Source organism: Lissotriton helveticus, chromosome 5_1, assembly GCF_964261635.1.
Source record: "Lissotriton helveticus chromosome 5_1, aLisHel1.1, whole genome shotgun sequence".
Classification (NCBI taxonomy): domain Eukaryota; kingdom Metazoa; phylum Chordata; class Amphibia; order Caudata; family Salamandridae; genus Lissotriton; species Lissotriton helveticus.
Genome location: NC_136065.1, coordinates 1,273,281,772 through 1,273,425,950, shown reverse-complemented (window position 1 = coordinate 1,273,425,950; position 144,179 = coordinate 1,273,281,772). Strand labels below are relative to the sequence as shown.

The 144,179-nt window shown below is 45.6% G+C and overlaps 1 protein-coding gene across 1 annotated transcript; it reads left to right on the top strand.

The window, feature by feature from the left end:
* Nucleotides 1–62,390: 62,390 nt before the first annotated feature.
* Nucleotides 62,391–130,882, top strand: LOC144755295 (uncharacterized). Its single transcript, XM_078644083.1, has 3 exons — nucleotides 62,391–62,532; nucleotides 63,829–64,405; nucleotides 129,792–130,882. The coding sequence occupies exons 2-3, from the start codon at nucleotides 63,836–63,838 to the stop codon at nucleotides 129,795–129,797; spliced, it is 576 nt and encodes a 191-aa protein (XP_078500209.1). The 5' UTR covers nucleotides 62,391–62,532; nucleotides 63,829–63,835; the 3' UTR covers nucleotides 129,798–130,882.
* The last annotated feature ends 13,297 nt before the right edge of the window (nucleotides 130,883–144,179 follow it).

Here is a 144,179-nt window from a genome sequence, read left to right as displayed (position 1 = left end):
TACAATGCCAATAGCTCTAACTTTTGCAAAGGCGAAACCGTTGCATTGTAAATGCTTGTTTGAATTGCTAGTTAGTTCGAATTTTCCCAGTATTTCATTATTCTAATGTTGCAATACAGAGTTTGGGCAGATATAATTTCTAATCACTACAGCCAACCACTGGGGTATGCTTTAAATCCCGTGTTTGTGCTTCTCCAGACCCAACCCTCTTAATACATATTGCCCAGCAGCATGGATGAGATGTGATTCCTACACCTGGTAATCCTCATTAGCTTATGTGACATTCCCTATAGGCTGATTTGGATACTTTTATGAATCATTGTGTCTGCATAATGTGTGTGTGATGTACAGTACTGTGATACCCTACACTACGAGTAGCGCTATACAAGAAATAAAATGCATATGAGAGGGGCTATGGAGTGATGATGGGCTCTGTTGGAGGGTGGCAATGAGGGAATCCGAGGGGGACATCATGAGGGGTGGAGATACGGAGAGATGGGAGGCACTGGTGGAGGTTGTTTGTGAGGGAGTCTGAAGAGGAGGTCATGGGGGAGGGGCTTTGGAGTGATGAGAGGCACTGGTGGAGGGGTAGGAAGGGAGTCAGAGGAGGAGATCATGAGGGGGAGTTGCTTGGAGTGATGAGGGGTACTGGTGGAGGGTGGTAGGGAGGGACTCTGAGGAGGCGGTCATGAGGGGGGTTGCTTTGGAGGGATGGGCACTGGTGGAGGGTGGTAGGGAGGGAGTCTGAGGAGGCGGTCATGAGGGGGGTTTCTTTGGAGTGATGGGCACTGGTGGAGGGTGGTAGGGAGGGAGTCTGAGGAGGAGGTCATGAGGCAGAGGGGCTTTGGAGTGATGAGGGGCACTGGTGAAGGGTGGTAGGGAGGAAGTCTGAGGAGGAGGTAATGGGGAGGGGCTATGGAGTGCTGAGGGGCCCTGGTGGAGGGTGGTAGGGAGGGAGTCTGAGGAGGAGGTCATGAGGGGAAGAGGCTACGGAGTGATGCAGGCCAGTGTTGGAGGATGGCAATGAGGGAATCCGAGGAAGGGGAGGTCATGGGGAGGAGCTACGGAGAGATGAGGGGCACTGGTGGAGGGTGGTAGTGGGGGAGTCTGGGAGGAGGGTGGCAATGAGGGAATCCGATGAGGTCATGGGGAGGTGCTTTGGAGCGATGAGGGACACTGGTGGAGGGTGGCAGTGAGGGACTCAGGAGGAGGTCAATGGGGGGAGGGGTTATGGAGCGATGAGGGGCACTGGTGGAGGGTATTTGTGAGGGAGTCTGAGGAGGTGGTCATGGGGAGGGGCTTTGGAGTGATGAGGGACACTGGTGGAGGGTGGTAGGGAGGGAGTCTGATGAGGAGGTCATGACTGAAAGGAGCTAAGGATAGATGAAGTGCACTGTTGGAGGGTGGTAGTAAAGGTGTCTACCGAGTAAGAGGTCAGTGGTGGGACGCCAATAAAAACGTTCGCACCAGCGCTATAATAGACCCTGTAATGTTTTTGCTTATTTAATTAGCAGTTGGGTCATTAGGGCCACTGTGTAACATATTTTAAAGTGTGTGCTAATTATATTTACTCTTATATTCAGGGTTTTCAGTTTGAAGGTGATTTTACAAATTGTTTTAGTGGGATTATGGAGAATGAAACCAGGTGGTGCCTGATATGGGGCTGGGGACCAAGGTTAGCTGTGAGTTAAGGTGCACGGTAGAGAGATTGTAGAAAATTGATGATCAGGCCTGGAAGGGAGTGTACTGCAGAGTCTGGGGTCAGATGGAGGTATTAAGGAAGAGAGATTCTCTCTGAAGGCTGGCAACGAGGCAGGCTGAGTAGTGTTACTTGCCTGATACTCCCACCTCAGAAACCTCCTCTGCCCATCAAAGGGACCTTACATGGGAATCAAAACACTTTTTGAGAGTGTTAACGATTAGAAAGAGATTTGGAAAATAATGGAGGGCCCTGAAGTAGGCCTTGCTAGATATATGGGCCCATCTCTAGGGGTGGGTGGGATAACAAATTAAACTCAGAGTGCCTCGGCTCTTCCTGTTATCACACCCCTTCGTGGGGAAATATCCAAAGAGGTAAATCTCCTGTTATCCCCTTCTATCACACGCAGGAGTACAATTTTTTCTATTTATACGTCCCTCATTTCACTTTTCCTGCCTGCTTTCTACCTCTGCCTCTCTCTCAAATGTCTAGTATCATAGCCAGTGTATCATGGCCCTAGTGCAGGCTGGCTGCTACTTGATGTTTCAACAACACCCCTACTTAAGCTGTGAAAGCAGTGTTGGATGGGGGTGTCTTGATGCCACTGCGTAGAGGTATTGTATTATTGAATGACATTGTGCTTTGTACAAATTTCTTAAAGTTAAAATGGCAAAATGTATCTGGTGAAAGGATTGAGATACTCCTCTGTCGCACCTAGGTGAATGCATTATTATATATATATATATATATATATATATATATATATATATATATATATATATATATATATATATATATATATATATATATATATATATATACTGGCTTCCTATAACTCTTTGGACATTCTAATGTATTGGCATGCTCATCTGTTGCTGCTAGAAGGACCCAAAGTCATCGATCTATATGGCCGTATCCATGCAATACTTTTCCTAGGCAGGTCTATTTTGTCTGCCTCTAATGGGTGCACTACTTTGGATTGCTTGTCATCGCTGCTGGTTGGACTCAAGATCATTTGCCATTGCTAACTATAGACCATTCAGGCATATTGGGTGTTCTTCTGTCAATATGGAGGGTAATATAGAGCTATACCATAACTGCTGTTCTCAAGTATGTGGTGGATGGCTCATCTGTTGTAGCTAGGTGGATCCTAAGGTAACCTGCTCAGTCACTCACAACAACAAAAAGTATGTAATTTGCACGTATTCCATCTCATTCTCCTCTCCTTGCTGCTAAACATCTACTTGCAATGACCTAATAAAACGTAACAGCATCACTCTGATCACTCACGCACAATACTGAAACGCTCCCCAAGTAGGCCACACTGCGTTGCACCACTCTTATAACTAGTCCTTGAACAGGCTAATTTTGGAAACCGTGGGCAGATAAAATGCTGAATATTGTATTGTGGCTGGAAAAGACTCAAAACAAATTGATTCTTTGTTGGAAGAAAAAAATCCACCAGAGACATAAATGAGCAACCATACCGTAAACAGTTTTAGTCCTCATGAATCATACAGAGATGTACGCAGCTCAACAAGTCTACAGAATGCAAACGTGGAATGCCTTGGATTGAGGGAGAGAGCTGAAATGGTTCCCATACAACACATAACATATTCCATTCATTGTCTGTGCAGTACTGCACCCTCATTCCGGGATTTATAATTCAAGATTCTTATTTTAAATGCAACATGCAACTCATGGCAGATTTGCCATGAAAGACCAGAGCCTGTTCTGTATATCCGGATAATTTCATTATACCAAAGCTATCCATGGCTGCAATTGTATACTGCTTATTGAGGAATTTTCTCGTTTTTAATCACACACACCTCAGGTTTTGTTTTTTTTAAAATTTTAATCATCGTATGGACACTATCACAAATTTTCAGTAACTTTTTTTTAAGGTGCTTGACCTGTGGTATTTTGATGGAGGAACATTTTTAACTAACCAAAGATTTTTGTATTTTTAAATATTTTTTTCAGTTGCTTCTAAGCCTAGCTTGTGCATCATGGACAGATTTGTCATTCGGAGAGGGGCTTTAGATGCCAGCTGTAATCCCTTGTGTCATAATCCAAGTCCAGTACCAGCACCACCCATGGAAGTTGCAAAAGAAAGAAACATGTATGCTGTGAATAAAGACTTTATTGACCTTGAAAAGAATCAAGGTCATCTCAGCAGCAATGCTACAGATCTGCATAGGGATAAACCATCCCAACCATTTCTTAAATCTTATCCCCGAACTAGATTTGGCAACCGTGAGAGGGCATTCAGCTCGGACTGGTACAAAACTCGACCATGGCTGGAGTACTCTGCTAGTCTAGATGCTTGCTTTTGTTTCCCATGTCGTGTGATTACTAATGGGAAAAATGATCGGGATATAGTTTTTACTGTAACTGGTTTCCGTAACTGGAAAAGTGCTCTAACATCTGGCACAGTTTTTCTAAACATGTGGCCGGTCAAACTCACACGTATGCTGCACTAGCTCTAGCAGAGGCATCTAAGAGAGGGGAAAGAGGAGATACAATTGCCTTTTTAATAGATACTAAAGTAATAGAAAATAATCGATATTACTTAAAAAGCATTGGAGAAGTCATTCAATTTCTTGTTGTGAATGAACTCCCCCTGCGCGGCGACAATGAAGATGTATTTGATTCAACAAGTGGCTTATTTTTAAAGCTTTTCCAATACACTCTGAAAAAAGATAAAAAGCTATCCGAAATTATACACTCTATTCCCCTGAATGCAAAATATACATCCAAATGTATTCAAAATGAAGTAATAGATACCTTAACTGGCATGGTTCTCTCACAGGTCAAAAAGCAGTACAAAAGTTGTGATTCATAAAGTTTTTGTATTAAAAGCGATTGCACCCGTGATAAATGTAACATTGAAAATCTGTCCCTCATGGTGCGTTTTGTGAGCAAATCCAAGCCTGAGGAGCATTTAATTGGTCTTTTACAGATGGAACAATTAGATGCTGAGTATATAGCTGATCGCATCTTAAGCCACTTGGTTGCCAGTGATTTCAAGCCAGAAGACATTTTAAGTCCGTGCTATGATGGAGCATCTGTGATGAGTGGATGCAGTGGGGGTGTTCAGGCTGTTATACAGAGAAGATTAGATAAATATATTCCTTACATACACTGTTACAATCATCAGCTTCATCTTGTTGTCATACATGCCATCCAAAGTGAACCAAGGGCAAAGCGATTTTTTGACCTTTGTAATATGCTGTACAATTTTTTTCATCGTCATTATGTGAGTCAAAGATATAATGGGCCAACTCTCAAACGTCTTCTTGAGATTCGATGGACCAGCCATTATGAGGTTACAAAATGTGTGGTTGAAAACATTGACACAATTTCTGATCTTATATCAGACATATATCATGATGACAATGCTGCATCTGAGTTGAAGGCAGAAGCTTGTGGTTTACTATCTCATATTCAAAGGGAAAACGTTTATGTTATTGGGATATTTTTACAAGATCTACTTTTAACTTTAAAACCTGCTAATGCTGTGTTTCAGACACAGCAAACAAATTTGTGTTTTGCAGTGGAAGTGGTACAGTCAACACTTAATGCCCTGAAATAAATGTGTGCAGATCCAATGTTTTCTACCAAGTACTGCTCTTCTGATGATGTGTTAGACGAAACCACACATGTTAATCGTGGACCAAAAAGGAGAAGGACTCTCAACTGCCGATTTGCAGATTCCGTGGTACTTTCAACAGTTGGACAATCTGCAGTTGACTCTTCCTTTTCTCAGCAGCAAGTGCTCAGGCAGCCCATCTTGAACATTCTGGACAGAGCAATAGCTGAAATGGAGACCAGATTCTCCCAGAAGAACATTGAACTTATCGAAGCCATTTCAATTTTGGTTCCCTCATCCCCAAATTTTCTTGATATGAACAAGTGTGAACCCCTCCTTGACCCAACTAATGTAATCAAAGCTACTCTTGCAGCAGAACTAACTGTTGCATAACCATTGTTACACAAAAAAGTCCCAGATGGTGCAGATGTTGCCACCATTTGTGAACTGGTACGTGATTATGCTGAAGCTTTCCCAGCACTTCATGAAATGTATGTATCTGCGCTGGTTATAGGGGTTTCAACAGCAGCCTGTGAGAGCTCCTTTTCAACCCTATCCCGCGTCCTCACACCTTTCCGACGCACAATGAATCATGATCGGAAACAGAATTTGACTATTTTAGCACATGAGAAAGAGCTCACTGCAAATCTATGTATGGATGAGTTTGTAAGGGAGTTTTCAAAGAACAATAGAAGGTTACCTCTATGACTGGAACTGCTAGTTTTGAAATGGTCGGTGTGAAAACTGCTGGCAGTTTTCAAAAATACTCCTTTCTCTTTTTTCAAATGTGTTACTGTTTTTCAGGAATTTTTATCTATGAAAGTACTTTGCAAAAAATGAAAATAAAATAAAATGTATAAGGTTACATTTGTGCAGAAAAATAGGTGTTGGGCAAATTGCAGTGAGTAAATTGCCAGCCTTTCTAGTGCAATGGTGTCAAGGCGTTGCTTAAACTTGAATGCTTTTTATATGCTTAGCATTCAAGCACTTGTGTTGAAGCCGGGGAGCTGGAATTCGAGGGTTTGCAGTTAGGTCCAGACATTGGTCTTACTTTCAAATAACGCTCCATGTACACACAGAAGCAATCTGTTGTATCATGCTGCCTGTTTGCAAGTACATATGATGTAATCTAGGGCTTCTAGGCTACCTCCAGAAGCGACACTTCGAGCCCGCAGTGGCCCACCCAAATGCGCCCTTGGCCCACCCAAACAAAAATTCCTGGAGCCGGGCCTGGTGCACGCTCCGAGCTCACCCCATCCATAAACAGTAAATTAATGCGCAGCCCGTGTGAAAAGGGAGCAGTCAACTGTTCTGTGAGTACTGTGCACACTGCCATGTGTGCTCCGGTGCATGCCCCATCCTTTAGCAGCCAAATAATGCGCAGCCCTCATGAACAAGAGCACTTGTGCACCGCTCTGTAAGCGCCGTACCACCACCATGAGTGCTCCGGTGCACGCACTGAGCCCAATCCGTCCGTAAACAGTAATATAATGTGCAGATCCTGTGAACGGGAGCAGTTGTAAACTGCTGTGTGAGTGCCGTACATGCCGCCATGAGTGCAAGCACCGAGCCCACTCCGCCCATAAACAGTAATCGGGTGCCTTGTTCGCTTTTCACACAGGTTGTTTTTGAGTGGGGCATTGCCTCCGTGGTGCTTTGTTAATCTCAATAGGGTACCTTTACAGGGCTCCAATCCACACTCCTTCCATTTCTAAGCGCTGTAATTGGCAGCTGTAGTGTTACTGTTACACAGTGTATTGTACATTGTACATTCACCTAAGGCAACAAAGCAAATGAGTGCATGTTGCATTCCTTCAAACCAGCACAGCTGATGCTGTAGGTTACAAAGAGAAGAGATCCGGGCTGCATGTCCATTGTCACAGAGGCATTTATAAAGCCTGTGCTTTTCTGGGCAGACCCCCCCCCTCATAACCCATTCCCAGCCACCCCCATCTGAGCGAAATACTGCAGTATGGGCTTACAGGCCCATTCAAATGATGGAGCTTCTGGAAGAGGAGGCTAAGGCGCTAGTCCTAGCTGCGCGATTTCAAGCCAGCCAGCGTGGTGTTTGCACTCAAAGGTGAGCACCCTGCCTGGCACACCGCCCTGCTGCTGCGCAATCATACAAGACGGGGGCTAGGGCCCCGTGGCATCATTTGTTTCAGCACGCCTTGGCACGGTTTACCACACGGTTCATAAGTTAAAATCAAGGGTTCCTCACTTTAATTGGAATTCCGAGCGCATCAAGGATATGAACACACTCAATAGATGCATTTCATAAGCACCGTTTTTCAAAAGGCCATAGTATAGAGTTACTGTGCAAACTAGTGCATAGAGGACTGAATGGCAGCAGACCAACTCACCTGCAGGGGCAGTTGCACTGCAAACAGGGCTCTAGCTGAGTGGCACACTTTTGCTGCCAGTGCTGATGGCACCATGAATGCCTTGCACGTGTTTATATTTGTTTTTTAGCACTTTTTTGTTTTAAAGCCATCAGGGACATGTCCATTGTGCTTTGTTTTCATGTTAATACATTTTCTGTACAGTTGCTTTTGACCTTTTTTTATGTTTCAGTCACAGGACACAATCAGATCTTTTAATCACACTTCCCTGTTTAAACAAGCCTTTGCAATGCAAAAGATCTCGCATTAGTGAAAGTTGAGCTATTGCAGTTGTAAATGATATTGCATTAAGGATGCAGTATCTTATGTGGCTAATGGAGGTCCCATTACAACTCCAAGTGACACCTAGTAACAGCCTTTGGTACTGCACCTTTTCCTTGCTTAATGGAATTTCTTTCATTACCTATGCTACTGCTGGGATATTTTTTTGACTAAAAAAATCTAAAAAACATTAACATTTGTACCGCCCATAGCTTAAGCTTTCACTAATGCGAGACCTATTGCATTGCAAATGCTTGTTCATTTTAGTTATTAGCTGAATCCTACAGAAGTTATTAATTGTAATGGAAATGATATGATAGTGTTTAAGTACCCGAGGGGTAGTACGCTCTATAAATATTTGTTAAATAATATGCATTGTTCAAATGACATAACTGTAGCTCTTGAAGTCTGGAGCCTTGTAGGTTTCAGAAACCAACCCATAATGCACCAGAAGTAAAGAGGTAGGCCAGTCTGCATCTCACATGGTATACTGCACAATTATAGCTAAATAATCTGACAGAAACGAAGACATATTGTGCCTTTGAGCAATCTACTAGACTAGTATATACCACTATACGGGAGAGGTGTGGCACAGGGCACAGTGGCTGACTCCGGAGCACAGGGCTCACGGTTCGATCCCTGGCGCAGGTGTGTTTAGCATCATGTGACTCTGGGCAAACCTCATTTAATCTCCCAGACGGCCCCCAGTGCTTGGATACCCCTACGGGTGATACGTTTGCATGTTAGTAATTTGCACTTATTATTATTATTTCAATGGGATATTGTATCACATTGTATCATGTATGTCCATGTGCTTACAGTAGCTGTTACTCGGGATGGGGTCTTCAGAGCTAGTTTACGCTCATATCGAATGGTTGCAACTCCTATGAATGTTATGTTAAATATTATGTTATGTTATATATTATGTTATGTTATATATTATGTTAACAATACATATTACATAATATATAACTTATCATAATGTTGCAGTGCTCCTGAAAAGGTATCCTGGAAATACATAACAAGAAATGTCATAAACCACCTCTCGCCCATGCCTGATGCTCACCCTAATATCATCCTAATGCTTATTTAAACCTACTCTTAAATTTAGCCTGAGCACAAGGTTGATGCTAACCTTATTAATCAAGCTAACCCTATCTCCTTATAATAAGACTAGCACTAATCCTAAACCCTCAGTGAAAGCCTAGTGTTTCCCTTCATTTTAAATTACCGAAACTTTCACGTTTCCTGAGACTCCCACCATTGTAATTTGAAAAGAGTAAAACTCCACCCACCCCCAAAAGAAGAACTGACTGAGGGTTCTGATGTCATCCAGCCACACCTTCTTAAGGTGAGAGCGTTTGTCTTTTCCTCATCTCTCTTCCCCATCTTCTCAAACATCATCTTTTTTTGCGGTCGTCATCCTGGCTGGTGCAAGAGACTGAGCTTCAATAAAACGTTTAGGTGTACGTGGACACTTATTCACCCAAACTGAGGGTCAGACTAACTTTTTTTAAGTCCGACAACAAGATCCTCCCAGCTCTTAGCCACATCTATGAATGAATTTGGCACCGTTTCCAAGGAATTTCTTTAATTCCTATTGACTTCTGTGCTAACAGCTGTCACTATTGACGTGTGTATTTGAAACTGTGTGTTTATTTTTTGTGGTATTTTCCATTTGTTGATCTGGGCACGCCCAGAAGAGTAAGTGTTGCTTGCATGAGGCTCATGCTAGTAAAAAGAGAGAGGCAGTTACTCAGCTAAAGCATGTGCAAACTAGGGCCTTCCATAAGTTGTACTAACCTGTTGTGCTTCCTGATTATAGTGCAGCTTGTATTTTGGATAAATCCCTGTTTTTCTTGTCCTCATGCTACCCGCACAGCGTCGCTGATCTGAGACGTAGGTATTGTAATAATGTCTTGTAGGATCGTGAGACAGATGCGGATCACTGGAGCTGAGTCGTGCTGGCAAAGTTCTCCAGGAGACCTAAAGAAAACGGACGGATGTTTTATTTATCTCACTGCTAAGTCTTGTTTATCCAACTTCGTGTTTTGGGGTAAAGTGGACACGAACGGAGGGTGAAAATCCGGACCTTGGGATGAAGAACACTGAGAAAGTCTCGATTTTCGGACGGAAGGTGTTGACTGTCAGGTACTGAGCACCCGCACTTCTTTAATTTGGAAGGTACAGTACCAGGACTTCTCATCCCTGCTGTAATATTTTTAATGGATAACATTGACACTTCTAGGGAGCAAACAGGCACTTTGGGACACAGAGTACCTACAGTTCTTTATTTCCATTTCAAGCACTGGCACAGTATGCCTTATGTGCACTGTTCTCGTGAGAATTATAATTAATATGCGAAGAATAAATCTACTCGACTTCTTCCACTCTGGAATGTCTCAAACTATGTTACCCTGCCAGGAAAAGGTCTTAGACGCCGTCATCAGGGTTGGCTTCACTCAGCTACACAAGCCTTCTTTTGTTCTTACTGCCTTGAGTCCGAAACCCAAGAAAGCCTCGGACACGAGCAGCCAGCAGGCAAGAAGTACAGCCTTACCATGTTACTTGAAAAGAGCCAAATATACAAAATTTAAGTTTGAAGTTTAAGGAATTTCTTTAATTCCGTTTTACACTAGTCGCCAGAAACAAAATAATTCATCAACATCATAGGGAAAGTGAAAGTGACATCACTAGTTCTTTGACATGCTGACGACATCAGAGGTAAACATGTTACGACCTCTGATCCCTGATAACGTTGCTTGAAGGGACGTGACGTATCAGTTGACCTTCATGATTGAAAATGGTATCAGTGTAAATCGAATACAGACCTGCCAACCTCCAACACAATTTCACCATGTGAGATAAGGGTGCGGGCGCAGGACCTTAAGGGGGCGTGGTCATCGAGAGGGGCGGGGCTTTGTGTTGGGAGTCTGCTAGGGACCATTTCTTTAGGTATTTTATTGGCTGTACAGGCTCAGGCTGTGGTTTCAAAATCCTCCACTGTAAGTGAACTAAGTTTAACACTGCAGGCTGTAGACCTACATTCCACTGAGTGGCAGCAGGTGCTCCCAAACTGTTGGCACAGCAGTTGGGCTGCCTTTCAGATTCCAGAGCCTTGGATAAACAGACAGACAACAGCAGTATTCCGAAAGAGCGAATTGACTATTGTCATGTGACCTTTCTTCTCATAGGTTAAGTTAACACGGTGCAGGTCCCGGGATTGTTCATATAACAAGTTTTTATCTGCACCCCTGGTTAAGGCCCCAGGAGATTGTCATACGCATGGGGTTATTATGGATCCTATTAGCAAAGGGTAAGACCTGGAATTTGCTTAATTATCCTAACTTTAGCACAGCCTAGACGGACTTCCTTACAGTCAACCCTTCGCCATGAGAGCACAGTCAAGCTGTTACTCTATGGAACTGAGTCATACAGAATAGCTACCTAGCTTCCTGGGCCAGGCTGCACCAGGGAGTATCGCAGTGATGGCGGGATAGCTTAGCGCACTGGTGATGGGGCATGCCCCCCTCTTACTTTTCTAAGAGCAGTCTCTTGGATCAAGTTGCTATTTTTCCCAAGCTCATGTCCTGGCAGGCCCCACTTGTGCATCCGCGGCGTTCGGCCACCTTCTCTCCTCACTTCTCCAGCCGTGAAGCAGCGCTTTGGCTTTTGCCTGATTGGTATTTGAGGGGGGGCGGGGCTTCTAATGGATGTTTTTTCTTTACAATACAGGACCAAAGTCAGAGAACTGCCCTACCCTTGGGGGGGGCCAATGGAACCACCTTCCGGTGTAAGGTTAGCTCATTGGGGGCTGCCCGCCAAGGTTTGGGTCTGTCGTTGGTTCCCCCCAGGTGTCATTAGGTCCATGGGGTGGGGTAAACAGGTTACACCCCTTGGAGTATTACTGTGTAGTTCTGGGCCCGGAGCTCAGAGGTAGCTCCTGTACTACACTCCTATGTGTGCTCTTATAGTACATTCTAGGTGTCGGGTTGTGTTGTGCTGCTTGACTGGGCATTAATGCATCTGTTGTCGGTAAGCAGCTCTGTCTGGGGCCAAGCATGCTGACTCAGGCAGCCTCACTATGAGTAACGGAGTGTGAGGCGTCCTTGCCCGAGCACAACGGGAGGCCAGCCTCGACCTGTATATCCCCTGGGACACCACGCGGTCTTCTCCTAGGTTTACACGGAGGTTCATTTAATGCTGGTTACTCCTGTGTGTTTAGCTATTGGTATTGCTCTTATCAGCTTTTGTAGCCCTTACTGCTGTGCGATAATTTCCTGGCCACCTTAAATTATACATTTTCCATACTTGCCGTCAGGGCGTTTTGCCGGTAGCGCTCTTTGGGAAGTGGCCCTCACACCTTTCCCAGCTTTTGCGGGGGATCTGATTGTTCGATCTGGTAACTTTTCACCCCCTTTGCTTGTTTCACTCAGAGGGGGGGTGGCTGCTCAGTGTGTTTCTTTTAGGAATGGGACGCTCGGCGCCACAAACACGTTCACGTGGGGCTGGGCTCCCCTGGCCTGTGTCAGAACAGCCTCTTGTGTAGACTGGAGGGATGTATGACGTTACAACGCAGGCTTTTACATCGCATGCCTTTACAACGCGGTTTTTACATCGCATACCATTACAACGCATAGCGCTTTTGGGTGTTGGATAGTGAATAGTTTAATTTACTATTCCAACTCCAGTCACCGTGGACACTAGGGAAGGTTATTGGATAGTAAATTAACCTATTCCCTATCCTAGAGCGCCCCCCAGCGCAATGCGTTGTAATAGTTTGCGTTGTAATGACCGCGTTGTAATGGTAGTGCGTTGTAAAAGTTTCGTTGTAAGTGATGTTTCCCATACTGGAGTATCCTTAGATTCTCATGGAGCCTCTCCATATGTGAGCTGTTGGCCTGATGTTTTGTTGTCTCCAATTCCTGGAGGCACCTTGTACCAGTCTAAGCAATCCCTTAAGTGGGCGGTTTTTAAGTCAACTTCTGACAAGCTATCTTTGAGTTAGCATAGACTAAGCAGCCTCCAGGCGAAAATCAAGTGAGCATGTGGAGCCTGCTGTCTTTTCCTTTAGATCCTGTTATATCTAACGGAGGTACACCTCACTAGTTAATTATCATAATACTTTCGTATTTTTCCCTACAATAATCGCCTGTATTCTTTGAGTATAGAAGCACAAGCGTTTAAACTACAGCCAGTGTACGCCAGCCTCACCCTGAAGCAGTGGTGTCTGGGCCTTTGCCTGCGATAATGTCTGTTTACAGGAATCATGCATGCGTTGTGGGCTGTTTATGTGTACGAGGCTCGAGTGCAGCAGGAGTACATGACGCCCCCGGCTCTCGTGGCTGACAGATATCTTGGGCTTTCTATGCCGTTTTCCTTGAAATAAGTGAGATACCTGTGCAGGCATTAACGTTTAAATGTAAGTTATGCCGCATATCTCACAGTCATGTTAGAGATGACAGGGTGTGCTACAAGCTTCTCACGGGGGTCAGAGTATGATCCTTATGGAACTCAGCTGCATAACTTCCTAGCGCAGAGGGATAGCTTTAACCCTTCAGTCTTATGTAAATAAAGTGTGCATAGCGTAGGATCACACAGTCCTTCTATGTCAGCTTGAGTGGCCTTGGCCGACAAGAATGTTTTGGGTAACAGTTTCGGCCTATTTTTGCAGGGATAGGTTCTCTGCCCTCTTTTGGGAGGGACCTTTCTTCTGTCTGGCAGGAATCAGTCCGGTTATATGGATGCACTGCTACTGAGAAAGGCTATTGGATAGACATACGTACAAAGGTTGCAGGTAGGAAGGAGGCTCAGTAGTGGGCGGCCCGTCCGGCGACGGTTGCTGCCGGCAGGCTGTGGCGGAGTTACAGGGCAATCCGGAAGCAGAGAAGTTCAGTACTGGACCTCAGCGGGCATATAGGGGTGCCAGAGCCTAAGACCTGGGGCCTCTGGGGAGGTTCCGGGAACACGTGTCGGCGCCCCATTTGTCCTTCGGGCGGTTGTGGGCCTGTGCAACCGGGGTTTGCCTAGTACGCCCCGCAAGGGGCGTGAGTATTATGTTTACCATAAGGGGCAGCACATGGTGGTTCGCCACGGTGCTGCCTGGCTCATCAGGTGGGCAGGTGGCGAGAATGCGGCCTGCCCTTGGATTGCCCGTAAGATAACCCACTATGATTACATAACGTTGTATGTAATAAAATAAACCTGCAGCAGTTTCTTCCCAACCTAACACTGGTGTCTAGTGTGTTATTTACGGGATGCATGCTAAGTGTGGGCTGGGGGTCCTGTTGCCCTGAAGTGTCTATGCGGCTGCCCGAGGCCACGCAGTGGCCATCAGGAGGGCGGCCCCTTAGACACAGAGTGCTTCCCCCCGCCCCTCTCTAGCCTCTCTCCTCCCCCGGGCAGGCGGAGTCCCGAGGGTAGCTAGGAGGAGCTGGGGTCACGTCCGGTGCGGCAGGCAGGGCGAGGGGTACTTAAGCCCCCCTCGCCATTTTCTCTGCCTCTTTGCCGCACCGGACGCGTCGTAGTGTCCTCGTGGGGACACACATTTCACCCTGTGTGTCAGCTTGTGGAGGACAATTTGAACGTTTTAATGTTCTAATTTTCGTTGCAGGCGGAGTTACAGGGCAATACGGAAGCAGAGAAGTTCAGCACTGGACCTCAGCGGGCACATAGGGGTGCCAGAGCCTAAGACCTGGGGCCTATGGGGAGGTTCCGGGAACACTTGTCGGCGCCCCATTTGTCCTTCGGGCGGTTGTGGGCCTGTGCAACCGGGGGTTTGCCTAGTACGCCCCGCAAGGGGCGTGAGTATTATGTTTACCATAAGGGGCAGCACATGGTGGTTCGCCACGGTGCTGCCTGGCTCATCAGGCGGGCAGGTGGCGAGAATGCGGCCTGCTCTTGGATTGCCCGTAAGATAACCCACTATGATTACATAACGTTGTATGTAATAAAATAAACCTGCAGCAGTTTCTTCCCAACCTAACACTGGTGTCTAGTGTGTTATTTATGGGATGCATGCTAAGTGTGGGGTGGGGGGTCCTGTTGCCCTGAAGTGTCTATGAAAATGGTATCAGTGTAAATCGAATACAGACCTGCCAACCTCCAACACAATTTCACCATGTGAGATGAGGGTGCGGGGGCAGGACCTTGAGGGGGCGTGGTCATCGAGAGGGGCGGGGCTTTGTGTAGGTCACTGTTCATGACCGACTCTAAGCCACCCCTGCAACAAAACAAAACAAATTAGGCCTGAAAAGCTGCTGCTGAGGTCCAGGGGAGATTGCAAACCCCGATGGACATCAGCTGTGCTCAGCCTTACACACAAGGTGAGTTGGAAACACTCTCTGCAGGTGTTCTGACTCACGTTGTCAGCCACTGTGTGATAACTTCTCACTGGGTGACCGTGTGAAAGGAGCTGATATCGTGTGACACACGAGGCGCTGTGTGAGTTGCAGGCCAGCACATAGCTTACAAATCTCACAAGTGTTTCTAAAAGGCAGCCCTATGAATCACTAAGGAGAACATGAGATTCACAGTTCTACTCCTCTGCCTCCTAAATGACACCCGTGCTGTAAGTTCCTTGCTGGTTCCAGCAGGATTAGCTCTAGGGCGGTGCGACTGGTGCAGTTGCACCTGGTGCTGAATTCGGGGGCACTGTGTTTAGAAATAACATATGGGTTCATAAGCAGAGTTCCCTGTGTGTCCATCAGTTTCACGCAACAATAAAAATGTCATGATAATTTTGGCAATTAATGTTCCTGTTGAGGAGAGAATGGAGTATTGTGTATAAGCATGGGCTGAAAATTAGTTCCCATTTGCGGATTTTCCGCGATTTCGCGTTCCGCGAATCCGCGAATCAGCGGGGACGAATTTTCAGCCAAGCACTTACAGGGTTACAGCAGCAGGTGCAAAAGTTGAAGCTAATTTTTTGTAACCTTTTACAAAAGGGTTACAAAGAAATTAACTTCAACTTGGGCACCTGCTGCTGTAAGCCTGTAAGTGCTTCCTGGCGCCTCGTTGCCTACTTGCAACTATTCTCTGACCCGGCTCTCACCCTTGAAGCAGGGTCAGAGAATAGTTACAAGCAGGCAACGAGGCGCCTGTCACGAAAATTAAACCTCAACAGGAAGCACTGACAGATATAAAAACAAGCATTTGCAATGCAATAGGTCTTGCATTAGGAAAGTTTGAGCTATTGTTCTTGTAAATGACAATTTTTGTATTTATGTGTTGGTTTTGAAAATAGCTAAATTAATAGCTTTGTCATTTACAATGCCAATAGTTATAACTTTTGCAAATGTGACACCTATAGCATTTGTAATGCAACATGTTTTGTATTTACGTGACTTAGCTGTATTGCTATTACAAATTACAATGGCTTTTAATTTTTTTAAATAATTAATACTTAAATAAAAGTGATTTTAATTTATAATGGCAATAGCTTAAACTTTTGTAAATAACTTTTGTGAAGATTATGTTCAGTGTATTTTATTGTGACGAAAATCCAAGAACAGAAGTGAAATATTAACATCTTTTTGTGACATTTGTAATAAAGTTTGAAACATTGAGAGAACATATTTGAACCAGTTGTTGTTGAATGGTTGCGCAGATTGATGCTGGGGTGGCGCTGAGTGGTGTTGTGGTGGTGCTGAGTGGTGTTGTGGTGGTGCTGAGTGGTGCTGTGGTGATGCTGAGTGGTGCTGTGGTGGTGCTGAGTGATACTGGGATGATGCTGAGTGATGCTGGGGTGGTGCTGAGTGGTGCTGGGGTGGTGCTGAGTGATGCTGTGGTGGTGCTGAGTGATGTTGTGGTGGTGCTGAGTGATAATGTGGTGGTGCTGAGTGGTGCTGTGGTGGTGCTGAGTGATAATGTGGTGGTGCTGAGTGATGCTGTGGTGATGCTGAGTGATGCTGTGGTGGCGCTGAGTGGTGCTGTGGTGGTGCTGATTGGTGCTGTGGTGGTGCTGAGTGATACTGTGGTGGTGCTGAGTGATGCTGTGGTGGTGCTGAGTGGTGCTGTGGTGGTGCTGAGTGATAATGTGGTGGCGCTGAGTGATGCTGTGGTGGCGCTGAGTGATGCTGTAGTGGCGCTGAATGGTGCTGTGGTGGCGCTGAGTGGTGCTGTGGTGGTGCTGAGTGATGCTGTGGTGGTGCTGAGTGGTGCTGTGGTGGTGCTGAGTGATAATGTGGTGGTGCTGAGTGATGCTGTGGTGATGCTGAGTGATGCTGTGGTGGCGCTGAGTGGTGCTGATTGGTGCTGTGGTGGTGCTGAGTGATACTGTGGTGGTGCTGAGTGATACTGTGGTGGTGCTGAGTGATGCTGTGGTGGTGCTGAGTGGTGCTGTGGTGGTGCTGAGTGATAATGTGGTGGTGCTGAGTGATGCTGTGGTGGTGCTGAGTGGTGCTGTGGTGGTGCTGAGTGATAATGTGGTGGTGCTGAGTGATAATGTGGTGGTGCTGAGTGATGCTGTGGTGGCGCTGAGTGGTGCTGTGGTGGCGCTGATTGGTGCTGTGGTGGTGCTGAGTGGTGCTGTGGTGGTGCTGAGTGATACTGGGATGATGCTGAGTGATGCTGGGGTGATGCTGAGTGATGCTGGGGTGGTGCTGAGTGGTGTTGTGGTGGTGCTGAGTGGTGCTGTGGTGATGCTGAGTGGTGCTGTGGTGGTGCTGAGTGATACTGGGATGATGCTGAGTGATGCTGGGGTGGTGCTGAGTGGTGCTGTGGTGGTGCTGAGTGATGCTGTGGTGGTGCTGAGTGATGCTGTGGTGGTGCTGAGTGGTGCTGTGGTGGTGCTGAGTGGTGCTGTGGTGGTGCTGAGTGATAATGTGGTGGTGCTGAGTGATGCTGTGGTGGTGCTGAGTGGTGCTGTGGTGGTGCTGAGTGGTGCTGTGGTGGTGCTGAGTGATGCTGTGGTGGTGCTGAGTGGTGCTGTGGTGGTGCTGAGTGGTGCTGTGGTGGTGCTGAGTGGTGCTGTGGTGGTGCTGAGTGATAATGTGGTGGCGCTGAGTGATGCTGTGGTGGCGCTGAGTGATGCTGTGGTGGCGCTGAGTGATGTTGTAGTGGCGCTGAATGGTGCTGTGGTGGTGCTGAGTGGTGCTGTGGTGGTGCTGAGTGGTGATGTGGTGGTGCTGAGTGATGCTGTGGTGATGCTGAGTGATGCTGTGGTGGTGCTGTGGTGGTGCTGAGTGATAATGTGGTGGTGCTGAGTGATAATGTGGTGGTGCTGAGTGATGCTGTGGTGGTGCTGAGTGATGCTGTGGTGGCACTGAGTGGTGCTGAGTGGTGCTGTGGTGGTGCTGAGTGATGCTGTGGTGCTGCTGAGTGATGCTGTGGTGGTGCTGAGTGATGCTGTGGTGGTGCTGAGTGGTGCTGTGGTGGTGCTGAGTGATGCTGTGGTGGCACTGAGTGGTGCTGAGTGGTGCTGTGGTGGTGCTGAGTGATGCTGTGGTGGTGCTGAGTGATGCTGTGGTGGTGCTGAGTGGTGCTGTGGTGGTGCTGAGTGATAATGTGGTGGTGCTGAGTGATAATGTGGTGGTGCTGAGTGATGCTGGGGTAGCGCTGAGTGATGATGTGGTGATGCAGAGGGCAGAAGGGCACAAAAACCAGTCTAACAAAGGGCAGAAGGGCAGAAAAACAAGGGGAAAACGAGTCTAACAGAGGGCAGAAAGGCACAAAAAACAAGTCTAACGGGGCCGAAAGGCACAAAAACGAGTCTAACAGAGGGCAGAAGGGCACAAAAACAAGGGAATAACAGAGGGCAGAAGGGCACAAAAAACGAGTCTAACAGAGGGCAGAAGGGCAGAAAAACAAGGGAAAAACAAGTCTAACAGAGGGCGGAAGGGCAGAAAAACAAGGGAAAAACGAGTCTAACAGAGGGCAGAAGGGCACAAAAAATGAGTCTAACAGGGGGCAGAATGAATCCCGCCCTGCGTGTTTGTCCCCGAAGATGCCACCTTTTTGTGCAATACCTCTACTCAACTGGAGTACTTTCTACTGTCTAATCAGTAAGTGCTCCCTCGTTGGCTAAATGTATAGGGGCAGATTTACAATAACCAGCGCATCCCCCGGGAAGCGCCAGTTATTGTGCGCCACAGCTCCGCCACCCATAGTGCGCCGCATTTACAATGCGGCGCACCATGTGGCAAAAATGGCACAGATGCGTCACGCATCTGTGCCGTAAAAGCAGCGCATTGCTGGAGCTGCGTCGCGCTTGCGACGCCGCGCCAGCAATGCTCTGGGGGGCCCTATCTCCCCAATGCTGCATCAAGCCTTGCGTCTGCTTCAAGCAGGCGCAGGGTTTTGACGCAGCGTTGGCCTAAAAGTGATAGAGTGAAATCTTGTAGATTTCACTCAGCCACTTTTAGGTGGCGTTCCTGCGCAGGCACGCCCTCCCCTGTGCCGGAACGCCTCCTGATGGCGCAGGGCTTTACAACGTGACGCATCTCTCAGATGCGTCACGTTGTTAATACCCAGCACCATGGCGCATCTTTTGTGCTGCCACTGCGTCACAAGGGGTCTCGGTAGAGGGTGGCAGTGGTGAACCAGAGGGTGGCAGTGATGAACCAGAGGGTGACAGTGATGGACCAAAGGGTGGCGAGGGTGACAGTGCTGAACCAGAGGGTGGCAGTGCTGAACCAGAGGGTGGCAGTGCTGAACCAGAGGGTGGCAGGGGTGAACCAGGGGGTGGCAGGGGTGAACCAGGGGGTGGCAGGGGTGAACCAGGGGGTGGCAGTGATGAACCAGATAGTGGCAGTGGTGAACCAGAGGGTGGCAGTGCTGAACCAGAGGGTGACAGTGGTTAACCAGAGGGTGGCAGTGGTGAACCAGAGGTGCTGTGATGAACCAGAGGGTGGCAGCCGTGAACCAGAGGGTGGCAGTTCTGAACCAGAGGGTGGCAAGGGTGAACCAGAGAGTGGCAGTGCTGAACCAGAGGGTGGCAGTGGTGAACCAGAGGGTAGCGGGGGTGAACCAGAGGGTGGCAGGGGTGAACTAGAGGGTGGCAGTGATGAACCAGAGGGTGGCAGTGGTGAACCAGAGGGTGCTATGCTCATACACGACCGCATGGGTAACTTCGCCATGCAAGCAGCCCGTGAACACGCAAAAAGCACTGCGAACACGCAAAAAACCCCGCAAACACGCAAAAAAAAACCTGCGAACACGCAAAAAACAAAAATTCGCACGAATTCACTGATTTTGCGGATTCCGAATTCGAATTCGCAAATTTCGCCCATACTTAATTGTGTAGTGGCAGTTTTGACTCACAGAAAGTAGTGCTAAGGGATAATGTGCCATCCAGATCACAGAAATGAATTTATGTGGATAGCTAAGTGGGTTACTGCTTCTGTCACAAAGATCCTTTACTTGTAGTTTATAAGTTACAGTCCTACCATATCACAGTGAACCAGTTGCGGCCGGCATGGCACGCGGGTGGGGTCAGGGAGTCGCAGAGGGGTGAAAGGGGGCTTGCGGGCGGGAGCGGAGGGCCTTGGGGAAGAGAGGGGTCATGGGGGGCTCATAATAAAAAAAACATACCTTTAGGTTGGGTCTCCGTCCTCTCAGCCCCTGCTCTCCTGCGTCCGACAGGAACAGGAAGCAGGCAGCCAGGCTCCCTCCCCTAAGCCAATCACAAGGCTGTATTACAGCGTTGTGATTGGTCTGAGCGTTGTGACACGGAGGGGTGGGCATGTTCTAAAGAGGGGCCGACCACTCAGTCATTGCGCACTCAGGAGTGGGCAAGCCACTCCTGTCCTGCTCCGTAAGCAGGGCAGAGCAGCCCACCTGCCTGCCCGCCTGCCTGCAAAAGAAACATAAAATGGTAATAACAAAAAGTTATTACCATTTTATGTTTTTGCTTCTCGCACTGTGAGAAAGAAGTGGGTTGATGTTCCTCCGCCATAGCAGAGGAGCTGCCACCGCAGTGAACTGTGACCTGTCATCCAAAGAGCTCCATGCAAACTGCATGCTATAGGTTAGAAAATAATGTTTTTTTCTACAGCCTTTCACTATCCTAATGTTGCTAAAAAGGGTTTGGGTTTGGTTTGGGCAGAAATACGTTCTTATTAGTAAAGCCACTGCCAACCACTGTGATATGTGCTGAGTGTGTGCTTCTCCAGATCAAACACTCTTAAAAAATACTGCTTGCTAGTATGGATGACATATGAATCCTACACATTGTAATCCTCATTGTTTTATGAAACACTTCATATAGACTGATTTACACACGTTTGATTCACTGACTCTGTATAAGGCCAGGTAAGGGAGCTATTGTGCTGCTTTTGTTGATGAAAGAAGCAACAAAAAAACGTTTTTAAAAATGACCTGCGGTGGTGAGGTGGGTGAGCTATGGAAGAGCAGGTGAGCAGTGGTGCATGCCAATGCTTCAGTAGGAGCCACATTGGGGGAGGGGGCAAAGGAGGAGGGCAGGAGCAGCAGAGGTGCGCCTGAAGGGAGAGTTTGAAAAATAAAATTAGAAAAATAATATTGAACAGCAGAAGCAAACGATGAGTTGGGTGGAACAATACAGAGATCGTAATAGGGCGGAGATGTGAGGGGAAAGCTGCACATGGAGAAGAAGCTAAGTAAACACATTCTGCACTTCCATGGCATGCAGACAACATAGAAAAAAGTAGTTCCTTGGTGTGGAGCTCTGGAAGGGTGCAAGTCATTCAATCAAAAGGACAGTAAAGAAGCTATGCTCCAGTAAAAGGACAAACATAAGAACAGGAAGAAAAGCCATTGAGTAAGATGCAAGCATGTGATACTGACATGAAAGGCAAAACATGGTAAGCAATGAGCTGACCAAAAGCCCATTGGAAGTATTGGAATTGTGCATGATAGGTCTTTGGCAGTAGACAACTAAAAAAACAGCTTGAGGGCGAGACATTAAAATGGAATCCACGTAGGTATATACTCAGTCCTGACCGCCATTCCTACTGTGTTTCCTGCAGATTACCACTTTCAAAGGCAATGAAATGAAAAATCCTGGTTCACAGATAGAATATCGATGCTAAAACATTGATGATCTAAATGTTGAAAAAAAATCTACTACAAAAATATCGAATCCCATACCTTAACAGGTAAGTACTAAAATATCGAATCCCATACCTTAACAGGTAAGTACTAAAATATTGAACTAAAAAATATATATGTAACAAATATTGATTACAAAATATATATCAAATAAAAGATTACATATTAAATATTAATATAATTTTTAACAAAATAAATGACATTTAGGGGCCGATTCCGATCTCGGTCGAAAGGGCAACGAATCGGGTTCGGCATTAGTGGATCCGATTCAGAGGCTGGATTTCCGTCCGAATCATTCCTGGGTCCGAACCGCTCCGTACGACTCGGTCACAAGCAAACCGTGGCGCGCAATGGAGACGTCTCACGACCGAGCAAGTACGATGCCTGATTACGGACAGCCGGAGCTAGTCGGAGCGCCAACTCGCAATAGCTCCAGGAGTTGGACTTCGGGGTCTGCGCCAGACCCCCTGTTACCTGCAGCTTCACGACTTGGACACAGGGGGAGACCCATGATTCTCCCCAACACAGGCAAGTACGGTACGGATGGCACCGATGTGTACCCGATCGAATCGAGTCCGACGGCATATGGCCGCATCATACTCACTCGGTCGGACTGCAGGAGTCCGGATCAGTCGGAAAACACCCCGGATCTGGCTCGGTCGGAGTGCTTTCCGACTCAGATCAGAATCGGCCCCTTAATATACATTTTAACTAAATATAAAAAATAAACATAATTAAAAAATATAACTTACATTTTGCAATACAATAAATGCAACTGTAGGGAAAATGTTGGATAGTGGAATAATTAAATTTACTATTCCAATTCTAGTGAGTGCAACAGTAGGGAAAGTGTTGGATAGCAGAGGGGTAAAAATTAATATTCCCACTCCAGTAAGAGCGAAAGTAGGGAAAGTGTTGGATAGCGGAGAGGAAACAATTACTATTCCCACTCCAAAGAGTGCAACAGTAGGGAAAGTGTAGGATAGCAGAGGGGTAAACATTAATATTCCCACTCCAGTTAGTGACACAGTAGGGAAAGTATTGGATAGCAGAGGGACAACATTTACTATTGCAACTCCAGTGAGTGCAACAGTAGGGAAAATGTTGGATAACGGAGGGGTAACATTTACTATTCCCACTCCAGTGAGTGCAACAGTAGGGAAAGTATTGGATAGCTGAGGGGTAAAAATTATTACTCCCATTCCAGTGAGTGCAACAGCAGGGAAAGTGTTGGATAGCGGAGGGGCAAAAATTACTAACAGTAGGGAAAATGCTGGATAGTGGAGGGGTAAAAATCACTATTCCAACTCCAGTACGTGCAACAGTAGGAAAAATGTTGGATAGCGGAGGGGTAAAAATTACTAATCCCACTCCAGTGAGTGCAACAGTATGGAAAGTATTGGATAGCGGAGGGGTAAATATTACTATTCCCACTCCTGTGAGTGCAACAGTAGGGAAAATGCTGGATAGTGGAGGGGTAAAAATCACTATTCCAACTCCAGTGAGTGCAACAGTAGGGAAAATGTAGGATAGCGGTGGGATAAAAATGACTAATCCCACTCCAGTGAGTGCAACAGAAGGGAAAGTATTGGATAGCGGAGGGGTACCAATTACAATTCCCACTTCAGTGAGTGCAACAGTAGGGAAAGTATTGAATAGCAGAGGGGTAAAAATTACTACTCCCACTCCAGTGAGTGCAATAGTTATGTTATGTTATGCTGTTTTGTAACGCGCTCAATTACTGCCGGAGTATCCTGGCGCGATGAAAAAGAAACAGACTAACAGCCAACACTACACAGAAAAAAAAGAAAAGGAAAGCACGAAAGCTAGAAGGCCAATCGAAACAGATGAGTTTTCAGCGCTTTTTTAAAAGAGCCAAAATTCAAGGTAGCGCGCAGAGATAATGGAAGCTCATTCCAGGCTGAAGCGGCCTTCACCGCCACTGATTGCCCTCCCAACCGGGCACGCCGGAAATGAGGAACCTGCAGCAGATGTTGAGCGGCAGAGCGCAGGGGTCTATTAGGAGAGTAACGACTAAATCGTTTAATCAAATAGGCGGGTCCTTGTCCATTAATAGCTTTGTGAGCCAGTGTCAACATTTTAAAAATAATCCTTTGTGGAACTGGCAACCAGTGCAAACTCTGCAAGTGATTCCTTACGCTCACCCGGCTGGAAATATTACCCAGCAATCTGGCGGTCGCGTTTTGAATCACTTGAAGACGCCCCACCATGTATGCCGGGGAGCCGCTCAGCAAGGCGTTGGCATAGTCGAGGCGCGAGAGAATTAAAGCTCTAGCTACTGACTCTCTTGCTGAGGCGGGAAGATAAGGAAAAAACTTCCACAGCGCTTTAAGGGTCCCGAAGCAGCCCCCAGTCAGCTTCTTGATATGGCCCTCGAACCGAAGGTCTTCTCCGAACCAGACCCCCAAGTTCTTAGCGAGGGCGTTGACTGAGCAGGGCATCGGAAAACCAGCCGGCCACAATAATTCTCTGAAATTAGGGGGGAAATGACCGTAGAGTAAAATTTCCGTCTTATCCTCATTACACTTCAGTTGTGAAGAAGCTAACCAATTAAAAACTGAGATTAGACAGGACTGAATCCGCTCTGTATCTAAGGCAACACTGGGCCACGTAAATAACAACTGCGTATCATCAGCATAGGCAATAATTTTGGCCCCCAGTTGTTCGGCTAGCTCTATCAGGGGGGTCAAATAAACATTAAAAAGCAGAGGGCTCAAAGTGGAGCCCTGAGGGACCCCTGTCGAAAGAGGCTTGGCCAAAGATGAGAAGGGGGGAAGCCAGATCTGCTGGGATCTAGACGAAAGAAAGGAGCTCAGCCAGTCTAAAGCTAGGCCGGAGACCCCAATATCAGCAAGCCGAGCGAGAAGGCGTTGGTGAGGCACCGTGTCAAACGCGGCAGAGAGGTCCAATAGAATTAGAGCCGCTCTGCCGCCGCTGTCCAGACACTCCCTAACCGCTTCAGAGATCTCCACCAGTGCAGACTCCGTGCTGTGTGCAGCACGGAACCCCGATTGAGCCGGGTGTAGAGCCCCTGACGATTCCACAAACTCGTTCAGCTGCCGAAATGCCAGTTTTTCGCCAATTTTTGCCATAGCCTGAAGGAGTGAAATTGGCCGATAGTTGGCCAGCACGGCAGGGTCCGCACCTGCCTTTTTAAGCAAAGGCAGGAGCTTAGCCTGTTTCCACTCCGCAGGCACAATGGCTGATTTAAATGAAAGGCCGACGATATGCACAACTTCCTGCACCACCACTTCAGCTATGCCTGCCAGCACCCGCGCCGGACAGGGGTCAGATGGAGATCCTGATGTCAAGGATTTAATCACGGCCAGAGTGTCAGTAACTGAAGGGGGTACGAGCTCCCCCATCCTGGAAGATGATAACCCTAGAGAAGGGGGGAGGTAAGGAATGCCATCCGAGATGTTACTGGAGCTAAAGCTGGACTGAATAGCAGCTATTTTTTGCTCAAAGAACACGGACAGACTCTCACTTCATGCCCTCGAGGCATAGTAGGGAAAGTATTGGATAGCAGAGGGGTAGAAATTACTACTCCCACTCCAGTGAGTGCAACAGTAGGGAAAATGCTGGATAGTGGAGGGGTAAAAATAATTATTCCCATTCCAGTGAGTGCAACATTAGGGAAAGTGTTGGATAGCTGAGAAACAAAACTTTCTAATAACATTTAAACAATTGAAAAAATTAAAAAATCATAAAAATAAACAATATTTAAAAATATATAATGATCAAATATATTAAACATATAAAAAGAACACATATTATAATATTAATTACATATAACAAAAAGCTACAAATATTATATAAAATTAATTAATAAATACACGTCTAAACAATAATTATTTAAAAGGAGCAAATACAAAAAAAATGTTTTAAACATACATTTATTTATTTTATTTCCTACCCTATAACACCACACCAATACAAAAAACTACAAATGTTGTATTTACATTTATTTCCATAATTAACATAATTAATAATAAATTAAAACATATTATTAATCAAATAAATTATAAACATTCATTGCGTACACATGCTTTGACACTATAATATCTACAACACACACCTAAAATTAATTACACAATTACTATAATTAATTACTAATTAATTCATTTAAATTAACATCTTATTATAAATTAAATAATTAAAATTAAATTACTTCCCACCATATACACCTATATACACCACAACACACACCAAAATTAATTACACAATTACCATAATTAATTACTAATTAATTCAAATTAATTAACAACAAATTAATAATTCATCAATTAAAATTACATTATTTCCCACCCTTACCACCATTTACATCTATAAACACCCCAACACACACCTAAAATATTTACACATTTACCATAAGTAATTGCCAATTAATTAATTAAAATAATTAACAACAGATTATTAATTAATAATAAATTACTTTACACATTTAACACTATAACATCTCAATTAAACAAATATTAATAAATAAAACATATTCAATACATTTAATATAATTTACTTACTTCCCACCCTATTACTCTATAAACCCACAACCTGCTACGGAACTAAAAACGCAAAATTCTAATAAATTAAAATTAATAACTACTAAAAATAATCAATACATTTTATATAATTAAATTACTTCCCACTCTATTCCCCTATAAATCCACAACCCGCTATGGTACTAAAAACGCAAAATTCAAATAAAAAAATTATTAATAACTACTAAAAATAATCAATACATTTTATATAATTAATTACTTCCCACCCTATTCCCCTATAAACTCACAACCCGCTTCGGAACAAAAAACGCAAAATTAAAATAAAAAAAATTTATAACTACTAAAATTTTAACACATATGAAAAAAATACAAACAATTCTCATACAAAAACATACATCACATACATATCAAATATATACTAAAAAATAATATTAATAAAAATCAATATTTTTACAACTATATTTTTGCAAACGATATCAAACACTTCGATATTTTTAACATCGCTATTACTCACATAAAATCGATATTCTTGACCACAAGAATTTGTCTGTCGATATTCCTGACCCACAATATTTATGACTCGATATTTGTGCAAATCAATATTTTTGACTGGATATTCTGTCTCTGCACCAAAAATCCTTTTCAATTCTTCTTGCCATTGTCGGGAATACATTGCTTTGTTTGCTTTGTCTGATTTCAGATCACAAGTTTGAAACCATAACTCTGTTCCTGTCATACGTTTGTCTGATCTTGACCTGAGACAAGAGACCGTTGGGGGTGACTGCTCGCTTTTAAAAAAAATTACTGTACTAACTACATTTCTTTGGTTCTGTTATTTTGTCATGTTGTGATGATAAGATGGATGACTACCTCTAGATGCATACTCAACGGAATTAATAGATTTTCAAAGCAAGCCTCTCCTCTTTGCTGCTAATAAGGCAGCATAAATAGCTATACTACTGGATGGGGCCAGATGTTGGAGGTGCTTTACTCTCTTTTTGTTGAGGTACATGTGTTTTTATACTTTGAATCTGGTGCTCATGACATCTGAGAAAAATGGAGGAGGTGTCTAGTGGGGCAGCGTATCAAGTTTTTTTCCCTTGCCCACACAACCATCTGGCAGGCCTGGTCTATAGGTTTATTCACATATCGCCTTTTGCAGTAGGGATAAATGCATGAAGAACAACCATGCTTCTCAGGAAAGCTAACTACAGGCACATGTAATTCATATTGCATCTTGCCCTCTCTTGAGCCCTTGGGATTCGTATAACCATTAGCGAGGTAACAACTTTACTACTTCTCAATCACGGACAAGCACTCCTTATCCCACCCTGACAGCAGAAGTCTCAGAAGTGTCACATGATTACTATAGATGGTAGCTGTGTGCCAACAACCAACTAATAATGCGAGCAGGTGTGTGGTCAATCCTCTGTGTTCCTCTCATGTATTCGACTGTGGATGTAATCCCTCTCTGAGAATTGCAGTACATGCCATGATGAATAGGGTCCAAATATCTGGGGGCGAATAGTTCCTACAAGCAATTTAAGCTCCCTTGTGCTCTTTGGGTCACCAATGGGTTTGCTAGCCTTTGGTGGTCGCTCAAGACACATTGCTGACCTTCTGCCTACACAAGGAATTGCTGGGTCTGGCAACCCTTCACCGAAATCCACGCCTCAGTGTTCTTCGCAAGGGTGGGATGCGCAACAGGCAGAGCTGTGGTGAATTTACTTGTATGTGCCTCAATAAGGCTGGGTGCCTGGCTGTCCAGATCCTGGATCAACTTGTATCTAGATCTGGCTTCTGTTGTTCTGAACATTGTACCAGCACTGGCCAAACAGCGGGCTTCGTTCTTCTTGTTCTGTTTGCAGTAAAGCTGTAATTGGCCATGTTCACTTTGCTCTGTGTGCAATAAACATGTGGCTGTTCTTATTCTGTGTGCAGTACAATTATGGGTGGTGTTCTCCTTGCTCTGTTTGCAGTAAACCCATGGGTGGTGAAGATTTCCATGTTCTATATGCAGTATATCTATAGGTGGACCTGTCCCTGGTTTGTGTTCAGTTAACCTACAGGTAGTGTTATCCTTGTTCTGAATGCAGTAATACCGTGGTTGATGGTCCCCTTGTTCTGTATTCAGTTAATCTATGAGGGGTGTTCTTCTGTACCAGTTAAACGTAGGAAAGGCATTCTCCTTGTGTATTAAGTTACCTATGAGAGATATTCTTGTTCTTCATGCAGTAAACCTTTGATGGTGTTGTCCTTGTTTTCCATGTGGTAAACATCTGGGTGGTGTTCTCTCTGAGAGTGCAGCAATGGATTGGGTGTTCTCATCACAGTGTGTCATTGTCTCAGCGCGGTGAACAGTAACCCTGTGGATTGTGGTCTCTCTACTATGTAATCACTCAGTACATTGCTGGCTGCTTCTCTTTCTTGTATGCAGTACGGGGAGGCATGTACAGTCTTTCATGTCAGTATGCCGTGAGGATAAATTTATGCCGGTTCTAGTTGTTCAGCCAACAGCATGCTGTGACTAGCAGGCCCACAGCGACATAGTGAAACCACAGTCCAAGCATACATAATCCAATTTGCTGAAAAAAATTGGGTGGTCGATTAACCCCCATGATGGATGCCCGCTACGTAGGGACACGCGGGTGTCGGCAGCACTCTACATTTGATTATTCGTTTTTCTAATTTGCAACCCACATGTGTAGGGCTATAGTCTCTAGAATTCCATGCCAATGCCTTTACTCATTACACCTGTGTGGTGGTGCTCTCTTTTCGGTGTGATAATGTGGTGATGTTCTTTCCTCTAGGCAGGAGGTAGTATGTGGCATTCAGACTGCTGTGCAAAGTACACCTATGAATGCAGTTCTCATCTCAACGCACCTGTGTGCTGCTGTTTTCTTCTCCATGCACCTGTAAATGGTGCTTTAACCTCTGTGCAGCTGTGTGGTGATGACATCTCTAATATGTCCAAGTTTAGATCTGTGGACTCCTTTCCTCTCCTCAGTGCACATGAGGAGGAGGGCTTTTGGTGTACTCTAAGTAAGTGAGTAATATTTATTGTTTAGTTAATTAAAACCGTAACAATTTAGAACAGGTATCAAAAGCAGATAAGAACAATATTGTAACAAAAGGTTAAAAGGAAAGACTTAAACATGCTGTCATTTTGTATCTTACCGGGGTTTCTAAAAACAAACAATTCAGTATTAGAAAAAGGTCAGTGCAATGAGTTAGTCCATAGTTTTTTTTTTTTGTGCTTCCGACCCTTTTAGCACAACTTTGCGAATGCTTTGAGAAATTTGATCAGCCTGCCATTCAGTGGAGGATCTGAAGGATTTAGGCACGCCATTATGGCAGCTCTACAGGATCGAATACCTCTTTCATTGAAGCATGTTTTTAAAAGGCTTACTCGTTCTGCCTGCAGTTTTTTACAAGTGCAGATAACGTGGATGAAATCTTCTTTTTGAAAATTGCACAGCCGACATGATTTAGGGCCTGTGTACAGCCAAGAGGGTTGATCGGCCAAAGATGGTAAGGATCCAAAGCATAATGTCATAAGTTGTTTTTTTATGTTGATTGAAAATGTTTCGCTCAGATATGCCGCCGGTGCAAGAGACTTATAGTGGTTCATCACCATCCAGGCATGTGATCTTAATCTAAAAAGGTTTTTAACCAGAAGCGATGAATGAGTTTTTGAAACTTTGTTTCCCGCTTGTTTGAAAGATTGATACGGCAAGTTTTTATTCCATAGTTCCATTGTGCATGTAGAAGACAGTGATTTGGAGAGATATTGCTTAAAAGGAGAAGTTTGGTCTTCATTTAGTTCACACCAGAGGGCTTCGTTGATCTTTAATATGGCTACCCTTTGCTTCATTCGGTACCAAGTTTTCACTGTCGCATACATTCTGCCTACGTCTTCATTTATTAGGCCGAATTCAAGTCGAACCTGAGCTGGAGAGGCCGACCTTTGAATGTGAAAGACCTTTTTATAGATGGAGGCTATTAGTTGGTTTAGAAGTTCGCCGTCCTCACCGTGGAAGGCAGTGCTGGCATAGGTCAGAGTTGGCAGGATTTTTGCTTTCATTACAGCGAGCAAGGGTTTATAGGAGGGGCCCTTCAGGGTTTTGGCCAAAGAGCTGAAGTCAAACGTTAAGGCACTTGTTCAGAGCGAAATATGCCTTTTTTGCTCCGTAAGGTTTCTTGAGTTGTCAATGTAGAGGCCAAAGTATTTATATTTTTTGACCTCCTCTAATTGGTTTCCGTTGAGCCAGATTGTCTGTTTTCTTCGCTGTTGACTCCTAAGCACCATTGTTTTGGTTTTGGATATGTTTATTTCAAGTTTGTTTTCTGAGATGTATGCTGACATTTCATTCAGGGATCTTTGGAGACCGATCTTTGTTTGGCTCATTAGCACCACGTCATCCGCGTATGAAAGATGCGAGAGTCTCAATTCCCCAAGCTTTGGTGGGTGAGAATTAGTGCTGTCTAGCGTTTGAGAGAGGTCAGATAGAAACAAATTAAAAAGGTGAGGGGCCAGGACACACCCTTGTTTTAAGCCTTTGATGGTTGTCAGCTTCCTTGATAGTCTGGTCCCGTCACCGATCTTGATCCTTAGCCAGGTGTTTGAATAGCACAGCAAAATTCCTTTTAGTAGTCTTTCAGGGACATCCCAAGCTCGCAGCTTTTTCCATAGCAGGTGGCGGTCAACGCTGTCGAAGGCTGCCTTTAGGACTATAAAGCAGAGGTAGAGGTGAAGTTTCCTCTGCTTATGCTTGTTAGCGATTAATGATAGACCTAATTTGTTCGTCGTCGTCCCTAAGCCTTGTATGAAGCCCGTCTGATTGACCGGGATGAGATTGAGATTGTTCGACCATGCCATGAGGTCTTCCAGCACCCGGGATGCGTAGTATTTAGCCTCTACATCTAGCAGGGCTATCAGCCTGTAGTGTGCTGGGTTTGCTCTGTCTCCTCCTTTAAATATCGGCGTCAGAATTGAACCTTGCCAGTTTACTGGTATTATGTTTAGATTCTCTATCTCTTGATATAGTTCGGAGAGGTGATTACCCCAAAACGGAATATCGTGTTTGAAAATCGCTTGGGGGATTCCGTTGGGGCCTGGCGCACCGTCGTTCTTGCCTTTCTTAATTAAGCATCTGACTCCTTCACTTGAGGGGGAGGAGTGACTTGTTCCTAATGCCCGGGAGGCAATCCCCTCCATTGGATTTGTTCCGGCGTGGGGTTGCTCCTTTTTTTGGGGGAGTTGCAGCGTCGTCTGGGCTGGTAGTGTCTGTAGACCCTTTGGGCTTGCCGTTTCCCACAACTGCATCATAGATGTTTCCCACGATTGTTTCTCGATGGATGGAGTCCGTAAACCTCATGGATAGAAATTCCACCCACTCGGATTCTTGTATGTTTGATGTTAAGCATCTTGCTGGTCGATTCAAGCTGTTTATGATTATCCAAAACTGTTTTGAGTTGGATTTCTTTGAGGTACAGAGGAGTTCAGCCCAGAATTTGTCGTTGATCTTTCTTTTTTCTTCCCAGAGGTCTTTTTAATAAAGTTTCCTGAGCAGCCTTGCCCTTTCCCATGCGGCTGTGTCAGGAGTTGTTCTTTTTAGCATCCTTATGGATTTTTTGAGTTTACGTTTCAGGGTTCGCAGCCCAGCCGATGTTTTTTCCTGATCGTTTATTTGGCTGTAATTCTTTGTTTGCGTTTGTACACTCGCCATTAATGTTGTTAGGTCCACTGTGAAATGTTCCCATGCGTGAATTTTGTTATGGGCCCCGGCATAGCTAGTGATGAACTTCTTTTTTATTTGTAACTGTAAAGTTTCAATTGTGTTGTTGGACCATTTTAGGCGTTTTAGGTCAACCGTGTGTATGTTGCCGTCAACTGTTGCATTTATCTGGTGTTTAGTTATTTTTAGCCTAAAATGTATCAGCTGGTATGAGTGGTCACTCCTGGTTGTGAACTCTATCGAGAAGTGGGCGAGGCATGGGATCAGTGATACTGAGATTGCTGTGTAGTCCAGTCTAGATCTTGTCTTCCCCCCGTGGAATGTAAACTTGGGGGGGAAATCGTCTGGCGTTCTACCATTTATCACTCTTAACCCAAGAAACTCTAGGGCATTTACCAGTCCCTGGCCTGCCCGGTCCACTTTAGGCCTCGTTGGCTGGTATTGACAGGGAACAGACCAGCGTATGTTGTCTGCTGCTAGAGATTCGTCCTCATCCGGGGTGTGAATTAGGTTTGAGTTAAAGTCCCCTGTGAGTATCAGATCCCACAAGGGAAAGGTGCTCCAGATATTTGTAATAATTGCAAGTAGTTGCTTGTTGTGGGCCAGTTTTTTCCTGGCCGTAGGGTGTGCATATGTGTTAATCAAAAGGACAGTTTTTGTTCTGCTAGCAGGCCCTGTTGAAATTTTGATGAGTTGAATGTTTGGTCCTACTGAGGCCATTTGTTCACTTTCTATTTTTAACTCTGTAGATATGTAGACTGCCAGGCCTCCTTTTGGGCGTCCAAAGGTTTTGATTTTGGTAGCTGGAACTATGTAGTGGATGTAATTTGCCAAAGGGAAAGCTTTGAATGCCCAAGTTTCTTGCAGGGCTATTATGCCATAGTTCCCCCATTTTTTTGGGTGAAATCCATTCTCCAGCCATTTTTGTGCACCTGCGATGTTTCACGAGAGCATCTGTATGTTACTTGGGTCTTGAGTTGATGGATTGTTTGTCGTTGGTCAATGACATGAGGTCGAGTTTAGGACTCCTGGCAGCCAACCCCAGTTGTCCTTCCATTCCATTTAACTGGTTGTTCAGTGACATCCTTTTCTGTATAGAAGACAGGCTGCCTCCGATTGCTCCTTTGAGCAATGTATGAGTGTTCGGTGTAGCGTCTTTTTGCCTTTGACCGTTTCTGTTGCTGGGGTTAAGAATGTTGTTCAAGGGGGCAGGATAGCGTGGTGAAACTGGTTTTAGCAGTTTGATTCCCCAAGCTTCAAATTGCACCTTAGAAGCCATGATGAGCTCTTCCTCTGTCTGCCAGGTTGTCAATGTTTGCTCCTTACTTTTTTGATTCGCCATTCCTATAAATTCTATTGTCAGTAGGTTCGCTGAGGTTATGTGTTTTAGCGCTGGGACATTTGCTGTAAGTCTGAAAATGTTCCCCCTGTTCAGTATGTCCTGTCGACCTTTTGAGTCATATTCTGGGATTAGCAATAGTTGCCGTTCTGTTGGAGCATTACAATGGACCGGCTTTTGCGAAAAAACGTCTTCCATGTTTCCAACTTTGATTTGCTTTCGGTCATCTGTGATTTCAACTTTTATGTTGACCTGTTGAGTCTTGAAATCCTCTTAGATAAGATCGACCAAGAGGTCATCCGCCCGGCTTCCTGAACTATAGATCGTTTCTGCTTCCTGGGCCGTGTTCCTTCGGCTTGTTTCGCCTTCCTGTGCCAATTGCGATATCCTTTGATTATGCTCCCTTCCATTGGTTTCTCCAAGACTGAACATTTGGAGTTTTGGGGTGACCTTTTTCTCGCCATCTATCTTGCTATCGATGCCTTTTTGGTTCCCAGTTTTTGAATTGTCTTGATTTTCATGGACCTTTCTTATTTCTAGCCATCCATCTGCACAGTCTTTTTTGGTGTCATGGCCCGTTTCAGTTTTAGATTGCATTTGATTACTTGCCACTTTATTTCCTGGGCCTATTTCCTCAAGACAATTGTGGGCTGTAGAAAAGCTGGAAAAGGTTCCTTGTTGCTCTTGTCTTCTTTAATGGTTTCAGTCCGTTGCCCCCTTTTGTTCTGCAGGTTTTTCAAGTAATTGGTCTTCATTGTTTGTTGGAAACTGGCTTCAGTGGCCTTTTTAATTGGCCCGTGTTTGTTGTCTCCTTTTCTTTCGACTGGTTTATCCTTTTCTGCCAGTTCTGAGCTAATGAAGCTGGCGGAGAGATCGTCAGTTGAACTAACTGAGGCTATTGTTGTGTTACCTATCTTTGGTTGGAAGAACATTGGGCAGGTCTTTATTGTGTGCTGCTCTCTAGGGAGGGACATTTTATTGCGTGCTTTCCTATCGTGTTTTTTGTTGTTTACGTGATAGATTTCGATCTTTATTGCTTATACTCTCCTGCTTGTCTGTTTTATCGTCCTCACTAAGTTCTGATTTTAGGGGAACTTGGTTGTTTTCTGTTTTAGGATTAATTGGTTCGTTTTCTTTTTTTTTTCTACATTCACCCCCATGGTGGTTTTATTTATTTGGATTATCTGTTCAAGGAGTGTGGGAAGCAGGCTTAGTTTGTCGATTATTGGACTGCATGCACACTGAACAGAATATTTTGCCTGGGCTCTTGAGATGAGATTGTTCATGTTCTCCAGTTTGGTGTTGATCCCAGCTATTTGTGTTGCTATGATGTTCATCAGGTCTATTTGGATGTCCATCTTGTCATTTTGCATATTGAATGCAGTTATTGTTGTACGTAGTGTGTTCAACAAGGATTTGGATGTCTCCGAGAAAACACTTTGACTACTGGCTGTCGCTCCTTGTTGGTACGGCGATTTTACTTCCTGGGATGGTATTGGTTTTGATCTTGGTCAAGCCAATGGATTTTTTCGTCGCCCTCCCTGCCGGAGTTATTATTGGAGTTCCTTGGCGTGGATTTAGTTCCCTGAAGGGATTCATTTAAAGTTGTATTGTTTTTTGAGTTGACTAGGAACTTTCTGCCTGTTTGGGCTATTACTTCCGAAGGAGTTGTTTGCAAGGTGTTTTTGGTTGTAGGAGACATTCCTTCAGTTAGTCAGGCATTGTCTATTCCTTCTTGGTCTTCTTGGTCCAACTGGTGGACCTGGGCGGCTGTCTGGAGCCGTATTAGTCTTGCGTTGTTTGTTGCTGGCTTCGGGGTAGAAGATGTAAGGTCCCCTTGAGCCGTTTTGAGAATTGTTGTTGGCGAGTAGGATTTTTCCCTGTAGGTTGTTGCCCTTTGCTCGGGGTTTAATACGCCTGCTGTCTGATTCTGCTGGTCAGTTGGATTCATTTGCTCTGGATTGTCTTCAGTAGGGTTGTAAGAAGTACCCTCACTTTTGTTCCCGTCTGTTTGTACGGGATCCATGCTCAGGTTTGAGACCTCTTTGTGCGCCATACCTGCACTAGTGCAGTTAATCAACTCCTCCATTTCTGCCAGGGTCAAACTGGTCAGGTCGGACTTTTCCTCGTTCAGGCTTGGTTTTCGTAAAAGCCACTGTTTGATGGAGCCATCTGGTTTTTGACCCACTTCGTTTTGTACCCTGCTTTTTTCGTTCCTGGGCGGAGAAAAAGTCTGAGGAGCCAGAGGAGTCTTGAGACCTTGGATCTCCGCTGTTGTAGAGTAAATGGCTACACCAGGGTCTTTAAGCAATAGCAGTCTTTCGCCCAGTGCTAGCTTTATTTTGGCCCCTTCCGTTGCGTTTCTGAACATTGTTGTTATCGGTGTTATTAGAGGGCTTTTTAGCTCGGTGGCACAGCCTTCTGCTTCTGCTTCTAATTTCGCACCTTTTTTTTCCCTTCTTTCTCTGCTTGACACTCTTGGTTTTCTGAGTTGGGTCCTGTCTAACTCTCCCCGATCTCATATCCCTCGTCTCTCAACCCCCAATAACATTCACGTTGCCAGGGAGGCGCCCGCCCCAGTTCTCCGGCGCTTACTGCCACTGGCTACCAACTCCACTCAGTCAAATTAGGCTCCAATGCCTCCAAAAAGAGTAGGCAGCTCACTCCCCATATGTGGAGCTTCTGTCGCTTTGAAAAAACTGTTTTCAAATACTGTTTGCGGTATCTGCCACTTTTAAAGTTCGAGTTCTTGGCTCCTGCCGCTTTTGATACCTGCTCGCGGCTGCTGTTGAGCTTTAAGAAAAAGCTAGCGGCTCTTCCCACTCTTCCCGCTCACCTGAGGTCTAGTAAGGACAGCGTTTGAACCCTCGCTCCCCCTGCTGCCCGTGAATGCAGGCTGCAGCTACTGCTCCCACGCTTTGCAAGAGACTCACCCGCCGCTGCCGCCGCCAAAGACTGAAGTCGACGTGGAAGCCAAGGACGCGGTCTCTGATGCAAATAACACAGCTTAGGAGTTCCTGCTCTGGCTCTAGCTCCAGGTCTCTCATGCAAATAACACAGCTTAGGAGTTCCTGCTCTGGCTCTGGCTCCAGCTCAGGACTCTGCACTTTCTGTGCACTTACAGGCAGAGCGTAGGTCAGCAGGACATGGGCAGGTTTCCCCGCAGTTCACAGCAAATACTCCGTGATTCTCCGGATTCAGGTCCGAGCCGCTGTCACCGTCACTTCGCCTGCCTCGCCTGCTTCCCGCTCCCGCTCTCCTGGATCACACGCAGAACCTGGAAACTCTGCTCACCTCTGCTGGGGCCAGTCGTTTATTGTCTGCTATCTACTGTCTTTCTGCCCCCCCAGGTCAGCGTAAACTCCTCTGCCGGATGATCCTTCTGAGTACCTCTGGCGTACAGTGATCTCCAGGCTCTGGACTCCTGAATGGCCTCAGTGACTCCTGCGGCTCCTGCCGCCTCTGGGGTGGCCCAGGCTGCTACTGTTCTTTCTGCCTCTCTGCCTGGTGCCCCCCGCCAGATGCACCAGAATGCTCCTCGGTGCAATTCAGCGCTCTTCCCGCTTTTACCGGGATGTTCCCGGAAATGTACGCTGTCCAAGTGCGCTGGCCGCGCCGGCTGCTAAGTGCTCCTGTGGCTCCTTTGCTCTGCCTAGGGCTCTGCCGAGGGTTTCTCTTTGGGCCCCACCTCCGCCGGGCCATTCCCGCGTTTTACCGCGTTTACCGCGGCCGCGAGAGAGACCGTGCAGAGATTCGTGAGCGGCTCAGAGCGGCAGGGAGCGGTTCATAAGTGCCCCTCTCTTGCCTCCCGGCTCCCGGGTCAAAGACGTCCACAAAAACCGGCTCCGGCAGACCGGCGGGCCACAGGAGGCTCCCTCGTAGGTCGTCCGCACAACTTAGGATTGCTCGGCTCGTGGCTCACGGCTCACTGCTGACCTCTGGTGGACGACAGTAACTTTGAGGAGTAAGCCCAAACACTCACCATTTTTGCCAGCTGAGCTAGAGATGTGTGATGTGGTGGTGGCGTTGAGAAGGAGGGTCTTTGTTCTGAACCAGTTGGACCAGTGAGGTGATGTTCTGTGCCAAGTACCGATCTAGTGCGGTTTTCCCTTTCCAGTAACCCTGCGGGTGGCCTTCTCTGCTTAGAGGCCCTATGTAGTGCTGTTCTCTCCTCAGTGCAGTGCAGCACTGATGAGTTCTGTCTTCTGTAGGCGTTAACGCTGTGGCTTGCTGCTTTTCACCACAGTGCTTTTTGTCCACAAACCACGACACTGAAGAGTAATTCATTAATAACATGTATTTTTCTGGCTCTGTATCAGCTATACCACATATATAAAAATGAAGCAATACAGGGATACCTTGAGCTTCATAAGTGTGGACAATTGACTATGTGTGTCTTATGTTTCATGTCTGTACACGTGAACACTGTAAACATTTGATTTTCCATGTTATGTTAGTATAATTGATTGTATTATATGTAATCTGTATGTTATGGACAGCCAGAAAAAATATACCTTTTTGATTAATTACTCTTCAGTGTTGTGGTTTGCGAACATTAAAAAGTTTGAAGTGCAGAGGCAAGTAAGGAATCACTAATAGTTGTTCTTGTGCACAGCCTGAGAGGGATCATATGGGACTCTTTATATATATATATATATATATATATATATATATATATATATATTATATATATATATATATATATATATGCTTAATAAAACACATTTCTCACAATTTCTACCAAAATTGTGACACCCGACAGGACTACTTGTAGTTTATAATTACATACTCAGGTTCTGAGCGACACAGGGCAACCCTATCATACCTAATGGCTTCCTCTTAGTGTGGCTATGACTTCTCTCTTCATATCACCTTTGGGTTGCAATTCTCTTTTTGTGGTCCCAGAGGGATGTGAGCCATTCCACATTACGGTGGTGGTTTCTGTACACATTGGATCTGTGTGATGCTCTTCACCTCTCAGCCCCCATGGCATAGTGCTGTGCCATGATTAGCCCTGTGTGGTGCTGCTCTCCGTTCGATGTTCCTGTGGTATGGTGCTGAGCCCCGATTACACCTGCATGGTGCTGGTCTTGCCTCAGTGCTCCAGTGGGTAAACCCTGAGTCTCAATTACACCTGAATGGTGCTGGTCTTGCCTCAGTGTTCTGTTAATGTATTATTTTAGGACCCTATTGTAAGTTTCCCGATTCATGCCCTTATATAGGTATAAATCACTGTATCCTTATATAGGCATTGAAATCATAACCATATTTAGGCATAGCTCATGCGGTCCAAATACGGCAGGGCTACTTCCACTAGTTCAGAAAATCCACAACGTTTTCGTTGGAAAAACCCGCCTTTAGCAGTCAGACTTCCCCTTGCTTGAGTACTGATTTATCCAAGAACTTATGGAGTTTTCAAAGAACTGAGACTCTTTGACGTTATTCTGTCCAACCATACGTCAAACCAGGCACCTTCAAGGTATAAATATGCCCACACTTGCCCAAGCAAACACACGGGGTTTGGAGCAGTTCGACTATCTACTTGCCTGACGCAGCCTGCTACAGCAAGTGCAGAAGGAAGCTGACCCTCCAGCAGACGCACTGAGAGAGACGCTGTCTTTTCTCCTGCCTAGAAATCCATCTCCAGTGTTTCCAAGCTACCCTTGCGGATTGTTGGGAAATCGAGTCCTGAGACCAGCCTTCTCCATTCTAAACTAAGGTACGGAGCTGATTAGACTCTTAGAGAAATCTTGAGCAGATTCTTGGCAAAAGATTACTACATTTATGCTACACCTCACTTACTTCGTCCCTCGTACTAAGCTTAGGTTAGGTACACCGGGGTAGGCGTATTTTAGAAGCACTGAGGTTCTGTAATTCTCGAGACTGACTCCGTTTTATATTGTGCCACCATTTTGTGTTGCCCTCACGTAGGCCTGTGAAGGTAGCCTGGCGAACAAAGTGGCCTGGCCTTCTTAGTCCATGTATACATTAACTAGGTTTCTTTCTGACTCTGGAATGAACTGTAAGAAACTGACCTCTTCACCTGAAACTGACCTCGCAAAGCCAATTTCTCTGATCGATCTTTGTCTGAGATTGCCAATCAATGTTCAGGACATCGTTACCTTTTAGTTTCCTTGCATATGCCTTATCTTGTTCATCGTCTGTTACTGTTTCTTTTTCATGTTTCTTCATTACATGGGTTATGCTTTCAATTATAGGTTTGTCCGGCTTTTGAAGATTGAATTTGGGACATTCCTAATGATTAACTTTTGGGTTGGGATACTGTACATGTAATCATGCCCTGCAGTGCCATCCAAATCAGATTAACCTTTGTGAACTATGTAATTATAATGTTTTGCCCATATCCTGCTAAAACCCCAAAGGCTACTCACCTACTGACCCTCCTGATTTTCCATTTGTTTAGAAATGTAATTGGTACAACTCACTTACATGCCTGGGGCAGGATAAAGAGTATATAAGACGTGAAGTAAGACCATTCTAACAGACTGCCTCATTCAGTTGCTAAGGTTTCTGTGTGACGTAGTCTCACTCATTTGAGTTTAATAAAGATGTTATTTTATATTCCAGCTTCTGTGTCAACTTCTTTGTATTAGTGAGACCCCTGAGAATGAAGTTTGATTTCTTTAAATGGCACGGCCAACGCGGGCCTCATCAGAGAAGGGGCTATCTGAGGGAGTGATTTTGTCAGAAGACAGAAATCTACTGAGGAGGGCAGGACAGGACTCTACTAAGGAGGTACTCTGTGCACGGAGGTTCTGGGGATTCTTTGTCTCTGCAACCCAGTATATTTCTGATCTTCCTGATTTTGATCCTCCACATGATGTCACTCCTGACTGAGAACCTTTTTGGCGTGAGTATTTTTTTAAAAAAAAGACCGTTAGGTCATTTAGAACTTGGCAGTTAGAATTTGGACAACTATTTGTTCGGTATAGCTTTGGAATTTTGGAATTTGTGTTGGCCAACTTTGGATTTGTATAGGTTTGTATATGCGAATTGCAATTCGTGTAGGCAGGTAATGAGGAGACTTTTCTCTACTTTGTATAAAATTTGAACGGTGTAACGTACGGAGAGTACCTTAAGCACTATTTTGATTATAATATTTGCATATTCTGCAGTACTTTTGGCATACCTGTTTTCAAGCTCACATCAGAGAATGTGTTGCTTTTTGGAAGTACCATAGTGTGATGTGAAGTAAATTAGCTGGCTCCCCTAGAGGGAAAACCTAAATAGGTTTAGGTATAAAAACATATTTCTTCCTTGGTGATTCTGTATCCCCAGGGAATTAAAATATGGACATAATACATACAAGGATCCTCTGTTCAATGCAATTTCATGAATGGAGATATGCAGAGCGATTTTTGGTGTTCTGCCAGCCAAAGCTAATGAATTGAGTGTATCTTGGCTTCTTGGAAATAAAGGTCTGTGGGGCTGTTTTTTGCAGTTTTTTGGAACACTATTGAGAAGCGCTTCTTGTAAATATGACTTACAACTAGTATTTACAAATGGTTTGGTTTAAGTACAGTCTGTGGGCTGTCCTTTGTTTCTGTCTTGAGTATTGATCTGTGGGTTAAATGTGTGTTTAAATGTCTATGTGGTTTTCCCATTAGTGCAACTTCTGTAAGTAAATAGCGATGGCGCTATTTATGAAATAAATGACTAAAAGTATTGTGCGTCCTGAGTGTTTGACCCCTTTCTGTTTATGTCTGAAATGAGCTCAATGTGTGTTTGCGGTTTTTTCTTGATGTTTTCAGTCTGTTATGCAAAATGTTAGTTAATTAATATTAATAAGAAATGAAATAATAATCCAGAAATGAACCATGTGATATGCTAAAATAGCTATAAGTTGCTATTTAATTTATAGAGTAAGCAATTATGCACATGTACAATGCTTTAAAGATAAAATTAAAATCCACATTCACTTGGAATAAAAAAGCCCTCAAAAACTAAATTATGTGTTTTGCAAAAAATAAACTTACAGCATTTTCCTTAGACACATTGTATTAGATATTAACAGGCAAACACATCATCTGAATACATTGGATTTTGATGTATTGCACACGCATTTTGAAACTTGAAATGTCTTAGTTTTAGTTTTAAATAGACAGCCACCGTGCCCATTTTTTTTCAACACTAAGAAACAGCTGTTGCTGCCGCTAAGCAAGCAACACAAAGCAATCACGAATAGACAGGAATGTTTACTCAGTCAGGACTTTCCCAGTTAAACACAGGTGAAACTATGCATTTCAGAATAGTGTTTTAAAAAGGTTACAAAAATAAGCTTCATTATTTTGTATTACAGGAAAACATTTCAATTAAGGGTTTCCTTTCTTTAAGCATTTTTTGTAAGCACATTTTTGGTTCTAATATTAAAATAACTGTTGTTTTAACCCCTTCGACGCTGATGACGAGCTGGGCTCGTCATGAGGTAGCCTCCTGCTACGCTGATGACGAGCCCAGCTCGTCACGTAAAGTGCGCTTTGAAAAATCTCAGCGTACGAACGGAATTCCGCCCGCACGCATGCGGTTAAATAAAAGTGGCGCAAAAATGTGTCATGTTTCAAGTTAGGCTTATGTGCTTAGGCTTGTGAATGAATGCATCTAAATATGATAGGCAAGGGATGCAGCTTGCTATTATATGTGGAATTATCAAAAATGGTTTTATTTAAAAAAAAATTACTAATTATGGAGAATTTTTTTTTTAAATAAGTGCTTTTAAAATCGTTTTTTAATATTTATAAAGCTAATACTCATACTATGACCTCTTAGGATTAAAATTTAATTTAAGTTGTGTTGAACCGCAAAAATGAGAACATTTGCATATGGAATTTCACTTGGCGCAGGCGTAAAAAACTCATTTTTCTAAGGATTTACATGAGATAAGTCTAATGTCCAATCTTTGCAATCTGTAAAGAACATTCTGATGATGATTAATATGTAGCACAATTATAGGATATTTACTTTTAAGTGCCACAAATATCAAAGTCGAATTTGGGTAAATAGACTATTTAAACAGCATTTTTTTTTCATTTAGAGTAGCTTTTAAAGTGTCTTAGGCTTCAGTAAATGCATACATTTAGGTATGATACTAATTTGCAGGTTGTTCTCATTTGGGGTTGCTCTTAATGGCTCAGTGAGCCAATGTGCCCGGTGCAGAGGTTTGAGTTTAATATCAGGGTTGAAGGTTTTAACTCTAGCTGGACCTACTGAGACGTTCATTCATTTAAGGTTGATGAAATGAGTACCATTGCATAGGGTGGTAACAAGCATTTGTTCTAAAGCTGGTCTGTTGTGTTGTTGTGTTCTACGAATTATTCATAGTAGATGTTTTTGAGTCTGGGAATAGGAGTGGATTGTGGCACCTAAAGGGAGTAATATATATGGTATGTGGTTTTGGATAGGGTTGGTTATTGCAGGTTAGAAAGAGTTGGGAAGGTTTTTTTCTTTGACAGCTTCAAAGTGAGGAGCCGCGGAGTGCGCGAGGCAGATTTTGACCTTAAGGTCTGTCAGGTGGGGGTTAGGAGTAAGTGAAAACAGATGTTCTGCTGAGGTGTTATTCTTAGCTCTTGGAGGACTGTGCTAGCCCAGTGGTCCCCAAACTTTTTTCGGCGGGGGCCACATCAACTTTCCTTTCTGTGATGAGGGGCTGGGGTCAGTCTTATAACAGGAAATGATATGGGCCAAAGTGACAACCAGTATTATTGTGGAGATTATAATGACAATTTGTTTTTGCAGCTGCCCTTCGCTGGGCCTTGGCGCCACCTGTTGGTTTGCAAAACAAGTAAAAGTAATAGAAAGTCTTCTTGTGTTTATTTGAACTACCACAGATACTCCTTTTACTTTAGATATAGATTAGATTCGCAAATAAAAACAAAAGCTGATGATGATTTTTTTGGCACACTGTGAAATAACATTAATACAGAATAATTGTAATAAACAGGCTGACTTTAGGGTGGTCCTGGAAGCATGCAGGCCCTTCAGGAATGGCAGATAAAAAAACACAAGCAGCCCATCAGCAGATGACATGCTGCAGTCTCATTTTGTATGTGACATCACTGTTCAAGAAACATGTTGTCAAGTGATCACAAACTCACTCTTTCTGAATGGGAAGACCTCTCCACGCTATCGCCACACACCTGTCGGGCATGGATACAATTCACCACAGGCAGACAACTCCATGACCGCATTTGTAAAAAATCAACTCGAGCAAAAAAGATAACATTTTGTCCAAGCTATATTCAGAATACACATCCATGGTATCTGACAACACCTTCCCCTCTCCCACATCCCCCTTCCTCCTTGACACGGCAGCACCCCTCCCCGCTCACTCCCTCCCTCTCCTCCGCCTATCTTCTCAGACGATCGCAATTGTGGTAAACATAGTAAATGCAGGGAAATACAGTGATTTTATTTTAAAAACACTATCTCACATACTTTTAACAAATTGGGGGAAATGTGTGCCCATTGAGCTTCTGGTTTAACTGTCAGCGCAACACCCACAAGCAGAACCATCAAAGGAAAGATGAGGAAGTGTCTTTGTGGTATATCTTTATCTATATTTTACTCATGTGAAACCCTAATTAATATGCATCTCGAAAAGAAATAATAACAGCGCCCCAGGACCTTTAACGTGCTGTACATACATTATAATTGAGACTCTGCACATATGTCACTTTTTCCTCCTGTAATGCACCATTTGCTGCCTCTTTTGCCTCATGTAATGTAACCTTTGCTTTTGTAATTTGCTCACTTGTAATGTTCTCATGTATCAGTTCTATTCCTATTGTGAAGCCCTCTGACACCTTCGGGTAAAGTCTGCGCTATATAAAAACGCATAAAATGAAAAGCCTCCATGGATCCCCCCAGCCTCCAAGGACTTCTCATTCCACCATGGCCCTCTCCTCATCCGCGGACCCACTGCCGCCCGCTCCATCCACGGTCCCACTCACCGGCCCACAAGGCTCCCGTGCCGCTCCTGGTCCCCGCGCCTGTCCCGGACACCGGTCTCTTTCCCGGAGACCCATTCCACCATGGCCCTCTCCTCATCCGCGGACCCACTGCTGCCCACTCCATCCACGGTCACACTCACCGGCCCACAAGGCTCCCGCGCCACTCCTGGTCCCTGAGCCTGTCCCGGACACTGGTCTCTTTCCTGCGCACCCTCCACGCACAGAGACGCGTGACGTAAGACACACGCGGACGCCGTCCGGTGAAGTCACAGACGGCGCAGGCTTCGGTCTGCGCATGTGTAAAACTGCGCATGTGTAAAACTGTCCGAGGCGGCCATATCTAAATCAGGCACAACAGAGCGTACTGCTACATGGGAATAACTATAACTCTGTGCCTGACCACATTCCGGGAGCTGACGCTGTGGATGTGGACGCACCAGGAGGGCCACTCCATTTGATTAGGCGGGCCGGATTTGGCCCGGGGGCCGTAGTTTGGGGACCCCTATGCTAGGCTTTCATGTATGTCAACATCTGCAGCCTATTAAATCAGGGCCTTGTCTCCGAGAAGTGCATTCCTGAACGGCCTCGCTCAAAGCAGGGCCTAAAAGGGGGTGATACATTTGTATTTCTGTTTTTGAAAAATGATGTCCATGTAAGTTGCTTTCATTTAACAGAACAAGAAATGTTGCATTAGTTTTAGAAGATGGTTGGTTACAGTTGATATTTTGTGTGTTATGTGAAGTGTCAGCAGTATGTTGAAGCAAGATGTGGTTTTTGTATGACTCCTTTGAAAAGAAATGTTTGTGTGTTTTTCACGTTTTTGCATTTTGTCCTTCTATGAATTGTTCCTGTTGGTCCTGTGTGTCAGAAGCGACACAGTAAGTCGTATTTGACAGCCGATCTCCACTAACTGGTGATCTGCTGTCAAAAGGAGGGTGTGTAAAGTAAAACAAAGTGTAATTTTAATTTTAAGCCTGACAAATTAAGTAGGCCCGAATATTGGGTTTTGGGCTGCATGAAGTGCGTGCGTCACCGCTCATTTACATGTGCTATTGTAATTTGTCTATGCTTTTTGTGCTTGGTATACAGCACGTATATCTGATGGCTTGACATGTGTGTTTTTTTTTGTTTTTTGTTTTAATTTTTATTTTGTAATATGCAAGTGAATCGGAAAGGGGGAAGGGGAACAGAGCAAGAGGAGCAAGAAAAGAGGAAAGGAAGAACAGGCGACAGGTCGCCACAAATCCCCACACAGGGGGAGCAAAAAATTGGGGAGGAAAGCATTCGCAAAGGAAGGGGCCGTAGAACTCCAAAGTCCACCACAAGATGACAGCAGCCAGGCAAAGCAACAGGGTTCGGGCCAGAAGGCCGCCCAGCACAGCGTTCAGATCAGTCCTGGTGCTCCAACCGTGAATGCATTGTTCGTGGTTGAGAAAGGCAGCCCCAACTTCAGCCGTGGTCTAATGTCCAACCCAAGAGCCAGGCAAGTCGCAACAGGAGAAGGAACCCAGAATTAACTTCCCCAACTACCCCCCCTCCCTCGTCCACCCCCCACACCCACCCCCCCCCAGTGGTGGCGACATTCAAGCTCACAAACCAACACAGTGACTCCCGCAATGTATGGAAGACATCCCTAAGGTGCTCAGATTTGAAAAAGATGTAGGGACCTCAGCGCTGATGGGCACACCGCCGAAGGCAGGCCTCGGGACAGAAACCTCACAAGTGGGCCCCAATTGCACATAAAATTCTTAAAGTTCCCCCGGAATATGTCAGAAAGACGTTCCATGCTCAACAAACGCCATAACCGGGCATGCCACAAGGAAACAGCAGGGGTAGATGGGGACTTCCAAGCAGCTGCCAAAGTCATCTTAGCCGCACCCAAACACAACCACATGACACGCTTATCCGCCCTAGTTTGGTGCGCAAGCAATGGATCCCTTAGACCTAATAAGACAAAGGCCATGGAGTCAGGGATTGGGTAGCCCAAAATATCCTTTAGATGGGAGAGAATCTCGGCCCAGAACGGCCGAATGGAGGGACAGTCCCACCATATATGGCTAAAGTCCCCCAGCATCCCACAACCCCGCCAGCATCTATCTGAAGTAGTTGGAAATATGCGGTGTAATTTAGATGGATATAAGTACCAATCAAAGATGAGTTTCATGTGGGCCTCCCTGAGGTCAGATGAGTGGTTATGTGCCGTCACATCCCGCCATAATCCCTGCCACTCATTGACGGAGATGTCCCTCCCCAGAGTGGACTCCCAGTGTTCTTGATATCGCGGCCGCGGAGACATAGTAGTATCTAAGAGTAATCCATACAGAAAAGAGATCGCCCCTCTCATGGTGGAAGAGCGAAGAAGAAAAGACTCGAATTTCGTCAGAGGTCTGGTAGCGGCGTCCACAACTGCAGGCGACGTCGCCCAGTGTAGGAGCTGAAGATGTCTATATCGCTCCGTCGGTAGGACTCCATAGTCCCTCATACAGTTGTGGAAAGTGAGGGGTTCGGCGCCATGGAACAGGTGGGTGAGGGCCCTGCAGCCACCCTCCCTCCAAGCCTCAAATGGACCCTCCGTCAGGGCCGGGGGGAAGGCCGGGTTAAAATGAATTGGGGTGAATGGGGATGGAAATGTGGTCCAACGGTCATCGCCGCTCACCGTACCCCAAACCTTCAAAACCGTGCTCGTGGGGGTGCTAATGTATACATTTCTGGGTCGGTCCATCTTAGGCTTCCAGGCTAGATCCCAGATGGAGCGGCCCGCGACACTCCGGTCCATGTGGAGCCAATGCTTCTCCGAAAGCTGTTGGGACCACTCCACCAAAATTCTCAATTGGGCAGCTTTGTAATACAGATGCATATCTGGAAAGCCCACTCCACCCTCCAATCGCGGGCGTCGAAGAACCACAAACGGAAGTCGCGCTCGGCCACCTTGCCAGACAAATTTCAGCATCAAGGTCTTCAATCGGCGAAAGAAGTCCAGTCCTATCGGGATGGGTAAAGCCTGAAACAGATATAAGAGCTTGGGGAGGAGAACCATTTTGAGTGCATGGATCCTGCCCAGCCATGAGATAAATTTGGGTTTCCATCGCTCCAGTTCAGTCCGGATTGATGTCAGGATCGACGGGAAATTAGCTTGGAACAGGGCACCTACGGTGGGAGTCAGTTGCACTCCCAGATAGAGCAAGGATGACGACGCCCACGTAAGCGGAGTAAGCGACCGGATCCGCTGTAACTCCTCCGGTGACAGGGTCAGGTTTAAGATGTAGGACTTATCAAAATTAACCTTAAATCCTGCAACCTCCTCATACGCGGAGAGTACCGAGTGAACATAGGGGAGTGACAACGCCGGGTCACAAACGGACAACAAGACGTCGTCGGCAAAGAGCGAGATCTTATGTTGCTCACCCGTAAAAGGAAGCCCTAGAATCCGCTCATTCTCCCGCACCGCCAACGCCAATGGCTCTATGCTAAGAGCGAAGAGGAGGGGCGAGAGGGGACATCCCTGGCGCGTCCCTCTGGAGTGGCAGAAGCTTCCGGACCTGTGGCCGTTGACCAACACTCGGGAAGTAGGGCTACTGTAGTTGGCCTCGATCATACGCACGAAGTGGGGCGAAAACCCAAAGGCCACCAGAGTCTTGTGTAGAAACCCCCAATCGACGCGATCGAAGGCTTTCTCCGCGTCAAGTCCTATCAGTACCGCAGGCACGTTGAACCGTTCCGCTTTTTCAATGAGGTGGACGACGCGACACAGATTATCGTGAGTCTGCCTACCCTTAATGAACCCAGATTGATCAGGATGGATCAGGGCAGGCATCAGGTCTTGCAGTCTGCCCGCCAATATGGAGGAGTACAATTTAGCGTCTACATTGAGGAGTGCTATTGGGCGATAAGATGTACAAGCAGTGGGGTCCTTCCCTGGCTTGGGGATAACAGTAATCAACGCCTCGGCCATAGAGTCCGTGGTCCTACCGTCAGTCGCCATTGCATTGAAGAGAGAGACTAAAGAATCGCAAACGTCAGCTGCGAACGTCTTGTAGAAGAGGGCCGTGTAGCCGTCAGGCCCAGGGGCCTTATGCAGCTTCAGGGCCTTGATGGCATCCAGGACCTCCTCTCGTGTGATGGGGGAGGACAGCAAGTCATTCCATTCCGTAGAGACTGTCGGAAGAGGCAAACCCTCCAGAAACTTGGATTGAGCCTCCGGATCGAGAGCATCACCCGAGTAAAGCGCTGCATAGAAGCACCCAAAGATGGCTGCTTTGTCCGCGTCTCTGTGTTGAACAGCGCCCGCGTGGTCACGTATACCACCTATATAATCCCGTTCGCGTTTGTCACGAAGTTGCCGGGCAAGATGGCGCCCAATTTTGTTGCCTTGGGAGTAGGAGGTACGTCGAAGACGCAAAAGAGTAAATTCCGCTCTGTTGTTATAATGGGCCCTCAGCTTCCCTCGCACTGCCGTCAGTGGGCGCAGAGTCACCCTGGAAGGATTCGCCTTGTGGGCCTGTTCCAAGGTGGCAAGTTCCGATTCAAGGGCCTCCCTCTCCTCACGCCTCAATTTGTTCAGGTTCGCGTTAAGAGCAAGGCACGTGCCCCTTAAGGAGGCCTTGCACGCGTCCCACGTGTTATATACCGAGGTGTCTAAAGGAGGATTGAGGAGAAAGAATTCGCCAATCGCCTTGCGCAAGGCCTTACAGGACATCTCATCTCTCACTAGAGCAGCTGGAAAGTACCACTTACGCCAACCGTCCCCCCCAGCGGTCCAATGTAGCCCCAGAACTAGCAAGCTGTGATCGGATAACGAGAGCGGGAAGATAGCAGACAGTTGAATATCCCCCCGAAGAGCCTGGCTAACCAAGACATAGTCAATGCGAGAGTACGAGCGATGAACCTTAAAAAAAAAAAGGGTAGTCCCTAGCCTGTGTGTGAACAAAGCGCCAACTGTCTATGAGCCCCAGATCACCCACCTGACGCTTAGTTTCCTCCGTGAAAACGCCAGTGTCCGCTCTGCGCGCCCCAGAACTATCCAAGTCCCTGTCCCACACCATGTTGAAGTCACCCAGCAGAAACAAATGCCCCTCCACAAAGTCCCCTATCTTATCCAGCAAATCCTGCAAAAAGCCATTCTGACCCGTATTCGGAGCATACAGCACTGCAAAAGTACAGAGGCGGCCATGCAACATCCCCTTCACCATAAGCCAGCGGCCTTCTTTATCAGCATTTACACCCACGGGTTGAAAGTGTAGGGAAGCCCGGAAGAGAAGGGCCACCCCTCTATGCTTCGTGGTCGCGGATGCCCTATAGATAAGAGGGAACTGCTTATGACGGAGTCTCAATTCGTCCCTCCTAGCCAAGTGGGTTTCTTGGAGAGCAACCACATCCAAATGATGATCCACAATGTACTTCCAAAGCTTCTGCCGCTTTTGCGGGGAGTTAAGGCCTTTTACGTTCCAAGTGCCTATGCTAATAGGCATAATGGGAAATTAAAACACCACGCCATGCACACGTCAAGAAAGCCACTCAGCCCAGGCAGCCCTCCGACACACTGTGGAGCCCAAGACCATCGAGGACATTCAAGCAAGGTGAACCAGGGGTAAGACCCCAGCCATAACCATATTAAGGGGGCCGCCCACCCACTCCCCGAACCTCCCAGGACGGCAGTTCCAATGGGCCACAGGGCACAGGGTCCACATCAGACTGGTATCGGGGTGGGGACTCCAGATCAGGGGTCTCCAGGGCCAAGGCCCGGGGTGTCTTCTCCAAAAGTACCATAGTACCCCAGGGTCGCAGGGACAGAGGCGCCCCGGCGCCCGATTATCAAAGAAGGCAAGGATCATGCCGCTCCAGAGGATCGCTGAGTATCCGCAAGAGTGGCCGAGGCCACCGATGCCACCGCTGACCCCCTCTCCTGTAGGCTGACAGAATGATCCGGTCTCAGCCGTTCCGGGGAGGCTCCAACTCGGTGCCAGGATGAAGAGCGACATCGGCGCCGCGAAGAGGAGGACTGCGTCGCCTGCGATGATGGAACTTCCTCCAATCCCAACAGGTCCCTCGCGGCTTTCAGAGAGCGGAGCTGCACCAACCTGTTCTGCCATCGGAATATAATCCTGAAAGGGTGACCCCAGGAGTAGGAGACGCCCTGTTCCCTCAAATAAGCAGTCACAGGCCGGAAGTCCCTCCGCTTCTGCAGCGTGGACGCTGCCAAATCTTGGAAAAGCTGAGGCTGATGGTCTCGGAAGCTCAAGGAGCCGAGGGTCCTGGCGTTCCGGAGGATGCGTTCTTTAATCTGAAAATCATGGACACACGCAAGAATGTCTGGGGGGGGGCCACCCCGCCTGGGTAGGCCAACTCTGTGCACTCGATCCAACTTAATCTCCTGAACATCTTCCTCGTCCAGCACCTGGAGGAAGAGGGCATGCACATATCCCCTTAGGTCACCAGCTTCGCCATCCCAGGGGACCGCTCTGACACGGATGTTGTTTCTTCTGGAGCGGTTCTCCAGGTCCTCGGCATACGCTTGCAAGTTCAGGTTCTGATCCGCTAGGCGAAGAACATCCTGCTGTAACTGGTGAACGTCATTTGCCATAGTCAAGTCGTGATCTTCTAGCACGGCTACCCGCTCCCCGACGCCGTCCACATCTCTCCGGACCTCACGTAGGTCCGATGCCAGCTGAGCACGAAGCTCAGAGATGTCCTCCTTGATCGAGGCAAAGAGTTCCGCCATGAAAGCCTTGGTGGCTGGCGCCTCCCCGTCTGGTTGACTGGTCGAGCCACTCGCTCCAGGGGAGTTCGGCGGTTGCGATCCCTTCGAGGCCCCCTCCTTCACTGTCCTCCCTTTGCGTGGCAAGTTCGACATCGCGGCGAAGCCTCGGAAACAAGGCCGTCCAAGAGGTAGGCCGTGTAGAGTTCCACGGTAATGGCCAATCCCAAACACTCCGCACACACCGACAGTCCCAAGACGCAGGCAGCGCAGTGCCCGGGGGCCCCCCCCGCGGCTCCGTATGGTCAAAGATAGGGGAAACTCCCTAGGCCGCAGGGACCACGTCGAGGCGCCAGGCAGGGGCAGCCACCCCAAGCACGCCCAACGCCGCCCGATCAACAAAGTTCAGGGTCCTCCCGGCCGGCCAAAGCTCGCCTGCACAGTCCGTCCCGGGCAGCCGTCACTCCTCGCCGCACTGCACCGAGGATCTCAGCCGCGGCGCCCACGGGCCGCGCAGGGGGTGGGGCGGTGTCCGCCAGCTCCTCCGAGGAGCTCGCTGCTGCGCCGGGCCCCCGCTCACTCCTCTTCCCCTGTCAGCACAGTGCAGCGGCAGCCGGTAGAACGGCAGCCCGGCCCTGCGCGCCACCACTACTCCAGGGCCCGGCGCTGTTTCAGGCGGGGCAAAGTCCTCGGTTGGCGGGTAGGCTCCGCTCGCAGCCACAGTGCCCAGCAGAACTCCTCACGCCGCGGGCGCCATCAGCAGGCCGCGGGTGGGCTCCGCTGGTCAAGCGAAACTTAGGGCCGCTGCTCGGGCGGGTTCTGATGCGAGTCCCTTGACTGCGGGTGACTCGGGTGGGCACCGGCAGTCCGCCCTCCCCCTGCACGCCCCCACCGGGGCAGCCGCGTACCGGCACTCGAGGTACAGGGTGGGCTCCTGGGCGCCTCGGGCCGCACTGCAAGCTCCGTCGTCCTCCGCTCGATGGGGGTCACTCTGGCTTGACCCGGGCAGGCTCCGGTCGTTTAGCCCGATGTGTGGGGCCGCCGCTCCGCGAAGCCACGCCCAGCCGACGCCGAGCCCCTGCACTCCCCGGCGGCCTCGCTTCCACGCCAAGCCGGTGCTCAGTAGGCCGGATCTGGAAGGGCACCCGACGGTGCCCTATGATCGCTCCGGGATGCGTCGAGAGCACCGGACCCCTCCGCTCAACGCCGCCGACCTCCGCGGATGTTTCAGAGCGGCACGAGGTCCCGCTGGCAAAGCTACTCAATGCTGAGCAAATCGGGCGCCGGAGCGACTCAGAAGTACGTCTTACTCCGACGCCATCTTGGCCACGCCCCCCGTGTTTTTTATTTTATGTATGTTTTTGTTTTATGTTGCTGCTTTTTATACTATTACAAGTTCCCCTGTGTTGTGAAGGGATTTGCATGACGATGCGTATCGCTGCACAATAGTTGGGTGGATTTGCTCTGATACTAAATTTCACAGATGTGATATTTTCATGCTGTGAACAAGACAGACAACACTTCACCAGTGTATGTCAATTTGGCTATAATAGTATTGAAGAAAAATAAAAGAGATATACAGGATCAAAGTGTGTCACCTGCAGTTAGTCACGTTACTGCCCCTTCCCTCAAGGAACAGGCAGCCCTAGATTTATGTTTCCTTGATTGGACCTAAGGATGAAATTATAGATCTGTGACTCTTGTACAAGGTGACCTAATTTCTATATTGCATTAGTCTGCGTCCTAAGTAGTGTATGGCTTTGTTCCTCAAAGGAAACCAGGTTTCATTTTTCCCTGAAAAAGGAACTGGAACATTAGTTGAGATTACCGTATATGGTGTAGCAGCCAGCGGTAGAGTTAAAATTTGTGTACTATTTTGACTTTTATGTATCACCCATACTCTTGGTGTTGTGTCACTAACTTGACTATCACCTGAGTAATTTATTGTTCTTCCTATAGATTTTTCTTTTGCCGCTTCTCCCCTTGATCGATGTCGCATTGTGCCTAGTTATTGGGGATTTTAACTGTGTCCTAGTCCCATTTCCCTTTTCCGTATTCCTTTCACCAGTCAGCCCATTTATTATTGTTGGTGTATTGTTCAGGTTCACACTTCCAGACTGCAGTAATGTCCCAGGGACCCCCATATTATGTATAATTCCCTTTTGTATGACCAGACTGGCTTTCAAGAATTTTCTTCAGGCCTACTTTGATGTTTTCCAGTCTGACTGTCAGGGTAGTGATGGACTGGTTAACTGACTTGATACTATAGTAAGACAAGTTTTCCACCTCAATATGAGATACTTTAAGTTTATTTCTTCAAACATGGCATAATTACAATGCCTATTTTAGTTGGTTTTTACATTTTTGTTCCTGCTGTTTTGAATGTTGGTGGGATCAGATGGGTTTTAAATAGTGGTAATACTAGGACTCTCTAGTCCTTGTCTTTTGTTCCTACATTTTGATAATTAGCCTGTATTGCATCATGCACCTAATATACCATTGTTAACCACATCAATGCTCAGCATATTCCCCTCCTGTGCTGATATTTGTTGATTCCCATTGTTTCATGACGAGCTGGGCTCGTCATGAGCGTGCGAGGAGGCTACCTCATGACGAGCCCAGCTCGTCATGAGTGTGGAAGGGGTTAAAGGGAGGTATCTGTATGCCTCTGATAAGTTGTTTCATACGTTTCCCTTTTTGATATATTCTAGATAAGAATTGTAGGAGCACATAGATGTAGTATTTCAAGAAATGTTTACCCCATTATATAATGCTATTGTGTGTGAAGACATACATGCAGATAGAATTTCCCTGTAGCTATTTACCCTTAGATGACAGAAGGTAATAGAAAGTACCCAATTGAAAAAGCCAGAAGCGCTGTCTTGGCCTTTGTATTCTATGAGAGTAACAGTGCATTCTAGAGTAATCCCATGGCGTATGGCCACTCCCTCAAAGATTGGCCACCTGCTTGCAGCCACCTTGTTAAATACTAGGAATTATTTTTCTTTACTTGGAAGAAAACTAACAACTGTGTCACATTTCCTACATCCCTAGGTTCTGCGGGACCTTCCAGAGTCAAAGGAAGAATAATACCCTGCAGAACGGTGATCAAGACGAATCCTAACTCCCATCAATGATAGCTACAGATGAGAGGCAGACATCTTGGCCCTACAGTCTCAACACCCAGAAAGTAACAAAGCTGGACAGCGATTGCCGGTGCTTCATCAACTGCATCTCCAGAGCATCGTGCTTGCTTCATTGGACTGCGGTGGACTCCAGAGAAGAAGGAGGCCTGTTCAACGCAGAATATGAGTTTCAGTGCAAAAGAGCGAAAGAGAAGGATCCCTGTTGTTTTGAGGCTTCAGTTTTCTACCTGTCATGTGCTGGTAACCTCTGACAGTGTGCAGTCCCTTGAGCCCCTTGGCCTGAGTTTTGGCCACCCCCTGTTTTCTTTGCTCCAATGGAAGGGCAGTGCATTGGAGGATCTACGGTTGGCAAAAGGCACTACATTTGTGGTACCTATGAAACAGCTGCCCGAGCGTCCTTTGACACTGAATAGTGAGTGTTGGAGCCTGAAAGTGTTGCTGAACGTGAAAGTCTGTTGCTCTTTCTCGATTAATAGTACTTGGGTCTGCACGATGTGATCTGCACCCATGACCACCGAAGAGCATGGTATCTGTAGTGCCTGCCGCAGAGGAAAGATATTGGTGCACTGCCTTGAGACATTGAGACTTTCGAGTGAGCTGTGGGTGTTTGCCAGGAGGGCACTCCAACTAAGCAGTACTATTTTCATGAAGAGGCCTGAATCGAGAGGCCCAATGCGGAAGAAGACAATGGAAGCAGATTTGATGGACGATAGAAGCCTGCCAGAGAGGCTTTGAACGGACTTTTGGCACAGTTGCACAAGCGGTTCCAGTGCAGTTGTATAAAGTAAATGTTAATTAAGTTCTCATTTGACTGAATTGCCATGGAAGAGGAAGTGGCTCCGCCTCTAGCATCCAAAAATGCTCCACCAGAAGTGAGTCTTTCTGCTACTATGTGTGTTCGGAGACCTGTCCCGAGAGAAGTAGAGAATAATAAGATAATGTTACAGCAACACCTTGACGACCTAATAAATATCGATATAGACCTAGATTCAGATTAACATGAGTCTTAGGTTATTGCCTACGTAATGGCAAAAGGAGGGTCTGAGGTTCTGTAATTCTCGAGACTGACTCCATTTTATATTGTGCCGCCATTTTGTGTTGCCCTCACGTAGGCCTGTGAAGGTAGCCTGGCGAACAAAGTGGCCTGGCCTTCTTAGTCCATGTATACATTAACTAGGTTTCTTTCTGACTCTGGAATGAACTGTAAGAAACTGACCTATTCACCTGAAACTGACCTCGCAAAGCCAATTTCTCTGATCGATCTTTGTCTGAGATTGCCAATCAATGTTCAGGACATCGTTAACTTTTAGTTTCCTTGCATATGCCTTATCTTGTTCATCATCTGTTACTGTTTCTTTTTTATATTTCTTCATTACATGGGTTATGCTTTCAATTATAGGTTTGTCCGGCTTTTGGAGATTGAATTTGGGACATTCCTAATGATTAACTTTTGGGTTGGGATACTGTACATGTAATCATGCCATGCCCTGCAGTGCCATCTAAATCAGATTAACCTTTGTGAACTATATAATTATACTGTTTTGCCCATATCCTGCTAAAACCCCAAAGGCTACTCACCTGCTGACCCTCCAGATTTTCCATTTGTTTAGGAATGTAATTGGTACAACTCCCTTACATGCCTGTTGCAGGATAAAGAGTATATAAGACGTGAAGTAAGACCATTCTAACAGACTGCCTCATTCAGTTGCTAAGGCTTCTGTGTGACGTAGTCTCACTCATTTGAGTTTAATAAAGATGTTATTTTATATTCCAGCTTCTGTGTCAACTTCTTTGTATTAGTGAGACCCCTGAGAATGAAGTTTGATTTCTTCAGCACCAGTTGAGTACTTTTAGCCTCTGTTATTTATGTATGTATTTTGTATATGGTTTAGGAACCATACAAAGCTCTTACAGTATTATTTTATTCTACTATTTATACTGTACGCATTATATTTTACAAACTGTGTTACGATTGTAACAGTTCATTTCTTATGCTTGAGAAAGAAGACTGTTCAATAAATCTTTTTATTCAAAACGCCCGTCTATATATTTCTCTGCACCTCTCGTGAAACGAAGCATGCACGATTGACTGAGTGAAATATCTATCTATTGTTTCCACGACTCTGAAGTTACGTTTTATCTTGGGGAAACAAAGTTGTCATGTTTATGCGGTTGTCAGAGACTAATCCCTTCTTGTGAATTTGAGAAAGTTTCTAGTGACCTCTGAGCTAGCTGGCACACACAATTAAGTTTAGTATATTCGGTAGAGACCCAGTCGACCTCAGTCCTACGTCTAATCTGCAGGATATATTATTCCAATGCGCAGAGCCTATTTTGAATATAGGAACTACACTACTGTTCCAGTGGGTAAACCCTGAGTCTCGAATACACCTGCGCTATGCTGGTCTCGCCTTGGTGTTTTTACACCTGTGTGTTGCTGGTCTTGCCTCATTGTTTTTAGACCTGTGTGTTGCTGGTCTTGTCTCATTGTTTTTACACCTGTGTGTTGCTGGTCTCGCCTAAGTGTTTTTACACATGCGTGGTGCTGGTCTCGCCTCAGTGATTTTACACCTGTATTGTGCTGGTCTTGTCAGTGTTTTTACACATGTATAGTGCTGGTCTCTGCTTAGTGTTCCTGTGGGTTAGTGCTGAGTCTTGATTACACCTGTAGGGTGCTGGTCTCTCCTCAGTGTTTTTACACCTCAGTGTGGTACTTATCTTTCCTCAGTTTTTTAAACCTGTGGGATTCTGGTCTCTCCTCAGTGTTCCTGTGGGTTAGCCCTGAGCCACGATTACACGTGCGTGGTGCTGGTCTCGCCTCTGTGTGTTTACACCTGTGTGGTGCTGGTCTCTCCTCAGTGTTTTTACACCTGTGTGGTACTTATCTTTCCTCACCGCTTTTACACCTGTGTGATGCTGGTCTCTCCTCAGTGTTCCTGTGGGTTAGCCCTTAGTCACGATTACACCTGTGTGGTGCTGGTCTCGCCTCCGTGTTTTTACACCTGTGTCGTGCTGGTCTCGCCTCCGTGTTTTTAACCCTGTGTGGTGCTGGTCTTGCCTCAGTACTGGTGCTGGTTTCGCCTCCGTGCTTTTAGACCCGTGTGTTGGACTCTTCAAAGTGTGTTTACACCAGTGTGGTGCTGGTCTCACCTCAGTATTCCTGTAGGTAAGCACTGAGTCTTGATTACAATGGTGTGGTGCTGGTCATGCCTCAGTGTTGTTACATCAGTGTGGTGCTCGTCTCGCCTCAGTGTTTTACACCAGCGTGGTGCTGGTCTTGCCTCGGTGTTTTTACGCCTGTGTGGTGCTGGTATCTCCTCAGTGTTTTTACATCAGTGAGGCGCTGGTCTCTCCTCAGTGTTCCTGTGGATTAGCCCTGAGCAATGATTACACATGTATGGAGCTGGCCTCGCCTCAGTGTTTTTACACCTGTGTGGTGCTGGTCTCGCCTCCGTGTTTTTACCCCTGTGTAGTGCTGGTCTTGCTTCAGTACTTCTACACCTGTGTGGTGCTGGTATCGCCTCAGTGCTTTTACTCCTGTGTGGTGCTGGTCTCTCCAAAGTGTTTTTACACCAGTGTGATGCTGGTCTCACCTCAGCATTCCTGTAGGTAAGCACTGAGTCTCGATTACAACGGTGTGGTGCTGTTCTTGCCTCAGTGTTTTTACATCTGTGTGGGCTCGTCTTGCCTCAGTCTTTTACACCAACGTGGTGCTGGTCTCACCTCAGTGTTTTTATACCTGTGTGGTGCTTGTTTCGTCTCAGTGTTTTTACACCTGTATGGTGCTGGTTTTGCCTTATTGTTTTTACATCTGTTTAGTGCTCGTCTTGCCTCAGTGTTTTACACCAGCGTGGTACTGGTCTCACCTCAGTGTTTTTATACCTGTGTGGTGCTTGTCTCGTCTCAGTGTTTTTACACCTGTATGGAGCTGGTCTTGCCTTAGTGTTTTTACATCTGTGTGGTGCTCGTCTTGCCTCAGTGTTTTACACCTGTAGATACAGAAGCGAATGCGTCAGAATCAATACTGAAATCCCCATTACATGGATAGGAAAATATTAATTAATACTTTTACAGAGTCAACTTCTCAACTTTATTTGATATAAATAAATGTCACCAGCACAAACTGTAGTTCTCCAAATTGATTTTTTTATATATAATTGAAAACAATTGAAAAAAATCTTAAATGCAGGATTTCAAATAGCCAATAAAATATTTCACCACAAGCTAATAGTCCTATGGATAGCCACAAAATCCCTAATTACCCTATTCATTAATACAGATGCTACTCATATGTACTCAAAAGTATTCTGTTTTGAGATCGCTCCGTCTTATCACCCGGGAGTACATCAATGGACAACAATTTATAAGTCATTCTCTAATCTTTTGTACTCTCACACTTTTTTTTGTGTTTTTCCAATTTATGTAGGGCTTCTCCAGAAAAAGTTGACGCATTTCAGCCCGACATATCTTGGGCCTTATCAGGACAGGGGTAAAAACAGTACACCTTTAAGGTGTTTCTACACCTCCGTGCCGGAACTACTCTCCTTACACGTTTCTTTTTTTGTGGGTGGGGAAGAAAACTGGATGCTTAAATTTCCCGGATCTCGCAATCACGTATTAGTGACTTGGCTACAATATAAAATTCGTGCAGCCCTCAAACATGGCTCTGGTTTATTTTGAAAATCCCAGGTCGCGTGTTCAATATCTGTTGTCTGGCTTCGGTCTCTATTACTTTTCCTTAAAGTTATCCTACGTGGCTCAAGGCAGCCATGGTATTCCCCGATTCTGGCTCTCGTAGGCAAAACCAAGTGATCCAAGTGTTTTTACATCTGTGTGCTGCTCATCTTGCCTCAGTGTTTTACACCAGCGTGGTGCTGGTCTCACCTCATTGTTTTTATACCTGTGTGGTGCTTGTCTCATCTCTGTGTTTTACACCTGTATGGAGCTGGTCTCGCCTTAGTGTTTTTACACATGTGTGGTGCTCGTCTTGCCTCAGTGTTTTACACCAGCGTGGTGCTGGTCTCACCTCATTGTTTTTATACCTGTGTGGTGCTTGTCTCATCTCTGTGTTTTACACCTGTATGGAGCTGGTCTCGCCTTAGTGTTTTTACACATGTGTGGTGCTCGTCTTGCCTCAGTGTTTTACACCTATTTACAACAAGGGGTGGTGATGGACAGAGTCTCTGAATTAAGCAGAATACTCTCACCCAGTCAAGAGATCAGGGCTAAATCCAACACCGAGTATTCTGCTTAATTCAGAGACTCTGTCCCTCACCACCCCTTGTTGTAAATAATTTTGTCCACCCTAAGCGTGGAAGGGTATACTCAGACATGAGTCCCTTGCTCATTGCACCATCAGGATTCAAGCAAGCCGGGCCGAAGACGGCTGTAATGCCAGAAACCGGTCCCCGGAAGCTTGTTTCCTTCCCAGTGTAAGAATTGGCTTTTGTAGTTTGGTTTGCCCTGTTCCCATCATGCACTGGGACAGGAACAGACTAATTTGCATACAGCCAGGTTCTGAAACTGGGATGGTGCAGTGAGCTAAAAAACGGTGTTGGATCTAGCCCTGATCTCTTGACTGGGTGAGAGTATTCTGCTTAATTCAGAGACTCTGTCCCTCACCACCCCTTGTTGTAAATAATTTTGTCCACCCTAAGCGTGGAAGGGTATACTCAGACATGAGTCCCTTGCTCATTGCACCATCAGGATTCAAGCAAGCCGGGCCGAAGACGGCTGTAATGCCAGAAACCGGTCCCCGGAAGCTTGTTTCCTTCCCAGTGTAAGAATTAGCTTTTGTAGTTTGGTTTGCCCTGTTCCCATCATGCACTGGGACAGGAACAGACTAATTTGCATACAGCCAGGTTCTGAAACTGGGATGGTGCAGTGAGCTAAAAAACGGTGTTGGATCTAGCCCTGATCTCTTGACTGGGTGAGAGTATTCTGCTTAATTCAGAGACTCTGTCCCTCACCACCCCTTGTTGTAAATAATTTTGTCTACCCTAAGCGTGGAAGGGTATACTCAGACATGAGTCCCTTGCTCATTGCACCATCAGGATTCAAGCAAGCCGGGCCGAAGACGGCTGTAATGCCAGAAACCGGTCCCCGGAAGCTTGTTTCCTTCCCAGTGTAAGAATTGGCTTTTGTAGTTTGGTTTGCCCTGTTCCCATCATGCACTGGGACAGGAACAGACTAATTTGCATACAGCCAGGTTCTGAAACTGGGATGGTGCAGTGAGCTAAAAAACGGTGTTGGATCTAGCCCTGATCTCTTGACTGGGTGAGAGTATTCTGCTTAATTCAGAGACTCTGTCCCTCACCACCCCTTGTTGTAAATAATTTTGTCCACCCTAAGCGTGGAAGGGTATACTCAGACATGAGTCCCTTGCTCATTGCACCATCAGGATTCAAGCAAGCCGGGCCGAAGACGGCTGCAATGCCAGAAACCGGTCCCCGGAAGCTTGTTTCCTTCCCAGTGTAAGAATTGGCTTTTGTAGTTTGGTTTGCCCTGTTCCCATCATGCACTGGGACAGGAACAGACTAATTTGCATACAGCCAGGTTCTGAAACTGGGATGGTGCAGTGAGCTAAAAAACGGTGTTGGATCTAGCCCTGATCTCTTGACTGGGTGAGAGTATTCTGCTTAATTCAGAGACTCTGTCCCTCACCACCCCTTGTTGTAAATAATCAGTGTTTTACACCAGCGTGGTGCTGGTCTCACCTCATTGTTTTTATACCTGTGTGGTGCTTGTCTCATCTCTGTGTTTTACACCTGTATGGAGCTGGTCTCGCCTTAGTGTTTTTACACATGTGTGGTGCTCGTCTTGCCTCAGTGTTTTACACCAGCGTGGTGCTGGTCTCGCCTCATTGTTTTTATACCTGTGTGGTGCTTGCCTCGTCTCAGCGTTTTTACACCTGTAGGGAACTGGTCTCGCCTTAGTGTTTTTATATCTGTATGGTACTAGTCTCGCCTCAGTGTTTTACACCAGCGTGGTGCTGGTCTCGCCTCATTGTTTTTATACCTGTGTGGTGCTTGCCTCGTCTCAGCGTTTTTACACCTGTAGGGAACTGGTCTCGCCTTAGTGTTTTTATATCTGTGTGGTGCTTGTCTTGCCTCAGTGTTTTTACATCTGTGTGGTGCTCGTCTTGCCTCAGTGTTTTACACCAGCTTGGTGCTGGTCTCACCTCAGTGTTTTTACACCTGCATGGTGCTGGTCTCTTCAGTGTTTTTACACCTGCGTGGCGCTGGTCTCGCCTCAGTGTTTTTACACCTGTATGGTGCTGGTCTCTCCTCTGTGTTTTTACACCTGTGTGGTGGTCTCACCTCAATGTTTTCACACCTGTGCAGTGCTGGTCTCGCCTTAGTATTTTTACACCTGTGCCGTACTGGTCTTGCCTCAGTGATTTTAAACCTGTATGTTGCTAGTCTCGCCTCCGTGTTTTTACACCTAAGTGGTGCTGGTCTCACCTCCGTGTTTTTGCACCTGTGTGGTGCTGGTATTTCCTCTGTTATTACTCCTGTGTGGTGCTGGTATTTCCTCTGTGTTATTACTCCTGTGTGGTGCTGACCTCGCCTCCATGTTTTTACACCTGTGCGGTGCTCGTCTCGCTCCCGTGTTTATACACCTGTTTTGTGCTGGCCTCGCGTCCGTGTTTTTACACCTGTGTGGCGCTGGCCTCGCCTCCGTGTTCCTGTGGAATAGTGTGCAGTGTACCCCTCATTACACATGTTCAGTGCTGTTCTTTTCTCACTGCACGTGTGCAGTATTAGTCCCTCAGTGCACGTTTGCCTGCACACGTATCTGAGGGAGGGTGCAGTGTTCAATGTTCCGTGTGTGTTAGACTCGCTCAGGGTGCTTCTTTCCTGTCCCCTTGTGTGCTGTTCTCCCTCGGTGCACTGTGCTGTGGTGCTCACGTATTATTCCACTTGTGCGGGGGGCGGCGGTGTCCCTGTCCTCTCCTCGGCGCACTGTAGGGTGGTGTGTGAGCTCTGCTTTGCTTTGGTAGGCGGTGCTCACCACTGAACTCTGTACACGGCGGGTGGGGGTGGTGCAAGCTGCGGGTGTGGTGTTTGTCCTCAGTCCCGAGATAAACCTGTCCGACTGCACTTGTTCCGGCTCCGCTTTCTCTCCCTGTCTCTGACATTCCCAGGTAAGGAAGACTTCTTAAGTTTTAAAGCATTTCGTGAAAATAAAAAAGCAAGTGTTAAGTCCAACAGACCTGCCCTCTCTCCGACTGTGTGAAGATTGCGCAAGAGTGGGAGGCCGGTGGGCGTGTTAATGCGTCAGGTGCAGTGGTGTCGAGGCACAGAAGCCGGGGAGGGGTGGGGGGTGTATTGCACCCTGATCAGGTACTCGCATGGTGCCCCCAGAGCTGTCTCAGTGAGGGCACACAGACAGCGCCCTCAGTGCCCTCAGACGGTGGTGTTCTAGTTGTTCACGGGATTCTCGTGCAGTGTATGGGTGTCACTGTGTAAAGTACTCGAGGGCTGTCTAGAATGATCTCATGTTGTCCGTAACGCTCTCACTTTGCCTGTTTCCGTCTCAGGCTCTCTATGCTAATACGGTCAATCAGGAGTAGTCTCAGTTTAAATGTATGTATGTATGCATGTGTGTGTATTTGTATGTATGCATGTATGTTTTTTATGTATGTAGCATTTGTACAGCATGGACCTGGCCGAAAGGTCCTCTCTGTAGTGCCGTCTATGTTGAGTATTGCTAGACTTCCTATAGCCCTCACATATGACATATGGCCTCAGGCGTCCTATGGTACGCCAGTTATCTCCTGGACTGTGTGTAGTATTCTGAGTGTATACAGTAGGGAGAATCCTCACAGTCCCTGAAGCGTCCACAGGCTCTCTAGGGCTCTCAGGCTGTCTCTTGCTTCTGGGAGGGGTTACAGTGCCCCGTGCCTTCCAGCTTCTGGATACTGTTTGTAGGTCTGTGGAGCTGTCTCTGTGCACCTAGACATCACACCGTGCACCCAGGCTGTCTCCACTTCACACAGACAGTGGCTGGCACCTTTAGGCAACACGAGTACACTAAGGCCGAAGGTATTATCACCAGGCCTAAATAGTGCACTCAGACTTCATATCTCACTCGCAGATAATACTCTAAGGTGCTATATATTATTTAGATCACTGCCCATAGCTCTACCAGGCTCTATATAGTACTAGTCTCAGCTCCGTTTTTGTATACACTCTGAGGCTAGCACCCTAAACGTGCCTATATCCTCACACTGTCTAGTATCAGTAGACAGCCCATCATGGCGCCAGATTGCCCATAGCAGTCTCATGCTGCAGATAATGCCACTCTGATCGTCACATTACGCACATTAGACACGCATATTGTCTCTCAGATCCATACACCACCGACCAGTGTGACCAGATCATGTGGTGACCTCACGGCTTGCTTCTGGAAACCTAATGGCCTCACATGTCTCTTCCAGATCTGCCATGAGCATCAAAAGCCGCCACTGGGACACCCACAGGAGTGGGCGGAGCAAGCCGCCTCCGAGCCTGTCGGGCTTGGATACTGCGCGGCCCAGCGGGCAGCCCTCCTCACCGCCCCCCGAGAGCTCCTTCCCGCGCGACCACGAGCGATGCCGGCGCGAGCTCGCCGAGGCCAAGCTCGTGGCCACGAACATGGAGAAGACTCTGCACTGGTGGGCCGAGTGTGCGAGCAAGTGGAAGGAGCGCTGGGCCCGGGCCAATGCGGAGCGGCACCGGGCCAAGAAGGAGGCCCGGGGTCTGAAGCAGGAGGTGGCGGACCTGACGCAGGAAGTGCAAGAGCTGCGGAAGGAGCTGGAGGCACTGAAGAACCAGGGGGCACCCGTTCCACCGGAGGGGGAAGCCAGAGAGACCTCCGTGCCGGTCAAGGACATCACCCTGGGGGCTCTGGAAGCAGAGGTCAGGGAGGTGCTGACCAAGCTCAAGAACTGGAGGGCCTCTGGGGAGGCAGAAAGAGAGAACGGACTGAGCCCCGGAGAGGGGTTGGAAGCCGCCCCGGCAGTGTTTGAAGCAGAGGTGAGATAGAGGGGAGGAAGAGCCAGGGGGCTTCGGGTCAGAGGTAGGAGAAACTCTGAGGACAATGGCACAGTGAAATGAGGCTAGTCTGGAAACACGGGGGGGGGGGAGGGGGTAGCAGTGAAATGGAGCCACTCATGAGGTGAAGAGAAGTTACAGTGATGATATGCAGTGGTTTCTCATCACGCATGTACAGTAAAGTGGATAATATGATTACAATATACAGCATACAACTAATTGAATTTGCCAGCTATGGAGAGCAATGCAATCATACCTGCCCTTAATGCAGTGATGACTGAGCCCAGAGCCCACTTCTATGTGAGTCCGCTTGATATGCATGGTCAGTCCGGCCTTCTGCACGTCCTGCATTGAACACAGGTACCCCAAGTGGGCTTTGGCCAAGACTGCAGGGTCGGGCCTTCGGTCTAGACCAGAGGTCTTCACATTTATTTTGCACTGAGCCCCCATAAGCAAAATATTTTGAAGCCAGGCCTCCCTCCTAAACTTTATGACAAGATGGTGGCATGAGGCGGGGGGTATGAGATCATTTCAGGGGTGCTTTTCTGTAGCTCATAATTCACACTATATATGAGACTTATAAATGCATCAAACAAAAACAGAAATGACCAAAAGCACAACTTCCCATAATTGGAGTGCTGGGAGCCCCTTGCACCCATGGGCCTCAATGCAGCTGCACTTGCTTCACTAATGATAGCTGCATGCTTTGCAAAGCAGGCTGCCTCCTCTGAACTTTCTTAACAATATGGGCTCGCCCATCTCATGGCAAAAAACAAAATTAGGGAGGGTCCGTGGGGAAACAAGGATTAAAGACCCAATAGTACCCTATCCCCTAATCTAACTAACAGAAATACACAAGGGGGTACTATAGGTCTACAAAAGCTGGTGTGTGCCTACTCTTTAGACAATACACATGCTAAAGATCGTGTGTGCAAAAAGGTGTGAGAGAGAAGTGAGAAGACAGAAGAGGGAAGAAAAAGAGACCCATCAGCCCACCCGTTGGCGGAGCTTCATCATTTGGGATTTTGGTATTATTTGCTGGTACCAGCCAGGCTCCTCACTAAGTTATTATGAGGAAGCACTGGCATCCAGTCCACCAATGAAAACCAGCCACGGAAAGAAGATGTAAAGGCTGTGGGAAAGAAAAGTTGCAGTGCTCAAACAAAATTTGTAAAGGTTGTGTGATGTCTAAAATTGTCTAGTATAGTGCCAAAAGAAACGACTTTATTGGGGAGGCCACCATACTGTCAAGATTAAAATAGAAAGGCAAAGTGTATGATAGTATTGGAAACAAATACTGCTATCAAATGATGTGTTCATTGGACAACATGTTTCAGACAATAAATGGCTTTCTTCAGGACCTATAAATGACACTACTGCAACGGTTAAATGTGTACAGTGATATTAGAACTTTAGTCATAAACCATGCATACCAAGAAACCTACCAACTGGTTGATGTTTCGAATGGTAAATATGAAGTCATGGTTCCATAGTACCTTCTCCCAAAATCTGTTTGGGAATCGCCTCACCTAGCCTGGCGCTCTGCTCAGTTCAATGAGGCCCCGCTCTGTCCGTCGGTACCTCCAAACCCCTCCTTCCCCTCGGCTCAGGAAGGGTTTGGATGTACCGACAGACAGAGCGGGGTCTCATTTACCTGAGCACATTTCACCGTTGCAATAGTGTTTCCATTTATAGGTCCTGAAGAAAGCCATTTATTGGCTGAAACATGTTGACCAATGAACACATCATTTGATAGCAGTATTTGTTTCCAATACTATCATACACTCTGCCTTTCTATTTTAATCTTGACAGTATGGTGGCCTCCCCAATAAAGTCGTTTCTTTTGGCACTATACTAGACAATTTTAGACATCACACAACCTTTACAAATTTTGTTTGAGCACTGCAACTTTTCTTTCCCACAGCCTTTACATCTTCTTTCCGTGGCTGGTTTTCATTGGTGGACTGGATGCCAGTGCTTCCTCATAATAACTTAGTGAGGAGCCTGGCTGGTACCAGCAAATAATACCAAAATCCCAAATGATGAAGCTCCGCCAACGGGTGGGCTGATGGGTCTCTTTTTCTTCCCTCTTCTGACTTCTCTCTCACACCTTTTTGCACACACGATCTTTAGCATGTGTATTGTCTAAAGAGTAGGCACACACCAGCTTTTGTAGACCTATAGTACCCCCTTGTGTATTTCTGCTCGCCCATCTCATGCCAAACTCTCCATCCCATCTCCCTGAAAACCAAATCAAGTTGCCTCCTCTGTTTTAATCAGTGATAGAAGTGGGCGGGGACGGAAGGGCACAGCGTGCCCCTACTTTTTACATTCAACACAGTCCGTTCCCCTACTTCTTTATTTTAAAAATGCGACCCGAGACGGCAGGGATGGTCTGAATGAAAAAAGTATTGCGAGATGGTCCAGCCCTGTATGATAAAGATTGAGGAAGGCCTCTGAAGTCGCCACGACCTCCTCCCCTTCCCCTCTGTATCTGGGCCCAGGAGCCTGCCCAACACTGTAGGAGAAGTGTTTCACTGGAGGAGTAATCAATCAGCAGTGAAAACGGCTTCCTTTGATGGCCCAGCTCCTGCAGTGATTTACACCTCATTTAGTAACGGCCCCCCTGCCTGCCCCCACTGTGAACAATTCAATAGTCACATCAGACTGATGGCGCCACAAGGAAAGTCCAGGTGTGGAATTTGTGACAAACTGTGCCCAAACGTTGGCGCTTTTAAAAACAAGCATTTGCAATGAAATAGGTCTCGCATTTGCGAAGGTTTAAGCTATTGCTATTATAAATGACAATGCCTTTTATTTATGTTTTAAAAACCAACACGTAAATAAAAGGCATTGGCATTTACAATGCAAATAGTTTAAACTCTCACAACTGGGAGACCTATTGCATTGCAAGTGCTTGTTTCAGTAGGGAAAGGTTTGAGGCAGGTTTCCATTTTACGCCTTAATGATAGTAATAAACAAAACAGTGAGGACCGGAGTTATCATGTTGGCTATACCATGCAATACTTTAGTGAGGACCTTGAGCTATCATGTTGGCTATACCATGCAATACTTTAGTAATTTCTCCACCCGACAGCTAAAGTTGCACGTGCTGCAGTCACACCCTCACAAAAATTAAAAGGCTTAACACTAACCTGCCTACCCGATGGATTAACCTGAAGCAGTGCTTCCCTAGTTCTCTGCAGTGGTAAAATGACGAGGGGCACCTTATTAATTTTTTAAGATTAGGTAAATGGCGGTCCATTCAGTTCCACAAACCACACTTGCACAGGGTAAAAATGTGGCAAACCACATCACCTCAGGTGCACTGCTCCTAAAGGAGAACGCAGGGGTTAGTGCTCCATTTAACACATGTGCAAGATCGGATACACCATGGCCATATATAGGATGCACTGCCCCTCTCTGTGCTGTGGTGTATATTAACTGGGTACACCAGGCACAAACGGCACACTGCGCCCTTACACATTCATTGCGGTGTTTGGAGTGCCGCCACTAACTCACACCTGCATTGTGAACAGCACATTAGTGAAAGGCAGACCTGATATTTGAAGTTGCTGGTCTGTCTATCATTGCAGGTGGATGCCCAGGATACATCTCAAAGGGGGCAGATATTCCCCTGCAGATGGAAGCATCGATGCCACCTGCCTGCAATCTGGTGCCCTGAAACCTTCTTGACCCTCTCACAGGGGGCGACTCTTTGCCTTTGTGCCTGTGGCTGTAACATGGCATTAGTGTTAAGGCAAAGGGTACCCTTATTTACATCTGGGTGCGCCTTGTTGGGATCACTTTGGTTCACCTTTAGTGCTGGCAAGATCTAATTTACAAAGGAGGCGTGCAAGTGTCTGATGACCCTTCAGTAATCAGAGATAGGCGAGACACTGAAATCTCGAGCCAGAGGTACTCTTTGACCCTTCATCCCAAAATGAGTTCTCAGCTTTGATGTTGCTTCTGTCTGCCACCACACTAACCTAAAGCGCCAAGAATGAAAGAAAAACACATTGACCTCAGAATAAGTACAGGAGGGGGATATAGATGCCAATCTAGAGGATGAATGGCACAATGTGAAATCAGAAAACCGAGGAATTTTCCTGGCTTCCTCACTTGACCAAACTGTTTGATCCTAGTCAAATATTTTATTTGACAGTGCTTCTTTTTTCCCCATTGCATTTGAGAGCACTCTGAAATACAAGAATTCAGGTGTGTATTATACAAGTATCTTTTGTGTCGCATTTATTTAAACCACAATGCTACTCAATGTAAGAATATATAACAGTACGTGCGTTATCATTATTCGTATGCATGGACGTGCAATGCCTCAAAACATTTCTTTTACTACTAGCAGCTATGCAAATAACTATCCTTAGCTTTAAAACTAAATAAGGTAAAAGCGCTATACAACAATAAACACGCGGCCGCCATTGACAAAGCCGGCCGGTGGAGCGCGAAACAACAACTGGCTTCGAAGCAGACATCCCACGAATGTATTTAAAGTAAGTGGCAGGCATTATTAAAGCGAAAGCGTGCATGGTGCGCGGCTGGAAATACAAACAAGAAGGGTGCCATTTCTATGCCCTCTGACCTGCCTGCTTCAGCAAGACGGGAATTAAGTAAAAAGTGCATCCAACCTCTTAATGAAAGGTAGAATGCAGGGACACATGTAAGAGGGGCAGTCCTGATGGTAGGTAACAACAGGAGACCGGGAGGTACTAAGGAGGGACCAATAAGCCTATTAACAAATCAAATCCCAACATTTACAAAGGACAGTCAAAAAAACAATACAAAATAGGGGCGGAGTGTGGATACAGCTTCAAATCTATACCTCACTACAGCATGTCTTGAAGAGACAGCGCAAGCGCTTCCTAGCCAAAACCTAAAAATAACTGTAGAAAACATTTAATGTCTTATCAGCTGTTTTCCTTATTTTAATTTATAAAAAATGTTTTATGCTGCCCTGTCTGTGTTCAGAGATGTGGTCTTTTCAAAAATACTCTTTACCTTTTTAAGGATATGAAATAAAAAGCAGCCCTAGATGTCTAGTTCTGTGACACCCGAGCACCTGAACCCCTTGTATACCCCATCCAGGGTCGGACTGTGAAAACAAATAGGCCCAGGCACCAAGGCAAGATTGGCGTAATGGGCATCGGGTGGGAGGCAGGAGGCCTGAGGGGTGAGAGACTGGTTTTGTTACTGGGGGCTGCAAAACCGACCCACAGTAACAAAACTAGCAGGACTGTCCAGCACAATGACTCACTTCTCACTCTCAAAAATGGAGTCACACCCAGGTGTTTATAACTGGGCAAAATTGGGTTGTAGCTGAAGGCAGTGCAAGTTTATCTCAGTGGGGCAGAAAAGTGTTGGGGGGGGGGGGAAATAGCACTATAGCCAGAGCTACCAAATTTGAAACTGGGGAACCAGGATCAGGCTTCATGACCAGACCACTCTCCCGAGGGAGCATATTCCCCTACTAGACCATAGAAGGCCTCCCTAGGCCATAGAAGCCCTAGTCTCTTAGCACCAGCAGGTGGACCCTTCCGGTGGCCAGGGTGGATTAACCTTGAAGCCCTGTCCACCACAATCCATACTGAAGTTCATCTTCAGTCTTGCAGGCAGGCCTGCGAAGCATCACACCCTAGCTAAACAGAGACTTTGTCACTGAGGTTACAGGACCCTTGAGGCCAGTCCGTCTCACCCATTGGTGCCTCCATTGGCTTTGTTCCAGCAATAGTAGTGAAACTCACAAGGGATCGACAATGCAGGATTTGCACGCACATAAAACTAAGGGGCAAATTTACGAGGACCATGCATCATGGTAAATGCATGACACAAATCTCCAAGTCATATTTATGAAGCCACTCATTGCAACTTTGCATGGAGTTGAATTGTTTCATAAATATGGAGTAATGCGACAAAGCACAAATCACCGCTTTGTCTTCGTCTGCACAATGGACGTATTGTGGTGGGTGTTCCCATGCAACTCCCATGGTTTTTGATGCATTCCTAGATTTACAAGGACTTGTGAACCTGGGAATGTATCAAAATCTTACGCCTCCCCAAGGGAGGCACAACTAGGAGTAATATCTTTATTTCTCCCTGTTTTTTCTCTTTCTATAGGTGCAGCACATTTAGAGAGAGGAAAAACCTCTTAGGATTGTTTTTGTGCAGGAAGGTGCCCCTTTCTGCACAAAAACAATCCTGCATGCAACAGTGTGCCTGCATTGGCGCTAGGCTGACGAAACAGCGCCAGTGCAGGGGGAAAAGACAGAAATTGACTATATTGGATAAATACGGTGCATTCTGCCCTTTTCCTGTGACGCAGGGCAGCACAGCAAAATAACTTGCTGTGCTGCCCTGCGTCCCCATTCCCATACATAGGCCTCATAGTGCGCAAACTTCACTGTCTCTCTGCTTCTTGCACAATCACTTTTAACATGTGCTGCCTGCTTTGGGGCCACTGCAATTATGCAGCAATTGAGTACAAAATTATGTTGCAGTGTTGACTAAATTATGCAGCAAAGAAAGGCTGCAGCATATTGTGTGGTACATTTTCGGATACTTTATTATTTTGACTTTTTTACACATAATAACAGTCTCTGCAAAGCTTTTGCCTCATTAATACCAGTTAAACATACAAGTGCAGCAGTGACAACAGTGACCAGTCAACCTTTGTAAAGGGCCTTCTACTTCACAGCAACACAAGTCACGTGTTTTGATCCGTTTGAGCTACACATTTCTTTTATTTAGAACCATCAGATTATGCAACTGATGATGTATTATGTGGCAAATATGGCAGAGCTATAATTATTTGTAAAACATTTGCAAACTAGGATATTTTGTCATTCAAGTTTGATCTTCCTCATGCAGTCTCTGTTGGGTGGTATTTCTAGACACCTACAGTGCTTGTGGAGAGAAAGGATGAACTTGTCTAATAGTGATTGTAGAGAATATTAGTCTGAAGGGGAGAAAATAACTGATTGAGATAATCCGAGGTCCTCTACCTATTTCTGACTCTACCACTGTTTGAGTTTCATAATTTCATAATTGATACATTTGCAATTCTCATTGCTAACTAACTTGAGTAGTAATTTCACAAACTACAAATATAATAATTGTTTCACATTCATCTGATATTGCTAAAAGCATCTGCAAAACCAACAGGTCTGTTTTTTTTAGGTGTATATATTCATTTCTGAGTGCTATTGATAGAGCGCGCGAGGCCACCCGACCAACTGTTTTCGCCGTTTCCGGCTTCAGGGCCCATATACTTTTCAAACCACCATATACATCGATCAGGTGACTTCACGAGCTCTATCAAGTTGGTGTGTGTGTGTTCCCTGCTACCAAATTTCGGTGCACCCGACTTACCATCCACCGATGCGGGTGCCTAATGACCACAATGAATCAGGGAGCTAGCTGTAAAGGAAAAGCAGCAAAATACAAACCCAACCAATAACATTCAAATACTGTTTAAATGATCACGGACAACTGGAAGTTTTAAAATGTTTATCTAAAGTTCAATATTTTCTTGCATGAGGTACAGTAAAATAAGGCAATCAATAACCAAGATAATGTAAATCACATAGGCAGAAAGAAATAATGACAGAGTAATCATCAAGGTACTAAATAAAATGTAACGAGAAAATACTATATAAGTCAGTATTATCTAGACAGGGATAGACTAAGTGTGTGTGACTATAGAAGAACTTATAATGAATAACACGCTTCACTTAAGGTGAAAGGGCCTTTGAACAAACTAGGCAACGAAGTTCTAGACCATATCAGAAAATGACACACTGCTATGCAAAATATAATTTCTAACAAATGAGAAGACATAGGAATAACTTTGCAAAATTATAAATGACTGTTCAATAGTTTGCGGAAAGGCATGGAAATATAACATATGCAATGTTGAACTTTATTTAAGCAAAAGTTAGAAATTCAGAAGGTGCAAGAATTTCAAGAGGTTCAGAGTAATATTTACCTAGAATAGGTGTGGAAACCAAACCCTGGCCACGGGTCAGTTAAGGACAGGAAACCCTCAAGGAAGGATAACCCTCAAAGGACAGCAGGTGCAGAATGGACACCCAGGACAGGACAGGATACCCTCGGAAAAAGGAATCAGGACAGGACCCTCAGGACAGGACGGCAAACCCTCAGGACAGGACCCTCTTCAGGATAGGACCGGAACCCACAGTTCGGAAGCAACGCCTGCGCTCCACCCGCTCTGCAGCTATCGATCAAGACCCCGATTGGGTCAGCGAACTCCCAGCTAAGTGCCTTGCCAGCACTTTAAGGTTCAGTAGAACCTTAGCCTATGGTCAAATTCGGACAGAGTGCTCCGCAGCGCTCTGTATCTTCAGTCACCTATTGAGTGCGTTGGGTCAGTGACAGGTCAGCTAAACCAGACAAGTCGGACGGTTCACTAGGTGAACCCAGGGTAGATATACAGTTTGGGGACAGTGTACCACCCCCCAATGTTGCAAAGTGTCAGAATCCCTCAATTTCAATTGGTCCTAAGGTAGGGTTTGGGTAACACACCAATCACAATACGCGAATTGAAGCCTTCATTAACATATTTGGGTACCGCCTAGCAGATTTGGGGTTCCCATGAGCTAACTGTAGCGCAATATAACAATGTATCACATAAGGAGCCACATTCGCTGTTCTCGCAGGGCAGAGGTGACTTTCTCAGGAGCATCTCGCCCATCACTGCCAGCTGGCTATGTTCCATCAGCCAAGGTCCCTCGTGCTGCCGAATGTCGCACAGGCGCAGAAGGGACCTCCAATATGGCTCTCCTCTCACTCAGACCCCCATTTCCCGCGGTACATGAAAAGTAAGCGAAAACAAATTAATACATAATAATGTCATTATGAAAACACATCACAGGGTTTGTACTTTTAACTCATCATCAAGAAATAAACTTAATTGCATTAAATGTTAGCTACATTGACACGGACACAAGAGCAGTGGCACGAGCTGTACCACATGATAAGCACAGCTATGAATTACGCATGCGCATAACTTTCCCTCCACTTCTGCAGACGCGTCAGGACACGTGAGTGTGGCTGACGCATGCGCAGTAACTAAAATACAAGCGGCGGCCATTTTAGAGGACATGAATTAAATTCATTAGAAATACACATAGGCAAGCGTCATAAACTTTACTCAAACTTAATATAAATGTTAGTAAGACGTACATTTATTACCTTGTTATACATAAACGAGGTTCTTGATTTCGGCAAGCCGCAAAATATGCAAAGCTTTGCTTCATCAATCCCCTCTTTGATGATATCTACTATCATCACAAATTATAATGGAACCAGATGCCAACTTTCTTTCACACTTTATAAAGTTCTATTTCTTCCAGCAACCGTTCTAACTTTTCTCTTTCAGTTTTAGCAGGGTGAGAAGTCTTCACCTTTTTGTATATCTGATCATTCACTTCCTCTAATTCCATCTCATCCACACTTCGTTTCACTCCTCTTGCATTTATCTCGTGCTTTTTGGTGCGCTTGCGGTATTTACAGCATAAGAAAATGGAAAGTATAATAAGACCTATAATACCAATTGGCATCAGAATTTTGAATAATAAGCTTTTACCTATGCTAGCAAGCCAATGACCTACATTTGAGAGACCATCTACCAGTCTCTTCCAGGCACTATCAACCTCGAGTGGTTTGAGTTCCTTTGCCAAATTAGTAATGTTTTTCACATATCTTTTGATCTGTACACTTTTATCCGGAATATAAGTGCAACAATGTTGCGCCTTCAACATCCGGCAGACTCCGCCCTCTTTCGCTAATAAGGTGTCAAGAGCAAGTCGATTTTGTAAAACCATTGATCTGATCGCAACCATTTCGGTATTGACCAGCAGAAATCCATGAGCTGTTTCAGTAGACAGCACATCTACTATAGTAGACAATTTGCAAATTCTGTGCGTGTTCAGAACCACTCCCACTCCAGGTATCAGTGCACTGAAAATACTACCCATAATTTCACCTATACTTTCTCTTTTACTACGCACTAAGCCATTAGTATCTTCATTGCTTCCAGCTTTTCCATTCACATGGTATATTTTTGGGAAAACAATGCCAAAGTAGCAGCTCCCATACCAGTGATCCGGCAATTTGAAATAAGCCTTGTCCCCACAAATGTAATAAATTCCAGGAAACACAGGCTCTGACCCATTTTTGAAACCCCAACCTCCAATTACCTTGTAATTATGTTCGCATTCACTGGAACCAATGAAAACATTATTATAATAGCTAGTCTTCTCGCGGTGAAGACATAGCTTGCCTTTCTTTTCAAAATCCAGCAACAGAGCAGGACCCGCTCCACCAGATGAGGTGCCTTCCATGTTTTCTGCCCACTTTGGCTTTTTCTGACTTTCGTCATTAGCCTTCTTCTGAATTTTAATTCTCCTTTTCTCTGCCATGTTCAGGAACATCTTTTCCTGCTCACGCAAAGAACAAGTCAAGTTATCTCTGTGTGCGTCTGCTATGTCAATGTTCCCTATAGTCAGAAAGTAGTCTCCCATATATCTTATGGTGTCAGTTTTGGTATGTACAGGATTCAAGTTCCCACGTATAGGCAGTTCAGAAAAGATCACGTCATTGTTAGAGTAATAATACTGTAACGGTCCCCTTTTGTAAAATAAACTAGCTAAAATGCTACAGGAAATTCCATATGTTAATGGCAGATGATGGTATGTCACGCCTTCAGCCACCGAAGTAGGTAGCTTCATGCAGACATAGCAATCTTCAATTTCCATAGTTTCTACATAGTGTATTAACAAGTTTGCGAAAACATTCAAATGTGTCCTATTTTTCATTCCATGGTAATGTAGTCCTTTCTCATCTGATGCTTCTAAGTCTCGTTTAGTTTGTCTCAATGCTCTCTCATGTCTTTCTACACTCTGTGTTGTCAGCTCCTCATTGTCAGTATTTACAACTTCAGTAGGGACAATGTTAGTATCTTTACTTACAGCAAAGGGAATGAAAATTGTTAATCCTATCCAGATAACTATCAGCACTACTACACTACATATACACACCTTGCAACACGTCTTAAAACGGCTGCAACTAGGTCTACCATTCACTGTTGAATCAGACATTTTAGCTTAGTAGGAGTGTTCTCACCCCTCTTTTTTACTTTTTACACAACTAGCTTACTTTGTGCAAATTCACGGTGGCTCGTCTTCCTCTTCAGCTGAGTACTCTGGGACAGGTTCTCCGTCGCTTACGTCAGTTATATCAAGATCTTCAAGTTCTTCCAAAACCAGTGTCCATTCAGGAGATTTGTACTTTTTGTTTTGTCTTTTTATTCGCTCACTCCTTCTTTTGGAAGAGTCTTCTTCTTGCTCTGCTATTCGAGCACTTCTTCTTGCTTCTGCACGTTTTTCTTCCACTGTCTTTATCCTTAGTCTCAATCTTTTTACAAACCGAGGCTCAAGGTTGTTTCTTTTCTTTAGTCTCTTAGTCGGTACTTGGACTTCACTTTCTTCTCTTATTCTCTTGTTCTCTTTATCTTGTGGTAATTCTTCTCCACTTTCTTCTCCTACTTCCCTTATCTGACTAGTTCCAGGGCTAGCATCAAATTCTTCTGCCTGGTTGCTAATCTGGCCTTGTTCAGGAATATTTTGTTTTTGGCTTTCAATTGTCTCTGTTTCTGTTTCTGTTTCCTGAACCCGTTTTTCTAACCCTATCTGATCCTGTTCAAGCACTTCGATCTCTTGATTTTCTTCTGCTCGAACTATTACTCTATGTCTAGTCTGTCCCTTATCCACATCAGGAGTTAGTGGAGGAGTATCAAACACTTGCTCTGTATCCTGCACTTGTTCAGTATCGGGTACTTGTTCAGTCTTGTTCACTTGATCTGTATCAATCACGTGCTCTGTCCCTGTCTGACCTTCTCCTTCCTCAGTTTTGATTTTAATCTCAAGTGGCTGAGGTTCTTCGCCTGTGCCTTGCTTTTCCTGACTAGTCCACTCTCTACCTTCACTAAGTCGTTCTCTTGTTCTGATAGGATCTTCGGTCAGATCAATCATCGGTATCCATTCTTCTGGCCATATGCTTGGCAGCTCGTCTTCAGCTACTCCTGGCTCAGTTTCCTGGACCTCTTCAGCAGGCTGGTTTCTTGGCAGTTCACAGTCAACTATTCCTGGGCCAACGTCTGCTGTTCCTGCAACCTGACTGGTGCTGGGCTGCTCGTTGTCAGTTGCTACTGGTCTGGCTTCTTCAGGGTCCTCTGCTGGTTGCCCTGGTTCTTCAAATCCTTTGTCTGGCAATACCTTCTGGGTGTGTCCGGCGTGGATCCACTGGGGAACACCTGCGACTTTTACTGCAGTGGTTGTCACCAGGATTACTTGGCGTTTCTTTCCCCACCTTGGTGCCAGACAGCTTGATCGAGTGTGCTTCTTTATTTTGACCCAGTCTCCTGGAACCAAGTTGTGGAGAGGAGTCGTTGGATTAAGGATGCCGTCGTCTCCAATCTGGCGAGAGATAGAACGCACTTGGTCACCCAATCTTCTGCAGTATTCAAGCACCAAATCATCAGTAATGCTCAACAATTTGCTTCCTGGCACCCATGCTTGTCTCATCACTCTTCCCATAATGATTTCATGGGGACTTAGGCCTGTCTTGCGGTCTGGAACACTTCTCAGTCCCATCAGGACCAGGGGCAGGGCCTTCACCCAGGTCATGCCAGTAGCATCTGTCAGTTTTGCTAGTCTGTTTTTGATAGTTCCATTTACTTGTTCCACTATTCCAGAAGCCTCTGGGTGGTATGCACAATGGAGTTTCTGCCTTATTCCAAAGGCCTTACAAAGTTCAGCCAGTATGTCATTCTGGAAATGTCCACCCTTATCTGATTCAATAATGCATGGTATTCCGAACCTAGGTATCAGTTCTTTTAGTAAACACTTCGCTACTGTCAGTGCGTCATTTTGAGGAGTAGGGTAAGCTTCTACCCATTTTGAAAATACGCAAACAATGACAAGGACATATCGTTTCCCTTCACAACGGGGCATGGTGATGAAATCAATCTGTATCTTTATAAAGGGACCCCCTGATCTCCCAATCTTGCTCAGCTCAACCATTGTCCTTTTGCCTGGGTTCATCTGTTGACATGACAGGCACCTCTGGCAGAGGGACTCTGCTACCTTCCTGAACTTTTTGCTGTACCAAGTCTGTTGAAATACCAGAATCATGGCATCCCTACCAATGTGTGATCCTTCATGTATTAATCTTGCCATTGTGCCAAGCAAGTGTCGGGGTAACACAGGCATACCAGTTGGGCCCAAAATCACACCATCCACACGTCTCGGTCTACACCCATCCTCCTTCCATTTCTCTCTTTCTTGCCAAGGAGCCGACTCCTGCCACTCTCTCACCTCATCCCATGTAGGCACTTCCTCAAACACCTGAAGCTGGCAGCTGGTTCCTGGCCCCCCTCGTTTTGGATTTACAATATACCGATCTTTGGCACACCATTGAGCCACTCGATCAGCATAATCGTTTCCCAGAGATACTCTGTCCATGCTCCTTTGATGAGCAGTACATTTTACCACTGCCAGTTCTTTGGGCAACTGGATGGCCTCTAAAAGGTCATGAACAACTTTTGCATTCCGAATGGGAGTACCTGAGGAAGTCATGAATTCCCTCTGCAGCCATAATTGGCCAAAGTCATGCACAACGCCATAACAGTACTGACTGTCAGTATACACTGTTATGCGTAAGTCCTTCCCAATTTTGCAAGCCATTATCATGGCTATCAATTCGGCTACTTGTGCAGACTTGATGTTATATAGGTAACCTGCTTGTTCAATTTTTGTGAAAGACACTACTGCATAAGCAGCACTCAAGCCTCCTAATTCATGTCTTAGGCAGGAACCATCCACAAATAGTTCTTTATCATGCTCAGGCAATGGTACTTCTTTTATGTCTGGGCGTGGCTTGGTACTGAACTCTGTCAGATCAATACAATCATGTTCATCATCATCCCCACCTTCCATTTCCAAGGGGTCGGGGAGTAAGGTGGCAGGGTTCAGAATACCGCACCTAACAATGCTCACATTTGCTGCGCCCACAAGAATCCTCTCGTATTTAGTCAGCCGACTAGGGGTGAGATACTGTGTTTTAGTTCTGGTCAATAGAATTACCACTCCATGTGAAACATACACGGTCACAGGATGTCCCATGACAATGGACTCACTCTGTTCCAAACTTGCACAGGTAGCAGCTACTGCTTTCAGACAGCCTGGTAACCCAGCGGCTACTGGGTCCAGTGTGGCAGAGAAATAGGCCACAGGCCTCCTGGTCGTGCCATGTTCTTGAGTCAGGACTGACAATGCGCAATTATCGCGAGTGTCACAGAATAGTGCAAACTCTTTGGAATAATCTGGCATTCCCAACGCAGGGGCTGTACACAGACAGTTTTTCAATCTTGTGAAAGCCATTAGACTTTCATCGTCCCACTGTACAACATCTGGCATTCCTCTCGTGGTCATTTTTATCAAGGGCCTGGCTAAGGCTGCAAATCCTAGAATCCACTGCCTGCAGTACCCTAATACACCCAGGAACATTCTGACATCTTTTTGAGTACGGGGCAACTGCATTTTTTGAATTATTCTCACTCTTTCTGAAGTGACTTTTCTGACACCCTTTTCTATCTGGTGTCCTAGATATTTCACTGATTTTGCACAGAACTGTAGTTTGTCAGGGGCCACTTTATGCCCTTTCTCACACAGGTGATTTAGGAGGGCAATGGTGTCAACTACACAGTCCCTGTGACTTTTAGACGCCAATAGAAGGTCGTCTATGTACTGCACTAATACAGAGTTCCCAGGTAAAATCAAAGTCTCTAGACATTTTTTCAAGATCTGATTAAAGATAGAGGGACTCTCTGTATACCCTTGAGGGACCCTGTTCCAACAATACACGTGACCCTCGAAAGCAAATGAGAAAAGAAATTTGCTGTCGGGGTGCAGGGGTATCGAAAAGAATGCATGACACAAATCAATCACAGTGAACCACTCAGCATCCCAAGGAATCTGGTACAGAATTACTGCAGGGTTCGGGACAATAGGGCAGCAAGGAACTACAATTTTGTTAACCTTTCTCAGGTCCTGCACTACCCTATACTTGCCACTAGGCTTTTTGATGCCCATAATCGGTGAGTTGCATGGGCTGCTCATCACTTCCTGTATGATGTTTCCTTCCAATAATTTTTGTATTTCCAGAGTGACACCTGCTTTCACTTCAGCATTCATTCGGTAGGGCCTAGTGTTAGGATATACTGCATTGTCCTTGATGGCTATTTGTATGGGGTCCACATCTTTCATCAACCCCACATCCTTTCCAGTGAAATCCCACACCTCTGGCTTTACGGCTTCCTGTAGTTCTTGGGGCAAGTCCTGCAGGGTCAATCCTTTAATTTCTGAGTCAGGTCTAAACAGCAATAATTTATAAATGCCGTCTTCATCTGGGGTCTGTATTTCAACACCTTTTGGTGTGCAAAAGATGGTACAGTTCATTTTGCACAGCAAATCACGTCCCAGTAAATTTACTGGACTGGTGTCACAGACGACAAATCTATGCATCTGTTTAAAATTTCCAATTGAAATCTCCATTGGTTCGGTAACAGGAGTACTAATCAATTGATTAGATACACCTACTACTTGGATATTTTCTCCCGAGAGGGGTAGGTTTGGAACGTCCACTGTTCTTACAGTAGAACGGGTAGCGCCAGTGTCCAACAGAAAGGTGACATCATTTCCGTCAACCTTTCCTTCAATATATGGTCCAGACTGGTCTACCGGCAAGGAAGCGCCAAGTACGCACTCCTCGTCCTCCCCTCTCAGGCCCCGTCAGTCCTGATCATTACAAAGGAAGGTATCATTCAGCAGATACTGCGAAGTTGCTGTATTTCTGTTCTCCCCGCTTTCCCAAACCTCTATCTCTCCATTTTCTGCCTGTCTTCCCCTGTATACCTGCTTGGGTGCTCGAGGCACCTGAACTGTTTTTACCTGGGGTTGAGTCTTTCTTGGTCTTTCTTTCTGCGTCTGTGGAATTAAATCAGGAGTTTTCTCATTAACATCGACTAATTGGGGACACTCGTTTCGCCAGTGTCCAATTTCGCCGCACTGATGGCAGGGAAATTTTTTCATAGCCTCTTCCCTGCTAAATTTGGGCCGGGGCTTTCCTCCACCCCCTCCCCCAGGACTTTTGTTCTCAGCATTTTTAACCATGTTACTCAATTGTTTTTCCTGTTGTTCTGCGAGCTTCACCTGAGCCCACATAACCTTCTCCTTAAGGGCCTTTTTCTTTTCTGCCATCTCGTCCTCGCAGTACTTAGCGTACCGCAGGACCTCATCCATTTTCTTAGTATGCCAACAGATTTTATTGTCTTTTATCCACTGACAAATTTCAGGTCTTAAACCATTTACAAACCTGTAAATAAAGTGCGTCATATCCTTCAGGTCGATGTTATCAATACCACTGTATGTTTTAAATACCTGCAATAACCTCTCATAGAAGGAGTGCACTGTCTCGTCCCTTTCTTGTGTTGTTCTATCTATTTTTGTCCAATCAGTTTCCTTTGCGGGCACCTTTCCTTTCAAATGCTGAATTACCTGCTCATACTTTCGCATGACATCCTTTGATGGCTCTCCAGTTTCCTTGTTTCTGGGATACTCTTCACTGGGCCAATCTATGGCTATTTTACACTGGGTCCATAAATCTACTGGAACCACAATGTCGAAAAACCCATCCAGGTCTTTCCACAGACATTTTTGTACCTTCACGAACCTCTCCACTTGCCTGTACCAGTCAACTGGTTTCTCTCGTAATTTTGGAAAATCGTTCGTGAAGGACACAATATCCTGCCTAGACCAGGGGACATGCACATATTTCCCCCCTGGAACTTCGCGCATGGGGCATAACTGCTCAGGTTTTTCTACCTCTCTTAAAGCAAACTCGGGAGTCACTTGTCGGGAGCGAACCTCTTCCCTCTTTTTCGCCCACCTGCTTCTCCATTTTTCCACATCTCCCCATTTCTGCAGTACCCCCATTAATTCTTTAATCTGCAACTTCTTCCCTGCCACATTCAGGTGTTCTATATCTTTGTCTGAGAAGTCTGCTCTGTACGGTTTCTGTAAGGGCTTGGATTTTGAGATATCTACCCCCATACTAACTGCTGTTTCGGTCAGTTTTTCATGGAGCACTCTGGTGTTCCTTGTAAAGCTTTTACATATGAACGACAATTCTTCCTCAGAGTAGGTATTCAATCGATCCAACCCCACATTTCCTGCCATTAATTCTTCTATTTCAACCCTCAGCTTGTAGAGGTCTAAAGGCTTTGTTTGCGGAGTCTGCTTCTCTAATTCACGACTCCAACTCTCAATTTCATCCGGAGTTACCAGAGAGACATTCCTAGTACCGGTTGCTGTCTCTAATTTAATTTCTTTTGTATTAAAAGGGTTATACCTCTGCTGTATTCCCTTTCCAGTCTGTTTGTTTGGCAATTCCAAAAACGCAACTTCAGACTCGCACTCACTGGACTGATCATCTATAATGATCGGTTCCTGTCTCGGGGTTGCCATGACTGGGGTCATAACTGGAGTAATCGGATTTCCCTTACCATTTCCGTATAACGGGACCACCGGTCCAATAGTTACTGGAATAGTCAATGCCTCAGGACTGGTATTTATCTGAGAAATTTTCTGAATTATTTCTGTTCTTTGTCTAGCTAGAGCCTCTTGCTCCTTTTCCACTAGTACCCTTCTTAGAGTTGTGTCATGTAATATCTGGGGGGTCAATGGAGGAGTAAAACTCGGGGCAGTAGGATGCGTTTCACTTGGTCCTCCCCCATAATTTGGTTTCGGGAATAAAGTTCCAGTATTAAAGGACCTGCGCTCTTCCCCATATGGAGGTTGAACAAAAGGCAGTCCTGAATTCGAGGGTTTCTCTTCGCTTTCATACAAGGGTTTGGGAAAAAAGGTTTTCGTACGTGAATATTTTTCTTCCTGACTTGCGGGCACTTTGGGATATATATCCCTTGTTTCCGTCAGTTCGGGTTTTTCAGGATAGGGCAATACTTGACCACCCCCTCCCAGTCCCAGGGACCTGTCTTCTTCCTTTAGGAAGTGGCGTCGGGGAACATCTCCTACACTGGAAGGTCGGGTTCCCTCATTGTAAGGTGGCGGACTTCTGGTACAGATGTCATCTATTAGTTCATCATCTGAATCCCCCAGGGCCCCCCAATGCTTACATTTTTCAGTACTTTTCTCACCCGTTCCAATGTTATGACATGCCGGCATCATGGGAAACAGACCCTCAACAATCATGCTTTGTCTCCACTGTTTCATCCTTTTATCCCTGGACTCCTGTTTCTGCCTGGGGTACCACTTGGTCAAACCCTTGTCCATTCGGGGTCTTTCTCTTTCAAAAGCCTCAATCTCCCATTCCTCTAATGCCTCATACTGCGTTAGTCTCGGTCTGGGATGCAGTTCATTCATTCGGGTTCTTAAATTAAATAAGATCCTACCATTGAAAGTACCATCTAACGGAAAAGCCAATACTCCGTCATCTTTTGTGTACTTCACCCAATTCTCCAGCCACACACAAGTATTGTACCCTCGGTCAAACATCATGAATGAGGCGGGAGTATTGGGTGCTGGGACAAGAACACCTTCCCTAGATTTAATCGGTTTGTCCGTTTTAAAATAATTTTTCACCTTATTTACAAGGGACATTTTTCTCTTGGTTCCGTACATAATATCGTATCTGTTAACCTTCCACTGATCCCTTTCAAACCCTAGATGCCTTGGATCAGGTCGCGTCTCTGTAGTCCGCGAGTGCCACATACGACTTCTGCGCTAACTTTGTTTACAAACTACCTCCAATCAGAAAGCGCTTCAGAAAATTCGTGCAACCAATGGGTGCGCGACACAAAATAAGCTCCGCCAATGGGTGCGCGGCCCCTTCGTGAGACAGTTCCCACGCTCCGGCGCTCACCCCTCCTTTACAATTTCAGCTCCGCTACCCGCCCGCTGCGTCTACCAATCCCAGCGCGGCACAGAGTGACGTCAGAGGCGCTTCGCGACTGACTCCCTCCCTTCACAAGGTAACGGAAACTTTCTTTCTTTTAAAGTGCTCAGTGCTTGGTTATTTTACAACAAATACACATTCGCCACAGTGCTCAAGTGTCTAGACAGAGAAAGAATTCTATTACTGCAAGTAAACTACTTCCATTTACTTTTCACTCGCTGCGGGCAGATCTCTTCCGCCTACCCTTCACTCTAGCATCGGTGAACCTGTTATTCCCCTAAACTCATCCACTTCTTTCCGGGATATGTTCCGAGTTTAAGGTTTCTCAGCGGACCCCTCTGCTTTCACGCTAGCTCCGAGGAACCTGCTACTCTTCCGATGTGACCCTTACTAGGTTACGCCACTATGGGAATTTTGCCAATGAACCCCGTTACTGTCATTTATTCACACATGTATTCAGAAAACCCTAGTTAGTGCTTCCCGGTTATCCTAACCTGCACCTAACTTTCCTCGAACCTGTGACCTCAGGACAATGGATTCTATTCACCACTTGCCCTTTCAATTCCCCGGGGAGTTCGGACAACACTTAACTAAACGATTGACAATTGCATGGATTAGTACATATAACAATATAAGAACAAGAATAATGGCAATACAGTAATTCATGAATTTCAGCAGCGTATTCACAAGAGAGTGATCAGTTCCCTCAGAACAGCCGCTCTTTTAGCAGCATTAATATAATAGCAGCTTCCGACTTAACTAGTCCAACTAATCCTGCCTAACCTTTAGCTAGTCCCTAACCATCCTCTAGCTACCAGAAAACTGATAGAGCGCGCGAGGCCACCCGACCAACTGTTTTCGCCGTTTCCGGCTTCAGGGCCCATATACTTTTCAAACCACCATATACATCGATCAGGTGACTTCACGAGCTCTATCAAGTTGGTGTGTGTGTGTTCCCTGCTACCAAATTTCGGTGCACCCGACTTACCATCCACCGATGCGGGTGCCTAATGACCACAATGAATCAGGGAGCTAGCTGTAAAGGAAAAGCAGCAAAATACAAACCCAACCAATAACATTCAAATACTGTTTAAATGATCACGGACAACTGGAAGTTTTAAAATGTTTATCTAAAGTTCAATATTTTCTTGCATGAGGTACAGTAAAATAAGGCAATCAATAACCAAGATAATGTAAATCACATAGGCAGAAAGAAATAATGACAGAGTAATCATCAAGGTACTAAATAAAATGTAACGAGAAAATACTATATAAGTCAGTATTATCTAGACAGGGATAGACTAAGTGTGTGTGACTATAGAAGAACTTATAATGAATAACACGCTTCACTTAAGGTGAAAGGGCCTTTGAACAAACTAGGCAACGAAGTTCTAGACCATATCAGAAAATGACACACTGCTATGCAAAATATAATTTCTAACAAATGAGAAGACATAGGAATAACTTTGCAAAATTATAAATGACTGTTCAATAGTTTGCGGAAAGGCATGGAAATATAACATATGCAATGTTGAACTTTATTTAAGCAAAAGTTAGAAATTCAGAAGGTGCAAGAATTTCAAGAGGTTCAGAGTAATATTTACCTAGAATAGGTGTGGAAACCAAACCCTGGCCACGGGTCAGTTAAGGACAGGAAACCCTCAAGGAAGGATAACCCTCAAAGGACAGCAGGTGCAGAATGGACACCCAGGACAGGACAGGATACCCTCGGAAAAAGGAATCAGGACAGGACCCTCAGGACAGGACGGCAAACCCTCAGGACAGGACCCTCTTCAGGATAGGACCGGAACCCACAGTTCGGAAGCAACGCCTGCGCTCCACCCGCTCTGCAGCTATCGATCAAGACCCCGATTGGGTCAGCGAACTCCCAGCTAAGTGCCTTGCCAGCACTTTAAGGTTCAGTAGAACCTTAGCCTATGGTCAAATTCGGACAGAGTGCTCCGCAGCGCTCTGTATCTTCAGTCACCTATTGAGTGCGTTGGGTCAGTGACAGGTCAGCTAAACCAGACAAGTCGGACGGTTCACTAGGTGAACCCAGGGTAGATATACAGTTTGGGGACAGTGTACCACCCCCCAATGTTGCAAAGTGTCAGAATCCCTCAATTTCAATTGGTCCTAAGGTAGGGTTTGGGTAACACACCAATCACAATACGCGAATTGAAGCCTTCATTAACATATTTGGGTACCGCCTAGCAGATTTGGGGTTCCCATGAGCTAACTGTAGCGCAATATAACAATGTATCACATAAGGAGCCACATTCGCTGTTCTCGCAGGGCAGAGGTGACTTTCTCAGGAGCATCTCGCCCATCACTGCCAGCTGGCTATGTTCCATCAGCCAAGGTCCCTCGTGCTGCCGAATGTCGCACAGGCGCAGAAGGGACCTCCAATATGGCTCTCCTCTCACTCAGACCCCCATTTCCCGCGGTACATGAAAAGTAAGCGAAAACAAATTAATACATAATAATGTCATTATGAAAACACATCACAGGGTTTGTACTTTTAACTCATCATCAAGAAATAAACTTAATTGCATTAAATGTTAGCTACATTGACACGGACACAAGAGCAGTGGCACGAGCTGTACCACATGATAAGCACAGCTATGAATTACGCATGCGCATAACTTTCCCTCCACTTCTGCAGACGCGTCAGGACACGTGAGTGTGGCTGACGCATGCGCAGTAACTAAAATACAAGCGGCGGCCATTTTAGAGGACATGAATTAAATTCATTAGAAATACACATAGGCAAGCGTCATAAACTTTACTCAAACTTAATATAAATGTTAGTAAGACGTACATTTATTACCTTGTTATACATAAACGAGGTTCTTGATTTCGGCAAGCCGCAAAATATGCAAAGCTTTGCTTCATCACTATTTCTAGACACAATAACAGGAAACCAGGAGGCAACAAAAGCTGGCTTCATTACATGTTGTGTGAAGCACATAAAAAATGTAGGACTACAATTTTGCATTGACAGAGGGGCACAGAATGATGTAATCAACAGTACTCCCCAACACGTCGGGTCTCCTGTCATAGAATTTAAACCCAAATTTTATGTTCAGAAACGGTTAAAAAAAAGAGAGAAGTGCTAATGATAGAAACTGAATGGCTCGGAGCCAACTTGGGTGTGGTTCCACTTATAAGCGTATTTGGGACATTCTGTGATTGAAAAAGTATCCCACATTGTATATGTATTTTAATGTCATTAACACATATATTAAACCTCAAATAAACGTGTATCCATTGGTTGTAATAAATAACGTTCGTTATAAGCTGTAACTGTTCAGTAAAATGCAAAACATACTAAAAGTTGGTATGTTTTGCTCTTTTTAGCCACACCTCTAACTCCGCCCCCTGACACAATCCTCTGTTATTCCCACCTCCTGAATAGGTAGGTAGTTCCCCTACTTTTTTTCCCCCACTTTGACCACTGGTTTTAATTTGCTCTGCACCTCAAAGCGAATTCGGTACAGCAAGTATGCTCTGTTCCCCCTTTAAAGCACTACATTGTATCTTAAACACTACATCGTTTTGCTGTAGCCTATTTTATACAATTTTAAAAGTATGACATTCACAGTGCTGTCACATGCTTGGATGTCGAAGCACTATAAAAAAGAAAGACACCATTCCTCACTGCACCAACCGGGTTTTAATTTTGTGACTTTCTGGCCCCGCATACAGACCTAAGTAGTGATCGCATTAGCCATCTGAGGTTTCATAAGATTATATTTTCCATTAGTTAGTTTAGCAGGCATTTATTTTCTATTTAAGTTGTTTGCCTGTTACTTTATATGTAATTAACTGAAGATAAACAATACAACAAAATACAAACTATTTTGTTTTTAGCCAAGTCTTTGACCCCGTCTCTAGTTTCACCGGCCTTGCTCTATGGCACTTAGTATTACAGTTTGCATACTTTTGCACTTCGACTGCTTCATGGAAATAAAAACAGCCTGGAAATGTGCCAGTCGTGCTCCAGTCTGCCTTAATTGGCAAGTAATTACAGAGGCATTTGCGCCCCTCCTCAGAATAGAGCTACGGGCCGCCAGGGGGGTGTTCCTCCCAGTTTGAAGACCTCTGGTCTAGACTTAAACTTTAATCCTGAAGGTCTAAGCTCTCATACAATATTCATTGCTGTTAATTGCCTGTACCTTTTATTGAGGTTTTCAAGGAAAAGAGACAAAACAAACATCAATAAGAAACTCCCCCCTTCTTTCCCTTACTATATCGCTCTCTCCCCACACTGTTCCCAGGGACCTGATTATACTCACAGGAGGATACTACTTTTCTCCATCAATTTGTAAGCCTCTCCTGAACCTTTGAGTCCAGGCCCATGTAAGAATCCAGTTAGTTTAGCTTTCTCCATTAGAGCATCAAGCAGAATATTTGGGACCCTCAATGTTCTGGGGGAGGTCAGTTCTTTTAAGTAATTTGATAGAAAGAGGTAAGTTGGACTCAACACTGTTGGTTGCTCCCTCCCAGATTATAAGTTATTTTCTCCATTCCCAGGAGACACCTTACCCCTGGTATCAGTTAAGGTGGCCCGAGAACTGGCCTGTGTGTAATTTGAGATCAGCAGAAGAGCTACTACTTTTTCTGTCCCCTCCTGACTTAACCAAGTCCCAGAAGCCGTGGACTTGTGTGCCTTGGTAAAGTATGTGGGACATCTTGCCCATCTTTCCTGCAAAGACCGATTGCTATATGTCACATGACGTCGGGCTGGGGTAAGATACCCTCTACACAATATCTTCAATAAAGTTTCTGATCCCTGCATGTTTTTTAGCAACCTTGCTTGACCTTCTTAGAACATCTCTCCAATATTTGTCATCAAAGCCCAGTCCAGCCCTTTTCCTAAGGCTTCTTGAAAATGCAATTACAAAGCAAATGTGTGTGTTGTTATGCTGCTCCACCAGATCTAAGTTAGAAGCAGTGGAAGTTCTGTAGTCATTGGGGATCCCGTTTAGGATGCACACACCCTCACTCATCAAGGTGGCATGCTTCATCATCGGACTGTGCTCCTCACTGTGTGGGAGCTGCAATACCCAGCGAGCCCCATGTAGGGGCTCTTTACCGAGATCTTTGATCTTTATGCCAGGTGTTATCCATGGCATATTCGGTGCCCTTTTCTAGAATTGTTAAGGGAAAGCGGTACACTGGGAAGTAGTGTGATACATTGGCTATGGGCAACCCTCTCAGTGAAAATGTATTGTCATAGATTTTCAATGACAAGGTTAAAAATTGATGTGAACCAGCTGACCATAAAAATGAGCCAGTGGTTCTAACAAAAGGTCGACATGTTTCATGCCTTACTCACCCTTGACGGGTTTATGGCAATTCATCAGGACCAAAGAAAGAATACCCTAATATACTATGTTGGGTTCTATTGCTGAAGTGATTTAGTGTCAGAGTAATGTGTAATTTAAACATCTCCACCAAAATGTTTTGCTTACACATAGGAGTTTTTGGTGTTGATGTGACCTGTGAATGAAAGAGCAGACAAAACAACATGTAAAATATATATATCTACATTTGTTTTTTAATATATTTTTTATTGAGAGTTCATAAACACAAAATAAACAGTATATGGCACATTAGCAGCAGAGTAAATACAGTACAAAGATAAAGTGCATATCAAAAATCAAGAATTAGAATAGACTTATGCTGACTTCATTCAAAATAAAACATATTCAAATTTAGACAGTTTAAAAAAAATACTCATAAAGTGCAATGTGCATAGTCCAGGAGACATATTGATCGAGTAGATTAATAATCGAGGAAGTGGTTAAAATCACTATCCACCATATTCAATCTATGGTTCGAAGACGCTCCAAAATTTATCATATTTCCTAAGAGCCCCTGTCCTCAGTGCATATTTTCTTTCCCTTCCCTGGATCCTTAATAATTTTATTTTCCATGCTTGCAGTGTTGGTACTATCTCTGATTTCCAGCACTGCAGAATAAGCGATTTAGCTATCAGGGAGGCTATAAACAGGGACTCATCATAAGGGGAGGAGCTTGAAGAACAGCCTAAGACTGAAATTGATTTGTTGAAAGAGATATTGACTTTCATCGTGACACAGAGATATTTTTCTATTTCCTTCCAGAGTTCCTGTATTTTACGGCATTCCCAGACAATGTGTTTCCAGGTGCCTTTTTCTTCACAGCGGAAACACTTATCAGGAACCTGGGGATATATACTGTGGAGAAATGAGGATGTTCTGTAGATTAGCCATTTACTATAAAACTGCATACGTTTAAAATTTGCACCCCGGAAGATAGTTTTGTTAAATTTATTAATTTTATCCCACGTTGGTTTACTAATTTCAATGTCCTCCTTCTTTTTCCACCTTTCTCTGATCTTAATAAAGGATTCAATTGCATTATCTCCTTTTAGGATTTTAATCCAAGTGCTGATCTTCTTTTGCGTTTGATTATTTAACGCTAATGATATGTCACATTTGTGAAATAAGTTACCTATATCTAATTCTCTGAACTCCGCATGGAGCATAAAAAAAGACCATTTCAGTTTTGTATTTGAATGGTGTATCTGTCTGGCTATTTCCTCCCAGGATTTCCATCTGTTTCCTAAGAGGAAATCCTCAATCTTCTCGAAACCATTTTCCTTCCATAATCTCGCTATATTCTTATCCAGACAGCCCCCCTCTCCAAAACTAAAGTTAATTAAATCAGTTGAACTACTTATTTTAGGAATTCCATAACATTTTAAAAGCTGGGTTCTCTGTTTAATTAGCCACTGTAGGGACTTATAGCGGACCTTCTTTGGATATTTTGTCATTCTGGCGGGATCAGTGATTTTAACTTCCAAACAGCATCTTCCTCATAAAACAATTGTCTGCCTCGCGATCGTCTAAGTAGAGAAACCTAAAACTATGGTGTGCAAAAGTAGCAAAATAATATTCTCTAATGTTTGGGAGAGATAACCCTCCTTGTGCAGATGGAAGATGTAAAGTGCGAAGTGCTTGTCTTGGGATTTTTTTTGCCCAAAGAAAAGAGGAGAACATAGCGTCCACTTTTTAAAAAAAAAGAGACTTGAATTGCGCAAGGAGCTGCACTAAAAAGGAAATTAAAAAGAGGTAAAATAGACATACGTATTAAGGCAGCCCGTCCCGTTATAGATAGTGGCAATAAATTCCAGCGATCTAATTGGGAACCCACCTTTTTTATCAGAGGTATATAGTTTAACGAATACAGATCTGCCAAGTTATCAGAGATAAATATTCCCAGGTATCTCTTTGGACGTGTGTTATAAGACTGCCTAAATTCCGGCATTAAAGTGTCTACAGTGCAGTTAGCTAAGATTATTTCTGTGTTGTTAACATTTATCTTGTAGCCCCCTAACTTTTGAAAATCCGAAAAGATTTTTAAAATGTTTACTTGGCTTGAGGGCTTTGAATCTAAAAAGAGGGCGATGTCATCAGCATATAGTTTAATATTTGTCATGCCGGCTACGGACACTGTGTCAGTCATTATTCCCCTGATTGCAATTGCCAAAGGTTCAATAAATAAGGCGAATAAAATTGGCGACAGCGGGCAGCCTTGACGGGTGCCTCTGATGACCTGGCATGTCCCAATGTTAGTATTATTGATAATGATCTGTGCCCTGGAGTTCATGTAAAGTTGTTTCAATAGGGAGATAAAAACAATCGGAAAATCGAAGCTGTGCAAAATCTCAAAAAGACAGTCCCATGACACCAGATCGAAAGCTTTTTCGGCGTCCAAAAGCCAGACTTGCGCTTTCACTTTGTTAATCTTAAAGTAATCCAGTGCCTCCAATAGAAATTTTGTATTTGTGTGGAGATGCCATCCTGCTATAAAGCCGCACTGATCGGTGCCTATAGGAGGCCCTACTATCTTATTCAACCGGTTCGTTAAAAGTTTTGTAAAAATTTTATAATCTGTGTTTAAAAGACTTATGGGCCTATACGAATTTGTATTTTCCCTATCCTTTCCCTGTTTAAAAATGCTAACCACCACTGCTGAGTGAAAAGAGTCAGGGGGTGATCCTCCTTTAATTAAATAATTGGCAAGTAGTAGGAGTTCTTTACGCAAAGTACCATCACATTTTTTAAAAAGTTCTACAGGGAGCCCTTCGTCGCCATTGGCCTTACCATTGGGAAGAGAACCAATTACCTCATCGAGCTCTGATTTTGTAAAGTCCTCTATAAACCAATTCTTACCCTCGCATTCCAGTTTGGGTATTTCTAATGTCTCTAAGAATTCCCCAATGATTTCAGGCGCGACCCCTTCAGTAGCTTGATAGACTCCCTCGTAATGTTTTAGAAACAACTCACCAATGAAAGCTGTAGTCTTTGCCTGCACTTTGGTGATAGGGTCAATTAGTTGCTCTATCCTATTTCGGGCCTGATTTTCTTTTACTTGCCACGCCAGGAGTTTGCCGGTATATTCACTCTCTTCATATAAATTTTGGGCATAGAGATTGCTATTGGTCTCGCCTAATTCATAATAGAAATCCTTCATTTTTCTCTTTACTTCCGAGACCTTTTGTCCCGAAAGTGCGGATCCCACCCTGTAATGTTCTTGGGTTGCCTGCGTAAGATTTGTTTGTAGTTTACTTTTCACCTCCCTTCTTGCCTTCTGCCTTGGTATTTCTTTGGAAGTGATTATCCCCCGCAGAGTGGCCTTAAATGCATCCCAGATTATATTTAATGGGGCTGTACCTCTATTTTGTGCAAAAAACTCATCAATCTCTTCCTCAATCTCTGCACACCATTGAGTGTCCGAGAGATTACATTTATTAAAATACCATCTCCCAGGTGACACTTTGTCTTGCCTCCCTACTCTTATCTCCGTGTAGAGTGCTGCGTGGTCTGAAAATACGTTCGATAAATGAGCATATCTGTGCCAATTTCGGCTTGGCAAGCGGCAAACGCTCCACTTTGAAGAGAAAGTGGAATAATCTAACTGCTGAAACCTTAGGCGCTATCTTAGAAAGATCCCTACCTGCCCTCACCTCCGACCCGAATAACGATGCTTTGACATTTAACCAATGGGTTGCGTCGGCTGTGGATACTGTCGCTCCTGCTAAACTGGTGATATCACGTAGACTATCTCCAACAGCACCTTGGTTTTCAGAGGCACTTATGGTAGAAAAAAGGAACTGCAAAAGACTTGAACGTCTGTGGAGACTAAAGTACTGCGACACAGCTAAGCGGTGCTACAAAAACACCTTGAAAAACTTACACAAATCGATAAACATGGCGAAAGGCAACTTTTTTGCTTCCTGTATTCAGGAAGCAGATCAACCAAGTAAAGAAGTCTTTAGAGTAGTGCAATCCTTTCTTAAACCCAGAGCAATTGAGATGGATGCGACCTCGACTCCAGGTCTGTGCGAAGACATCTCTAATTTCTTCGAAAATAAAAATCAAAAGGTATATGACACCTTCTCCGCACCGGCTGCGACAGAGAAAACGGACCTCTCTCTGGTCCCTAAGTTGGTCCCGTCCTTGGTACACTTCTCCCCTATCTCGCAAAACGAGGCTCTGGCGGAGATTGATAGATGCAAATCTGGGGCCCCGGATGATCCCAGTCCACCTAAACTTTGGAATAGGATATCCCTGACCTTGGTAGATACACTCACCCACATCTGGAACACATCCCTCTCTATCGGAGTTTTTCCTGATGTTTGGAAGCATGCCACATTGCTGCCCTTGAAAAAAAAAACAACGGAGCTATGGCTGATTTTAGTAATCTCAGGCCGATTTCGCTCCTCCAAGCGCCAGGCAAAATGTTGGAGAAACTGGTCCAACGGCAATTGAACCAGTTCATTGAAAATAATGCCATCTTACATGAAACAGTCGGGTTTCCGGCCGGGTTTCAGCACTGAGACTGCTCTCATAGAGGTTGCAGAATCAGTGAGGTGGGCTCTAGATTCAGGGGCATCAGCAATGCTGGTGCTCCTGGATCTATCTGCAGCATTCGATACAGTCGATCATGTCAGACTGCTGCAGAGACTGGAAAGCATTGGCCTGGGTGGCGTGGCACTGGCCTGGATACAGTCATATATGTGCGATCGCTCCCAGAAGGTTGCTCTCCGCCCTTTTACATCCAAACCCAAACTTATTAGATGTGGCGTCCCTCAGGGCTCAGCCCTCATGCCCTTACTTTTTAATATTTATCTGGCCCCTCTTTTTACCTTAATAGCAAACTGGGGTGTTAAAGCGATCTCATACGCTGATGACACACAGTTGGTTTTCTCCTACAAAGAGCAGTCAGAGGAAGCCTTCGGTAATTTCAAGGGCTGCCTTCGTGATATTGCCACCTGGATGAATACCAACAAACTAAAACTAAACGCAGGGAAAACGGAGGTGATCTTCTTTGGTAAAGATCAATTACCTGTGTCCGACCTGTGGTGGCCCACCGAAATGGGACCCCCACCGCTCCCCAGTACTAGTGCAAAAAACCTGGGAGTAAGATGGGATGATGGACTCTCCTTCCTAACTCATATTCAACAGGTTACCTCGGGCTGCCTCAACAAACTTAGAAATCTTTGAAAGTTTCTGGATCTGCTGCCTGCAGATTGCCGTAAAACAGTAGTCCATGCTACCGTAACTTCACGACTAGACTACGCAAACGGCCTATATCTTGGTCTGCCTAAGTATGCAATCCAAAGGCTACAGATGGTGCAGAATGCGGCTGCGAGACTGATCAAACACATTCCGTTTAAGCATTGGGCCTCTCCGCATCTACGCAATTTTCACTGGCTCCCAGTGGCAAGCAGGATCGAGTTTAAGGCTCTGACCCTGGCATACAGGGCACGCCAGGGCAAGGGCCCTAACTATCTTAAATTAAGGCTCCCCCAGTACCATCAAGTGCGGTCCTTATGCTCAAACACGCTTAACTTGCTCTCTGTCCTCAGATTTGCAAAAGCTCGTCTTGGGGGAGATCTTTCTCGGCGAGAACAGCTAGGTTGTGGAATGCTCTTCCACTCTCGATTTGCAATGCCAAAACAGAGGCCTGTTTTAGGAAACAGCTAAAGACGTGGCTCTTTGATCAGTAACTCCATCTACTGATGCACTCTCTAGTCTGTATCACTTAGTTCACGTTTGCTGCTCACTAAGCGCCGGGACATCTCCATGTGAGGTAGCTGTTTGCGCTCTATAAAACTTATTTTTATTATATCAATCCCATGAGATATAAGAAAAAAATCTAGCCTAGATGCAGAATTATATTTTGCAGAATGGCAGGAGTATTCACGTTTAAGGGTATTACTGGAACGCCAGCGATCGATGACATCAAGATCTAATTTGCAACTTTGTACGGCGATGGCAACTTGGGGTTTATTCTGGCGCCGTTCTTTTTTAGATGAGTCGACTGAGGGATTTTGTATAAAGTTAAAATCCCCCCCCCCATCTTATTTGCCCAGGTAGACCCGTTAAACCCTGTTTCAATTGCAGGATTGGAAGGGGTCATCTAAGACTGGTGCATAAATTGTTGCTAATATAATATTCATGTGATTTAATTTGCCATGTGCAAGTGCCCATCTACCACTGGGGTCTGTAATTGCCCCTTCCAATAAAAAGTCTACATGCCTACCTATTAAAATACATACTCCCCTCTGTGCCAGCCCTGCTGCCGAAGAAATGTTGTGGCCCACCCATCCCTTAAAAATGTTATTGGATTCAGCTAGGGTTCTATAATGGGTTTCTTGCAAATAAATAACATCCGGGCTAAGGCCTTTTTGCCAACACTCAATAGCATTTTTTTTTCCGAACGTTGTTCAAACCATTAACATTAAAGGATACAGGGAAGGAGCTTTGCGCGCAACCAAGATAGCAGCGTGAGCTTAGGGCTCCCGAGACCCTCGCAACCTCCCGCATCTATCCTGTCGTCTATCCTGTCCCTCATTGATGTCTCCGTGAAAACGAACCACGGGTGAGGCGAAACCTGCTTTCAGATTCTGAATCGGACCCCGGGAACCGGTGTTGTGGTGCGCTGAAGATTGCGGCCTACGTCTCCGTGATGTCCGGCTGTGGAGTTGGCATGGTGCCCGAGCTGTAGTTGAATAACATCGGCCTGAGGGGGCAGGGTCGACCGGTCCGGTTGACTTTCACTTTCGATTTGTCTTCCAGAGAGATCTTCAACTGGGAACGACCCCCCCCGTGCCGAGGACTGTTATCCTGCGTTGCACTCGAGTGTGCTCTTTTTTTGCCTCGCCGGTTTTGGGAAGACACTTGGCCTGTGCCCTCTGGCTGAAGCTGGGCCTCCGCTCGGGGGTCCCAGGGGCCGCCATCTTTCTATTTAATCTAGCCGCTCCAAGTCGATCTACATCCCGCAATGGCGGAGAATACAGAGGGGGAAAAGCAGAAACTTAAGACCACTCGGCGGGGTGGCTATACCCAGACTAACATCATGGATCGCTATGCCCAGGCTAAGGGATCTCCCGGTGGACCAGGTAGGTCGCTGGAGGACACGAGAGATCCACCGACTTCGGCAACAGAGCTGACCCTGCAGGATGTTATGGCCGCTATCGATGGGATCAAATCCTCCCTTGGGCAACAAATGGATACTCTCGCCCACAAGCTCGATACTGTGGCGATAGATGTCAACCTGATCCATACGGACTTGACGAAAACGAACGAGAAAGTCAAGTCGTTGGACATTAAGACTTCCAGTCTGACGGGTGATGTCGCTGACCTGCAGACGGAGATCCGCAACTTGAGGGCCTCCAGTGACCTCTTTACACGTCTTCTGGAGGATTTTGAACGAAGGGCTTGGCGGAATAATGTCCGTATCATCGGGGTTCCGTAGAAGGCGGAGGATCCAGAAGCTGACCTCTTCGTCGAAGATCTTATTGTTAGCCACCTTGCACCCAAGGGACTGAGTACGTTTTTTACGGTCGAGCGGGCCCATAGAGTTCCGGGCGATAAACCAAAGTTGGGTGCCCCACCGCGGCCTATAATCGCAAGAATTCTTAATTTCCGTGATAGAGACGCTATCCTGCAGGCCTCACAGATGGATGGACCTATAAAGTTTGAGTACACTACCATCAGCTTCTACCCGGACTTTACCCATTCGGTCCAGAAGCAGAGACTTGGTTTCCTAGGGGTAAAGAGAAGACTGCGTTACATGGGCCTTAAGTACGCTATGCTTTTCCCGGCCAAGTTGAGGATCGAACATGCGGAGCGGACTTATTTTTTCGATCGACCGGAGGGGGTGGCCGACTGGCTAGACACTCTGCCGAACCAGCGTGCACAGGAGGAACAGTCTGGCGGGGCGGAAGGCGGACCGATGGAACAGGAATAGGCACCCGTTGTCTGGTTTCTGGGGTCTCTAGTGGGCCTCGAACTGTGGTTCGCTAATTTTGTTATGTAAATTGATGTGACATTCGGGGTGGTTGCGGGGCTATTGATGGGTCTCTTTCCTCCTCTGATTGACTTTTTGTAGCTTAGTTAGATGTGGGGGCAACAGACACACTGCAAGTTGGGGTGGCTTTCTAGTCTCACGCAGGGGTGCAGGGTGGGGGGGTTTGTAACGGGATGTTGGTGGGGGGATGGGGGGTTTTGTTGGGGTGTGTTTTTGTTTTTCTGCAAGGCAATGTATTGTTAGACCTTCTGATCGAAGTGCTGGATTCTTACTGGGTTTGGATCTTCTTTCTCTTTCGGGATGGGGGTAGGGGGTTGAAATTGATGAGCTGGAATGTGAATGGGTTGGGGGATAGGATAAAACGTGGGGTAGTACTGCAATTGTTGAAACGTCTCTCCCCTGATGTGATCCTTCTTCAGGAGACGCACTTAATAGGTAATACTTGTCATGCTATGAATAGGAAGGGGTATTGTTTGGTTGCCCATGCTGGGTTCTCCTCTGGTTCCAGGGGGGTTGGTATCCTTATTAAGAATTCTCTCCCGCTGGAGATTGACGCCACGGTCCTCTATGACAGAGGGCGCTATGTCGCTCTTACGGGTAGGTGGGAGGGCCGGACCCTTTCCCTGGTTTCTGTGTATGTCCCCCCCTGGCCTGCAGTCAACTACTTTTGCGGACCTGGGGCGGGTTATCCTCGCTCTCCCCAAGGGGTCACTGCTATTAGCTGGCGATTTTAACGCTGTGGTTTCTGGTATGGTTGATCGACATTCACCTAGGGATCTTAAGGGGGCACAGAACTGGGTTCACGATTTCATTGATACTCTGGGCCTGGTAGATTGCTGGACATTGTTACACCCCGCTCAGCGGCAGTACACGTTTCATTCTGGCGCCCTCGGTAGCCTTTCACGGATTGATTATGTTTTGGTGCCGGCTGCACAGGCGCTTTCTATCACTGAGGTTCAGCATTTGGCTCGGGGAATTTCCGATCACTCTCCGCTATGGCTTCGAATGGAGATGAATCCCGGGACCGAGGGACGGGTAGCCCCGATTAACCCCTGGTATCTCCGGAACCCTAAAACTCGTGCTGACCTGGTAAAATCTCTTGACCAATATTTTCTGGAAAACGAGGGTTCTGTTTCATCTGCGGTATCGCTTTGGGAGGCATTCAAAGCCGTCCTTAGGGGCCAGGCCCTGTCGTTAATCGCGGGCGAAAAGAAACGGAGGGATGAGGAGGTGGTTAAGATTGAGACGGAGATAGCGGATCTAGAGCTTGGCCTAGAGCAGGAGGTTACCCGTGCTAAGACGCATGTTCTGCGACTAAAACAGTTGGAATACAGGGCGTTGGTTACTGATGCGGCTAAGGCCATGAGTATAGAACAACAGGGACGTCTATATGATGTGGGAGATAAAGCAGGCAAACTGATAGCGTGGCTGGATAAGAAAGATAGGGCTAGTCGTGTGGTGCCTGTGATTGAGACGGCGAGCGGTGCTCGGGTCACCGACCCTGAAGAGATTGTTCAGTGTTTTGCGGATCACTTCCAGACAGTGTACTCCTCCGTGTCGGATAGGCCGGAGGAGGAGTCACACCTATTGTTGCGTGATATTGCTTTATCGCGCCTTTCTGATGTTGATAGGAACAATTGGACCCGCAATAACCGCGGATGAGGTGGCTCTTGCGATTCGCTCCTTGCGTTCTGGGAAAGCTATGGGTCCCAACGGTCTGCCTATTGAACTTTACAAGTTGCGGCCTGACAAGATGGCTCCCTATTTAAGGGATATGTTTTTGGAGTCTTGTGAGTGTGGTTTTCTCCCCCGCGATCAGCGTCTTGCGACCATTGTGATGATTCATAAGGAGGGGAAACCAAGGGATAGGTGCGCATCTTACCGGCCGATATCTCTTTTGAATGCCGAACCTAAGATCCTCGCAAAATTACTGGCTAACCGATTGATCACCGTTATTAGCGAGTTGGTACATCCGGATCAATCCGGTTTTATCCGGCAGAGAAACACCGCCCTGAATCTTAGGCGTCTGCATGGCGTTCTCACGAGGGCTGCGACGTTGCGTGAGCCAGCCATCTTGGCGTCGTTGGATGCCACGAGGGCTTTTGATACCGTGGAATGGCCATATTTATGGGCTGCGTTGGCTAAGTTTGGGTTTGGACCCCGTTTTATTGGCTGGGTGCGGCTTCTCTATGAGGACCCCCTTGCCCAAATTGTTGTGAATGGTCGTGTCTCTATTCCGTTTAGTCTTGGGAGAGGTACTCGTCAGGGTTGTCCCTTGTCGCCGCTTCTGTTTGCCCTAGCCCTCAAGCCCCTCGCTGCGTGGATCCGGTGGGAGCCCTCGATGAAGGGTATTCAGTGGTCCTCTGAGTTTGAAGATCGCCTCTCGCTTTATGCAGATGACATCTTACTGTACCTGACCTCACCCCGGAAGTCATTGATGGTTTTGTGCGATATTTTTACCTCTTTTGGTAGGAACTCGGGCCTGATTATTAACTGGACGAAATCCTACTTATACGTTATTTCTGGTGACGTCCCTCTTCTGCCGCGTAACTGTCCCATTCAGGTGACACAAACGGGGTTTAAATACCTCGGTATTTATATTTCATTGGACCCCGCAACTCGGTATGAACAGAATCTTCTCCCACCCTTGACTAGATTGAAGCAGGACGTCGTGGGTTGGTGTAAGCTTCCGCTTTCGCCGCTTGGTCGTGCGGCCCTCTTTAAAATGATGTCTCTGCCTCGTTTTCTTTATGATCTCCAGAACACTCTTGATATAGTTCCTGCTGGCTATTTCCGTGCAGTTGAGAGTCTTCAAAGGAAGTTGACATGGGACGGTAGACCCCGTATTGCACTTGCCAAATTGACGCTCCCGTGGTATGATTGGGGTATTGCTCTCCCTGACATCAAACGTTATTATTGGGCATCTCAATTGGGGGCCATTAATCATGGTATGTATTGTCCCGAATTGAACCCCGCTTATGCTATGAATAGATGGCTGTTGCCTGGGGGTAATTACTATAGGGCGCTGTATTCAAAGTCGGTTGTTAAGGCTTTGTCGGGGCCTACGAAGACGGCAGTACGTATATGGCAGGACGCTACTAGCTCGAAGGGATGAAAAGACCGCTTGACTCTAGTGACCCCGCTTTTCGGCTCGGATAAGCTTGGTAAATTAGGGAAGACCAAGGGGTTCGATAAGTGGGACCTCATCGGTATTAGTAAGGTGGGAGACCTCTGGGTCAAGGGTCAGGTGAAATTGTTTGAGATGTTAAAGACGGAGTTTGAATTGGGTGACACAGAGTACTTCCGCTATGTTCAAGTTCGCCATGCCTTGATGTCAGTTTTCCCAGTGGAGGAGGTAATTCCGGAGTCGTCCCCGCTTGAAGATAGATTGTTGGACGGCCATGTGCCTGACAGTACTATCTCCCTTGTCTACAAAAAATTAATTAACGATAGGTCGGACCTCCTACTGCATCTTCAGGACTTGTGGACCCGTGACGGTCTTGAGTTAGATGACGAGGACTGGTGATCTGCGATCTCCTCTCCCAAGGAGGTCGCGATTCCAGCTCGACTCCGACTGGTACAACTTAAGATCTTCCACAAGATATACGTCACGGGCCCCCGTTTGGTTCGAATGGGCTTTTCTGAGGAGGGTCTGTGCAAGCGGGGATGTGGACAGGTAGGGACATTTCTCCATATTATTTGGGAATGTCATGAAGTTGCTGCTTTCTGGAGCGGGGAGCATGAGGTAATGAAGGAAGTGACGGGTGTTGCTCTCTTGCCAGAGGCCAGGCGCTGCTTGTTAAATGTCTGGGAACCCACGGATTATAATGCAGCCTAGACTCAGTGGGCGACCCTGGGGGCCATGATTGCCAAGCGAGATATTGCTCAGTTGTGGGGGTCCCAGAAGCCTCCTACAGTCGAAGTATGGACGGAAAACATGGACTGGTGTATGTTCAGGGAAAAAAGGGTGTATTTGGCCCGGGGCTGTCCGCGGAAGTGGTGCAGAGTGTGGGGACCTTGGAATAGTTATCGTGGGGACATATGTACACCGCCTGTAGTAGATAACACTGATGTCTCACTTTCCCCCTGACCCCACATTCTGACTACTTCATTGTATGTGTATTGAGTCGGCCCCTGTCCCCCGTCCCTTTCCTTACATTGATTGCTGATTTTGTTGTAATGTTTTGTCCTTCCTCGTTTGACCTGGTACTTTGTATAACATTTTTCTTTTTCTCAGCCTTGCTTGTTTATATTTTAAATAAAAAGAAACATAAAAAACATTAAAGGATACAAATGTCAACATATTACTCCTTGGTTAAAATATTTAAAAAAGGAGAAATAAATATACAGTATACAATATATTAAGAAACAAAAAAATTAGACCTATCCTTGTGCAAAATACGCAGAACAGTATCCAAATAGCAGCAAATAATTGAGGACTAATTGAGGAGGAGCAGCATTAAAAGTGCAAAATAGAAAGCTATGATTTTAGAGGACATGAATTTGAACATCTCCTTGTGCAAATGAGCAAAACAGTATATCAACAGATAGTTGGAGAATGGTTATTGAGAAGCAACATTTAAAGTGCAAAATAGAAAGCTTTGACTTAGAGGACATAATGCTCTCTTGTGCAAAATACGCAATTCTCAAATTCAGAACACAGAAAAGCAGATTCACGACTTCAGTACTTAAAGTGCAAGTGCGGACTGATCTATGACCTCCTATAACTGACCATTGTGCAAAAAAGGCAAATAAAGTGCAACTGAAATAGGACTCGGACCTTACAACCTGTCCCTCTCTAAGACTAGATAACATGGTTTACACAGTAGCGCCCTTGATACAACTTAATATGGCACCATGGCTTAGATCTAAAGTGTCTTCCCATGCTAGGGAAAGAGAAGTTGATTAGTATATCGTGGACTACTACTGCTAGTATATTGCTAAGATTTTCCATGCCATATCAGTAACAAATTGAGCGTAAGATTTTGGTGCATGAACTCTCTTTTTTTACCCTCTGCAACACCCCCTTCACCTCCCCCCTTCCCACCTCCCCCTAGAGTGGACGATAACCCCCTGTGACCCACTTCCGTCCTTCTCTGTGTCTTTTTCTTCTTTGTTGATGCCATGTTGTTGCATCCTTGTGTGCTTCCCGCCCCCCCTTGAACCCGCCCCTTCCTTATTCAAACATGACAGAAAAACAAATATCCGACGCACGATTATGTGCTGAGGTCTTCAAGAAGTAACTGGGCTTCGTGTCGATCTGTGAAGATAAAGATTCTCCCTTTTGCTAGAACCTTCAATTTGGATTGTTGCACAATCATGGCTGTGTGAAGATGCGGGCTGCTTCGTTGGGGTCCGTCGTGTTGGTGGGAGGGTTCTGGCTGAGGGAGGTGGTGAGCTGTTCGGCGGTGATTTTGCTCCGGCTCCTGCAGGGAACCTGTTGCGGGTGGTGGTGGGTCATGGTTTTCTTGAAGCTGAAGTGGACGCAGCTGTGGTCAGTCCAGTGAAGTCCGGTGGGGTGGCTGAAGGAGATGTGCTTGCTGGAGGAGAAGACGGGCTCAAGCGTGTGGCCGGCGTAGTGGGTGGGGGTGTTCACCAGTTGCTTGAGTCCGAGGTTGGCGAGGTTGTCCAGCAGGGTAGTGGTGTTGCTGTCGTTGTTGTTCTCAAGGTGGAAGTTGAGGTCCCCTAGGAGGATGTAGTCCGAGGAGGTGAGGGCGTGCAGGCTGATGAAGTCTGCAATGGCTTCGCTGAATTGTGTGCGTGGTCCCGGGGGTCTGTAGATGAGAGTGCCTCTGAGGGTGGTATTGGGGTCGGTGTATATCTGGAAGTGAAGGTGCTCGGCGGCGGTGAGGGTGTCGTCGGAGTTGGTTGTGATGCGGATGGTGTTCCTGTGGACGATGGCGATGCCTCCTCTGGTCTGGTTGATGCAGTCCTTCCGGGTGATCTTGTATCCGTCCGGGATGGCTATGGCAATGTCGGGTGCTGAGAAGGCGTTCATCCATGTTTCCGTGAGGAAGGCGACGTCTGGAGATGTTGTGTCGAGCAGGTTCCAGAGTTCGGCGGCATGTCTGTGGACGGAGCGGGCGTTGAGCAGGATGCATTTGAGGTGGTTGTTGCTGGTGCCTGGCCTTTCAGGTGCGGTGATGGTCCGGAGGCAGGTGAACTTGCAGGCTTGGCAGGTGAAGGGTCCGTGAGTGCGTTTCGGTGTGGCTCGGTAGCAGGCGGGGTTCCGGTCGGGTTTGAGTGCGTTGAGGGTGGCGGCGTCGTACGTCCGTCGTGTTGGCTGGCATCCTCGGAGGCCAGGGGTCCTGGCGCTGGGCGCGGTCCGGGCGTAGACGGGCGTAGACAGGCTTGCCTTTGGCGCGCCTTCGGCGCACAATCGGTGCTTCCGCGCGGCGAAATGTCGAAGTGGGAGGCAGTAGCAGCTGGGAGTAGCAGCTGGGAGGCGGGAGCGGGGTGGCCAATGGGCGGACGAGGGGGGTACAGAAGAGAAAAGGGGGCGGGGCCGCAGGGGAGGGGAGCGGGGAGGGGAAGAACGGCGGGAAACAGACCCGGGGAACAGGGACTATGAGAAATACGACAACACAAAGGAACTGGCACAACAATACTGGGCCCAATAAAAGTACAACAGAACCTGGCACTCAGCTGGCGAGAGTGCGGGAGACACGGGCACAGGTGTGATCCACGCTGCTCTGGAGCGGACAGCAGCTGAGGGCTCACGGCGGCAGAGGGGGCAGGAGTCTTGGGCACCCACGGGGGGGGGGGGAGCCGCGCGGTGTGTGGAGCGACAGGCCCTGCAAGCAGGGTCAGGGGTCACAATGGTCTCAGGTTATAAAATTAACTATTCCAAATCCCAAGGCATGGGGGTGGCGGACCCACTCGACTTGCACTGCTCCAACGAGGCAGTTTCACTTATACCCGGACACCTGCCAGGTACTTGGAAATCGTCGTGCTGACCTGCACACAGACACTCTGTGGCAGTAATGGTTTAAACAAATGGAGGTGCATCAAACATAATGAAAAGAAGTCCAAATTAGTTTCTTTCTGGTCGTCTTTTATTTCTGAATCAATAGTGGTACATAAAAACAGTCAATGCGTTTCGTTCCTTGAAACTCAACAGTTTTTGGAACTTCATCAGGGCTCTAGTACAATTGAAAGAAAATGTATATGTATCTCACTTAATGATGACAAAAGTTTTTAAAAAATTGTCTCCAGACACTGAATAATAACAGGCCTAACTGGTCAGTTTGTCAACCAAATAGGTAGAGATTGCTGATATAAGTCACTCATGAATAGGATTTAACCCAAGCTTCGGCAATTCAATGTCCCAAGCCTTTAATAGTACAAGGCCAAGTAAGGATATAGTTAATCCATGTATTAAACTTGTTCCGTATGGTAGGTAGACAACCAAAGGAACGAGGATGGCTAACTAATGCATTGCTGTTTTTCTCTGTACACTTACACTCAATGGTATGATTTAGCTTATTGGCAATTGCGTCACTGAAAGAACACAAATATAGTAATGTTAATGTCTCTGATGAACTACGTCAATGATGCATCCGGTGAACTGTCTTTCCCCATGGTTCTCTCTACCTAGTTGTTTACCTCAAAGTTGTTAAAACAAGAGAAAGAACATGCAACCCGGTTCACATTTATGCTTCTAGCAGTAGTTTGTAATCTGAGAAATCAGATGAGCATTCATCTGATTCCTCCTGCACAAACCTTCTGAATGGCACTGAGTTCCTGATTGCGCCCCACCCATCCTAAGGGTGAATAACCCACTGCCCTGAGTACACCTAACCCTATATTCCTTGGTAACCCATAATCTAAGTTCATCTGAATAAATGGTCTAAGCTGTCCCTTAGTAAAAATGCCTCATAACTTAATATACCTGCCATGCTTTCACTTCTGAATTTAAGCTTTGACCAACCCAGGCTGAAAGTCTCCCTTTCCAAGCATTGCAGTAACTGGTAATGGAAGGTTGGTGAGTATAGGGTGAACTTCACCATAATCTCATTGGAGACTCACATGGTAGCACTGGTAATGGGGCTGCAGGGACAGTGCTCTTCCTCTTTCCTGTTTTTTCTCACACCAGACATCCTATGGTAGACCCCTCACTAGAGTGTGATGGATAAAGCACCTTGCAGTGTCTTCCCTGGACTGCAGCTGGGATGCTGGGCAGTTTGAAGTGAAATCCAGAATTTCCGTTCCAATCGTTATGCCCATGTCCTAGTCTATGTTTCTTCCCATTACCAATGAAGTTGGAGTGCACCTGATGATTATTACTCAATATACACAGAGGTGTTAGATGCACAGTAACACTGATATTTTGACCATCCTCATCCTACCTAGCCATGAAAGGGCCCGGTTGAACCACCTCTGTAGTTCTTAGGCAATATCTTTAATGAGGCCAGGATACTTGGCAGCAAACACACCTTCTATCGTGGGAGTTAGGTTAACCCCCCAGGGGCGTAACAAAGGCCCCCACAGCCCCCGTGGTGCGGGGGGCCCGAGCTCCACGGGGCCCCCAGAAACCTCCAGCTATTTTATACAAGTGAAGCTCCACATAAAGGGCATTTGTGCATTCAGCACAGAGAGTGAGGTGGGTTGTCCAAATTCATCACCTCTGATTTTACCTTAGTTATCTTGAAGGCTGAGACTTGTGGGAAGTGATCTAGCTCTTGGGAAACACCAGGGGTTTCAACTACCAGATAACAGCAATGGCAGGTGAGGGCACTCATGTTGTGACTCCCACCGAGCAATGCCCATTCAAACTAACCCTTGCTTTTCAGGCCCTATACCTTGTAATGAACATATTGCTGAAACTTCAACCAAATGTATGACTTCAACTGAATTTTCTGCATTGAGGAAGAGGAGCATTGCCACTCTCCCACTTCTGTTGATGTCTATATTGAGCAGAATCATTTTGGTAGTGTTCCCTCCTTCTTGACACTCTCAGATGAACTCTGACTCTGTAGGACGGATAACTGAGGTAAAAGATCATGTCGCTTCCTGGCCGGTATCTTGGTGTATTTTTTACCATCTGGATTTAATAAAAAATTGGGGCAATACAATCTACAGTCATCTGGGTCTTACCTGCTTAGATATAACATTCTCAATTATGGCATATTTTAGGAGCCCATCATTTAGTTTTGCGGTGTCCTCCACCTCCATCATGACTTTATGTTCAGCCCCCAAAGGCAGAGACTGATGTTTCCTGTCAATAGAAATAAAATTGATCAGTGCATAAAAGTTTTGGAAACCAGAAAAATGCAAATACTCAATGTCAGACAGGTGGTGGGCCCTTAATGAATCCAACAATCCCATATCTCAGAACCATGAATTGCCTGCCGAGAACATAACCCTGGTCCTTCTATGTTTCTGTTCTGAGCGGCCACCTGATCCAGCCAGAACTAAGATGCAGTCACTACCTATTCCATTCCTTTTTTTGACAGGTATTTTCTCAGGATTGCATTGGAGCACGAGTAGATTTCGATGAGGTGTGATCCCCTAACATTGTCTCCATTTCTCAATCCCCACCCAGCAACAAACTCCATACCCAAACCAGCCCCTTCATCCTACACCTAGAAAGAGACCTCCACCAACATTATTGCTCTGATGCAAATTCATGATGAGTTAGGGTATAAATTAACAAACAATCTTATCTTAGCATGGAGCTGAATACAATGAACGCCCACCATTGGCTCCTCTAACTTTCTCCAAACTAGATGAGGTCCAAGAAATGCCATTAGGATGAGAGGGGACCAATCCCTTCCCGCCCTCCTCGCCCCCTTCTGGCCTCTGAGACCTCCTAACTCCACAAAAAGAAAGCTACAAAAATGCTAGTCATCTCTCCAGCAGTGCGTTAATGAAGTCAGGTACTAAAACGACCCATCTTGCTTTGAGGATCGGTACCTCACGTCCACCTAATCACTAACCCTAAGAAGCTCCATATGCTGCAATCACTGCATATTTTTCTGTTTTTTGACTTTTGAAAGTTGTGGAAACACTGCTTCCTGTTCCTTCTATATGGTTGCAGCATTAGGTGTGACACTGTTGCTTGGCCAGGACAGCCTCTTTGTTTGTATCACCAACGTTGTGATTCGACCCTCAGCTCTGTCTTTGCCGCTGGATGAACCTTCTCAAAGTGTGTAATTGTTTTGCTTCTGATAAGACGTCACCACAATCGTTTAACTATGCCAATGGAAGATTAGCTGGAAAGGGTGGGCCTGCCCACATATAAGATGTTTCATTTGACACAGTGCAAAAGCGCAGATGGTCCTTTTCTACAGCATCACAGCAGACAGAGCCTGGAACAAAATAATCTTTTGGTCATCAAATGTGAAGTGTTTTCTTTTCCTATCTTCCACCATTATCTTTTCATTTGATGGGAAGTGTTGGACCTGGTTCCTAATGCCTGATGGAAAATTTCTTTGATGACCAGTTGGAGGTCCTCTGCGTCAAGCCAATGCTACCTGGGTGAGGTCTCCAGGCCCAAGAAAGATTGAAGGGGTGTCTGGAAATAACCATTGACATCCTCACCCATGGTCCCATATTCTTTCATGATTCCTTCCAGCAAAATGACATTCTCTTCTTCTGCTTCCAAGGCCACCACCCTCTACAGGAGATATTTCTGCTCCAGTAGCCTTTCTGCAGATGTTTCCTTCAAGGAGTAAACTCACTCACATACCTCCCAACCACTTTTCAAGTCAGAATACTACAAGGCAAAGTCATTTTTTATCCCATGAAAAGGACCTTCATAAAGTCCTTAGCGACATCATTCCTTTGCTGGTCATCAGTCACAGTGGAGCTACCTTCTTACATGTGCTCATCTTCCTTTGTTTTCTTCTGTGGGTCACCAATTTCATGGTGTGGCTGGGACATGCTTGCAATGGATGCGCCTCTGCTGCTCTCTAGTCATGTTTGCATTTCCCACTATGGGAGGAATCTGCTTTTGTCCCCTGGAGTCCCTGCATGAATCTCCTAGGCATACTATGGAGCTGTTGGCCCAGATTACCATCGGCAGAAGGTTAACATGTACTTAAACTCCTCCAGGTACTCCAAGCTATGACCCAGGCACCTCACTCTATCTTCAAACAATTATCTTTGTTCACTAGCACACCCTCCAGTAGTGCCTTGCTGCAGTTTTTTTGCGGAGTCCACTCTTGGAGGGCCCTCTTTGATCGCTGCTCCACTTTCCAAGCAGTTCCGCAGACCAACTTCTCCTGCTGCCCTAGATACCTTCTCTTTATCCTATCATGCAGCGCTACTCTGGAGGCCTGTGCAAAGAGCCTACCTGGTGCCCACGACACCAAGTGCCATGTTCACCGCTGTTGCCCCCATGTAAAACCCAGAACTCTTAGTAGGCCCACCACTCAGCACCTGAAGCAAGTCAACATCAGTTCAGCAGGAGCATTAAACTTTCAAAGCTCCTGCTTTCTTTTTTCTCAGTTGCATGCCTCGCAGATGTCTTCTGGAGTGTACCCAATCTATCACCCACCCAAAGGGTCCCAAGTCTGCCAAGGCATCCACTATGACACCTTCTCATTTCCTCGTGCTCCAGGCCCCACTGTGCAATCCAGGCTACCGTAGGCTCTCTAGCCTCTTGTCGTCTCTGGACTCTGAACTCTCTGCTCGCCTGGTCTCCCGCCCCTCACCTGCCCTCCTTGGTCTTGATTTTGGATCCTTGCGTGCTGGACCATTTTCCCCAAGCCCAGCACTTCTCTCAGGCTGCTACCCTAGCTGTTCTTGTCTCAGGCACCACACCTACCACTCACACTTACGTACGAGCTGGTGTCCTCTGGGCTTCTCCCCATGTCCGGTCTCCAACTGGGCCACATATTCACCCTCCGATGGCTAAGCAGTTGTTCTCCAGACTCTGCTGGAGAACCTCATTGCCCACACTGCTCTCCCTCAGCCTCAAGGCAACACTCTTCTCCGCCTTCCAAGGGCAGGAGTGCCGCATGCCGAAGCTCGATTCTCAGTCTTTTCAATCAGCCACTGCACACCTTCTGCAGCACTGAGCTCTCCCCGGGTCAGGACGATGTTCCCTCGCACTGCGGAACCGACTTCAGCAAGGTATGTGCAGGTTGGATTCCTGAGAGTCAGCCTTTCTATTTTAATGCTGCTGAGGACTCAAATTGCCGCCATCTTGGTTCCAATACACCCGGAAACGTTACCTCGTCAGGTGACCGAGGAGACTTCTTTTCATCAACACATCTTTGAATGAAAGCCTCGTGCCTTAAGGATAGGCGCTTCCCACCGGCATCCTGTGTTCGTACACACAGAGGTCCCATTTTGGACTGCGCTTTACAGGCTCTACCTCTGTTATGCATTTATGGAAGGCTGTGACAGAGAACTGATGCTTTTCTTCATCCATTCCTGGCAACACCCATTAATATTGATGTTATCTGTGACACCTTGTGATGTTATGTGTGACATGGGCTTTGTGGTGCATATGTCTACATTGCTCAGCCTCACTGTGGAATTTCAGTAGCTCTTAGGCGTCATACCTTGACCATTACATTGTTTTAGAGCAAGTTTAAAGAGGAATTTTAATGCTCTTACTTATAATAAACAATATTTCTCTTTCTGAATGAAAAAACATAAATTCCCTTGAACAATGTTTTTCAGTGAATTTGTTTTGTGAAGATCTACTTCTGAGATAATTCATTTACACCCACAACTTACTGCGCATGCACTTCGGCCTTGCAATACACCCACAACGCTTGGCTGCTGAACTTGCTGCGCATGACCCAAGGATTCAAGCCCTGGCATTGGGTCACTGTTTGCCTACAAAGCCGAAGGCTACGTGCAGCAAGGCCTGCTCACATAGATTGGCCAATAATCCTAAGCAGACAACGTTTTCATTCTGATTATTTTTTACTTATTTACATATATTTTTTTTCCTTTCATATGCGCGAAAACAAGACACTGTTATCAAAAACATTAAACACCATCAATACAAACATTACATGAATCACAAATGAAAGACATTCATATATACACCATATAAACAAGGGAAAAATAAGTGGGGAATGCCTCCAAATCTTATATTCATGAGGCACCAGTCCTGATGTTTTATATACAGAAACAAGCAGGGTCTGGTTGCGGGGAAAAATTATTTAGACTGTATCCCTGCACCGCCCATTGTAATTCTTGTTTCAGCGTAGACTCTACGCTGGAACAAGAATTACAATGGGCGGTGCAGGGATACAGTCTAAATAATTTTTCCCCGCAACCAGACCCTGCTAAAAAAACAGTTTCTAGTGTAGTTGACAGGCGAGCCCTTTTGAAAGTATTGTTTGGCCGCTTAGGATTATTGGCTAGGTGTGGCACTAACTAATTGATTGAATCCATTGACCTGGCCATGTTGTTTGTTTATTTAATAAGAGTGGTCTAGGCCAGGCAATAAACAGACCCAAGCCTTTGTTGGTTCCCCACATAGATTGGCCTGCAGCAAAATTTAGCTCCAAAGCCTGCACCCACTGCTCGTGGCCTCAGAGTCCACTGTAGATGACTTTCAGTTCTGCACTGCAGCCTTGGCTGTAGGACATAGACAAGGCTATCAGCAGTACTCTGCACCTACTTCATGGCCTCCAGACCTCAGAGTGTACTGTGTACCGCCTTTGGCAGTGTCCTGCAGGCTATAACTGCACAGGTTGTCGTGTGGTCATGCCCTGCATCTGATCACTCTTGTGAAGAGCTTGCTGCTAGTTATCTGCACACGCCTTGGAGGCAGGTCATGGACTCCAGCTGCAAAGAATACCCCTACATGTACAGCTAGAGCAGACATACTTTTGCCATGAATAGCAGGCTCTTACCGCGGGGTGTGGCCTGTGACTACTACTTTCACCGCTTCCATTAGCCACAGAGCTCATTGTGCACTGCGTTCAGTTGCATAGAGTCGCTTTGGCCAGAAGCTGTGGTCTTCGGCTGTGCACTTTCTCCATTCCATAAACTTCCAATAGCCTTTGCTCATAGCCTTCGGCCATGCACAGTGGGCTCCTGTCACAGGGCATGTCCCCATTACACTTGACTTCAGAGCTCATTGTGCGAGGCCTTCAGTAGTGTGTGGCAGGTTTGGGCATATGCTGCTGCCTGCAGCTATGTCCTGCACCCAGTCCCTTTGCTTCCAAGCCAGTGTAGTGTCCTCCTGGACACGTTCTAGTCTTTTACAATCTGTAACCTACACTTTACACCCACCCACCACTGATGTCACGAGTCATGTGACACAGTTAATAAATAGGGCGGAGCGCACGTGCTCTTGGCCAGATTTACTAACCCACTACTGTGTGTCTGCGTCCCTCATTACAGCGCCATGTGGGCCTAAGGCCCAACACTACACTGGCGACGAGGCGGGTAGCCAGCCTCGCGTGCCCACCACCTTGCACCTCGTCATTCCTTGTGGGGGAGGAAAAGGAGCCCGGCAAGCGGCACCCCCACCGAGCGTCGTACGGCCACCCGTGACTGCTCTCCGCGTCGGTGGAGAGACTACCGGAGATCTACCGCGCCTCGCCCTGCCGGCGTTGGAGGTAGAGGTGAGGACATGGGTCCCTAGTGAGGGAGAGAACCCCGCTATTTTGTGCGATGTCCCGGCTGCCACGCCTACCGGCACATCTATAAGGCCCGGCGATCCACGAGCGCAACCCCGTTCCACTCCCTCTCACCGGTGCCGCCAACACCCACCCAACACCGCCCAACAGAGCAAAGTGCCCGCACCGGCAGCCCCACTTCGGTACTGCCGGCCCGTTCCCTGTGTGACAGCCAGGACACTCACCGCAAGCCAGGCGGCGAAGCGAACTCCCGAGGCTGGTGAGAGCGCCGACCTCCGTGGGGACTGAGAAGGGCGGCTGGGGAACCAGGACACAGCTGCCCAGCGCGGCCGCGGCCCACCCGAAGCAGAGGATGCCGCCTCCCATCGGTGCTGCCTGGAACACGCACAGCGCTGCTGCATCACCCGGAGACGTGGACCTAGTTGCCGCAGCGCCACCTGCTGGTCTCACGCCGCACCTGCATCTCGGCCCCGTGTAAGTGCTGCATCGCACGGCCTCCAGCCTGGACCAAGGAGTTTCGTCGCCCCGGCCCCTCAAGCGGCAGACCAGAGCGCCAGGCGAGGAAGCGACCTGCCTGTCCCACCTGCCCTGCACCGCACAGAAGAGCGGGACGGCGGGAAGCGTCAGAGTTCCCATTTTCCTTGTAGAGCGCTGCCACCAGGTGGTCATTTGTGACATTTCACCCTTCTGCAGCCCATGAAGCAAGCCCTACATGCCAAGGCACTGAGGCAGTTCCAGGACCAGCGGAGGCAAGAGCCAGCCCCCAGCACAGGCCACCGCTCTAAGGAGAAAGCTGTTGCATACACTACAGCAACAGACTCTCGCATCCCACATTGCAAGGGCACCCTGCTGCTGCCACCGGGGAGCTTCGCCCCCGCATGCATCACCCTACAGAAACACTGCGAGGCCTGGGTGAGTGCCAAAGCGAGAAAAGAAAAAAAAATAAAACATCTGCAGTAACTCCATCTCCAGTAGCAACACAGTTACTGCACTGAACCCGGCACGGCTCCCACAACACCCCAAAACCTGCAGCACACTGGGCAAGCCACCGCAACTACCACTGCGCCACGTGGCACCTCTCCAGATGCCACGCGCTGAGGGACGGACTGACTGCCTAGCCAGAAAACTAGCCAGCTGTACCTCGTGACCATCAACACAAACCGCACCAGAGGCTAGAAGAACCCGTACACCCCACTACCCTGCCTGAAGGGGCGGCCCAGCACACCAACTGCCCACCGCGAACGGCTGCAGATCTGCGACCACTGGAGTGGCACTGTACCACATGGACCAGGGCACCACCCAGCATCCCGCTAACTGATCAGGCAACAGAAGCCAGCAGATCAGAGTGCGCACCGCCATCACCAGGAAGACAGCCTGCTCACGCCCCGTAGCTGAAACAGACCCTCCAGGTGAATGCCATACTGTAGCCCCAAGGTACCCCAAGCTGCACCAGCACAAGACAGCATCACAGAAGCAAGAGCACCGCCCGCCACCCCTACGAGGTACGGGGAGTGAATGACAAGTCCCCGCAAGGAACTGCAAGAAACACAAGCAGCAGCAGCGACGCCAACCCCACTAGCAAAAGTGGACAAACAGCCAAGACGGCAATATCTCAAGGGGAATACCCCAACGACAGCGCGAGGAACAGCGCCACCCGTGGACACACAACGCAACCACCAACAGCGCCGACCTTGCATCATCTGCTCCTTCCAGAACCCAGGCACCCCACGTGCCAGGGAGGCGTCCAAGAAGAGAACCGAGTACGCAAAGAGAGCACGCCAAGCCAGAAGCACGCAGAAAGCCGCACCGGTGTACCTGGCTACATAGACAACACCCAGGAAACCTCTCCACACAGAATCACTGCTGCACGCAGGCCGGAGAGCACGCACATCTCCACCTCCACTGCGAAGCCCTACGATAGGCCGAAGACCACCCACGGTGTCCTCCCTCACCCTGCCTGAAGACGGAGTCTGCCACGACTCAAGATCGGCAAGAGAGGAGTCGCACACCCCACGTGGCAGGCTGCCACAGCACAGTGTGCTCTAACGAACAGCGACACAAGACCAGACGTCACGTCGCCCAGCAAACAAGGAGCACCTCACTAAGTGACCAGCCCAGCCAAACATACCAGCACAAAGGTAGAAGCCGGCGCCACAATAGCGTCGCCCCGAGGTCCAAACGCAACACTCTCTAAGAAATGAAGAAGAGTGACAGCCCTGTCACCCCGAAGACCGGATGAGCACAGGTGGGCTGAACAAGCCAACAAAGGGAGAAGACCGAGGACTCACAGCCAGCCAAGAAGCACACCCTGACACACCAGACAGCCACCAAGGCGGACCGACGTCCCAGGGTACAGCCCCACGGATGAACCAAACATAAGCCGCAGCAAGCGCAGTCCACGTCTCATCCCAACGCTTCCCCAGGCGACCGTCCATCCCCGAGCGTCGGCAGTCTGAGTCAGTCGGCATCCCTGCTCCCGAACGCAGATGCCAAGGGCGAAGATCAGCACTGAGCGGCCGCCCTCTCACCACCTCAAGATGGAGTCGGCAGTGGCCCCACAACAGGCAAGAGAGGAACCGTACACTCTACGTGTCAAGCCGCCACCTAAGGTCAACCTCAACAAAGCGGAGGCACATGGCTGCCAAATCTCTCCGGACATCCAACACTCCCAGCAAGTCACCATCACCTATCATCCCGAGTCTCTACCTGGCTGGCAACCACCATCACCCCAGCCATCAGCACCTGCGCCAATCTACACCACTGCCAGAGACCGGCAGTGTGGACTGGCAAGAAGTTCAAGTAAGACGTGGTCTGTGACCAAGGAACCAACGAACTTCGACACCCTTAAGAACCAGAAGTATAACCATTACAGGAGAAGGTCGCGGCTACTGGTCCAGTCACAGAGTGGAAAAGAAGACAGTGTCCTAAGAGCCAGGACAAGACCAGACGGAAACGGGCGGAGTGCACGCCGCTCGGAGAAGCCTGGTCAGGAGGACAAGAGCAGCGAGATGACCAGACCACGCCGCGAAAAAGGAAAACAGAGGAGAAGGGCACGACGCCATGAAGGAAAGAGAAGAAAGGAGTCAAGTGGCACGACGCCATCAAGAACAGCAACATCCAGAAAGGTGAGGAGAGGTGTGACAAGTCTGCACACCCACCATAAGAGAAGGTGACACGGACCACAACATCGAATACAAGGGCCTACAAGTCCAGGGGAACATCGGTAGCACTAGGTGAAGAACAGGCCTCTACCTACAAGTCTTCTGACAACCCGTCGACTGCAGGAATGAACAGGCTGGACCATTGGCAACACCCACCTTTGGGATTGAGCGGAAGTCTGGATGGGGAGAACGCTCAGACGCCCGGCAGAGGGAGAACTGACCACCCCGCACCAGCCCGTGGAGATCCAAGGGGCAAAGGCCTCAGGGACACCTGTGGCAGAGGGTCCCGACACGAGAGATGGATCCGTCGCCGTCTACCCTGCACGTCCCAGGAAAAAGGGGAACTCGTGCGCAAAGGAAAGAGTCAACAACCACCCTCCAGGCGGAGCTACGGATGCATGGTAGTAATCTCATCGCCTCCTACATTCACACCGGCTTGTGGAGTTGGAGCAACGCTACAGAGAACACCCTGCCCAGCGGAAACCTGAAGAAGAGGGCCTCCGGGACATCTCGTGGCAGGAGAACACCCGCGAGAGGGGCGTCCCAGTGAGAAGGATGCCCTTCAACCACTCACTCTTTTGCAATGTGAAGCCAAGCTGCCTACAGTGAAGAAACCCGACGGACTAGTAAAAGACAACCTCCATCAAGTCTACCTTCTGGTCATCCTGTTCGGCGTCACTCCAAGACCAAGCTCTCAAATGACAGGACCAGGACGTCGAGCCCAAGAGAACGAACATTTCAGCTGAAGATTTCCACCGTCGTCATCTAGCAAGCAGCTGAAGAGACTCTTTCTAAATTTATGAGTTTGCATATTTTGTGTTTTCCCCCCACATGTTCGGACTTTTGTTTAGTCTCAACTTTTATTGAGTTGGGGAGGAATGTAGTGTCCTCCTGGACACGTTCTAGTCTTTTACAATCTGTAACCTACACTTTACACCCACCCACCACTGATGTCACGAGTCATGTGACACAGTTAATAAATAGGGCGGAGCGCACGTGCTCTTGGCCAGATTTACTAACCCACTACTGTGTGTCTGCGTCCCTCATTACAGCGCCATGTGGGCCTAAGGCCCAACACTACAGCCAGCAATGGTCTCCTGGCACAAGCACCAAGCAGAGGCCCTTTAACTTCCATCGTCTGTTGAGTTTTTTAGAGTCCACCTCCAACATTTCTTGTGGTTCTCAAACTATTCTCAAACACGTTGAGGAACTAGACTGGCATTAACGTCTATTTTTACATATTTTTTCATCAAATAAAGATCATGTTTCACCTGCCTTGGATGTGGCATGATTTCCTAGAGGTTCAAATGCCACTACAAGAGCCTCCAGGATTTTTCCCCCCCAACGCAGATTCAAGAAGTCCGCTGAAAACCGATTGCAGCGTGTAAATGGCAACTGTCCTTCTGGAAGCCAATCAGATTGTGCGTGTCCAAGCCCACTAGCAGCACAGGAAAAACCGTTGTTTGAGCCAATTACATTTTGTTTGGAATCAAAATTCGCTCTTGAACTGGCGTTATTCCTTTACAGTCAGCACAACAGTTTTTTGTAATACAAATATCTTTAAAAGTACAATGGATTTACACCAAGAACTGAAACGCAAATAGGCAGCACCTTTATAATGAGGCTGCCACGCTATTGGCTTTGCCAGTGCTTGTTTATAAAACATTGTTTATAAAGGTAAAAGAAAAAAATGTACGCCTGCTGTTTGACGCTGATATTGACGCAATGGCGTCCTAGAAGTGGCACACTGAAATCTCACAAATGTGAATGCGCCACTTCCACGAGGCTTTTTGCAGGGTAACGCCCACCCTGCATACACTATACCTGGCGCAGGTATAATATGGCGCTTGGGTTTACAAGTGACGCATCTGCCTAGAAGCTTCACTTTGTAAATAGGGCGCAACATGGTGCATTTGTTACGCCACTGGTAAAAGTGATGCAAGGCCTCATAAATAAGGCCCTCAATCTTTTTTATTTTTTTAAATTTTTTTTATTATTCTTACTTTGCACAGTTAACACATTACAACGCACTTCATCAAATAAATTCGTTTCCATACAATTATCAGTACTTTTCTTGACGTCCCTTGATCAACACATATGATAAAATCATAGTAATATTACTTCGTATCCTGAATTTCGTTCATTCAGCAAATACAATATATTTCATTTCAACTCATATATATATATAAGCTTTGTCAAATCCTACTTCCCCCTATTCATGATAACCCCAGGCCCTCTCTCCATCTTCTGACCGGGTCCCAAATTCTTAAACCTAGTCGCTTTCCTTTCCTGCCTTTTCGTGCATATATATTCTTTTCCAAATTATACGTTGACAGAAGGTTAGCCAACCAGACGTGCATTGCTGGTGGATACTTATCTAACCAAGCTCTGGCGATACAGAGTCTATAAACTGCCATGGCTACAAAAATGAATTCTCTATGAATGATGCTGCTATCTATGACTAACCCTAATAATATTTGGGGAGGGTTTAAAGTGATTTGAATGCCTAGAGAGAAATCCAAAAAGTTCTCAATCTTTTTCAATAAGGTGTGCAACTGCGGACACACAGCAAAAATGTGTATCAAATCAGCGTCAGGCGAGCTGCACCTTGGGCATGTAATACCTGTGCTGCCCCCCCACTTTGCAATCTTTGCAGGTGTGAAATACAACGAATACAAGGTTTTATATTGTTGAGACTGCAGTGGTGCTGAGCATAATAAGGTGCGTCCTAGATCCAATGACTCTTGAAACCAGCTAGCCTCCCCACTCAATTTATCTGCCCACTTGGCACTATGTTTGTCCAAATCATCTGGTTTTGCTGCTGTGAGGCTTACATAGAAGCTTCGAATCGAGCAGTCTCCGCCCAATCTTATTTTCTCCATAATTTCTACCTTACTGAAACCCACTGACCCTCCCTGCTTATCCCTGAGAAAACTTCTTATTTGCAAATATTTAAAAAAGTCCCTCCTATCCAAACCATATTTACACCTTAAATCTGAAAATTGTATCTCACCCTCCATATCCCTTACATCCCCCATTTGAATTAACCCCTTATCTGCCCACCCTGCCATAATCATGTCCCCAAAAATCTGTGATGGGAACGAAACATTTTTATACATCCTGGTATAATAATTATATCGGCCAATTCCAACCTTCTTCATAACAGCAGTCCAGATCTTAACTGCAGCTTGGACTGTTTTGAATCTTGTCCTTTTGTAATATCCAAAGTCAGTACATTTCAGTAAGCAGTTATCCACATCTGACCCCAACACCGCAGAGTATATCCTAGCTGAATCGTCGGTGGTTTTCTGATCTAATCCGCCCGCTCCAATTAAACCCCTCATGTACTGTAATGCAGCTGCCCAGTAGTATAACTTAAAATCAGGCGCTCCCCACCCTCCTCTTTCTCTCGGTAATGACATAAATCTGTAGGCCCTATGTGTCTTGCCATGAGCCCAGATGAACCTATTCAGTATATTCTCCAATTCTTTAAACCATTTTGCCTCGAAAAACAGAGGTATTGCCCTAAAGAAGTATAAAAATTTGGGCAAGACCAGCATCTTTATGACGTTAGTACATCCAACTAGTGAAAGATGTAGGTTGTTCATTCGTTCTAAATCTGTTTTTACCCTACTCATCAGGGGCGCAAGATTAATCTGAACCACTGAGTCTAGATCAGCTGTAATTGCCACACCTAGGTATATTGCTGAGTCCACCACCCTTTGATCATTGCAAATAACATGTTGATTACAGACAATTTGTGTTTTAGAACTATTTAGACTGTATCCTGCCACTTGCCCAAATTTATGTGTCTCAATCTCAATTTCCCTTATTGCCTCGGTGGGGTTGGATGTCAAGATGGCCACATCGTCTGCATAGGCTAGCGTCTTTGCCTCGCATCCGTGCAGCCTGATAGATGGAATCCTGTAGTTACTCTCCAGCTTGCGTATCAGTGGGTCTAAATAAAGTGCAAACAGGAGTGGAGATGATGGGCATCCCTGTCTCGTCCCACTTTTAATACTGACTGATGTTGAGTATCCCCTATTAACTCTAATCCTTCCTGACGGGTTTTTATAGAGAGTCTGCATTGCTATTATAAAGCCTTTCCCGATTCCACTCCACTTTAACGTGTGCCAGAGGTATTCCCAGGAGACCCTATCAAACGCCTTCTCGGGATCCAAAAAAAGCGCCGCCATAGGGTCTCCCAGGATTCCTGCCGCATCAAACATTGTAACAAGCTGTCTAATATGTTGTGTGGTGCTTTTACCCGGGATAAACCCATGCTGGGTGTGACTTACTAACCCCTCTATTACACCAGCTAATCTGCTCGCTAGTATCTTGGAGTACAGTTTCGTATCTGCGTTCATTAGCGTGATTGGTCTGTATGATCCAGGTAGCGATGGTAGTTTGCCCTTTTTTAGGATGACAATGATATCCGCCTCCCCCCAGGATTCGGGAATCATTTCCCCCCTCTGTGCTCTGAGCATGACATTGAACATATCTTGGCCTATGACTTGATGAAACACTTTGTAGAACTCGATCGGAAGTTGATCAGGTCCCGCTGCCTTGCCTGAGGGTAGTATCTTCAGCGCCGTGAGGAACTCCTCTAAACTAAAGGGCGAGTCCAGCATCTCCCTTTCCTCCATAGTTGTTCTTGGAGGAGTAATGTCTCTCAGATAGCGTTCTACCTCTCTTAGAGTCCCTGTTCTGCCCCCTGCGTACAGCTCTTCATAAAATTGTCTGAAAACCTCCCTAATTTTAGCTGTTTCTGAAACTAAGTTCCCACTCCCATCCCTAATCTCCAAGATATCTGAAGCTGCTAATTTTTGCCTGGTGCGGACCGCTAGTAAGTGTCCCACCTTTTCACTTAATTCATACGCAATTTCCCTCTTGGTCAAGTAATTCTCTGCTGCTTTTTTCGAGATATTTTCTGTAGCTTCTACTTTAAGAGCAATGATCTTAAGGAGGTGTTCTTCAATTGGTGTATTCAATTGTAAATTTTTTGCCAATTCTTCCTCTTCATACAACAAATTTCGATAAATTTCCCAAATTTGATCTCTTATCTTTTTCTGCTTATATAGTACGTAGCTCATTGTTTCTCCCCTCACCCCGGCCTTAAAAGCATCCCAGACTACTCCCGAGGGGGCCGTACCTCTGTTGCTATCCCAATACATCCTAATCCAATCTGACATGTGGACCCTGTATGCTTCATCTTCTAATAGAGCTCTATCGAATGACCATTGTATATCCTTCCGGTGTATCTGACCTAATCTAATGGTTAAAACCAAAGGACTATGGTCCGATACAATTCTAGGCAGTTTTTCAATCTGAGCCCCTACCATCAGGGGAGTGGATATCAGAAAGTAGTCCAACTTAACCAACACTTTATGGGGCGCTGAATAAAATGTGCTGCCATCCAAACCTGGTCTCAGCTTAACCCAAGGATCCACTAAAGAGTTGTGTATAACCATATCCGACAGTGCCCTATATACTCTCCTCTTTCTGCCTAAATAATGTCCTCCTCCCTGTGTGAACGAACTGCTGGGGTCATGAATATTAAGGTCCCCACAGCAAATAATTGGTTCGGTCCATAGTGCCAGTTCCGCGTCTAGATATTGGAATCTCTCTGGGTCATCCTCTGTGGAACCATATATGGACACTACTGTACATTTCTCTCCTTTAAATTGTATTTCCAAAATTACCCACCTGCCCCATTGATCCTCCTTTTTTTAGCACCTCTATCTCCCTCCGTCTTCCTAATACGGCCACCCCCCTGTGTTTAGTTGCTTGCTTTGTTCTTGCCAGAACGTCAAATCCTAGTTGGTCAAGAAGGTACCCCTTGGAATCTTCTGCATGTGTTTCCTGGAGGCAGACCAGGTCTAACCGTAATGTTCTAAATAAAGCCGCCACTTTCAACCTCTTTCCAGCATCGTTAAGGCCACTTACATTAATAGTAGCTATCCTACAACTCATTAAAATACCTGGAAGGGTTTGCCCATACTATTGTACTGATTATATATCTAGGGTAGATCAACACCCCTCCTACGTATTGCTGCGTTCAGTGATGATTGTGTTAATAATTGTATCGATTGTCTTGCTTGTATCCCTTGTGCGCTAACATGAGTCACTCTGTGCTTCCTTAAGTTTCCTGTCCCTTTTTTTTGTCTTTTTCCCCCCCTCTTACCCCCTAATAGCCCCATCCCACCCATCCTGACTCCTTCTCCCCCCCTCCACCCCCCCTCTTACTGGCAAATAGGTCAAGGAGACCTATGTGTAGCCGCTCTGGTTCGTGATGATCGCTCCCCTCTCTCCCTCCACCCAGGTTTTAACCTATATCTTGTGTACCCCCATTACCCCCGCCATCAAATTTCATACCGTGACTTTCTTACCCTTCTTATCTTAGTGAGCTGACTGCTTTAACCAGAAAAGAACAAAAACCCCACAAAATATACAACCTACTCCTTGTCTTGCCTCTCCTTTACAGCGTCTTGTATTATTTCGCATTGTACATAGTATATAGTACATAGAGTGTTCTAAAGTGCCTCAGCCTCCTTTCTGACTCTTAACTTCTTCCAAGAATTGCTGGGCCTTGATTTGAGATAAAAAAAATCTTGTTCTTCCCCTTATGACTATCTTCAGCCTAGCTGGGAACAGTAAAAATACTTCTGCACCTAAAGACTGGAAGGGCTTAATAAGTTGCCTGAGGCGCCATCTTCTCTCGACGGTAACGTGGCAAAAGTCGGGTCCAGCGAAAAAGGTGGTTGCCTCAAATGTTCTTTTTTTGTCTGGTCTGGCCTTGTCCATAATTTCCTCTCTCAGTAGGTAATTACCTACGTATATCAAGATAGCCCTGGGTAGCGCTAGTTGTCCTGTCTGACCCGCCCCTCTACGATCTTTCCTGACAGTAAAAGGGAATCTGTGTGCCCGTTGAATTTCCTTTTCCCACTCCCACTCAGACTCCGGGAAGGCTCCTTTTAACAGATTGGTCACAAATCGCTTAATGTCCTCCCCTTCAGCCCCTTCTGCCACCCCCAAAATGCGAATGTTATTCCTCCTCTGTCGATTTTCGAAATCCTCCATCTTCCACTGTAGGTCGGTTGCCAACTTCTCTTGCTCCCCCTTGAAGTCTTGCCATGCCCCCACCTCGTCTTCGAGTTTCCCAGTTCTCTCCTCCACCTCAGTGACTCTTTCTGCTAGCCCATCATATAGTTTATTAGCTTTCCTGAGAGAGTTCTGGATTTTTTTTGAGGTTTGTCTTGCCCTGCGGCTTTCTGTTCTAGCTTCCCCTTGCATTTGTTTAAGAGTGTTAAAAATCAATTCAAAGGGGGCCTGGCTCTGCTGGGGGGTAAGAGTATTTGCCTCATCAGGGGATTTATTGTCTTCCGGGTAGGTCTGTAAGGTTGCAGAATAATCCCATGTTAATTTCTCACCCCCTACTGCGGGCAATCCTATATCCGCACCTCGCCTTCTCCCCTTAAGGTGCTTCTTTTTCTGCGTGCTCTCTTTCCTAAAAGTACTTGATCCAGAGTCCGAATCCTCATCATCCACTTCCTCACACCCTTCCGAGTCAGCATCACTTGTCTGGGTAGTATCAGTGTCTTCATCCACTGAGTAGAAAAGATCCCCTTCCAATGAGCCACCTTCCTTCCTCTCCGGCCCCCCAGGCCGAATGGTACCCTTCAAGGGCTCTCTTCTAGCTGCCAAGTTAGTAATACTCCCCCAACTACTTCCAGCCTTTTGATTTTTACCCAGCTCAGCCTCTACCTGCATTAGTGCCTCCAGCATATCCGCACTACCTGCAGTCCCGCTGATTTTGGGTGTAGACTTCTCGTGACTCTGAGGGGCTTTTTCGGGATCTTCCAGATATTCCCCCGCAGAGTCAGGCAACAGGACTCCCTTGGCCATGCTGCCAGCTCCATTCTCGCCGCTGTTCTCTGTCCCGGCTGAATCCGATGGTTGCCTAGCAACCACTCTCTCTGCGCTGAGAGCGTCTACCGCTGCGTCCTCGAGGACGTTCCTGAAGTCTGCTTCACTTGACTGGATGTGGACCCGGGGGCTGAAGGACTCCAGCAAGGTAGGCTGCCTTAGAGCAGAATCTTTCCCTCTGCTCGGCCCGCTCTGACCGCTCTGCCCGCTCTGCACGCTTCTCTGCTTCCCCGAAGATTCCGTTGCATTAAGGCTCACCATTTCCCTCTCGGGCGGCTCAGCCCTCGCTGGGTTTACCGGATTGACAGCAGTAGCTGGCTTCGTGCGGGTTTCTGTTTTTTTTGCTTTCTGGGCTGGGGCCGGGGTGACAGTTTTTCAGACAGCTCCGGGTCCTCGCTGTTGAACGCCGAGAATCTCTGTCCTATTCCCGGAGTCATTGTTCTTTTTCTCAGCTTGCTGCCTCGTAGCGCTGACTGTCTTGTCCTTGTCTTTGTCTTTTTCTTTGTCCATTCTTGGCTGACGGGCCGGCATTCTCCAAATCTGTGACCGGACCTCTACTGTGAGGCTGTGTATTTTTAGCCAGAGCCAGTTAGCTCTAGCTTTCATTGTTGGGTGTACCTTCCAGATGCTGCTCCACCTCGTGCCCACCTAAGCAGCCAACTCCATAGGTGGTGGGGGTCTATCAAGGGGTAGTTATGCCTCTTGCTCCATAGAACTGGGTGGCGTGAGGAGAGAGGTTAGGAGCGACTCCTCACCACAACCTCTCGGCGGCCATCTTGCCTCCCACTGGCGCAGGTATAATATGGCGCTTGGGTTTACAAGTGACGCATCTGCCTAGAAGCTTCACTTTGTAAATAGGGCGCAACATGGTGCATTTGTTACGCCACTGGTAAAAGTGATGCAAGGCCTCATAAATAAGGCCCTCAATCTTTATGAATTCATAGTTTCTTTATCACATACTTTACACTTGGGAAATTCTGAATAGCTTTAACAAAGAATAAGGATGTTGAAAGGCAAAGGCTTACCAATTAACTTACCAGAAGACTCCCAATGGAAACATGCACCGGCCATTTGATCCTCTACAGTAGTTTTGGGAGTAGATGTATGGATCTCCAAGAGAAGAGACATCTCCTTTTCAGTCATGCTTATTATACCTTCTTCCTCAAATGCTAGCTAAGTGAGTGCTGGAGCAGGCCCCTCCATCAGCACCATGAAAGCTCTTGTGTGCTTAGGCCTGATGTTTTGTGCAATATGCGGAATACAGGTACTCAAACAAAAACAACCTTTAAAGTCAGATCTTTAGTCATACCCTGGCAAAAGTATACCTGTTGCTATCTTTTTACAGACAAACTGGGAGGGGTGGGTAGAAACACAGAACATTGGGGGTGGATACTTGAGGGAGAAAGCATTACAGAAGGGAGAGAGCAAGAAAACACATGGGCGGCTGAATAAAAAATAAAAAAATACCCTAACTATGAGCAGTGAAAGTATACAAGTCAGCCATTCGAAGGGATGGTAAAGAGACTATACTCCTGCGGAGGGACAAACACATGAAGAGGAAGGCTGGCCATCGAGTAGGAAGCAAGCTTGATAGAGTGAAAATAAGCCAACCAAGGGTAAGCAATGGCAAGCTCCAAGCTCAATGTAGGCTTGTAATATGGTCCACAAGAGGATATTGCTTACAAAAAACAAAAAAGACCTATTCGGAGTGTGTTTCTACCTTTTTGACAAGTTTCGTGTAATGCCATTCTGTGTTTTTTCTAATTAAAAAAAAACATTGCAACTATAAATGGCCAATTACTGTGCTGTTTGAGCACTGTGGACATGGAGGCAGGTGCACCCACCTCTCGTACCAACACTTAAGGGGAATATGTTCCATCCCACTCTGCCCAAGGCTGGTTGGGGTGCTTATTAATCCATGACAACTCCCTGCCTCACCCAGGGGTGAAGAGGGACTGGGGCAGGTAACAGTTACGCCATCTTCTCCAAGCATACTCCTCCACCGTGTCCAAGGGTTGGCTGTATTTCAGGCCCCATCTCTTGAAATGCCAAAGACGGTGGATGATTTCATGACACTGAGGGTCAGGGCAAGTGTTTGTCAACCAAGCCAACCCCAAAACTTGCCAAAAGGTGAGGCAGGGGGATGAAAATTCCAAATAAAATGATAGGGAAGCTGGTAGCAGCCCTGGTGTCTTCGTCTTCTTTGCCTTAGTTAACTGTTAGGTACGAAGAGGCATGGTGAAGTTAAACAAGGTACTTTATTCCAGTACAAGAGCACCACCAGTACAGGTTTTCTTGCACCGGTCACCTTCCACCAACTCCTGCATCTCGATCACGGCACCGACCAGATGTTCTAGAATGGAACATCGTGATAGAGCCTTGAAGCAATGCTTTTAAACATAAACAAATAACAAGGCAATGCATTTAACCATAAATACATAACACATCTTCCCCCTTTAATAAAAAAATAAACAATAAATAAAAAAAACTAAAGAGAATAATCTCACTCTGCTAACTTGTCTTTGACAAAAACAACAAAATCAGACAGCCATCTGGGTTTCTTACTAGGACGCTTATTCGCTGATTCATTAAACTGACATTCAATAGGTTAATAGCAAACATCAGGAATCAAGTCTCTGTCTGTTTTTTCTTCCTCTAGAAAATCCTGTGGACACACATTTTTAGAATTCATCCCTCCGCATTCATCAAAGTTAAAACCACCATGACGCTCCGCTTCATAAATGTTTTTTTGTCATCTTTAAGAACTGCTATTCTGCTAAGGTTCTTGCCATCTGCAAGTCTTACTGCATATTTTAATACTTCTTTTAATTCAAAAGGACCCATATATTGGCTTTCCCCCTTTCTTACCCTCCATGTTTTTTTTTACCTTTACAAACCTTCCAATACTGATCACTTGATCTCTTTTCGACCTCCCTTTTTTAATCAAAATTCTGTTTGTTGATGTGTGTTCTAGCAATCCTATCCGTAACCATTTCTAAATCTACAGTAGAATAAGTAGACTGGATTAGCCAAGCAGGATTATATTTAGTCCTGGGTAACCTACCTCTCATTATTTCAAAAGGGGAACACCCTGTCATGTAATTTACTGTTGTCCTGTACATCCAGACCGTTTTGAGTATTTGTCTCCCATCTGTCGCTATCAATATCAGCAATTCGTATCGCACTTTTGAGTACCCTATTGAATCTCTCGATAACACCATTACCACTGGGATTATACAAAGAAGTGGTGCAATGTGTAATATCTACTTTTTTAAAAATAACTCTTAGCTTTCCCAGAAAGAACTGCACCCCATTGTCTGTAATGAGACGGACAGGCAAACCTTCTTCTGTGAAAATCTCATTAAGGAACATTAACACTGCATCAGTATCCACCTTCTCTACTACTTTTATAACATGCTACTGCGAAAAAACATCAGGGGCCGCAATGATGAACTTAGAATTGTGACCAATATGGCCCATGATATCCATGGCAATGGTGTCCCAAGGATTCTCTGGAATGACGTGATCTCCCATGTTAGACTTTAAAGTTTTAAGAGACTTATCAAAATTTGCACAAACAACATAATTTCTGACTAGACGGTCCACAAAAATGTCCACACGGGGCCACCAGAACCCTCTTTTTACAGGTTGCTTAGTTCTGATAATACCACTGTGTCCTTCATGACCATGTTGGACCATTCTGCGTCTTAAACCAGTAGGGGGCATAACTCTGTTGCCTCTTCTGATAACACCCTCAGTACAAGACAACTCATTACGTATCTCCCAGAAAACACCTGAGTTCCGGTCCAAATAAATTCTTCTTGTGCCACCCACACATGATAAATCTTTCTACATCCTGTAGCACTTTGTCCTTTGCGAATTCCTCACTCCAAACCTTTTTGTCAATAGGCATGGTACCTTCATCATGCACTAATGCTATTTGAAACTCATCCCATTCATTACAAATGTCTTCCTTGATAGGTAAGGGCATCCTGGACAAAAATCAGCTGTGACATTGTCTTTTCCTGGCACATACACTATGTTGTAAATAAAATGTTGTAACCTCATAGACATTCTAGCAATATGTGTAGAAGCCTTGATCATACCCTCTGTGGTTAGCAAGCGTACTAAGAGTTTATGGTCGCTCCTTATAATACATTCCTTGCACCAAATGAAGACTCTGGAATTTTCTAGCGCCGACACACATGCAAGGGTTTCCCTTTCAATTGTAGAGTATTTTTCCTTTTTAGATGTAAGTGCCTTGGACGCATGTGCTATAATGTTCTCATTCCCACATCCAGACCTTTGCGCCATCACAGCACCCAAACCTTTAGAACTCACATCAGTGGTAATGATGCATGTGAGTCGAGGACCAAAACTACAGAGTGCTGTCACTTCACAAATTGCTTTTTTCACATCTTGAAATTCTTTTTCACACCCATCATACCAAACAAATTTGTTCTTGTTCTTTACCAATTGTCTAATGCTAAGTGTTCTTTTTTTTTCGAATAGAGTTTTACGTAGAGCAAACTAGACCCGAAGGTATCAGAGCCCTTTACATGAGCACAAGTTGCGTTACACAAGGACACATTAATTTTTTTTTGTTAGGCATGGGGAGATTAAGTGATTTGCCCAGAATCACAGAATGTTTAGCGTCGTTGGCGATGCTCGGACCTGGTTCCCTAGCCATTTTCACTCACCACCCTAAGAACTTTTTCTAATATGTCATCGTGCTCTTGTTGTTCAGCCCCAAAAACCAGGATATCATCCTGAAAGCATACAGCGTTTTTCCAATCTCCAAACAGGTTGTGCATAATACACTGGAAGACGGCTGCTGCGGATGCCAAACTGAATGGCATTCTATTATAACGGTAACAGCCAAAAGATGTGATTAAGGCAGTGAGATTGTTGCATTTCTCATGTAATTCAATTTGATGAGTAGAAGAGCACCACCGGTACACGTCTTCTTGCTCCAGTCACCTCCCACCAACCTCTACATCTCCATCACGGCACCGACCTGATATTCTTGAATGGAACATCGTGATCGAGCCGTGAGGCAATGCATTTAAACATAAAAAAATAACAAGGCAATGCATTTAAACGTAAATACATAACAGAAAGACAGGACAGGAGTAGCTGGAAGCTGCCCTGGTTCTCCTCGGAAGACAAAATATTGTTGGGCACCAAGGACCAGGGCAGTTGGCAGATGTCACAGCACCCCGATTGCAAAAATCGCAGTCACCCTTCACCCGCCAAAACAAGGAGGTGAGTCTGGAACTGCTGAAAGCTGCCCATGTACCCTGTGTGCAAATTGTGAACATGGCAGCCCTTCTGACCCTTCAGGGGGCACCCAACCCTTCAGGGGGCCTGCATTCAGCTAAAAGCCTATGATGTTTGCTGAGATATTGGGGACTTGGTGAACTCTGATCACATTCTGGAGGGGGACCCATCACTTTGCATTATGCCACTGAGCTGAAATACATTTCTCTGCAAAAGCAGACACCCAGCTCACCACTGTCAGCTCATCGAGCCTTCTTCACCCTAAAAAATGAGGATAGATGGCACCCAGCACAGCTGATGACTGCCCTGACACACTCTTCACAATAGTGAATAGGGTGCTGTGGTATGTGTTGGGAAAAATACAAGAAAAACTCCAAGGCTGAGAAGTTTCCAAGAAACAAAATGTTTATTCCATGAAAAGGATCCACAACGGCCTCCCTACTTAACAGCCTCTCCGGTCTCTTCAACTTACAGTTGAGCATCTCAACATTCCCCAATGGAACATTCTAAGCTCCATTACATAAAAAAACACACTGAGCAAACACCATAATGCTTATATACTACAGGCGCCAAGGTGAGGGCCAGTGAAGAGCACTGCCCCAATTGGCGTAGCCCACACCGCTCTGGCTGCTGACTCAGCGCCATGTTCACAAGTGCAAACATGTCACAAGCCACAAGCCAACTGGCAAGGCCTCTCCCTGCCTCAACAAGGTAAAGGTGAAGTACTTCCCACTCTGAAATGGTACTGCCTTTACCTTTATATTCAACCACTTCTGTGCAAATGTAACTTTAACTCCCACCCTAGTCATAAAATACTACCAAAGTCCTAGGTGTTTTCCCTAACACCACTTTATACAATGTGAAAACCAACATCTATCAGGGTTGCACGTACATTGGAGTTGTCTAGCGCATTTAAAAAGTATTCTGCATTATATTATCTCACCTCCTAACTAGGCCTGAGCGTAATTCATGGAGTGCAACTCTGCTAACTCCGTTAAGTGCCAGACAAACTCTGACGCGCCCCGCGGAGTTCTGCCAGTGGTGGAGTCTGTTAAGACACGCTGCTCGCACGCCAGTAGTTTGTCCTGCGCTGTAAACTCAACGTGAACAGCACTGCACAGGGTGCCAAAGGGCGCTGCTGCCTTCTGCCGCCTTAGTAAACATTCTACTCGCGCATCAATTTCTCCACTGTGAGCAGAAGATTTCTCAGCACACGCAGTGGTGACCTACCATGACTGCCCGCATTGAGAAATCTCGCCAGGTGCAAGTTTTTAACTTAACCTTTGGCGAGCCGTTCGAGAGAAAAAACTTCGCTCAGCATTACTATGCAGTTTTATGGAACTCTGCACTCTGCGCGGAGTGTGCAAATCCCACCAACTCTGCTTGTGGAGCGGAGTTCTTCAACCACCCTACTCGTAACAACAAACCAGCCAATGCTACCCTAAATGGCAGACGCTTTCACCTTCAAGTGGTGGGAAAAGGGTGTCCTAGGCAATAAGGCAGAAAACGAGAATGGGATCTTCTAAATCCACTTTGGGTAGCAAAAGACATCCATAATTTAGGTCCGCTAGATCCTGAGGTCCCTTGGCCCGGACCACTGCATCAGCTGCATTAATAATAAGAAGGCCCCTGACAAAGTACCTCACAAATAATTCCATAATCAATATTCCAGTTCAGTGTCACTCCAGTTCCTTAATCATTCATTTATACAAATGCAAACTCTTAAATACTTACCCACACACTTACTTAATCTCTCATTTACTTATAATTTCCACCTGTCAAAGGTGATGGTTTGACAGGTAGTTAAGAGTAAGCATGATTGGCATAGTTGAATACAAAGTGAAGATAGTACCTTAACTTTTTGATTTCAAGTTGTTTAAGGTTTATGCCCCTATTAACACCCTATAAAACCAAACTTGACTTTTACAGAATTTATTTTCAGGGAAAGATGGATATGGATATCTATTTTGTGTAACTCAGCTTTCTACACTTTCTCTTGTCTCTTCTCAGTCATAGGTCTTGCATCTACTCAAGCCCACCGTGGTCTGGACTTCCTTCACTGGATTTCTTGGTTGTCAGTAGACCACCGTGTCTGGAATGGAAGCTGCTAGCAATGACGGGCTAGAGGAGACCAAGCGGCAGCCAGAGAATGAAGGCCCTGGACGACTAGCAACTCAGTGTGGAGTCCCGGGCATAGCTCTGAAAAAGGACCTCAATGATAGCTCCACTACAACTGGAGCTCCTTTCAGGGCCCCATGCCCACTTTCAACCAGGTGATATGGCCCCATGAATACAGGTAGAGGTCCCCAAGCTTCAGTATGGATCATGCTTAGGAATATGGAAAAATGATTCTTGATGGTAGGCAGCAGAACGTGAGCATCATTTGAAGTATTCGGAAAGTCCTGGAATGGTAATGGAGAGTTGAGGTCAGACACTACACTTTGGCGACATTATCCCCGGATGAAATGAGCTGGAGTAAATTGTGTATGATATTGGCCAGCAGGTAGTGGGAGTGAGGGGAATTTATAAGGTATTTATTGAATTCAGAGGGAAAATGCAGAGGTTTTCAGACAGCCTTATATAGCGTCGGACAATGGCCAGGGTGCCTTAGAGTGAGTGTGGTGGGTCACAGATGCAAGCTGTGTCTGTTGGAGAATGAACTATTGGCGTAGGTAATAGTGCACATCAGCAAGGGGCTTCAGCATTTGAAATTATTCCTAATATTTATTTAAGACATTTTAGGGTGAACTCATTAACTGATACTCAATTATTTGTTCCATAAAAAGTGACTTGGTCCAAGCACGACAAAAACACCAACCCTTTTTACTAGCTTGGCTTTTCAAGGTACAAAACAGTGGTCAGAAATGAGTCGCTGCCACACAAACATCCAGACACATCTAGTGACGGAAAAGACCTATACATTGATGTAAATCATGCCCGAGGACCTATGGCGAGTAATGACCAGGGAGTCTTTCTTTGATAAATGAGATCCATAAAGATCCAAAAGCAAGGCCCTCAATACGCTGAAGGAATTGATTCAGTGGATGCTATGATCTTATGTTGCAGGCTGACATAAATTAAATATAGTTTATGGCAACATGTATTCTATTTTGTTATGTATCTCTGAAAATGTTAATAAAAGTATACATAAAAAAATACAATTTAAGGTTGGGTGGCAGAGAGAAGGTGATCAATTGTTATGTGCATTAAAACATCATTCACCACTTATTTATAGTGACTGTCCCAGTAGCAGCTCTGTACTAAGGCTTTTCATCCCAGAAGATGCAGTCGGAGTCACTGAGTATACACATTTTCAGTGAAGTGCGGGGATTTTGGCATCAGTAATTCCAAGCAAGGGCTTGAATAATGTCATAATCACTCTGAAGGCAATTTTACTTCAGCGAGATATTGGCAGTTAAAGGCAGACTTGTTGCAAGGAGTTTCAGTAATCCTGAAATGTTTTGTCCTGTTTACATCTTGTAGGTATGAATTCAATACCATGTTTTGAAAATTATGAAGCATGGGGCTTTACCAAGACAAAACAATATCAAATACATGGCAATTAAACTTTGAAAAGTAAACAATTGATGTATACGTGGGGTACGGCAACTCAATATCTACTCTAAAACCATCTTTTGAGGACCTCAAAAATCTTGTAGGAATAGTATTGAAGATACGTGCAATGTTTTTTCTTGTTGACAATAATTTTATTGCTAAAATAGTAGCGTACCAACATGTTGTGGAATATAAAAGAATTTATATAATAGGATTTGTGTTTTTTAGATTGTTTTAAATGTAGATATAATTTTATTTAATTTAGTTATTTACTTTAATTGTCTTTTTCATGTCCTTTTTGTGCTCTTTTTTGTTTTGGGATTTGTGAGAGTCGTTTTTACAAATATTAATAATTTTAATAGCATTTGTTATTTATGTTTCATTTGTTTATTAAATATCTTTGTGTTCTAAATTTGTTAACAGTTTCCTATTTATTTAAATTTTCTTTTAATTTTGGATTTTATTTAATTTAAAGGATTGTGGAAAGTATAATGATTTGGATGGCTAATGTTTAATAATTAACATCAAATTATTAATCTTATAAACTAGGGGGGTCATTAGGATGGCGGACGGACTTTGTCCGTTCGCCATCCTGTCGTGGGCAGGGACCGTCCGCCATAAGGGCGGAGGTCCCGTGCCTCGAATTAGGATGCACCCGTCACAGTGGTGGGTGCATCCCGCATTTTTAACATTGCGGCGGCGGTGCTGAAAGCACCGTCCGCCGCAATGCCAAAAATGCATGTTGTGCGTTTCAAAGCACAACATGACAGGCACCCCACGGTGCCTGCCATGTTGTACTTTGAAACGCAGGGGGGTACCATAGGTACCCCCATGTGCACCCCCCACCCCCCTTCACCATGGGGGCCCGCAACAGGCCCCCAAACCGCCACCATATTAGACCTTTTCCGCCACGGTCTTCCCGTCCGCCGCGGACCCCCCAGCCATCCTAATGTGGAGGGGGGTCATTTCTGTGAGGATGGCGGACGGATTGCCCCCACCGGGCCGGCGGTGGCTACCGCTAGCCTAACGGGGGCAATCCATCCGCCATACTTATCGACCCCTAGGTGTATTATTTGCAGTGTAAATACATATTTGAATTTATGTAACTGTTCTGAAAATATATATAAAATAAAGTATTGTGGTTTATTAATTTGTACATTTACTCGTTTTTTACGTTATTTTCACCTGGTTATTGGTTCTATTGGGTGATTGAGTCATAGTGTTTTATATCTGGGCTTTTTAATTTAAACACACATATATGTCAGGGTTAATGTGTTTATAAAATATTGTTTGTGGAATTAATTTCCTATTAGAGACTTAAGTGGGGCTTAAGTATTAATTTTAATTTATAAATCAAATAAAAATATATATAAAAAATTGAAAACTGTTTATTCTCGTTCATATTTTAGTAGCATTTCTGTGCATCTTTAAAATTTTTGGTTTATATTTTCTTTGATGTTAGTTTATTTATGAACCCCATGAACCGATTAATTGTAACAATAAATTAGATATATTGGTTGATAATAACATTGAATTGAATATTATTTTAAATGTGTTTTTTCTCAAAACATTTGTAATAAATTTAATGTATTGAAGTTATAATTTGTATGTGAATTAACCAATATGTACATGTTCTTCAATGGTTATGGGATTGAAAGTAGAATATTAAATCTAACCCCAATTAATAAATGAACTTTTCTCATGTGGAAATAAAATTTGACCCCAGACTTCTAGAAAAAGCAAGACACTTAGGGGGTGAAGGGGTGAGGAGCAACACAGAGAATGTGGGAGGTGTACAGTGACAGTCAGAGAGAGGCGTAAGAAACAACAAATGAGCTGGGAGGGAGGAACAATATGGAAAACTGAGAAATTTCAGTGGGGAAGCAGCACAAGAGAGAAAGTAAGAAAACACACGCACTCTAACAAAGTGCTAAAAGAACATGCTTTCACAGCAACCCCATATGTAATCGCGGTGACAGCAGGACGGCGTGGTGAAAGAGGACGTCACGTCACAACCCCTGGGCACCCAAGTCAGGATTTAAAGGCGCAGGTACCGGCCAATTGGATGAGTGAGCCAGTAGGACACCATGCAAGTTAAAGGGACGATCTGAAAGCCACATAGAATGTTTTAAAAGTTGGGTTGGGCGAGCCACTCAGAACAAAAGAAAGGCAAGTGTCCACCATTGTTAAAGTTAAAGCACGGCATGGCGCCCTGCAAAAAAAGATTGTGTTTTAAAAGTTGAGTTCCGCGAGTCACGCAGATCAAAAAAATGTGTGCATGCACCATGTTAAAGATGAAGCACGTTGTGCAGCACTGTAAAAATAAAACATACCCTGTTTTGATGCAGGCACTCTTACTGAGCAGCACATTGCTAAGCAACTGAACCAAAAAAAAAAAAAAATCAAATTACAGGAACACCGTGTCGTTGGAAGTGCGTAGCTGTCATGCCTTCAACGCCAGCTATGATGAAGTCATTAAGAAACTGTAAATAAAACATACCGAGCACAGTCACTTGTAACAGGGACAGTCCTCATGGGAGGTTACAACAGTAGAAAAGGAGGGATTTAGGAGGGACTACTAAAGAAATTAACCAATGAAAAAGAAGCATTTCCAAAAGACCGTCAAAGGAGCCAATTAAAAACATGGGCGGAAATGGTTGGTGCCTAGGGGAGACCTAAAACATCACAGTTAGTTTCTTCTAGTGCCTCCAACCTGTCAATGTCATGTTACAGAATGATTATTTCAAGCCACTCTTTGACATGAGCCAAGCTCCTTACTGGCTGTTCACCTTTTCATTTTTATTTACCTGAATTAGAATTGTTTACAGTTGGTCTGCATTAGTAAAAGGGCCGTTCTCTTATAGAGCTCTTCTATAGAGCCCTTTACTGAATGCAAGTTACATGAAAGAAAATATATTTTAACTTTCACAAAGTCCATCAATATCTCAGTCAAACTAGAAACAATTTTTATGATTTCCATTGTTCACCTACAGCTATTTTTCCATTTTCACAGGCCCTGACGCCAACAATACTTTACTGCAAAGTGTCTGCATTGAAAGTTTGCTCTTTCACTAAAAGCTTAAACATCAAGGGGTTGCCTTTACTCCCAAGATTGTGTATGCTGTCAACAGGTTTGATAGTACTTTCTGGACAACGCAGCAAAATTTTGCATACAACGTACTTCACTGTCACAATTATACAATTTATCAATGTTAATATTTGTTGAGTTACAGATGATGATAAGTCCAATTGGTATTTTTTAACTGCTTACTGCACTGGAGAGATAGATATAAGGATATTCAAGTTCACAGGAAAGCTGGTGTGTGTGGAGGTGATCACTACAACCAAGCAAAACCAACTTGAATCTGGCAGGAAGCAGGATTTCAGATAAAGTGGCCATCTTGGATTGGAATTGTATAAAAGGAGATTGAAGTCAGAGTTCCAGTGCTTCCCAAAGCAGTTCGTGTTTGCAGTTGTCAGAGGATCTTCACAGAGCGAGTGTCTTGCTGTAGGAGCATCCAATTGCAACTTTTGACTTCCTACTTTTTGCACTAAATTGCTTAATTTAAAATCCGACTTCACCATAAGACTTTTCATTTTAATTCCAAAGACACGAAACATTAACTGGTTACCTGCTCCCATTTGCAATCACAGCTCATTAAACGTGGTAATGTAATTCTAGTGTTAGTCTACGGGAGAGGTAGCCCTTGCAGTAGTTAAAAACGAATTTAAGAGTCTTTCACTACCAGGACATGTAATGTATTGCACCCTGCCCTGTGGACTGTTTAGGGCCTACCCTAGGAGGGCCCTATATTTATGAAAAATGAAGGTTTGGGCCTGGCCACAGGTTTATCTTGTCAGGTCTGAATGGCAGGTGAAGACTGCACACACAGGCTCTGCAATAGCAGGTCTGAGACATGTTTAAAGGACTACTTAAGAAGTGGCACAATACTTGCTGCAGGCCCATTTGTAGCATTTAGTTTACAGGCCCTGGGTACATGTAGTACCACTTTTACCCAGGGGCTTATAAGAAAATTAAATATGCAGATTGGGGATAAGCTAATGCTACCATGTTTTAACTAGCTCCCTCTCTGTCCTTTGGAGACACCACCGGCACTGGCATCAGTTAAGACTGACACCAGTGTTCTAGTACATCCACACACAGACATACTTGTGATTTAAAGGCTGTTTCCCGATTTTTCCTGCATACTACATTTCAAAACTGCAGCTAACCACGGGGTTATAGAAACATCATGTAAACGGTTCTACCAGGTACTTTAGAGCTGTGGAGCATTCCACACCACGCTTTTTATAGTGGAAAGCAGTTGATGAAGCTTAAGTGGGCAGATATCATTGAGAAAGTGAAAGCGCACATCAGATGGGCTTCCTTGACATTATTAACCAAAAAAGGCAAAACAACGCAACTTTATAATCCTAGAGATGGTCAGACAATAGGTGCCCCATTTTACCTGAGAAATCACTGAACACTGATCTCCAACTAAATCTTACCAATCCCATCCCCACCTCTCAATCTAACCAGGTCCGACTATGCTTAGCTTCCGAGATTGGATGCTTTCACTTCAGGGTGGTATATCTGTAGGTAACCCCTTCACACCTAACTTGTTTTACTTATTGAGCTATTTGCTCTTATGCTCTTGTTTTGGAAGGAATGTTATTGCTGTCTCGTCAGTGATACCACCTCATTAAGCAGAGGGTTAGAGTGATTTCTGCACATGGCTAGGTAGAGCAGACTTAAAAGCCACAGTCAGTCCCACTTTGTGCGCTGCCACATTGAATAGAATCTGGAATGTCATATCAGTGGAGGCACAACCAACAAAATAGCCTTCATTAATCAGGATTTTCACCCCAAGTAATGCTGAATTTGAAACTTTTCTCCCACTTTTGTGGCAGTCAGTGGTTACTAGGCAGTATCCATGACATTCTAAAGTGGTAAGTAATAATGCACACCTATTGATTGAATAACTCACTCACCATAATGAAGGCAAGAGGTCAATGCTTACACTCAGACATTTTTGATAACGCACTCCTCTTATTAGGGCATGCAAGATAAAGAACATGACTGAAAACCAGAAAGTTCTAGCACCATCTTAAGAATCCATATGACCGACCTATACCTCTCTCTCTCACTTTCATGCCTCTCTATTCCCATGCATGTGGCACTGAATACATTTCACCACAAATTGTTTCCAAACCTCTTCCCCATCAGAAATACAAGATGAAAACATCTACCCTTGAACCAATCATCATTCATATGTCTCCCCATAGCCTTCTTTGGTGGGGCGGAGGGGGTAACAGCCCTGTCCTAGTAACTGCCAAGATTTCAGATTGTTTATGTGTGACATTTCTTTGGTTTCAGTGTGCATATGAGTGACAGTCGAATGTTAAATGTGTGACAGTTAGAGTGGCACTTGTGCATAAATCATAGCAGTAGCCAGTATTTGAATGACTGTGAATTTTCTTTTTAGGGCCGGACTGGCTACCGGGCAGTTTGGAATGCTGCTGAGCTGGGGGCTGATTTCGTTCATGGAGACCTGCGTTTGCTAAACGAAATTCGTTTTTTTTAATTATTTCGAAGCACATGCATGTCTCTATGAACGAAATCCGTCCCCACCGCAGTGAAATCAGCCCCCAGCTCGGCTGCATTCCAAACTGCCCGGTAGTCAGTCCGACCCTGATTCTGTTTCTGTATTCAGACATGTCACAATGCAATGAAGATATGCCAAAAACTGGCCAAACCTAGATGCTTTGCTTTTGCTAGATAACACTAACACTAAACGATCAATGAGCAGTGATGATGATTTTGTCAGTGGCGGCTGGCAATTTTAGGAGGGTGGCCGCAGACGGGACAAACGCACACATACACACTCACTCACACCAATATGTTCACACACACGTGAACACACACACTTGCACAACACTCATTACAAAATATTCAAACACACATGAACAAAACATTCATTAAAAAAATCACTCTAACCTGCAGCTCTGCCTCAGAGGTCCTGGGAGGGTTGGGACTACTGCCTTCCCTCATTGGTTGACCTTAGCTCAGCCAATGAAGGAATGCAGTAGTTCCATGCTTTGGAGGCCCTAGGAGGGTTGGGACTGCTACCTTCCCTCATTGGCTGATTTAAGGTCACCCAATGAGGGAAGGCAGCAGTCCCAACTTCATCACAGAGTGGGATGTGGTCAGTGAGATTGCTGACCCCACCCCACGCTGTGATGAAGTGTCACTGATTGACACTCGGCTCTGGGTGCTTCAGGACTTAAAACTGAAACACCCAGGAAAGAGGGAATGAGTGATGCTACCCCTCATCACTGAGGGGAGGCCTCAAGGACCTCTGCTGAGCGGAGGAGGTCACGCCCACAGGACCAATTTTTTCTGCAGTTTCTCACGCTGTAAGCCACTTACACCTTTTTTTTCCTTACATCTGTTCGAAATCCTGCATCTGCATATGTAACACATCATGCCCTTCATCATCACTACTGCCTTCGCCCTGTTTTTCAGCATTACTTCCTTGTGCCACACCCTTCGGCATTCTCACTCACCCTTCTCCCTCTCGCTCTCCTCACCTATAAATACAGCAGTATTTACACAGCGGTATATCTCCTTCACATAAAATAAGTATTTCAATTGTCACATGTGACAATTGGTCTACGCACTCTGCAGGTAAGCTACAGATTGTATGAGGGAGCAGGCGAAATAACTTTGTGACCTACAGAGAGGCACTCCGAGAAAAGGACACTAACTTCAGCCTCAGCTCCAGAGGTATCAGTCGTGTGCTGTCATGCAACCCACCTATAATCTGAACTCTTCCTTTGCCCAGAGGCAACTCCGTACACAGTATGCTGTACGAGAAAAAACTACCAAAACACAACATCTGGGAAAAGGGTGAACTCTTGGGAAATGCAGGATCAGGTAAAATGTGAAATGTAGACAGGAACTGCATCACTTATGTGGATTACCATAAGGGAATTAAAGTGAAAACGTAAGGCTCAAAGAGGAGTTAAATATAAGTTTATTCTTCGAGTGCAGTACAGGACCACAGGTCCTTTCAATACAACTCCAACCCGTAACTGCCCTTGTGTTGCGCTCTGTCAGTAACGCCAGAATTTGGAACACCAACCAAGAGTAAACAAGACCCACGAACAAGCAACAACCACGAGCCAACACGGGCGAGCCACAACACATCCCCCTCACCAAAATATAACAAAGACAAAGAATACATTTTGATTAAATTATACATTTTGAAATGACCCTTCCACGCTGCACACAAAACAACTAAAATAAATTATTACTAAAATTATCCAGAGTGACTAACAATAAAATCCTTTAACCATGAGGGTGGTTTTCAGATCCGTTTCTCAGAGCAACTATTATCACCCAAGTGAGTACAATCTTCGAGAGAATTCTGAGACTGTACTTCACTTGATTGAGAATTTACAGTACTCTCTGCCTCAGATTGTACTTCATGAGTTAGTGAATTTGAGAATTGACAGAGTTTTCTTGTTCTGTACAATCCGTAACAATCCGGTCTGTAACAATATCATTATGTACATTATGAGGAGGATCAGATGTAACACTCTTATTGACAATTTCCGGATTAAGATTGGCCTCCTGAGGAAGTACAACTTTGATATTAAAATCATAAAATGAGGCACTTTAGCAGTACAATCAATATGATGTTTACACAAAGCAACACGTTTGAGGTTCTAAACCTCACCATCTACAAGGCGGACAGCATTGAACAGTACTTTACTAACTTCGGCTGGTGGAAAAAATGTACTCTCGCCTTTGGTGATGAATCCAGGTTTAAGTATGCAAACACAGTCACCCACTTTAATATTTACAGGTTTAGTACTGTTCTTAGAATCAAAATAACATTTGTACTTTAACTGGGTATCTGAATTTTTTTCCTGACTTCATCCATGGACTTTAGCTCCATGCTTGAATTGAATAGCCAGTCAGACTTAAATTTTGCTCTAGGTTTGCGACCTCTCAATAATACAAATGGAGAAGAACCTATAGCTTCATTGTCAGTGATTCTATAGGCCCATACTGCTTTAGATAGTTCGATCTCACAAGGAGACTGAATGACACCTTTAATGACTCTATTGCACCTTTCTACCATGCAGTTTCCGCTTGGATTGTATAGAGAAGTAGTTCTCAAAGTCACACCAATTCTACTACAATATTGTTCGAAATCTTTGAACTGAAATTGAACATCATTATCGCTTAAAATGGACACAAGAATTCCTTCTTGGCTGAAAATGTCGTCCAAAAACAATAAAACAGACTTAGAGGCCTATTAGGATGGCCACCCCCGAGGTGGAGGGACCGTCCGCAGGGGCAGCGGCGGTCCCTCCATTGCAATTAGGATGTGACCGCCACCCTGGCGGTCACATCCCGTATCTTTAACCTTGTGGCGGGTGCTGCTTGAAGCAGCACCCGCCGCAAGGTTAAAAAAGCATGATTTGCATTTACATGCACAACGCGGCAGGCACCTCGCACCCCCACCGCCCCTTCACCCTGGTGGCCCGCAAGGGGCCCCCAGAAGCAAAGTTCCACATGCTTTTCCATGGCGGAAAAGCCACCGCGGAAAAGCATGTTTCACGACACATCCTAATTTGGCTTACGGTGTCTTGTAGACACCGCCACCAAATAGCCCTCATCATCTCGCGGATCAGCGGCGGACGGACCTGCCGTCCGCCGCTGTTCCCAACGTCATCCCACCGCCATCCTAATCTGGCGGTGGGTGTTTTTTTTCACCGCGGCAGTGAATCCACATCCTCCGGGCCGGCGGTGGCTTCCACCGGCCCAGAGGATGCGGATTCACCGCCATCATAATCGACCCTATAGTGTCAACCTTTTGCACAACTTTAGTGACTGGCCACCTAGAAAATAAATCAATGAGTACAAAAAAGTAGAGATGCAAAGGTCCAACAGGACCCACAATATCTAAAGCAACAGATCCCCATGGATTTTGAGGATGTTTCTTTATAATCATGGGAGGTTTACTTGTTTTTAAAGATGTATCTGCCTTAGAACAATCCATGCATTCTCTAACAAGTTTTTCAACAGAAGAATCTATACCTGGCCTCCAAAATAATTTATTTACGGTGGATTTGGTACGTCCAATTCCAAAGTGTCCCTCATGGCATAATAAAAGAATATCATTACGTAAGTTCATTGGAGGGATTATTCTTTCTCCCCTCATAGGAATATCATTATCAATAGTGAGTTCTGTCCTTACCTCCCAATAAGGTCTTACAGGAGGAGGAATATTCTTTTTATTAGGCCAGTTGTTGTTGACAAACCTTTTAATGTCTTGTAGCAATAAATCCTTCTTATACTCTATTTCCTAATCTTCCTTCTTAATAGAAGAATAACCAGAATCATGTACTAGTGCAATCTGACAACCATTCAATTTCTCATCTTCACATTCTTTAAGTAATGTGGGCATGCGAGACAGAAAATCTGCAACCACATTAACTTTACCTGACTTGTAAGTAATTTTGTAGAGAAATTCTTGCATTCGGACAGAAATGCGTGCAATTCTTGAAGACGCAGAAGCGGTGCCTTCAGTTGTGAGTAGTTTCACTAATGGTTTGTGATCAGTAGGAATAGTCACAAGTTTTCCCCAAACGATAGGACGAAAATGTTCTAGGACCCATGCACATGCAAAAGCTTCCTTCTCAATAATGGGATACTTTTCTTCAGTGGGGGACAAAGATCTTGAGGCGAAAGCAATAGTGTGCATAAAACCATGTGCATCCATTTGGGACAACGTTGCCCAAATCCCTTTGTTGCTTGCATCAGTTGAAAAAATACAGTCTAAAGAAGGATCAAAACTATGGAGTTACGTGACTTTGGAAATTGAGTATTTCATGCACCTGAAATCATTATCACATTGAGGGGACCAATCAAATTTGGAACCTTGTTTGAGTAATTGGCGAATATTGTAAGATTTTTCAGAGAAATTGGGTATAAATTTTGCACAATAATCAGCAAGTCCAAAAAAAGACCTCACATCATCTTTAGATTTTGGGGTCGCAGCATCAACAATGGCATGAACTAAGGTAGGTTTAGGTCTTACACCTGTTTCCTCAATTATGTGTCCTAAATATGTGACACTTTTTTCAGCAAATTCACATTTTTCATGCTCAACCGTAAGCCCTTTCTTTTCAAGAATGGAAAATGCTTTCATCAAACAATCATCATGTTCTTCTCTGTCTTTCCCAAAGGGCATACGTTTGTATTGGAAACAACCATTTGGGGTAATGAATGCAGTGTAGTTCCTCGAGTCAGGTGTCAAAGATACTTGATGGTATGCAGAAGATAGGTCTATGGTGGAAAACCACTTTGCCCCTTTCAACATTGAAACCATCTCATTGATTTTTGGAAGTGGCAATTTGTCAATCATGATGTTATTATTTAAATAGCGTAAGTCCACACATAACCTGATTTTGCCATTGCTGCGCCGTGCGATCACAACCGGAGAAATCCAGTCAGAGACCTCAACAGCTTCAATTATGTTAACATTCACTAATTTTTCTAACTCTTTTGTCAGGTCATCACACACAGCAATTGGTACATTCCTTACTTTATGTATTTTCAGACATGCATCTTTCCTTATACGTATTTTGTGTTCAAATGCGATCAAATTCCCAAGTGTTTTGCTGAACACCTTTGGAAATTTTTCTATGATGCTATCAGCCAAAGATGTACCTTCATCTAGAACAAGAACTTGTTCTTTACTATTGAGATCTAATATGATGTGTAGTTCTTTTTGATCACGCCAACCAAGAATGGATGGTCCTGTTTTGTTTATGTACAATTTCCCTCTAGAGTTCCTGTGTTTAAATTTGAAAGGAACCATCCATAACCTTAAATATAATTTTTTTCACCTCCAAATCCTTCAGGATTAATATCAGATTCCAATAGATAATCACCTACACTGCTAAGAAATTTCTCTTTCCAAACTGCTTCATTGACAATAGTGTAAGGTGAACCAGAATCTGTGTACGTAAATAAACCAACACCTCCAATAATCATCCAACATTCAGGTTGACCCTTGCAATGAGCATCAGTAATGTTGAGAATTAGTTTTTCTTTGATATCCATCACAAAATAATTTTCCTCATCTGCCTACTCAGTGCAGCTTTGATCATCATCAATGTATTTAACACGCTTTTTCCTATTGCAAACTTTTGCATAATGATCCTTTATGCCACAATTACCACATTTAACATTAATAGCTGGGCAAGTTCTACTGTAGGCTAAATGATCTATGCTGCCACATCTATAGCAGCGATAAAAAATTTTTTAGTGCTGTTACCTTTAAAAATTCTATTAACAGATAGTAACTCTTTTTCTTTAATTTGGAGTGCTGTAGCGCTTTTTTTCAGAAAGTTCTGCTTTTCTTACTATAGCTAAAACAGTTTCTAAAGGTGAATCACCATTAATCCATAACCTTTTTTTAATGGCTGGATTACTGCAATGCATTACATTATTGTTTCCGGACCTACACAGAGAAACAATACACATTCATTGTAGAAAGCTGGGCCCAGAGGAGGTCTCCATGGCAACCCCAGTCACCTCTTCTCTGGGCCTACTCAAGCCGAGTAAGAGTACACAAGGGAGTGCTGCATGTACTCCATTGAAATATATTTTATTTAGACATTCAAGTCCATTAGTGTCAAGCTACATGATTTAAAATCGCAACAATAAAATATGACCAGCAAGTGAGCGATGTCCCGTTTGACATTCCAGTAATTTCATGGAAAAGAGTAAATACAGGAACGAGGCTGATGGCAAGCGACTGGTACCATGGGAGTACATCAATCCCATGGCCTGAACTACAACTCTGGTGCCTGACTCTAAAAAAGGTGAAATACTAGATCTACTGTAGACTGATCAAAATCGAGGTACGGTGCTCTAATCTTACAAATAAAATGCAATTCTGGAATTAAAATGATGCCAATAGATGTATTGTTCCTTCTGCAGTTAATTTAAACCATTACAATTAATTTAAAAACTACATATAGAATACGAAAAAACTTGAGTCATAAAAAAAGCACACACAGGTCAAAACGTCATAATAAAATGAAACTGTCATACTGGTACTCTTTCATATTAACATGGTAGAACAAGGTGCCAGAGCAAAAAGACCCAAATAGGCAGCAGGTGCTCAGTCAGGCAGAGGGTTCGGGTGAAATTGCTGTCAAATAGATCAGTCATCAGTTGGACGGTGCTGATGGCAGGAGGGCACCTGGCCCACGCCAGACTCCAGGGGCAAAATCAGACCAGGGCATGATTTGATAGGATAGAAGCTGCCGTCCATCGGAGTTACCTAACACAGGGACCCTTTCACACATTTTATAAACACACTGGGGATGGGAAGTGAACCCCTATCTTCGGGCTGGGGTGGCCATCTCACTAAGTGCTGGTGCAGTAAATAGTAACCGCAAGTTGTTCATGGGAGTGCCGTCTGACCAGCCAAATCAATGATACATCTTGAAAAATTCACAGAGTTTGAGAGGTGTGGGAAGAGCTCTCTCACAGCTGTGCAATAAGTAATAGCGGTGAGTTATTCACTGGGAGTGCCGTCTGAGCGGATTGCATAACAGTAAAATCACTTACACATGTTGAAAAACACACATAGTTTAACAGGTGGCATCCGTACTTTGTGTGGGAAGAACTCTCATACAGCAGCCAGTAAAAAAGAAATCAAGGCCTGGTGTGGGAGGCACGGGTCAACCAATAACTGAGCAGGATGAAAAGTGCTAACTCACACTGTTCGATGCGGAGGGCGCGCGCGCTCG

Excerpts from the sequence above, each read along its gene's own strand:
- LOC144755295 (XM_078644083.1), top strand. The coding sequence starts at position 63,836 with ATGAGCATCAAAAGCCGCCACTGGGACACCCACAGGAGTGGGCGGAGC.